This window comes from Zootoca vivipara, chromosome 3 (assembly GCF_963506605.1).
Source record: "Zootoca vivipara chromosome 3, rZooViv1.1, whole genome shotgun sequence".
NCBI classification, from domain to species: Eukaryota; Metazoa; Chordata; class Lepidosauria; order Squamata; family Lacertidae; genus Zootoca; species Zootoca vivipara.
This window is the reverse complement of record NC_083278.1, coordinates 97,208,455-97,352,633: the sequence shown is the minus strand read 5'-3', so window position 1 is coordinate 97,352,633 and position 144,179 is coordinate 97,208,455. Positions and strand designations below refer to the sequence as shown.

The 144,179-nt window shown below is 44.9% G+C and overlaps 1 protein-coding gene across 1 annotated transcript; it reads right to left on the bottom strand.

Moving 5' to 3' along the window:
• Nucleotides 1–61,416: 61,416 nt before the first annotated feature.
• PKDCC (protein kinase domain containing, cytoplasmic) lies at nucleotides 61,417–111,119 on the bottom strand. Its single transcript, XM_035111230.2, has 7 exons — nucleotides 110,026–111,119; nucleotides 91,312–91,434; nucleotides 88,146–88,417; nucleotides 84,382–84,461; nucleotides 83,547–83,654; nucleotides 65,572–65,745; nucleotides 61,417–64,187 (listed from the first exon to the last, which is right to left on the bottom strand). The coding sequence occupies exons 1-7, from the start codon at nucleotides 110,758–110,760 to the stop codon at nucleotides 64,102–64,104; spliced, it is 1,578 nt and encodes a 525-aa protein (XP_034967121.2). The 5' UTR covers nucleotides 110,761–111,119; the 3' UTR covers nucleotides 61,417–64,101.
• Between the last annotated feature and the right edge of the window lie 33,060 nt (nucleotides 111,120–144,179).

Here is a 144,179-nt window from a genome sequence, read left to right as displayed (position 1 = left end):
GGTCTCTCAGGAGGAAAACCACTACCACAGCATACCAAAGAGGTGGACCATCCACCTCCTGCATGCAAAGCAGACAACCTACTGCTGAGCTATGCCTCTCTACTTAAAGTTCACCTTGCCTTTTTGTAAATGGAGTCAAATATTACAGACCTACAGGACTGTCCTAAAATTGCAGTCATCTACCCCCCCCCCAAAAGAGAACCCAACCAGGGTAACTGCTGCTCTTTACCACTTGGAGAAGTGGGATGAACATAACAACATGATGTACTTAATTGTCTTTGCTAGCCTACTTGCTTCTTGCAATCAAAGTCCAGTCAAAGATTGAAAAGTGCACCTCTGGGTCACCAAAAACACAAGAATTTCTATTCAATACATGGGCAAAAAAAAACCATTTCCCTGTTAATTGCAAAACCTAAACCTGCTTAAATCCCTCTTTTATGGGAGCCAAGTTCTGTGCAGTTAACGCTTTGGTCGAAAAGAGTCATTCTTTATTCACCTCCGAATGTCAGCAAAGTGCAAAAGCATTCCTTGCCAAAGGTGCTTAAGCATTATTGTGCTTCACTAAAGTGCAGAATCTGAGAAAGGGTGATCTCATAGATGGAGCTGTTAATCACTGTTAATAGGTCTTTTAAAGCGATGCTGAATATTTCGACTGTTTCTTCCCTTTCCAGAAATGCTGGCATTATCACCTGCATCATATGAGACTGGTCTTGCTGGATCAAGCCAAAAGGTTTGTATATCATATTGCTACTGAGATACTGAGCAGTAGCATACTGAACAGTGAGGGCAGAGGTGATTATTCCATACCTATTGTATAGGAAGTCACAGCAGGACAGCAAAAATGGATTCTACCTGCTCTAATGAACATAGTCTTAAATTGACCAAGTAATCCACAGGATCATCTTTATTCTCTTACCTTAACCCCTCATCCATCCCATCAACTTTAAAGGCAAGGTAAGAAGTAAGAGCATGCTTTGGGGGGGGGGACAAAGCCCCAGGCAGCCCCCAAGCAGAATGATGACACGAGATCACGTTCTATGGGATTAAAATTGCCCACAACTTTATTAAAAATTCAGATGTAGGGAGACCTTGGCTCAGGCATTGGGCATATATCCTTCCCAGCCCCCAGCCGGGGATCTGGGTAATTTTAGGGTTATCCAGCATGTGTGGGGGTTGGGCTAGCTCTGGAGAACATATGTTCAAGCAGATAGCCAGCCCCCTTCAACTGCCGCCGCTGGAGGGGGAGGGCAATGACAGCCTATTGCGTATGGTCAATGCCTCCGCCCTAGCCCCATTTACAGGAACCCTGTTATCGCCGCCGCAATGGGGCGGGGGATCACCGCTCCACGCCCCCCCCATTTATGTAGATAACTAAAGGATTCCGCCCAAGGCTTGCACCTGCCAAATTTGTGGCGAATTGCTACGGGAAAGGCGAAACCTGCCCATGCAGGGAAATTCCTTTCCGGCCCTTCAACAGCAGCCTTGTCATAGCAGCGCCTGCGTGCGTGTACGCCTGTGGAATAAAATAACCTGTAATGCAATCATTAATTTTGGGGAGTGGAGGGTGGGAAAGCTCTGGAGCCGTCGACTGCTTCCCTGGAATGACTCTGCTTCAGCCATGTGCCCTGTAAGGTTACCTCCTCCTGCCTGGCCAATCCCCCCGGCAGCGCCTCCCTGAGCTGGAATGGACAGGTAACTGCGTGGGTGGAGTCCACCAGTATCCAGCCCGGGAAGGCAGCGCCGGCCTCCGAACTTCCAGGGCTGCCTCAGGGATCCCAGGGGGCTGCGAGCGACCACACAAAATGTGCCTCCCCTTTATGTCGGGAACGGTCATTCCCTGAAGTGCCTCTGGGGTCAAAGTCAGGGAGGACCCAGAGGTCGTGGCAGAGATTATTTTAGTAAGGGGGGTGCATCTCAGCCAAGAATGCTCACTTGATCATTACATGCACACACTTCCTTTCCTGATCCTTAAGCAATCAATTGCAGGCATATCTGAGCATTATAATCTGACTGTTCTGCTTCTGCATAAATACATAATTGGATTCTGGAAACAAGTTCTGGATTCCCCTGATCTTGGCTACGCTTGCAGCTGATCCACTAGGGGGAATTAAATCTGTCCTGCAAGTGGCAAAAACATCTGCTGAAAATGTGAGCAAATGCATTATCCACACCCAACACCAGGCAGATCCATGCTTGTTATCCAACTCTTTCCCAGGGTTACAAGGTACAATTCATGCTTGACGATGGGGGGGGGGTGTTGTCAGAGACTGTCAAAAGAAATGTTTGCAGCATTCAAAAAGACTATGGGATAGGCTACTATATTTAGAGTGGCGGGGGGTGGGGGCATTCAGGATCGTGAGGGCAAGTGTGCCCACGTTTTGGAGAGCAGCAGAATGGATAGGAGGACTGGAGGGGAAAATATTTTCTTGTTCTGGGAAGTTTGTGGTCACTGGCGGCCAGAGGTTCTGTGTTGTGAGCCAAGCAAGCTAAGTGGGTGGTTTGGAATTAAAAAGGAGGAACTAGCTTCAAATAAATGCTGGTTGAATGAGTCCTGCTAGCACAAGGGGACTTCCCTGCTCTCCTCCCTACAAGCAGGGCCGGCCCTACGGCCAAGCTGGGTGGTGCAGGCCCGCCAGGGGGGCGCCACGAGCTGCGCCCGCCCACCCACTGGCCGGCCGGTCCACCGTGCAGCTGCGCCCACGGCAACCGCGCTGTGCCTGCCTGCCTGTCGCGCAGCAGCGCCTGTGGCTGGGAAACGGGGTGGGGGGCACCGAAGGGATCCGTTGCACCACGGTGCCAGGGGCGCTTAAGACGGCCCTGCCTACAAGTTACTCTTGCACCCTCCCCAGATCTTCTCAGGAAGGTGCGTGGGGGGCAGGGGAATTGTGCATGGGGGCAGGAGAAAGGAGATCATTCTATCTAGCCAGCAGAAATTATTGTGTTGATGGAATGATTGCCTTAGTGTGAAGTTGAATTTTACCCTCTGAGCCTCATGTGGCTTCAGAACATCTCATAAGGCAACAAGCTTGGTGGGATATCTTATTGCCCCAGGGGATGGTCTGAAGGCACATGGGGCCACCACCTTGCTGCAGCTAAGCAGCTCTGCATCTAGTCCGTGCCTGGATGGGCACCACCAGAGTACTCCAAATGTACTCCACCTTGGCTCCCATGACAGAAGGAAAGGTGGGATAGAAATGTAAGTAAATAGAGAACATTGTGGGTTTGTAGACCACAAACCACCCTCCAACAAAGTGGTCTCTCACTCTTGATGGCTTCAGCCACAACAATTGCAATAGCTTTCAATGTGTTATGGGACTCTTTGTTCTTTTGTTTTCGAACTGCCCGCTGAGGAAAACCACAGAATCCATCGGCGAGAATGAAATTCACATACCCTTAAGTTCTGGCTGTCTCCTCTTGTCTCTGCCTTTCTCTTTCTTTCACATTTTAGACATTGCTCTTTCTTTTTGTTTGCTTCTTCTTCAGTATTCCTCCCTGTGTTTATGAGATTTATAAAAATTCAGCAAGATAAACTAGGAGAAAGACTTTGAAATGTTTCAAGGGCTCTCTTTGTGAAAAGGAGGGGTTCTGCTTCTATTCAAAGAGGCAAAATGTACGACTTTGATGTCTTTCATATGCCTGTCTTAAAGAGAGTGAGAGAGAAAGAGACCCTCCGTAGGGTGAAGCTGGCTTGACTCCCTCCTTGCTGCAGAAAGGTTCAGGATTAAAGGTCTAATCTAGAAGATATATTGCACACCAAACAGCCGAGCCATTTAGGAGAGCATTAAATGGCACTTAAACTAAACAATTGTCCTTGGGAGCTGTAGTTTATAGCAGACTGCTCTCTAATATCCATGCTGGGCTTTGAAAACAAGATGTCATTGTTTTATGAAAACACACACACATTTAATCTTCCCCTCATGAGACCACTCATGAAACTTCTGGCTGCTTGTGCTGGCGAACACCGTGAAGGAAACAAATGGGTTTAGTGACTGAACAACTACTGTTATAAATACTTGTTATATTTGATTTCCAAGATCATTTGCATGTGCTGCACAGAACATTTTCTGGTACAAATAAGCAAACCACATTTTCCCGTCATGGATAAATGTCCCATTTGAGAGTGTTTGGAACAATGTTCCCACTCTTTTTATAGATGAAAAATATGAAAACCATTTGAAGCAATGTGAGAATGTCAAATGTACATTCATTTGGGCTCTGCTGTTTTACCTACATCCACATTTATGGAACCATTAAGATGCAGGGGCCAAAAATAAGGACCACCCAGATTAGGGTTACAATTTTAATATTATTAGTCAATGTAATAAAGAGACCAGTAACAAAATCCCTTCTGCTTTCCAAATGAAATGTATAGGTGTTCATGCAGGGCCAGGCAGTAAATATGTAGTCCTAGAAAGGTGAATGATATTTATCTTGCTTCCTCTTCAACCCCATTGTTCATCATTATCATTATTATTAGTTGGCCTTATCAGCTAGGGAACAATAACCTGCAGCCATAAAATGGAGCATTGCTGAAAAGAGTCCCCCAAAGTCTACAATTCAGTGAGGAGGTCTGACAGAACTGAGAGCAGCAGAACATCTACTGTGGGATAGATGTCCACAGACTCTCACTTCTCATAGACTTCTCAGCCACCATTATCAACTTTACCAGCTGGGACCCAGAACTGAGTTCCCACTTGCCCCTCTAAGTGTGACTCCTCCAGTCTATTGAACTCACATGCTGCTCACAGGCATCCCTGGTTGGCCATTGTGAGAACAAGATATGGGACTGGGTGGACCAATCCACCAGGCCTCTTCTTATGTTCTTATGTCCTGGTTTTGGGATATTTCAGAAATTGCCTCCTCCTGTTTGAGTCTGTGTACAAAGAATCCCATGTGCTCATCCATTAAACTCAAGGAGGATTTGGAAAATCTGGAATTACCTCCTTCTATGTCAAGACTAGACAGCATCTATGGAAACTAGACAGCATCTTAAAAAGCAGAGACATCACCTTGCCGACAAAGGTCCATATAGTTAAAGCTATGGTTTTCCCAGTAGGGATGTATGGAAGTGAAAGCTGAGGCTCCAGTACTTTGGCCACCTCATGAGAAGAGAAGACTCCCTGGAAAAGACCCTGATGTTGGGAAAGATGGAGGGCACTAGGGGAAGGGGACGGCAGAGGACAAGATGGTTGAACAGTGTTCTCGAAGCTACGAACATGAGTCTGACCAAACTGCGGGATGCAGTGGAAGACAGGAGTGCCTGACGTGCTCTGGTCCATGGGGTCACAAAGAGTAGGACACAACTAAACAACTAAACAACAACAACAATGTCAAGACAACAATGGTTTTTATAAAAAAATCATTTGTTTATTCTCTTGCATTTTTTATCCATTTTTATGGAAACCAAAGGGGCATACCTGGGGGTTCCTTGATGGTCACTGCTCCAGGCACTGACAAGACCTGCTTAGTTTTAGCAAGGTGGTGGCATCATTGGCCTCCAGAACATGCTCTGGAACCAGATCCATATAAAACCATGGCACTGAAACACCAGGAGCAAATCCATCAAAGGCCCTAGCTTTAAAATGTCCACCAAAATAATACCTTTTTCCAAAGCCCACTTAAAAGAAAGCAGTGCAGGTGCCAGCCCAAATTCTCTGGAGAGGATGTCATGATGGAAAAGGACCTTTTGATACAAGCTGTGCCTCCAAGCCATGGGGGAACATTAGCTATGACTCCCCTGAAGACCTCTGTGATCAGGCACCAAGATCAGGTGGTCCTTGAGGTATCCTAGACCCAAGTTGTTAAGGGCCTCCAAACTAGGTCCAAGGGTAGTCCAATAAAGACTGTCTTGCAATAATTGAGGTTGACAAAGTGTTGATCATTAAGATGCCATAAAACTCTGTTATTTTTGCTAACATGCATGTGCATGTGAGATACTGCCATCATTCGAAGGGCTTTCACTAGCTCATCTGAAGTAAGTCGTAACGGATCCTGATCCCAGTGGGCAAAAGGCTTCGCTATAGTTGGTTGACACCAATTAGTTACCTTTTGGGATGAATCAGCAGGGAGAATAAGCAGTTGCCTGAACCTTGGCTATGGTTCCAACTTCTCATCAGGTCAAAGCTGAGGCACATGCTTTCAGCTCTCCGGGGACCTTGGTAAATGGAAGCTTCTGCCTCTGAAGAACAACACAAATGTGCATGGGAAATGTCCATGCTGAGTTTTCAAGTTCCCTCATCAGTCTCTTCACTCACTGGGTCATTCATGCTTAGCATCATGTTTATCATGTGATTAACCACTGGGGTGTCTGCAATGCTGCTTGAAATTCTGTTTAACTACTCTTTAATTAAAAACAGTAGCTTATCCACTATGGAGTTTTCTGTTTGTGAAACCTTCTTCTGTGAAAGAATTTGGACTCAACTCTCCTTTTTTAATTCTTTTCTTGGTCTTTTCTTTTTCCTTCTCCCTTTGAGCTAGCAATACTTTTCTCTCCTTGGCTACTTCTGTTTTATTGTCATCCAGGAAAGTTCAGTAAGTGCTATTTTCTACTTTCATATTGGAACACTGGACCATAAAGTTTCACTACCCAGTAAACAAACTTTAATAGAATGGTGAGGAATGGGTGGTCTAGGCTCCAGATGTCACTCAACTCCAACTCCCATCATCCCTGACCACCAACCATGCTGGCTAGGGCTGATGGGAGTTAGAGTCCAGCAAGACTTGAAGAGTCGCAGGTTCCCCATCCCTACTTTTGTACTTAATATTGCAGTACGGTGCTTTTTCAGGCACATGCAGACATATCAGTGGCAGAATTGGGTAACCTGTGGACCAACAAATGCTGTTGGTCTCCAGCTCCCATCAGCTCCAGCCAGCATGGCCAATGGTCAGGGATGATGAGAACTGTAGTCCAACAATTCCTGGAGGACCACAGGATCTTCACCCCTGATCTACAAGAACCATAGCTGCCAAGTTCTCTCCTTTTTTTAAGGGAAATTCCCTTATGCTGAATAGGCTTCCTCCTGAGAAAAGGGAAAGCTTGGCAGCTATGACAAGAACTACTGTGGAGCTTGTATCCAATGTAGTGCTAAGTCACTTAGCGGTATGCTTACTCTGCTTGTGATATTTTTTGCGCCAGCAGAATGTTGTTGAACAAGAGATAGCATAAGTAGGTTGCTGGTAACTTTCTTGCAGAATAGATTGTGCAGTATGTTTCGCAATGAACTTCTTCTGATAGTGCAACTGTTGGGTTGGCTTCCTCTGATGTGCAACATTAAAATGTTTAATTGAAACCTCATTTTCCCAAGGCAATTCATAATTATTATTATTTTTAAAAAACCCCTCTAATGAGTTTTTATAACAGTTTTCCATATATAAGACTATCACTGTGGACTGTCACTGTGGACAAGTCGAAGACTGTGGACCAGGGTCTTTGAATTGACAAATGATTCCCATACAATTCCAGTGATGTGTTCCCATGGGAGCTAATTATTCTGCCATCTTCCTTAAGCCTTCTGAATGGGTAGGAAATATCTGAAAAGGAGCTTCCCTTTCCGCCCCCCCCCATTGTAATCTAAGTGTCTTGTGTCTGAAGCATAGCTATCGAAACAGCAGTTTTAGCCAGAGACAGCAATTTTGGAATGAGACAGACTAGGAGACCTTTCCATTTCAATTTTGTTGTGCCTGTTCTGAAAGAAATCTCCAAAGTACTCTGTATGAATTACGTATTAGATTCTATATCCCACCCCCTCCAAGAGACTCTGATTCCAATGTAAGTTAAAAGGTGGGATCCTAAAGTCAAACACATAAAATGCTGCATTAATATATTTGTTCCATTTAAAAACAACAGCAACAACCCTCTCAATTGTATGTTAGTATATTTTTTAGCTTTCCACAAGACACTCTAAGTTAGACTCATCTCCTTTCTACATCTCTTAATGGAACACCCCCACTCCTGGTACTAGTATTTGTCATTGATTTGATAATGGCTGCTTGTCTCCCAAGACTTTGATGTTGTACATAAGAGCCATGGATCAATTGCATCCATTTTCCCCATTACTAGCCAAATATTTGGACACACTCTGTTGAGTTGATTCAAGGCAGAACTGCACACTGTATAGACATATTTAACCTTCGGGAGCTGAACATTTTGTGATCTGGGAGAATTAATAGATGTTTATTCTAGCAGCATAAATGGAAGGGAAGGGTCTGTTTTTTCCTGCAGCAGAAGAAATGAAGAGGGGCTTAGATGGGTTATGTTATGACCCAGGGAGCGGGGGGAAGGTTCAGAAGTGGAATATGCCAGTGAGGGAAAGCAGTTGCTCATGGAAAGTGCCGTCCTAATGGCATGTTTGTTGGGAGATTTTCAAGTGGCCAAATGCATTAGGACTTGTGTGTTCCCACATTTTAGAAAAGCAAATGCATCTTGGCTGCTGTGTTTGAATAATTCGGGACAGCTCAGAATATACCACAACATGTGTCTTTGGAAAGAGAAATTCGGAACTTTCCAAAGTAAAATATTTATTTTAGAACCACTGTTACAGGAGGGAGCTTTTGCCGTCCTTGTTTGTTTGAATAAACATGCACTGTTGTCTGAGGGGTATGTAGAGGGGACCACTTTGCTTGCCAGCTTTCTCCTAGAGAACAGCAGCTAGAGTTCGCCAGATGGCGTATTTTTAAACAGTGCAGGCTCTTAGGGGTGTTTCAGACATTACACAGAAGTAAACCTGGGTTTGCCACAGAATATGCACTCAACAGGGAGTCATTTTTCCCCCTTCATTCAATTATCTAAAAAACTACACCCCACCTCCCATCCCAGAAACTGAACTCAACACACCTCCATTTTATTAAATAAAAAAACCCTCAAAAATACGTTAAGAAGAAGAATAGGAGGAGGAGTTTGGACTTGATATCCTGCCTTTCACTCCCCTTAAGGAGTCTCAAAGCGGCTAACATTCTCCTTTCCCTTCAAACACTCTGTGAGGTGAGTGAGGTTGAGAGACTTCAGAGAAGTGTAACTATCTGCATGTGGAGGGGCAGAGACGCAAACCTGGTTTACCAGATTATGAGACTACCGCTCTTAACCACTACACCACACTGGTGTAGGGATTTATGAAGCCATATCCACCATCAGTTGGCTGCTTATATGCTGAATCATAGCAGCTAGACAGAGCACAGGAGGTGGTTCAGAGCTATATTGTGCCTGCCTTCCTTCCTTCCTTCCATCCATCCATCTTTTGCTCCTTGAACCCATGATTCTGAACTGCTTCTTACAGGATTGTGACCTTTGTGTAGCGTAGGTACACCTCCATCATAGGAAGGGCTGGGCACATGCAGGGCCAGCCCAAACCACTTTTCCTGCCAGATGGTTTTCCATCCCCCATTCCATGTACAGGAGCTGACTGACCTGGCCGTTGAATTGTATGTCCACACTGGCAGTGGGAGAGAATCCTCTGCTGAACCCGAGGGCAGTTAACAGGATTTGTGACAGGTGGGTGGCATTCAAGGGAAATGGCCAGTTGCTCAGGAGGAATTGCCAGAGGATCATATTCCCCCTGCTGCCAACTCCCCTATCACCTACCTCCTGAGATTATTGCCTCACTTTGCCTAATGGCAGCTCCTGCCCTGACCATAACTGGGAATCTACTGCACTCTGAAGAGCTAAAATAAATTCAGAGAGTTCCTCCACCCTCAAGACTGGATGCCAATGTTATTAGACCATCCTAGCCATTACAGCTTCCTTCTGATTTTTCTGGAACTTTGAGAAATACAAGCTGAAGGTAGTCCGGATGTGGGAGCAGAATGGAAAACACTAACACACTAAGTGCGGCGCTTTCTGGGTTTCCTTTTGCAGTCCTATTTTTCTTGATGAACAGCTTTAAACATTGGTATAAAACAGAACACATTTTCCTTTAACAGCAACAACAAAAAAGCTGGAAGCCACGAGAGTAAGTGCCATAAGGAAGCAGAATTTCCCAAAGGGTTCTAAATCTGATTTTATAATCCTCCCCCGCCAAAAGAGTCCCTTGGAATTAGTTGGCATCAAAAACAGGAAAGTTGACAAAATAATATCGTGTTATTGTTTTTTAAAACCAACTGGTTTCAAAGTTGGGTATGAAAAATGCTACATTGAACTATGGACTACCCTTGGCCAGGAAAACTCCTTAGTTAATTCCTTGAATTTGACTAATGGCTATGGCCCAGTTCAGATGTAATGGTGAACCATAAAAGGTAAAGGTAAAGGGACCCCTGACCATTAGGTCCAGTCGTGACTGACTCTGGGGTTGTGGTGCTCATCTCACGTTATTGGCCAAGGGAGCCGGCGTACAGCTTCCAGGTCATGTGGCAAGCATGACAAAGCCGCTTTTGGCGAACCAGAGCAGCACAAGGAAACGCCATTTACCTTCCCTACTTGTACTTTGATGTGCTTTCGAACTGCTAGGTTGGCAGGAGCTGGGACCAAACAGCAGGAGCTCACCCCGCCGCGGGGATTCAAACCGCCGACCTTCTGATCGGCAAGCCCTAGGCTCTGTGGTTAACCCACAGTGCCACCCACGTCCCATACTGTGAACCATACTTTGTGCTATAAGGATGAGCAGGCACCAGGGCTTTTTTCCAGCTGGAACTCGTCGGAACTCAGTTCCAGCACCTCTCAGGTGGGCACCATTGCCATTCTAAGAGAATGAGGGGTAATAGCACTGGAAAGCAGCAACCTCTGTCTTCTCATCTCTCCTTTCCCGCTCTGTCTTGTGAGAGGGGAGAAACTTAAAAGTCAATTTGTGGTTATTAAAATCAGTTAAAACATATGACAGTCAAAAGCCAAGCTAAAGAGGTGTGTCTTCTGTGGAAAGGGGATTTCATAACTTAGGGGCTGACACAAAGAAAGCCTTTTCTCAGCCTGTCCCTCTGCTGACTTCTCAGGGTGGTAGAAGCGGGGCGCCTCTCTTGATGTTGCAACCCGAACGAGTCTGTAGGGAAAGAGGCAGCTTTTCAGATATTTGTGGCTAATTCAAACACCTTGAGTTGGGCCCAGAAAGGAAACTGGCAACTGGTTATATGAGTTCTAAATATAACAGTGATCAGCAGACAGTGATCAAGCTGCTGTATTTTGGACCATTTGAGGGTATGTTGCAATAATCCAATCTGAAAGTTGCCAGAACATGGAGTACCAGTGGCCAAGTCAGCTCTGACCAAAAGGAGTCGTAGTTGGCAAAGCAGCCTGAGCTGGAAATAGGCATTCCTATCTACCCAGGTCACCTGACAATGTTGTAACAATGTTGGATTCTGGGTAGATTTCCTCTTTCCAGGAAAATCGAGAACAGGCTGATTCTGCACCTATTGAACCCAAGAACTTAGAACACGTAACCTTCCTGTCTTACCAGAACTGAGCTTCAGCCCTGATAAGTATGTATGAGTTTATCTGTTTATCAAGTTCATTTGTGATAAATACATATCTGATTATGGAGTGTATGTGTACCTAATATGCATATAATATTATGCATACAACAATGCAGCTAATAACATGTATAATGTGCAGGAATTGTTCTGTATTTTCAGGCAAAACTGATTTAAAAAAATAAATGAGTGAGATGGGAATAAGTTTTTTTTTCTTCTGCTGATAAGCTTGACCTTGAGATTTTTAGACAACTCTATCCCTGTCCATGGTTCTGTTTCCTTTCCGCTGCCTCTAGCCTCATTCTGCTCCTCTTTACCCTCCATCGTGAGAGGAAGTTGGTTGGGCTGGGATACCAGCACACAGACCCCTGTGGCGCTTGATAATTAACTGAGCAGGGTCACATTCACACTATACATCTGAAACACTATGACGCCATTTTTACCAGTCATGGCTTCTCCCAAAGAATCCTGGGTGTCGCAGTTTATTAAGGGTGCAGAGCAATGTTAAGAGACCCCCTATTCTCCTCCCGGAGCTACAACTTCCCAGAGTGGTTTAACAACCAATCTCTCTTCACAGTGAGCTCTGGGAATTGCAGCTCTAAGAAGGGCATAGGGGTCCCCTAGCAACTCTCAGCACCCTCAACAAACTACAGCTCCCAGAATTCTTTGGGGGACGCAACAACTTTTTAACGTGATGTCCTAAATGTATGGCGTGAATGTGGCCTTTATGTCTTTTGAACCAGGCTGTGCTTGGTATAAAAAGCAAAGCAGATCCAACAACCAGAAGCCTATGATTCATTCTACTCATGTAAAAAGACGCTGATTCCTGGACTGTCTGCAGCAGGGGCGGAGCTTGATGCTCCGCCACCGGGGGTGGAGAGCAGGCGCACTGCCCCCAGGGACCGGGAGTGCGTGTTCTGGGGGCGTGGCACGACATGCGTTTTGGGGGCGCGGTGTGCCGTGCGCAGGGGCGGGACGCGCATTTTGGGGTGGGATGTGCCACCCGCAGAGGTGGGGGCGTGTTTGGGGGGCGGGCAGCCACAATGGCGCCCCTGGGATCACGCAGCTCGGGGCGGCCCACCCCCACCGCCCCTATCTTCCTATGCCCCTGGTCTGCGGGCCAGATTTAGAAGGCGATTGGGCCGGATCTGGCCCCTGGGCCTTAGTTTGCCTACCCATGTGCCAGAGCAAGGAGAGGCCATCAGTTACCTTTTCACAGATGGTGCCCAGTGTAAACAATACTGAATTAGATGGACTAATGGTTTGATGTAGTATAAGGCAGCTCTTGATGTTCCATGAAAGTGGTGCGACTATCCCAAAAACAATAGATCACCAAAAACCTACAATTCCAGAGAAAAGAAATTGCGGAAGCAACCACAAATGTGTAGTCACTTTTAGAATGTGGAAATATTATGGTGTTACAATGAACACTTCTAAAGGAGTGTGTGGGAGTCCACTGAGCTACACTATAAGCAGATCTTATTGGGTGAAATCCTGTCTCCCCCTGCACATTCATTTTTTCAACACTTCCATAATAACTGCACAGTCCTCCCATGATTGTATAATCTCAATTGTGCAAATGTACTGGATTGCAGCCAGTAGCACTGCTAATTTCTTGCTTTAACCTTTTCATCTCTATCAGGACGGACAGTGAGGAATGTGGCTACCTCACACACTTGTTCTTGGTTTTTAAAACTAACCATTGCATAATATGAGCAAAATGTATTAAATTCTAACCCAGTCGCCTTGAAATTAGCCCACCCACCGTGTCAAGCCTTGAAAAACAGGCAAAGTTCCATCGGATCAGTAACGATTTGGCAATGTCTCTACGGTTAACTAGAAGCCTGCCCTTTACATAATTATTTTATGCAACAATATTAAATGTTATTAAACCTTGAAGTAGTTGTGTAAATCAAGTGACAGGCTTTTCATGTATTGTTACCTTCGTTTTTATGAATTAGCATGCTGAATGCTCCCGTTGAAGCCAATGTTTTCATTGGCTGCAAACCCTGGTTAGTTCCAAAGAGGTATTTTAATAAATAGAGCATTAAGAAAGTTTGAAGCCATTGGGTCAGAAATAGGTTGGGTGTGGTGCAATCATGACTGAATGCCATCTGGGGATGTTATTATTATTATTTATTGAACTTACTCGTCACTTTTTAATATAAAAAAATTATTCAAAATGACTTAAGAAATAAGTAACACATACATTAAAAGCAACATAAAAACAAAGCAGGGGGAGATCTAAAGCTCACTCATATTTTTAAAAGGCAGGGCTAAAGCATCTGGTGGTGAGAGCTGGACCATAAAGAAGGCTGATCGCCGAAGAATTGATGCTTTTGAATTATGGTGCTGGAGGAGACTCTTGAGAGTCCCATGGACTGCAAGAAGATAAAACCTATCCATTCTGAAGGAAATCAGCCCTGAGTGCTCACTGGAAGGACAGATCCTGAAGCTGAGCTCGAATACTTTGGCCACCTCATGAGAAGAGAAGACTCCCCGGAAAAGACCCTGATGTTGGGAAAGATGGAGGGCACAAGGAGAAGGGGACGGCAGAGGACGAGATGGTTGGACAGTATCTCGAAGCTACGAACATGAGTCTGACCAAACTGCGGGAGGCAGTGGAAGACAGGAGTGCCTGGCGTGCTCTGGTCCATGGGGTCACAAAGAGTCGGACACGACTAAACGACTAAACAACAACAAAGCATCTCACCCATTAAGAAGCCTGACCAAAAAGAAATGTTTTTGCCTGATGCCCAAAGACAAGTAATGATGGTACCAGGCAAGCCATCCTGGGGAGAGTGTTCCTCAATCAGGGAGCCACCACTGAGAAGGCCCATTCTTGTGTTGGTACCCTTTCATCCAAAAGGACTTCAGATGATGATCGCAGGGTCCAGATAAGTTCATATGGGAGGAGGCAGGACATGAGTGAAGCAGTCCTGTTTTGCATTTGCTGGCTAGGAATATCCTGGTTGGCCAGCATACACCAAACTCAGTACTTCGAGCAGAGAATATGAACATCAAATCACTCTAATAAGGATTTTTGTGATTGAGGAGGCTTCTTGATAGAGGGACATTCTTTTTTCGTATTTTGTAGCAACAAAATTTTGTGTGGTGTGCTAATCCAGTATGTCGGTGAATTGGCAAAATAGGCATTTTCAAGCTTTCTGAATTCATAGAGGTTTTTTTAAAAAGAAGATAAAGAAGATATTTTATTTTTATTGACATGGGTATGGTATGGGTCCCAGAACAGTCCTCTTGTTGCCAGTGGGGAAGAGGGGAGGGAAATATTTCAAGCTTCTGCACAAACCATTACTTTGCAGAAATCCCAGGTTTCTGTTGCAATCTCCCCATACAGACAAAAATCCTACTGACAAGCTTTCCAAAGATTATTTGTGAAACACTTTTTGTAATAATAATTAAAAAAACATCCTGAAAAAGTGCTTATCTGGATGCCAATAAATTGCTGGCTCTGGCTTGATCGATGGCCAGTTCAAGGAGTTATTTTTTTCTAATGGATTGTTTGGAAGAAAAGGGAAAAAAATAGATGTGGAATGTGGGTTGAATAATATTCTCAACAAGAACTCACACCATAAATTGTATTTAGTATTTCCTGCAGCATTGAATTATGGGATGGCAGGAGAAGGTGAAGGCAGCTGGGCTAAGTTCTCTAATGGCTTGCTCCTTTTTTCATATGCTGTGTTAGGTGACTAATGACCGATAACTAGAATTTAGAGCGTAGCTCAGCTCTCAAGCCATATTTCAGTGGGCTTTGTAGGCAACCTTTGCTGAAAGTAGAAGTACTGTTCTCTGTGGTTCTGCTTGGCCAGAAACATCTCTCTTTGGACATGACCAGTTGAGGCATCAGATTGTGCTTTTTCAGCAGATTTGAACTTTGCAGATGTGTTTTATATATACATACAATTGCCGTGGCTGGGATCCAAAGAGGTACATTTAAAGCTTGCCTTCACCCAATGAGAAGTCAAAAAGAAAGTAAATTACCCAGTTGAGGAGGAAACTTCCCTGCACCGTGCCTTATTGAAAAATGCTTTTTCCAGCTCCCAATAGTTTTATTCTTATTATTAAACATATTTGTTAAAGTTAAGTCCCACTTTTCCTTCAAGAATCTGTCATTTCTGGTTCTCTTGGTTTCTCTTTTCCCAACCTTAAATTAAGTTCTCCACATTTCTGCAGCAATTTCCAAAGCTTTTGTTAAAAATCCTCGTGAAAAATCACAATTTCTCCCAATTCCATTTCTATATGCAGCCTTCACTAATGCATTCATTCTGCAAGCATTTTTCCAGAACTGGAAGAACACAGGAGCAGCAAAGCCTTGCAATTTGCCTTGGCCCTGACAAACTTGTATTGTTAATCAGAGTAATTAGGATTTAGTTGGGGCATGACAAAGACCTGTACCTTATAAAACCCCCAAAGGCCATCTATTTTCTTCCCAGCTCCTAGCAATTTTCTATTGTCATTCATCAATGCTGGCCCAGTGGGAGGGCAGCATAGACCTGACAAGCTAAAGTCTGATTAACTTTCTTTCTTTCTTTCTTTCTTTCTTTCTTTCTTTCTTTCTTTCTTTCTTTCTTTCTTTCTATGTACCAAAGCTACAGACCATTAGGCAGGTTCAAAAAGTCTGGGTCTGTTGCTCTGAGCATCTCTACACAGATTGGAGTTGTTGGAAAGAAGGCTTCAGTTAGTTATTCATATGCTGCTGAGCAATACTTTGGCCACCTCATGAGAAGAGAAGAATCCTTGGAAAAGACCCTGATGTTGGGAAAGATTGAGGTCACAAGGAGAAGGGGACGACAGAGGACGAGATGGTTGGACAGTGTTCTCGAAGCTATGAACATGAGTTTGACCAAACTGCGGGAGGCAGTGCAAGACAGGAGTGCCTGGTGTGCTATGGTCCATGGGGTCACGAAGAGTCGGACACGACTAAACGACTAAACAACAACAATGCTGTTGAGGCTGACTCAAACTACATAGGAAGTTACTAAAGGATGGTTAGTGTCAGGGCAAAGCATGGCTAGGATTCTTTATACTATGTGATTGGCTCTCTCTCTCTCTTTTTTTTTAATTATTCATTTTTTAAAAATTATACTTTTCAGGTTTATACATTTCACTGATTTTACAATCATTTTAACATTTCGAAACTTGACTTCCTTCCCCCTCTTTCTGCGGTTCCTTAAATTTATTTTTAATATCTTCTGCATATCCAACTTAATTAGTTTATTTATTCATCTACTTTAAATACATACTCTTATGAAACTGCAGGTTATTACAATAATCCTGCCAATGTTCTTATCTGTTTACGCTTTTTAAGAATCTGGGCAATCGCGGCAATTAAATTGCTATTTGTCACTGATTCCCCAGCCGCTCTCATCAGGAAGCAATAAAACATGATGAACCTACAAAGAGGAAACTTTTTATTAACGTTGCTGGGAACATTTGCTGAGTGAGGCTTACGTATGAACATCATGGAAGGATCTTGGTCACAGCAAAGAGCACTGCTGTGTAACAGAGCACAGTATTAATTCCTTGTGTGGAAGCTTTTAACTCTGCTTCCAGCTAAATTGTGGGGAAATGATGCCACAGCAATGCTATAAGATTCCAGTGTGCAAGTAGAAGGAACTTGTGAACGGTCAGCTGTTTTCTCTCTGTAAAGATGGCTGCTGTTTGGATGGAGATAATGGTCAGCTTGAACTTCACCAGTTTGGGGTGCATCTGGGTTTTTTTTAATGGAACCAGTTAACTAAGTCAGCGATAGGCAATGAAGCTGAATGGTGGAAGTCTTCACACACTGCATAGTTAAAACTATGGTATTTGCAGTCATGGACACTAGCTTGGATGACTTTAAAAGGGAATTAGACAAATTTATGGAGGGGAAGGATATGGTTCTGCCTCTATGGTTAGAGGCAATTATGCTTCTCAATATCAGTTGATGGGAACCACAGGAGGGGAGAGTTTCCCTATGTTCTTGGTTTCCCACAGACATCAGGTTGGCTACTGTGAGAACACGATGCCGGACTAGATGGGCCATTGGCCTGATCCAGCAGACTCTTCTTACGGTATATTCTTATGCTAATGTGGTGACCTTCTGATCTTGTTGGACTCCGACTTCCATCAGCCTGGGCTGCAGTGCTTTTTTCCTGGTGGTACTCAATGGTACACAGTACCAGCACTTTCCCCCTCCCCTCGAAATCTTGCGATAAGGTAAGTGGAGGGTGGGGAGAGCAAGTGAGGAAATGGGCCCGCTGTTGACAGGGTCCTCAAATCCTCCTGTCTCTTTCCCAAAGCTGGACAAGTGCTTACCAGGGTAGCATATTACCAAGCTCCGCCGCTACATTTGGCCCCTAAGCCTGAGGTCCCCCCATCAGTGCTGTAAGCAGAGATGAACTAGCAGTATGAGACAACTCCATACGGTCCATTTTATTTCCACAACAGTCCTGTGAGGCAGATTTTATTTATTTATTTAGTACATTTTCATTCTGCCTTTCTTCCATCATGGAAGCTTAAAATGGCATCCATGGCCATTTCATCTTCAAAGATAAAACTGCCCTCCACTGAAAAGGGTTATCATTTGTCTGCCGTCTGAAGATTCATCCATTCTTAAGAGGTCTTCCCCCCCCCCGCCCCGCCCCCGAAACATATGAAAATTGCAGGGGTGGATCCTTCAGCTGAGCAGTATTAGAAACTCACTTGGAAAAGCACAAATCACAGTACATAATGGGAGACAGAAATATTACTGCATCATTCAATGCAATACTGTTTTCCCCCCTGGAAATGATAAATTATTTTTAGATGGTAGAGTTTGTCCGATCATGCACACATTCCTCAAGGATTTGATGTTTTATTTCCCATATTTTGATCTTGTGCTGAATAAAAAAGTGATTTCCTCCCCTTAAGGGGAGTAAAGCAGGTCTTTTCAGGTCACAACTTCTTAGTAACAAAGAGTTGTTAAAGTATGCCAATTTTATAATATAGAATTTATGGCCAAAAGGGTCAAAGGGGAGTTCCGAAAGGAATTCAGCAGACCTGCATAGTAAATCAACAGCTGTGTCTTTGATAAATACCTCCTGAGCCCACTAACAGCATCTCAGTAGTGCTGAAAGTTAAAACAGTGGACTCCATATTGTACTGCAGGTTAATGAAAGACACTAGGAGAGTTGGCTTACCTTTCTTAGCACCACCTACTTTGGATGTGATTCGTAGCACTCTGTTGAATTCCAGTGACTTCTTGTGAACTGTGCTGCAACAAAAAACATATATAAACATACCTATTACACACAAGTTAAGCAGGTAGGTTCAAAACAAATGTTTACTCTGCATTCCAATGGATGCTTACCTGGAAGTACACCAAGCTGATCACAGTGAGACTTACTTCTGAGTAAGCATGCGTAAGTATGCTCCTAAATTCCCATACCTTAGCTCACAGATGGGAAACCTGATACCCTCCAGATGTTGTTGGAGGACAACTCTCCTTGACTCTTTCCAATGGCCATGCTGGCTAGGATTGATGGGAGCTGGAGCTCATCAACATCTTGAGCACCACAGGTTTTCCAACCCTTCCTTAGAGCCAATTCATACAACCATCATTTGAAATATGTGAAACTTCCTTAAATTGGCTGCAACGCAATGCAACTAGCGGTGTTTAGCACTCATGCAATTTAGTTGGGACTCTTGACTTGGTGCATCAGAAAACAGTCCACCTCAGCCCTGAAGCTTCAGCGGCTGCCTGATTTGACTAGAACAGGGGTAGTCAACCTTTTTATACTTACCGCCCACTAATACATCTTTCTTAATGGTAAAATTTCCTTACCACCCACCAGTGCTCGATGGAAGGAGGATTCAGCTTGTGCCATAGAATCCCCCCTACCGCCCACCTGGAAACCTGAAATGCCCACTAGTGGGCAGTAGGGACCAGGTTGACAACCCCTGGACTAGAGGTTTGGTGCTGAAACCTATTTGGAGAAAAAAATAAGCATTGTCATCCCTTGTGTGTTATGGAAACATTTTTAAATGGCTATAGCTTTTTCCCCTGACAAAAGTGGATGGAATTTGCAGGCATAGTAGTCCCTCTAGAGTAAACAAAGTCTGCCAAATTACAGACAAATAGTTTCAGGTTTTGTTTTCGTCTTTTTAAAAAAAGAAAATTGAACTGAGCACTTTTAAACCTGGGCTTTAAAAATGGTTTTTAGGGTGTTTTTGGTACAGTTGGGTGAAGCTTGCAGACATGATAGACCTTCCAGAAGGGATGAATCCAATATTCAGCTTTATTGCATGTCTTTGAGTTCTCATGTGTAATTGTATGCACTTCTATCATGCGACTTCTTACATGCTTATGTTATGTATTTTGGTGTTTTTATCTTGTGAGCCACAGGGGCAACCCATGCTGTTTCACCACCTGAAGCAAAACAAGAATTGCCACATCCTACGTGCCACACTGCAATTTCGTCACCACTGCGCCCCGCTTCTCACTGAACTCTGCAAGAGCCAACGCATTCCTCTTCCAAGTGTTTCCAATCGATGGCAATGTCCTCAAGTAGGAAACAGTAGATTGGAGAAATCAACACCCAACAAAAGTAGTGCATCTAGTGTCATGTCAGTGATTAATTTGCAGGCCAAAAGCAGGCTCAAGTAATTAAATGAATTATCTGCTGAGAATGATTTGCTGAAATCTAGAGCTTAAGCTAATTTCCCAGTGAAGTGTTTCCATAATGCTGCGAGGCTCTCTCTCGACATTCCACTGAGCTCTTTTTGAAGATTTTATATGCAATATACACCCTATTCATACTTACAGCAGCTGGTTAACATATGAGGATTTACTACATATTTTATGTCTGCCATTTTTCCATTAATAAATGCATTGTGGGTGAAGGTTTAAGGATGCCAGTTTGAAGATATTTAAATAGCTCCAAATGTTCTAAATTGATGCTGAGTCTGTTAATAAGGAATAATGAAGGGTAGTGGGAAATATTTTGTCCTTGTGCATTAGCTCTGCTATGTAAAACATTGTAAAAGTGGAGTGGGGAAAAGGGCTGGGATAATATTTAACAACGGGGAATTGAATATCTGCAGATCTCTGACTGATAAGCAACATTTGAGCCAAGGAAATATTTGAGAATATTCCAAGAAGAAAATATTAATCTTGGGGTTGTTGGTTTTCCTTTGCTCTCCCCCCACCCCAACCCAACATTTACAAGACATTTTTTTCATCCTGGTATATATATATGTGGACCTGATCCAGTTAGACCCTTATGTGCTCCATTGAGCATGTGCAGCTGTCACAGCACAGAGCTGTCTGCTTGTGGAAGGGTTACCATGGGAGAAGGTAGAACCACTAGCAGAAAATACCTGTGCACAGACCAGCACGTGCAAGTTCAGGAGAGGAAGGTGCGAAGGGCAACTGTGTTGTGCCATATACATCTGAGAATCAAACAGTATACAAGGGCCCCATTCACACCACACATCAGTGTATAGTAACAGCTAATCAAACGCTTAACAATCTTCCTGTTTTGCAGTCTCAGGCAGGCAGCAAAATGGGAGTTCTTGTTAAGTATATTAATTTACTTCACTGAAATTGTAAATGCTTGTATCCATTACTATGTCTTTAAATTTGATTGGTTGGTAACTTGATTCTAGAGGGTTCTCTAGTAGTTCTTGTGTGATTGGCTAACGTTGGTCACATGGGTGGTATCCCTTGAAAGAGAGACCCTGTTTTTATGTGAAGCAAGATGACTGTGTTTTTTACTCCACTGTGACCACTGCTGAGTTAAATAAGGCGTTGGAATGTGTCTTCTCAGCTTGAAAGAAAGAGAGCAAAGTTGCTGGAGAAGGTAAAAGTGGGAATCTCTCATAGAAGCTCAAAGCATGGCCTAACTGAGATACAGAAGGCTGAGGGCTGAGTTCTGAGAAGAGAACAGTTGTTTGGAAGTTAGAAGAAGAGACTGTAAGCCCATGCTAGATAGGCCTTTGGCCTGATCCAGAAGGGCTTTTCTTATGTTGCTGTGCTTTTGAAACTGGTGTTTGCTAAACCGAGCTGCCATCAGTGAAAATAATGGGTATTGTATGGCTAGGTTAGGTAGTGAAAGGGACTCCCTTGGAAGGTTGTGTTGGAATCTCCTGCATTGGTGGCTTTTAAACAGAGGTTGGCTGGCTATCTGTCATGGATGCTTTAGTTGAGATTCCTGCATTGCAGGAGGTAGGACTAGATGACCCTGGTGTACCTCACAACTCTACCATTCTATGATTGATTCTATGATTCTCAGATCTACCTTTCCAAGTGGAACAAAAAGGTAAAATGTGTGTTGCTTAGCCTGAATTATTGCTGGCATCAAAGTAGGTGAGAAATGTTACACTGTGGTGCCCATTTAGACATTGTTACTCTACAGCTTCTCCAAGCAGACACACAAGCAGACACACATTACAGTGGTACCTCGGGTTACAGACGCTTGAGGTTACAGACTCCGCTAACCCAGAAATAGTACCTCAGGTTAAGAACTTTGCTTCAGGATGAGAACAGAAATCGCATGGTCACAGGGCGGCGGCAGCGGCAGCGGCAGCGGGAGGCCCCATTAGCTAAAGTGGTACCTCAGGTTAAGAACAGTTTCAGGTTAAGAACGGACCTCCAGAATGAATTAAGTTTTTAACCCAAGGTATCATTGTATTCAATTGTTGGGCAATGTTAGATGAAATCAGAGGTCACCCCAACACTGACCTTGGAAGAGCCCTACATGTATCCTGCCAAATATAACTGAATGAATTGGGCCTTTTGCATGCAATATCACATTGCCTGGGAAAGGTGGTGAGACTCAATGGGAGCATAAATCTTTGCTTCCTAATCTGTTGGCTGTGCTTCAGAATCTGTGCAATGACTTTTGACTGGCACTGTAGCTTTGCTGAGAGTTAAAGAGATGACCTACTGCATGACCTGCTAGCTCTCTGAGGTCATCCCCCCCCCTACTTCTACAAAAAATAAAAAATGAGAGGGAGAAAAGATAAAGAGACAGGGAGGCTGACTGCTTACAAAGTGTTCTGGCACAAAAGACAAATTAGGGTGGCTGGGGGTGCAGCTCAGCCTTCGCAAAGTATCAGAAATGAAGATAAGCGAGAGACTGAAAGGGGTTTTTAATAGAAACCTAGATACAGGTTCCCAGCTCCTCTTAAAATAGAGTTCCCGACAGACCTCTGCAGATGTTTCTTTGGGGCCTCACTTCCATTGCTAAAAAGCCTCTGGCTGTTGGAGGGTCGCTGAGCCTCCTTCCCTGGTCAAAAGGGTTCGCACCAAAAGCCTCTTTCAATCGGCCAATCAGAGGACTTAGGGTGTGTGGTTGAAGCCTCCATAAAAGCAGGCTGTACCCAGGCCCCACCTCTTTCTCCCACATTGTCATTGTATTTCCCACCCTCCTGCCTTGTTTCTGTGTGAGCCTGCCCTAAGGTGAGCAGGCCAGCCTGTGAACCCTACTATGGAAAGCTTGGTTGCTGTATTCAGGGCCAGCGAGGAAATTTCCCTGCAGAAATTGGCCAGTCTGCAGGTTTTTGCCTACCTCACAGCTTTGAGTGAATAATGCATCAAGGTACACCATTGGACATTGAGTACCCCAATAAAGGGGTCGTAGAATCATAGAATTGTAGAGTTGGAAAGAACCACAAGGGTCATCTTCTCCGACCCCCTGCAATGGAGGAATCTTTCACCCAACCTGGGGCTCAAAACCATGACCCTGCGATTAAGAGGCTCATGCTCTACCAACTGAGCTATTCCCAGTAAGGGTTCACTTTATCTGGAAGTCCACAAAGGGACGGTGGGTCATAGCAACCTTCCAAGTTAGACCCATCCCACTTGATATATGTCATGGAGCGACTCTCTACTCATGGTCAACCCACCTTACTGATCAACCAGCAGGCAGGCTGCTTGATACCAGATGCATAACCAATGCCTTTGCCAAAACCAGCTTGCATCTGTAATAAAGTTGTGACCAGTCTCAACCCAATTCTGATGTCTTGTGTCTCATTCATACCTTGGGCTGGCCACATGGCGAGCTGTGCGCTTTCCACGCCTGGGCACACAATGAATGCCCCTGTTTCTCGTGGCGTTTCATAACTAAAGTCTTTGCATGCTATTGCATGGCGATTCAGGATGTGAGACTGATGTGAATTAAAGCCTCTTATTTCCCATTGTTTAAGGATGTGACCAAAATACTTGACATCTGGTCTTTTTTATGAGCATCTGGTGTTTTGTCTAGACAGATATTGAAATTATGATTCCTTTGCTTGTACACAGAATTTCAAAAAAGGCTACCTTAATCAAGTTGCAATTGGTTGTTTCCCCTTGAAGCCCATGTGCAAGGGCAAGAAATGCAAGTAGTGGTTGGTTTTAAGTCCCTTCTATAAGACTGTTTATTTTATTTATTTTTTAAATGAATATTGGGATGGGGGAAGATTAACAAAGAAACCCCACACAAATATGTGTCTGAAAGAAAACTATCCCAATATTTTATACAGTGCTATGCACTGATATGATCTGTGTTGAAATACACCCTGCTCTCCAGACATGGCTTTTGAAGAAGCTTGGAGGGGTGCATAATTTATTGCGTTAAGAACCAATTTTGGGTGCCTCCACCACTGGAAATGCAGAAAGTGCTTTCCACAATGGAAAGAGCCATCCTGGTAGTGGCCCCTCAACTGTGAACTGTGGAATGTCTCCCAAGAGAGGCTTACCTGATGTTACAGAGAGGCAAATCTGTCAATTTAATTATCTTTAGTTTCTCCATTCTCCACATTTCCCCCATCAGTTTGCAATCTGCTTTCTTTGCAAGTCCTTGGGAGTATTCAACAGTATTTTAGTGCAAATTTCTTCTAACAGACCCATTTGAGTATGCAATTTTGCCTAATGTGGACATCTCTGCAAAGCAGTTTTGCCTTATGTAATGCATTGGTTATTTTCACTAGCATACTTATTTGTTTATTTGTAAAAGTGTTTAAATACCTCCTTCCCCCCAAAAATGAGTACAGTTTATGGAAACATTTTTTTATTTTATTTTTAAAGAGTGCATATATAAACATGCATTTATCTACACTCATATGCATCTTATACACATTGCTTAGCTAGACAACTTGCATAGAGAATCGTGACCCTTTGAAATTCACATTTCTCTGAATTTCTCAGTGCAGCTCTGCAACCAAGTAATGTGTACAAAAATGTATATACCTAGGGTAAAATGTGCATTAAAATGCACGTAATTAATGAAAATAACATACAAAATGTATCATATGAGGGGAAATTGTTTTGTAAAAAATGGGTACGTTAAGCAAAATCGCATGCAAACAAACAATTCACTTGATTAAGCTGATGGATTTTTATGAGGGCTTAAAAATAATAATCACAAACTAATGTGGAGGACTGAATTCAAGATTGGGGGAGGGGGAGAGAAACATGGAGAAACCAGAACAGACAGAGTCACCCATCCCAAGGGTTACTATTATGCCATTTGTCTTGGAGAATGGGGATTTCATTTGTTGTTCTACCTCAAGCAGCAAAATTCTTCACCTGGCTCTGGCTCTGCCTCTCTTCCCAGCAGCCACCTCCTTTCAGTAGGCAGTGGGAGTGAGGACTTGGAAGAGAGCCCCCGATTATGAACGTAACACTCCTAAAGACCAGTGTTTGGGATGACAAAGTGACCAAAGTCACTGGCAACCACATGTGAGAGGTGAGGAAACAAAGGACACCTTGGCTTTACACCCCCATCTTTTATTTCAGGCTACGGGAAAGTTTTGGGAAGAGGGCACAGATTAGCTGCAGGACCTTGATGAGAACTATACCATCAACGTGGGTGGGGTCAAAACTAGGTCAAGCAAAATTGAGAGGGTGGGATCTTCTTCATAGATCATTAGAGACAGAAATCCATTTTCAACCCTGACACAGGAAGCAAGTCAAAAGAAGATATTTGGCCCCCGTTTTCATGGGGGGAGGCATACAGCAAAGGCAACCCAAATATAAAACGAGGAGGGAGGATGAACAGCTGCCTGGAATATTTTTGTATCCAACCATGGTTTGATTAAGTAGCCATTTGTAACACTTGACCAAAACCCCACTGCATTGCTCTCCTGCATTTATTTTTCTTAGCCGGCTCCCAAATTATCACAATCCATCTTTTCACAGTTTGGCTAGCCTTTGGCCGGAAAGCTTCCTGCGCCTGACAATTATTCATATCCTTTATATAAAGAAAGTCTAGGATGGAGGCCTATATATAAAGATTAGATTAGCACTACTTCTGAGAATATAAGGATAATGCCATACCATTTGTATGAACTCACCCCATTCCGGCATTTACAGTGCAAGGAAACATAGGCATGTCTGCTCAGAAGTAAGTACATTTTAGTCCAGTGGCACTTACTCCCACAACCTCAGTTTCTGTTTTAGAGTTCAATTTTGAGGGCAAGTTCAGATGTCCCACAGAAGCAAGGAATGGAAGAAGCTTGTACTTTGTCTTTCAGCACTGGAGTTGTGTCTATTTTTTCCTCTATAGCAGGGAAGGGGACTAGGCATGACGGGAGTTGGAGTCCAGTAACATCTGGAGGGCCACAGATTCCTTGTCCCTTCTCTTCAGAGCAGATACATGCACTTCCACTTCTGATGTCATGAAGGGAGAGCAAAAAGTTAAACAAGAAATGTGCATCGCTCACACTTTATCTCCCCTTTTCTGCTTCCGTGCAATATCTAAAGCCACCTTGAGTATTCCACCAGGAGCTCATCTTCATCTTCCTCTTCATCTTCTACTCTCTGTCTCAGATCTCCCCACCTCTATGTGTTCTGCGACTGCCAATAGATAGCATCAACCCAAATACAGAACATTGCTCTGATGCTAAACACATTTATTTGGAACAAAATAAAATAATCCTTCCAGTAGCACCTTAGAGACCAACTAAGTTTGTCATAGGTATGAGCTTTCGTGTGCATGCACACTTCTTCAGATACGATGCACACGAAAGCTCATACCTATGACAAACTTAGTTGGTCTCTAAGGTGCTACCGGAAGGATTATTTTTTATTTTATTTTTTTGACGACGTCTGACCAACACAGCTACCTACCTGTAACATTTATTTGGGAGTAAGTACCATTGCCTTGCAGAAAAGGAGGATATATATTTGCACATTGAAAGTAACAAAAGCAGCACCTGTAACAATATATAGTCCTGATCTGCCATTCCCTGGCTATAATTGGAACCTAACTAGGCTTCTTCCGATGGAATGATTCCTTTACACTCAGGGGATACTCTCATAGTGGTCGTGGAGGAATCAACTTTTGCAGGTTGGTTCTCCCCCCTGCAACACCTCAAGTTCTGGGGGGGTTGGTGAACCTCCTGGGGCAGCATGAGAGATAGCAAAGAGGGAAGGGGGGGGGAATCAGCAACAATTGCCTCCTTATTTCTGCTAACTGGATCCTCCACAGAATCTTAGTCCGGTCCATGAACAAAAGGACCCCTTTTGCTCACAGACAACTATTTTGGATCCAAGCTAACACAACTGTCTGTTCAGATCATCTTCACACACAAAAAAGGGTGTATCTGAAGGTGGGATCTTTGCATCCTCCAAATTCAACAGTGTGCTTTGGCAAGTAGTGGTGTGGGGTTTTTTGCCTACAGCTCTGTAGTTCGCGCATCACTTCAAGGAGGTAATATTTCAAGGCCTTCATTATGGCAAACAAGGCCCCTTTCTTACACAAGCCACTGAGTCCATCCTCAGACTTTATTTTCAAGGTCTTTTCCTTGGACCCCTTTTTCTCAGGGAATCAATACACCCAGCCCAGGCCATGCTCCTTAAAGTAACACTATCGCAAAGTATGGGCTATTTCATTTAATAAGATGTTATTAATTTTAGAAGCAATGCCAGAGTCAATCTCCCTGCCAAGCAGACAGGCTTGTTTTTATACCACAGTAATGAATAGCACCTTCAGCCTTGACTGTTAGAGACTCTAATAATGTTGAGTTGGCATCACTCTCGTGTTTTAAGGTCTTTTATTTCCGCACCTGAAAAGGACCGATAGATTTTATCAAGGCATAGTGTACATTCCAGCAGAATGGACAATTTCTTTATTGTGAGAAGGGTATATATATATATATATATATATATATATATATATATATATATTCTCATATTCTCTCCACACACTTCCTACATATGAACCAAAAACAATATCTAAATACAGCTGTATTGTGTTGCTTCCACAATTATTTAAACACAGGAGCCTAGCCAAGGAATATACAAATGATTCATAAAAATATGACCATATGTGCACCACATGGTCCATTTCAAACATGGAGGGGCACCATTCCCCCACCCTTTATGATCAGTCCACCTCTTTAACAGCCCAGTTCAAAGAAATGCTTAAGATGGCTACACCATGGTTGTAAGGAGTGCAGATAGCACAATTGCTCAGAATGAATGAATGAATAATAATAATAATAATAATAATATACAGATACCGTATGTAGTTCCCTGAATGTGGGCCCTTTCCATTAGCTTGTTTTAACATGGCATGATAAAAACTCCAGATACACAATATTTCCTCACAAATTGTTGTTGTTTAGTCATTTAGTCGTGTCCGACTCTTCGTGACCCCATGGACCATAGCACTCCAGGCACTCCTGTCTTGCACTGCCTCCCGCAGTTTGGTAAAACTCATGTTCATAGCTTCGAGAACACTGTCCAACCATCTCATCCTCTGTCGTCCCCTTCTCCTAGTGCCCTCAATCTTTCCCAACATCAGGGTCTTTTCCAAGGATTCTTCTCTTCTCATGAGGTGGCCAAAGTATTGGAGCCTTAGCTTCACGATCTGTCCTTCCAATGAGTACTCAGGGCTGATTTCCTTCAGAACGGATAGGTTTGATCTTCTTGCAGTCCATGGGACTCTCAAGAGTCTCCTCCAGCACCATAATTCAAAAGCATCAATTCTTCGGCGATCAGCCTTCTCCTCACAAATACAAGGGAGCAAATACATTCAGCAAATACTTTCCTAAAAGGGTTAATCCCTCTGATCTTTGTGTACTGTATTCCCATCATTCTTCAGAATGGGGTACCCAAAACAATCAAGGGGATGGAGTGACTTCCCTGTGAGGAGAGGCTGAAGCTTTTGGAAGTTGTCAGTTTAGAGAAAAGATTTGCAAGAGGTGACTATGTAGATGTTTGTATAATTGTGTATGGCATGGAGAAAGCGGACAGAGAACTGGTGGACATCCAACGAAGCCAAATGTTGGAAGATTCTGGACAGGTTGAAAAAAGGACTTTTTCATGCAGCACGTAGTCAAAAATCAGTTGCAGCTTTTTCCTGTTCAACTTGGTGAGATTTCTAAACTAAAGGGTGGGGGAGTCTAATCACTGTAGATGTTTCAATGGTCAAGGGATGGAACACCACAGTGCTGTAACTTTATTTGCATTCCTCATGGCTCCCAGAAGCAAAATAAATTATGCAAAATAAGCATGCCATTTTGTCTGAACAGCTGAGGGCTGGATATAGTGCAGTGATTTCGTCTGAGCTAAAAGCAGGTCAGGAAGTCCTTGTCTGAATGTTGCATCTGCTATGAACTGACTGGGTGGCCATAGAAAAGCCACACCCCACTGGTGCTTCCATTCTTATTGGCCATTTGAGGATAATAATACTAGTCTACCTTACAGGATTGTTCAAAAGATTGTCACAAAGAATGTACGTGGAGTATTTAAGTGTTACATAAATGGCACATGGGACCCAGGTGGTGCTGTGGGTTAAAAAACTGAGCCTAGGGCTTGCTGATCAGAAGGTCGGCGGTTCGAATCCCTGTGACGGGGTGAGCTCCCGTTGCTTGGTCCCAGCTTCTGCCAACCTAGCAGTTCGAAAGCACGTCAAAATGCAAGTAGATAAATAGGAACCACTACAGCGGGAAGGTAAACGGCGTTTCCATGTGCTGCTCTGGTTTGCCAGAAGCGGCTTTGTCATGCTGGCCACATGACCTGGAAGCTATACGCCGGCTCCCTCGGCCAATAATGTGATGAGCGCGCAACCCCAGAGTCGGTCACGACTGGACCTAATGGTCAGGGGTCCCTTTACCTTTACCTTTATTGTTATAATAGTGATTTACGTCAGTTGCAGTTTGGCCACACCAAAGAAGAGGGTAGGGGAGCATCTAAATTTGATCACCACCTGGGCTTGTTCCCATCACAATAAACCATAGGTTATGGCTTAACCATAGTTTATTGTGATATCCAAATGCAACCATTTACTCAATCCCTCCTTAAAGCTGTCTTAGTATCCAACAAACCAGAAAGCAACATTAGGGATGGAGATGAGGGGAAATTGCATGTAGTTACTACAGGATCGTTTTCTTTCTTTCTCTTTTTCCTAAGCAAGTGCCATTAAGATTAAAATCTGGCTTGGCCATTTTATATTTCCTTTCCTTGATGCGCAGGTCCAAATAAAACTCTAGCTGACCTTTGATCAATAGCAGTGGTGGAAACAAGGTCTAGGTTTTGCCTTTTGTGCAAAAGAAGGGTGGGATTTATAGAACTGAAGTTTTACGCAAAAAATAAAATAAAAAAGGTGAACATTTATCAGGCATTTCCAAGCATAACTCATCAGGAAGAAAGGGATAGGGTCTTATAAACTTTAAAATAGTACCAGACAGGGAACCTGGAATTTGATATTACAGGCTTATTAGAACACAAGAGCCTAGAGAGCAACACTAGCGGCAGTGGGCTAGGGAGGAATTCAGGACTATTGAGAAGTCCTTAAGAGTATTGTGGGACAACTTGGGTGGGGCAACAGGGCACCTTCCGTGGGGTGCAACTGAGAGTAAAAAGCCCAGGAAGGCCCACTCTCTTATCACACTTATTTGTTTATTTTATAACTAGTGCCATTCAGCCCGTTTAATAAACGGGCGCTAGAACATTCGGCCTTTTTCGGTGGCAGCGGCGCGTGGGGGGCTTTTACTCCTTGTCTAATTGATTGTTCCTCCCCCCTCCCTTTGATCCTTAATTTATCCCTAATTTTCTCCCCCCGTTCCCAAACCCCAAGCCAAAGTCCCCCCCCTTTTTTACCTTTACAGCCCGGGCTCGGCTGGGGGGTGCAGGGGGTATTTCTTCCTTTACCCCCTCTGAAGCTTGTGTTTGGAGTGCGGATCCCTCCCCACCCTGTTTTTGCGCACTTTTTGCACCTGCCGTTTGGTTTCTAATTTTTCTCCGTCAATAGCGCTGCTGCTGCCAGGGCCCAGTGGCCGAATTCTGGCTCCTGGATGGCCCAGGCGGCTGCTCCAGGGTGTACGCCCAGTTTTTCTGGGGGTGAGGGTGGCTCCCGCTACTTTTGTTGGCCTCCGCGGCTGTTTTTCAGTCACCTGCTGTGTCCGGGAGGGAGCTTTACCGTCCGGGGGGCTTGTGCCCGCCCCGGCGCTTTCTGAGGGTCCCGCGGTTGGCGCTGAGCATTCGGTGGCCTCCCCGTGCCTTTCCTGGCCGTTCCAGCCCAGCGGGGGTCTCCCGGTTGCTTGCGCTGTTTGGGCCTCAGTTTTGGGCCTGTTAGTGAGGAGAAGCCGGGGTCTCGATTTTTTGGTCGTCCCGGCTTCCTCCTCAGGCCCTTGGGCACGTTGAGAGAGGGCCTGCCCTGCTTAGGGGCCTTGCTGCCTGCTCCTGCCTTCCACCTGGTGGCCTCTGTTTTAACTGCTTATTGAGCCAGTGCATGGCAGAGGGGTGTGTGTGTGTGTGTGTGTGTGTGTGTGTGTGTGTGTGTGTGTGCAGTCTCTGCGTCCAATCCCTGTGTCCCTGGGGCACATGCTCAGTAGCGCGGAAAACGGGACACAGGGAATCTGGACGCAGAGACACAGGGACTTTATTATATAGGATGTCACCATAAACAGCCTCACAGTATGGGGCACAACCAGGAATGTAGTGACAAATTCAGAAGTGCAGGGTCCCTTCAGCTGCAGAGCCAAAGTTATACAACCTTCAGAGATTATACAATAATAAGAATTAAGGATGCATTGCAAATGATCAATGCAGATCTCTATATGTGTCTTTTAGCTAGATGTACTACTTTCTGTGCACATACAAGGGCAAATGATTTGGACTACTCCAATATCTTATTTATTTATTTATTTATTTATTTATTTATTTATTTATTGCATTTCTATCTCACCTTTTTTTCTCCATGAAGTTCAAGGCATCTGAAGGCAGCCCTGATAGGGAAGCTTTTAATGTTTAATAGATTATTGTATTTTAATACTTCTGTTGGAAGCCGGCCAGAGTGACTGGGGAAACCCAGCCAGATGGGCGGGGTATAAATATATTATTATTATTATTATTATTATTATTATTATTATTATTATTATTATTACTTACACGGTTCTCCTCCTCCCCATCAAATCCCCGCAACAACCTTGTGAGGTAGGTTAGGCTGAGAGGCAGTGACTGGTCCAAGATCACCCAGTTGAGTTTCATGGCTGAGCAGAGGTTTGAACCCTGATCTTCCACATCCTAGGGTTGCCATATTTCAAAAACTAAAAACCAGGACATCCCGAAAGTTATTGAGCTTTTAACAAAAATGCCCCCCCCAAACCCATGATCTTTCGATTGATCCAGGACAAAGTGCCATCTTTCAGAAATTCCACCTGGACTTCAATTCCACCTTTGAAATCCCAGTAATGTCTGTGGAAATCCAGACATATGGCAGCCCTATATATCCTTGGCCAATACTGTACTCTAAATAGCCACAGCATCCTTAGTAACTCCCTCAAATTCTGAATGTCCTTTCCTTCAAAAGCCAGTTCTGTAGATGGTCCTTAAGAATCATTTGGAAGAAATCCTGCTTAATAGGATCTTTAAGGGCTTGAGTGTTCGTTTTGCATCTTGGTTCCCTTCCTTGAAGGAAGGAAAATGGTCACTTTGAAGAATTTCATCTGAATATTCTCAACCATTTATGTCCCGTCCCCCAGTGGTGCAAAGGACAGATCTACACCATTTTAACTACTTTTTTTTATATGGTGGAGGGCATTGGGAGTCTGTTCTGTTCCTAGAAAAACAGCTAGTTATGGCAATGAGTTCTAAATCAAAACTTTATACACCTTGAACTTTCTCTCCAGTGTATCTGAACTAGAAACATATGCCAGAGCAAACCTGCCTTGCATCATCAGACAGGAAATGGCACATACTGAAAAGCAGACAATGTGCAGTGGACATGCCACATACGTCGCCCTTATCGTGCAAAGTACATATTCACTTTGGCCGAGCTGTCAGATATTCTGAAGCCAATGGAAAAGGCGCAGGAGATAAGACTTACATTTCATTGTTCACCCTGCAGAGTCCAATGCTGCCCACTCAGAGGTATGGCTCGTTATCAGAACCATTTGTGTTGAAATCAGTCGGCTTCCAGTAAGGGTTGCTGGTTCCACTACCTGCGGAGACTTCCTAACACTTAACAGTGGAAAATACGGCATCCAAAGTAATGCTGATTCACTTATCTAGTTTCAGCTGGGTGCTGGATTTGTTCAGCTGGATACCAGACAGTGAAATCAGCAACAGGAATTAAAATAATGCCATAAATTATGAAGCCACGAACAGTAGCGGCTAACAGATTGAGGCTGAATCCTGACAAGACACAAGTACTGTTTGTGGGGGACAGGAGGCGGGCAGGTGTGGAGGACTCCCTGGTCCTGAATAGGGTAACTGTGCCCCTGAAGGACCAGGTGCGCAGCCTGGGAGTCATTCTGGACTCACAGCTGTCCATGGAGGCGCAGGTTAATTCTGTGTCCAGGGCAGCTGTTTATCAGCTCCACCTGGTACGCAGGCTGAGACCCTACCTGCCTGCACACTGTCTCGCCACAGTGGTGCATGCTCTAGTTATCTCCCGCTTGGATTACTGCAATGCGCTCTACGTGGGGCTACCTTTGAAGGTGACCCGGAAACTACAATTAATCCAGAATGCAGCAGCTAGACTGGTGACTGGGAGCGGCCGCCGAGACCACATAACACCGGTCTTGAAAGATCTACATTGGCTCCCAGTACGTTTCCGAGCACAGTTCAAAGTGTTGGTGCTGACCTTTAAAGCCCTAAATGGCCTCGGTCCAGTATACCTGAAGGAGCGTCTCCACCCCCATCGTTCTGCCCGGACACTGAGGTCCAGTACCGAGGGCCTTCTGGCGGTTCCCTCGTTGCGAGAAGCCAAGTTACAAGGAACCAGGCAGAGGGCCTTCTCGGTGGTGGCGCCTGCCCTGTGGAACGCCCTCCCATCAGATGTCAAAGAGAAAAACAGCTACCAGATTTTTAGAAGACATCTGAAGGCAGCTCTGTTTAGGGAAGCTTTTAATGTTTAATAGATTATTTTATTTCATTTTTCTGTTGGAAGCCGCCCAGAGTGGCTGGGGAAACCCAGCCAGATGGGCGGGGTATAAATAATAAATTATTATTATATTATTATAGTAATGGATTAACATGTCACAGCAGAGAAGACCCACTGAGATAAGTGGACACGACTAACTTAAATCACAGATTTCAATGGGTCTCCTTTGAGTACTACCTAATTTGAATACAACCCAATGTACCGTACATCATATCCATGTAGTGCTTAGAGCTTGCAACAATTCTTGATTAACTATTTTATGACCAATCTACGATAGACATAAGGGAAACATCTGGGATGGTGGGGTGGGGTGGGGTGGGGGTTACTAAATCCTGGCACTCGTGATACAGTGTACTGCTGTGATTTGTGGCTAGACTTCCCAGCAGAATTGGAGCAACCCCTGCAGTTGATACCGACGCTCCACCAATTTATGCACTTTGTTATTTGACAAGATTTATATGCCACTTGACAGAAGGGGGAGGGAAATAATAAAATAAAATGCAAAATGAAACATTAAAATTCTCAATTAAAAAAACCCAGTTAAAAACAGCTATTTAAAAGCATTAAAAATTATGAACATCAACACTAGCTAAGAAGAGATAAAACACAGATAACCTTTGGGGGTCTGGATGGGTTTGCCTAAATGAAAAATGTTTTAAGCAGACGCTGACAAGAAAAGAGCAGAAGTGCCTGCTGTAATGATCTCTAGCAGACAAGCAAGCTTCAATAAGAAATCATTGACACTCCGGCAGTTTTATGTAAGTCTATTTACAAAAAGGCACATCTAGAGTCCGACTTCTCACCTGCTCGCATTTACGTTAGTTGGTCAGTCTGAAGTTTCGCTCCTCCCACAACAGGAAGGATGCCAGACTCCCGCCTTTCCTTTCTTGCCCTTCCGTTGCCTTCTGGTTTTATCTAAACACCTGGATCAAGGACTGAGAGGCTGGCCTCCCCCCTTCTCCTCACCCTCACTCAACCCAGACTCAAACCACTGCTTATCTGCTGATTGCCTGGCAATGCTTTGGCTGCCTTCCAACTCTTCCTCTCCTTGAGAGCTAAGAGAGTCTTCTCTAAAAAGGAGGTCAAACTGATCTTTCTCAATTCTGACAGGCAGTTCTCATCTGCAGAGTCAGTCCCTAGTTCAATCTCTGAGTCAAACTCATCCCCTGAGCTCGGGGGGAGGGGGGCACATTCCTGACATCTGCCTGTCTGGTGTCCTTAGGTTTTACTGAAGTGCGGTTGCTACTATCACATGCCATTGCCACAGGTGGAGTGGACATATACCTGGGGTCAGGCAGGTAAAACTGGTCCAGGGCTGTTGAGGGCTTTTTGTACTAACCGAAACAACTTGAATTTGGCCCAGTAGCAAATGTGGACAACCAGTGAGATCTCTGATCAGAAATGTGAGGCCCTTTCAGCAAATGTGCGGCAGCATTTTGATCTAACAGAAGCCCCGCATAGAGTGCATTGCAGTCATCTAATCTTGAAGTCACTAACGCTTGAACTACGGCTGTCACTGTACTCCCAGCCACTGAGGCAACTTGAGCTTCCCATGGCAAAGGTGGATCCAGGAGCACCCTCAAATTATTAGGGGAAAGATCTGTGCATAAATGAATCTACTGTTGAAAATAAAGTACAGGGTATAAAAATTAAGTCAAAACTTCATACAAAAATTAGAAGATACTTGCACCCAAATGCTGAAGAATTGTCTTGAGAATTTTTTCTTTTTAATGCAAATTGCTGCAGAAATATGGAGTTTAAGACTGCGGGGGAATGGGAAGCCGAGAAGACCAAAAATGTGTCCCTCCCTATTGGGGAAATATGATAAGGCATATTCTGCTTTTTATTTTCCGCCCAGAAATAATTGTTCATATCAACTTTGTTTTGGAAATAGGCTTGATGTTTGTGCGTTTCCATGCACTTTTAATTTATATTTCTGTGATGTGATGTAAGGACAAACAGATGCGAAGATAATTATTTGGGGCAGAACCCCACCCCCACCCTTTTTTTTTTTAAAGAGAGGAAACTAAGGCCGTTTGCCTGTGTAATGCATGTTTATTATTGAAACCCAGATGCACATCAATTGCAAGGTTTCAGCAACTGGGTAACATCAACCTCTCAGGTGTTCCATGTCGGCATGTCAGAATCGCGGACCCTGCAAAATGACCCGTGAAATGCATGCGATCCTTCCAAAGGTTAAAATGGGACTGTCCTCCATCTCCATTCTGGGTGTGTCATGGTGGCTGCACTCAAGCTTGCATCTCAAAGCAACCGGCGCCCTTTGATGCAGCAACAGGGCACAGCAGCCTCACTTCAGCATCACTTTAGTGCTGTGATTGTCCCTGAAAGATCATCCGTCTTCATGAGCCCTTCCCGACACATTTGCAAATAAGGTCAAACAATTCGTCCAGAGGTGAACTTGTGAGTATAAGCACGCTGTAAATATTTGAGTAGGAGTTTTATGGTGTTTGAGAACCACACACACACACACACAAACCCCCTTCCTTCCAAATCAGGACTTCAGGGTTGAAAAACAAATTAGAAACTTGCACATTAGTTTAGCCTTTGGTGGGCATTCATCATCATTACGAAATGGGTCTGTTTATTTTGACAGAGCCTGTACGGAAAGTTAGACATGCACAAAACCCTGGTGTGCAGTTTGTTATGTCAGCTCGCTATTTGAAATAGTCCTCCTGATCTAGCTGTCAGCTACATGGTCCATGAAACTTATCCAACTGAATTACATTCAGCCTAGACCCGCTGAAATTAAGTTAGTAGTCTACTCATTTCAACAGGTCTACTCTGAGTATGTCTGAATGTGTTGGATACACCCCGTGCTGATTTTGGCAATAATTTTGTCTGTTAATTGAATAAACTTCAGTGCGGTGAGAGTTTCACGACACGCAAGTGTGTGCAAAGTCATAGTCAACGTCAGAGCAGCAGATCATAAAATGATGGTTATTGGTCCATCATTGGACCGTGGTTGGTTTTCTGGTGGGCCTTGAAGCTATGATGAACCCAGAATGGAAATGTTGGAAGTCTTTTCCAGAGCAATAAGAAATAAGATAAATTAAATTAAATTCTTAGTAATGTCTTGATAGACAGGCTTAGTAACAAGAATACTCACAATCCCAATGAATACTTCCCCAATCTTTTTATCCTGTACTCTCAGTAGAATTATACGGGAGTCTTGAAGGAATACAGGCCCCCATCTGCACTATACATTTAAAGAACTATGATAGCACTTTGAACAGTCACAACTTCCCCAAAGAATCCCCGGGGCTGGGAATTGTTAAGGGTGCTGAGAGTTGTTAGGAGAGATCTACAATTCTCGAGAGTGATTTAGCTGTCAATCCCTCTTCCCAGGGAATTCTGGGAATTGCAGCTATAAATTTTTCATCACATACACATTTATGCAGATTTATTTATTTCACTGTCAAGTAATTGACTTAAACCCAAAAGTCAAATCCCACTTTCAAACAACTCTGGGAACAATTCGGCCAAAGCCTTTCGCTTTGGATTTGCTATTTCCCATGTCATGTTGGTTTCAATGGGAAAGTTCAAGTGTAAGCTTTCACATCCCTACCCTGTAGAAGCATTTTATCTGCTGGTGTTACGTTATTCCTTTTTTTTATTCTTCTTCTTCTCATTCTTCTTCTTGAAACAAATGGGGAGGCAATGGTTGCAAAAAACAGTTTAAGAATAGTAAGGGAACCCCACATAAAATAAAAGTGATTATGCTAAGATCAAACCCTTTAGAGCAATTAGTAGACCTCTAAAGACTTCCTTAACTTTCTGCTGTTTTCCCCCACCTTCCTTCCACTTCATAAACTGTGCAGCATTTTTTCTTTTCTTTTAGAAGTTTCACGATCATAAATTTAAAGCTGTGGGATCTCCCATTTTCATTCTTCTGTGGCGGCACTCTTGGAACCATGTATCATGAGACTGTCATGAGACTGGTGATGTATGACCTGTGAGTATGGCACCAGCCAGGAAGAACAGGTCAAAAAGAGTTTTAATTTAATGTTTTGCAGCTATAGATGGGATAGATATACATACATAGATATGCAGATCATGATTCATGAATGGAAGAGAGGGAATATTAAGGGGAACGAAACATCAGGAGCTATTGACAGAGTTGTTTCAACTGACACACAATTAAAAAAAAACCCCTTCTAGTAGCACCTTAGAGACCAACTAAGTTTGTCATTGGTATGAGCTTTCGTGTGCATGCACACTTCTTCAGATACACAATAAGTTTTGGTGTGATGCCAACCTGGAAATAGCAAGTCCAGATAGCAATAATAATGAAATCTGGCCCAAAAACAACACCTAGTTTGCTCTTCTTCTAATGTTCTCCACCGGCTTTCTGTCACCCTACATCCCTGATTCTGGAGGTATCAGTCAAAGATGCTGACCTCATTGTGACCTCACTTGCTGGCCTCCAATATATGCTGTTCGTTGCCACCACTGCCCTTCAACTTGCAAAAGGGGGGATAAGGGGAGACAGGCTTCAATCAGGTCTGCCCACCACCCATTTAGCCCGGCCGACCCTGCATGCTGCAGCCAAGTCAGCCAGGAGCGTCACCCACCCTGTCCCCTCCCCTTAGTTGCCTTATGCCTAACCCAGGGGTCCCCAAACTTACCCAGCTTCGGGCTGGTGTCTGCTGCGCGGATCGCGCGGTGGGCCAGAGGATGGGGAAGCGCATGTGAGCGCGCGCCCATACGTTATTTCTGGTGCACTTCAAGGTCGGAGGAGCAGCAGAAATAGCTTGTGTGCATGCACACAGACCCCCTCCAACCCGTAAGTGCACCAGAAATGGTGCTTGCGCATGCACGCAAGCTATTTCCAATGCACATCTGACCCGGAAGTGGGCAGCCGCACCGCTAAGAGCGGGCGGCAGCAGCAGGCGGCGGGGGGCATCACGGGCCAGATAAAAGAGGCCTTCAGGCCGTATCCAGCCCATGGGCCATAGTCTGGGGACCCCTGGCCTAACCATTTCCTTTTCAGCTAGGAGGGCTTTACTGTGGTCTATGGACAGTTGCCATATTCAGGGCCAGGAAGGAATTTCCCCTGCACTTCAGGTTTCACTTTCCCCATAGACACAACTTTGGTGGTTTAGGCCTTGGGCGGAATCCTGTAGTCTTTCATCCAATCAGGGCACGGTGAAGTGGTAACTCACCCAACCCTTTTTCTCTGCACCTGCGATAACAGGGTACCCTGGAGGGAAGTCTCTATCCCAAGAGTCAGTTGCTTAGTGTTAGCAGGCCATAGAGCTTCCCTCGGCATTCAGGGGCCATCCATATGAACAAGAGTTTTGCGATGGATCCATCCCCAAATAGACCCTGTCATGCCTCAGTCCCCGTGGTGATGGAGGAGCTGAGAGCGATATAAGCCCAATGCCTAAACCAAGGCTTCCTACACCTGAAATCAACAAAGTTGTAGCCAATTTGAGTCCCAGACAGTTGTCATGTCCAATTATTTCCCACACACCTTTTAGATTAGGCACGCCGGTGGGGGGCTCTGTGGCTGGGCACACAGATGCTGCTTGCTGCTGCCACCACCCTTCATCTTGCAAAAGGGGGGAATAACGATATTGACCTACCTTAAAGGGTTGTTGTAAGCACTGCAGCAAGGTAATCTGCAAGAAGTTATTTGAGCACTTGCAAGTGCTTTTGGAAGCTTAAGTGTGATTAAATATTATGCCTTGTATCATAGCAACTTCATCTCTCCTAAAAACTATTGCCCATCTCTATTTCATTTATCACATTCTACACACATCTTAATGTATCTTCCAAAAAATACCTACAAGATTATTTCCATTTTCAAATCTGTCTATGGGCACAAAAGGTTGGTGACTAGGGCTGCCATATGTCCTGATTTTCCCGGACATTACTGGAATTTCAAAGGCAGAATTGATGTCCGGAGGGAATTTCCAAAAGATTTTGTCCTGGATCTTGGGCAAGTCAATCGAAAAATCAGCGGTTGTTTTTGGCATTTTTGGGGGGAAATAACTCAACAAACCTGGGGTTTGTCAAAGAAAACCTCGACAATTTTGAGGTGTTCCTTTAAAAAAGCTCAATAATTTCAGTGGTTTCCTACCTAAAAAAAAGAAAGAAAAGCTCAACAACTTTCAGGGTGTCCTGGTTTTTATACTATTGGTGACCCTTAACCCCAGACACTAAAGCATCTCAGTTCCAAGAATTATCTTGTGAATGAGAAATCAGTCAGTTGCACAATGTCTTTCCCCATGAATGCTGGTGAAAACGCTTGCCTCCTCCTCACCCCTACACACTGGTTCATCATGCGTCACATCTTCCACTGCATAATTTTTTCTGGTTTCATATTTTCCAGATCAAATGCAATTGCTCTTCTTGATTCAGGCAGCTCTCTTCCCTTTGAAGTTTTGCACATTTGGCAAAGGTCAGGGCCCTCTCCCCTCTCCTTCCTCCTTTGGCTTCTGTATTCAGTCAAGGAACTCGGGGGTTTGTCCATGCCTGGCACAATGAATCAAGCTTCCCTCTCCCCGTCTCCCTGCTTGCAATTGCTGCTTTTCATGCTGCTCCTTGGTCTTTCATTCATTCATCTTCCCTGACACACCAAAGAAATTGGGCGGCAAGAGAGATTATTTGTATTTGAAGCTAAATTGATTGCACATTATGTTTGGGCACAATCTGGCAATCCGAAGCAACACTGATACATCACAAACATTTCCAGCTCCACCGCATGTATTCATCAGGGCAAAAATCAACTTGTCTCCACATCCTACTGCTTGTCAGCAAGGGCCCCATTACAGTCTTTACAATGGTTTTGCCTTCTAGAATACAGGGTCTAAATATCATCCCTTGGTTTCTGGAAGGAACTTGATGTCCTGCAGATGTTATTGAACTACAATTCCCATCAACACCTGCCTGCATGGCCAGTTATCAGGGATGATGGGAGTTTCAGTCCAAGAATATCTGGAGTGTCAATGGTTCCCCATCCTATATAATCATAGTTTTGGTGACTCGGAAATGTAGGAAGTTGTCCTATACTGAGTCAGACTATTGGTTCCTCTAGCTCAGTATTGTCTACACCAGGATTTCCCAAACGTGGGTCTCCTGCTGTTTTTGGGCTACAACTCCCATTAGCCCTATCTAGCAGGACCAGTGGTCAGGGATGGTGAGAACTGTATTCCAAAAACAGCTGGAGACCCAAGATTGAGAAGCCCTGGTCACTGATCAGCAGTGGCTCTCCAAGGTTTCAGGCAGGGTTCCCTACCTGGAGAAGTTGGGGGTTGAACATGGGACCTTCTGCATTCAAAGCAGATGCTCTACACCTGAGCTGTGGTCCTTGCCCTAAACCAGGAGTGGGGGAACTCATGGCATTCCAGAGGCAGTCAAATACAACATTCCTTGTTTTCCTAGAGTGGACATGCAAGTGGATGTTTGGTCCAGCCAGTCGAAACTTCCTGTTCCTCCTGGGCTGGAGCATCCTTCCTTTGCATGTGATTGAAGGTGGGCATGACCTAACCTGTCCAGGTAACAAAATGTCGAGTTATGCAGCACACCTCTCTCTTTTTCACTTCCTTTGTCATTTGACCAGCTTTTAGCTAGGACTGCTCTGCTAGCTCTCAGCTAGAAGAAGCACTGGGATTATCCCCCCATATGGGGTAGATCCACATGTACATATTTGTAACTAAGTCTGCCTTCAGGGATCTAACTGTGAACTGATGTAAGTAAATTTCTTTTATTGACAGGTTGGTCTGCTATAGTCAGAACAACAACAAAAAATCCTTCCAGCAGCACCTAAAAGACTAATTAAGTTTGTCATTGGTATGAGTTTTCATGTGCATGGGAACTTACAAGGAATGTACAATTCAATCAGAAGACAGATTGAATTGTATAATAGTGAGAGGCTTACACAAGCCTGCAATCAGCTATCTGCTGTGCATGTAAAAGAGGAATGTAAACTCTGCTAAGTAAAGGAACTTGCTAGCGCAAGTTAAGAAGGATATTAATAAACAATATATCCTCTCCTGCCACCCTGAACATTCCCACAGGTAGTAGTTGGAGTCCACTAACATCTGAAAAACCACAGGTTCCCCATCCCTTTCCTATAGAGAAGCTGCAGGAGTTAAGAAGTATAAGACACCCCCACCAGAGTGGTTCCACTCATTCTTAGCAAGGTGGCCCCAAAAATAGTGAAGGGCAATCACACGTTATCTGATTACAGTCTTCCGTGTAAGTTGCTGCAAGGTACCAACTTCTTTCTCTTTCTGCTCTCTTTCTGCAGCTCTCCTTCAAAATTCACACTTGTCCACATTTAATGGTGCAGTTCTCCAACCCCAAAGTGAAGGGAAGTAGTAGAAATGTGCTTTAAATGTACAGGATGGGTGTAACTAGAAGAGGGAAGGAGGGAGAGAGACAATATGAAAGGATGACTAAGGCTGTTCCCTTGTATCTTGGTACCTTGAAGTGGAAAATCCAAATTAATTCAGACAGAATCTACCAGGAAATTCTCCGGCACGGATGCTGGCAAAATGAATTCAAACTTCTGGCAGCACAAAAGCTATTCATCAATTTGTTGGCTCTTGATGAGCAACATGAAATCATCCAGCTATGTTATATTGCTTCTAGTGATTCATTTCTACAGGTCAAGAGGCAGTTTTATGGAAACATGATGGCAAGTGAAACATATCACACATCTGTGTTCAGCCATCATTTAACAAAAGGGTGGGGAACCTTTTCAAGTTCCAAGGCTGACCCTGCCAGGGGTGGGTGTGGTCAAAACAAAAGCCAGGAGGTGGCAAATCCCATCTATAAAAGAATGGGAGCAGGCAATTTGGCATAGGATTCTACTGTATAATAATATATACAAATGAGAATGAACTTTAGGCAAGTGCAAAACTCATTAAAATCTTGGTAAACATGTAGCGCTTATTGGCACAATAAAGCAGAATAAAAATAAAAAATCCACAAATACTGGGCAAGTTGTCTGAGAGTAAAATCCCATGCTATAGAATCATTAAATAGAAGAAGAAGAAGAAGAAGAAGAAGAAGAAGAAGAAGAAGAAGAAGAAGAAGAAGAAGAAGAAGAAGAAGAAGAAGAAGAAAACACCATACACAGTGCTTTATTCAGGGGGTACTCAAGGGTTTGATGTTTTGTTTTTTATATATATATTCTGTTGGGAGCTGCCCAGAGTGGCTGGGGAAACCCAGCCAGATGGGTGGAGTATAAATTATTATTATCATTATTATCATCTTCATCATCATTATTACCGGCACCTCTCTTTTTTTGTTAAAAAGTGTGGCACTTACTGTAACAGCTTCATGGTGAGTACCAGCACCTATTTTTCAGGGGCGGGGGAAAACACTGACCATATGAATAACATTTCCTCTAGTACTGTCTAGAAGAGGGGTAACCAGCCCTGCAAAAGCTGTTGTACTCCATGTCCCATCATCCCTGACCATTGGCCATCCTGTCTGGGGCTGATGGGAGTTGTGGTCCAACAACATCTGGAGGGCATTGCAGAACAGCTACCACGCTTCTTTTCTCTTTGGCTCTTTATTCATTTATCAAGATTGTTTTCCTGTTAACAGCGAGTTGTTTTAAACTGGGCTTAATGTTGTGTTCTAATGCTGTAGCCCAGCCTGGGTCCTTGGGGTGAAGGTTGGGTAATTAATAGTAGCAGAAGTAATGGCTCGCACATGCTGCAAATGCTTGTGAATGTTAATTTATTGTCAAAAACTAAAAGAAAACAAGCATAGGTGGTGCAAAACTAGCTGAGATGAGCTGTCCATGTGCCGGGCCACCCCACAATTTCAGACACACGCATGCACCATACACACATGCAACAGAAGCGTATGTGCATACACACACCAATACACACACACACTTACGGACAACTCCATTATAGACCTGTAAGATCCCTTGGATCCACTAGATAATTTTTTACACTGAGCTCTACATGATATCACAGAGGGGATGACCCGAAAAAGGCATCTCCCACCATTGTCCCTGCATTGTGGGATCCACTTCATTCTGCCATATGTGAAGCATCAGCCATCAGTTGCTTCATGTGTCTTGAAAAGACATATCTTTTCACCCCAAATTTCCCTGACCTGTAAGACTGGCGCCTGTTATTATATCGGAATTCCTGTTTTCTATCTGTTTGCAGAGCACTGCTTTACTGGTTTTCATGTTACATCTCTGTTTTTATGATCCTGTTTTATAGTTTCTGTGTTGCATTTCTATATACCATTTAGAGATGCTTGAATATTCAGTGGTTTAGAAACACTTTTAAACAAAGAAGTAAATAAAATACATGCGCGCACACACACACACATACACACCAGTCCAAGGACTTCTTCCACCCATAAATTTTAATAGCTACTTTTACAGTGCAGATTCATGATGGAACTTGTACAACGCAGAGAAATGAGTACTCATTACAACCATTCTATCCCTGGGAAATGAGCAACTCAGAAAAGTGTATCCTGTGGCCACTCTCATTTTCCAATTTTGACATTTCTGCAGGAGGCAGGCGAGATTGAACTGGGAAAGCAAATGCAAACCATTAACCGTCAGCCCTTTAGATAAAATCCCAAAGTTGGCAATTTGGGGGTTGAAATTGTAGACTAAGAGCATGTTTCTCATTTCAGCAAGCTGGAATAAATGGCTATTTTTCAAAGAGGCAGTTCAGAGGGGGGCGGAGAATATAACTGCACCTTTTGAACTTTCAGCAAATACAGCTAGACTTTGGAAAGCTGAGTGGATAAAGATTTTTTTGCCCACAATGTTTCTGATAAGACTGTTTCTCGCTATGATCATAAAAAAAAAATGATAGTGTGAAGTAAAGCCATGATGAATTCCCTTTGCAAAAAATATTTGTAAGAAATCCAGTTGGTCTGCATGGATTCCCATAACAAAGTTCACTTCTAGGACCCTGACTTGCTTAATTACTGCAGACCTCGAACCTGCAAATTGGTCAAGTCCAAAGCCTGGCTACACATTTGACATGTTCTGCAAGGTTTGTTCATCACAAACGTCTGCATTCTCAAAAGTGAGCAGTGGCAAACTTGTGGAGGCAAGACAGAGTGCCAAAAGAAGTTAAGTCCAAAATACGATATCATTGGCACTTCCTGACTGTTGCTATTTTGGAGTGAGATTTAGTCACAAATCGGCACATTCAAGCTGCACAGTGAATGTTGATTCGGAGCTCCCCCGCCCTGCCTAAAGCATGTTTTGGTTTTGGTTTGCAGTACGGAAAGTGACAGGGAATTGTACTGGAAAGTGTGAGATGACGTTTCTTTGGTGCAATGTCATTTAAACTCCTTCAAAACAAATCAAATGTTCAATCAACAGGTCACCTGGAGGCAACTACAACTTCACCCTTGAGTGCCCTATAATGCATTTGTAGTTCCCTGGACCTCCAGTGCCAAACTCTCCCTGGCGTGAAATGCATAATTACATCTAACGTGTAAGGTTTTTAACATGCTAATTGCATCAACTTGAGATTAGGAAAGGGACGTGGGTGGCTCTGTGGTCTAAACCACTGAGCCTAGGACTTGCCGATCAGAAGGTCGGTGGTTCGGATCCCTGTGACAGGGTGAGCTCCCATTGTTCGGTCCCAGCTCCTGCCCACCTAGCAGTTTGAAAGCACGTCAAAGTGCAAGTAGATAAACGGCGTTTCTGTCTGCTGCTCTGGTTCGCCAGAAGCGGCTTAGTCATGCTGGCCACATGACCCGGAAGCTGTCTGTGGACAAACGCTGGCTCCCTCGGCCTATAGAGCAAGATGAGCACTGCAACCCCAGAGTCGTCCATGACTGGACCTAACAGTCAGGGGTACCTTTACCTTTAAGATTAGGAAAATGAGGAGCTGAAAGGAACTACAGCAGATGGATTCACTTTTACAGTTCAGAGTAAAAAGTGTCCCCATAATCGCACGTGAACAGACCCTTTATGGGTGCTGGGAAAGAATGTGCCCTTTTGTGCACTCCCTGCCTCGTTTTCCTTCATTGTTTAAGAGGCAGCTACCAGGTGGTGAGGTGAAGTTTCCTACCATTGATGGGCCCAAAAACAAATTCCTGGCACCTGCTGGAGAAATAATTGGAGGAGCCCTTTCTCTGCTGGCAGCCTGGTTTATGTGGGCTTTAAAATCCTAGTCAGATGTGGGAGTGTTACCTTCAAAGCGTCCTGATAAATTCCATTCCTGGGTTAATTCCATTTGTATCTGTGTAATTATTTCTCTCTAATCTTCATTTAGGAAGGTTGGGTGGTTTATACACCAAAGGATTGGCTTTAAAATAATAATCAATGCCAAAGAAAAACAAATTGCGTGCTTACAGTATGCAAGCTATGGTCTTGGAATACAAGTCCTATTTTCATACTGACTTCGGCCATTGGAACCAGAATGAACCATGCTCCTAAGAGCAGAATGGAATGACAGGCCTCCTGGATCAGACCTTTGATTGCTTTAGTTTCCTCCGGGGGTGGTATCCCTGGGGAGAGGCCACATTTGGCCCCTAGGCCTGAGGTTTCCCACCCCTGCCTTACAGCAAAGATGAAGAAGGACACAACACTTCCTGTCAAGAACGCACTGCCTCACTGAGCATGATTCTCCCAGTGAGAATAAAAGGGGGGCACATACTGCTGTATCTAAAGAGCGCGTTAACAGCGCACAGGGCAAACACACTCTCCAGCATTAATCCCTACAGGCATGCCTAATGCTGTTCTTCTTTATTCACCTGAATTCAACCTCAAGTGCCCTGGGAGGTTGGGGAGTGTTAGCTGATTCCACTGGTACATTTTATTACCTGCAACTTTCAGAAGATTGCAATGGGGTTGAGCAAAACTGCTGAGGACAATTTTTTAACCGTTTTGCAAAAAGAAAAGCAAAAAGTAGGGGAAGCAGATGTTTTGCTGCAAACGAAAGGCAGATACATTAGCTGGCCAAGAATCCCGGCCAATCCAACAGCCACCTCCCTTCTTCCCTAGGCTAATCGGGTGGCTTTTCTGATTGTGGAATCAGCCCTCTTTTTGGAGGCAGGGTTGGGGTGGAGCCCCAATACATGGCAGGACTATCGCTTCACTTTACAGACTGCAGCAGATTTTAAATATGGATTTGTTTATTCCTTCTTTCCCCCTTCCATTGCAATGTTTTGGTTGCTTCTCATCCCTTCCACGACTATGTTTTTCGGGATAATCAATGGATGGCAGGTATGGGCGTACCCAGCATGGGGCAGGGGGGGCAGCTGCCCCCCTAGAAGCAGGGCAGCCGGAGAGGACAGGCAGGGATGCTGCCTGCTGTGCTCTGCCTCAGCCTGCTTGGCTGAAGTGAAACGGCAGCAGTGGCAGCGAAGCTGCCTCCGTTGCAAAAAACCTGGACCTGGACCAACTTCAGCCCACACTCCTTCAAGTCACAGCGAGCACAGCACAGAAAGTGCTGCCCCACAATGCTCCGTGGCACCTCATTTGCATACATGAGGAGCATTGTGGGGCAGCACTTTCTGTGCTGTGCTCGCTGTGACTTGAAAGAGTGTGGGCTGAAGTTAGCCCAGGTCCAGGTTTTAGTCACCGCTGCCATTAAAGGAGCGGGCAAGGCAGGAGTGCAAGCGCGGGTGGCTCCGTGTGCTGTCTTGCAAACGGCCCCCTTTCCTCTGGGGGGCGTGGACGTTGACCATGCCTCTTGGGGGGATCCTGGCCATGTCATTGCCAGCTAGCCAATCGGGTGGCTGGGGGCGTGGCTTGTGTTCCCCCCTAGCTTTGATCCTGGGTACGCCCATGATGGCAGGAGTGCCAGCTTGGCCCCACGACCATGGGTGCCTGGGGCTATGGATGCCATGCACCGTGCAGGGCCCTGGCACTGAAATTTGTGGGTGCCCACCGCCCAGCCCTTTCATGGGGAATTTTGTGGGTGCTCGGGCGCCCAGGAACCCAGGGAGTTGGCACATATTATGGATGGTGTTTCATTGCTAATGAGTTTTAAGGACTGCCCATTCCTTAATGTGTCATCAATAGTGACTCATCGCTCCCTCTCCCCCAGTTCAAGGCCCTAACATTAGTTTTCCTTTCTGTTCTAGAAGGCTCTAATCTGAAAGCAGGGTTTGCTGAGGATATCGGGAGAGAGATAGTATGTCCCCACAATGCATACTCTGCAACATGTCCAACACAGAAAGTGGGATGCTCATCTTCCAGCCCGCAGTCCCATACGACCTGCGCAAAATCAGGGCAAAATCGCAGAGCCCAAATGGCCTCCATGCTCTCACACAAAAATGGGATGTCCCAGTTTTTCCAGGACAGTTAAAGGGTATGCACAATGTCCATTTTGTTGTATGTACAACACCTCCAGAAACAAACAAACCAATAAAACCACTGAGTATTAGAAATGAAGAAGAGCCCTTCTGGAACAAGCCAAAGGCCCACCTCGTCCATCATCTTGTTGTCACAGTGGCCAACTAGATGCCCGTGAGAAGACCATTAGTGGAACCTGCACACAACAGCACTCTCAGCAATTCTCAGCAACTTGTATTCAGAAACTAGTGCTATCAAAGGTAAAAGATAAAGGACCCCTGGACGGTTAAGTCCAGGCAAAGACGACTATGGGGTATGGCACTCATCTCCGCTTTCAGGCCAAGGGAGCAAAGATGGTTGAAGGTATCACAACCTGATCTTCACTGAGGTATCACGCACTCTGGCTGCAGGAGTTCTGAGGAGTTTTCCTCCTGTATCCTTTGGGTTGAATGTCTTCCTGCTGTGTACAAGGCCCAAACTAAAAAAAGGTAAAACCTCTGTTCCTTTCTCCTCAAATTATACACTCCCTTTGTTCAGTTTGCTCAGCAAAGTGTTATCTGAATTCTTTTCCCCTGGATTCCATTCGCGGTATTTAAGTTTCTTTGCTAACACTAGCTCTCTACTGAAGGCCCAACCAGCCAAGGTCTCATTTTACACCTTTCCCCAACCTCTGCTCATTTATCATTTGATACAGAATATTTACACGATGAATACAAGCAGGTTCAAAGAATGTGCAGAAACACAGGATGTTATGGGCATGAGGGTGACAGAACATGCTCTCTGTGCAGTGGCTAATGCTGCAGTTGGTTCAGTCCTTAAGTATATCTAAACAGTTGACCCACAGTTTATCTGTTATCATACACACACACACACACACACACACACACACACACACACACACAGCCTGTCAGTTGGGTTCACTAGTGTTAGGGTACCTACTTTTCCTTCTGTGTCTCCACATTCAAGGCAGGAATACACCCTCCATTAGGTTGGTGTTGTGCATGGTAGGCCAAAGGCAAAGTCTGAGAATCAAAAGCAGTTGCAATGAGATTTCCTCATAGCTCCCATATAGTCGAGCTTCCTCCTTTTAAAAAAAAAAGCAATGGGAGAGGGAGCAAATTTAATCAGAGCAGCAGCACGCAAGAGAAAAAGTTCAATCCATAGGTTGCCAATGGGTAGCCACATGGGCATGTATAGAGGTCTTCCTTATTGCAGATATTAATATTGTGCAGCTTTAAACAATAGGAGGCATAAAAACTGACTCCTCTTGGAATAAAAATTGTCCAGACCCATAAAGATAATTCAATTTCTTACTCACAGAACTTTTTCAAAATGGAACATAAAGCAATCAATTAGTTTCAAAACCTATGTCCAAGCATAGGTTTAATATCTTCTTATAAATATTCCGAAACTCTAAACCTAAAATCAAATATCTTTCTCTCCCTACAGCCTCCATTAGCCTGTAGCTGTTTTTTCTCTCAGAGAGACTCATCTGTGCATCTCCCACTGTGGCTGAGAACAACAACAAACAAACAAAAAAACAACCAAAGGCAACTCCCTTCAAAATGGTGATTTGCAACTAAACACTTTATTCATGTGATCTAATGTTAAACATCACGTGAAAGAGCAGAGAACATCAACAGTTAATTATAAACCAATCTAAGTGCTTAGAGCAGGCATCCCCGAACTGCGGCCCTTCAGATGTTTTGGCCTACAACTCCCATGATCCCTAGCTAACGGGACCAGTGGTCGGGGAAGATGGGAATTGCAGTCCAAAACATCTGGAGGGCTGAAGTTTGGGGATGCCTGGCTTAGAGAGCTCTCCTTCGCTTTAGTGTACCCCAATATAATTTTCCACTGTTAAACCCTTAGCAATACACATACAGCCATTTTCCATTTCAATGTCAATTAAACAAATATACAGCAAACCCCCATTTCTTCCCAGCTGAAATTAAGCTTGGAAGAAACTTTGTGGTGTGGGATGGGCATTTTGGGGAGGGTCATAGATGTCGAGGCCATTACCAGTTTTTTGTTCCCTCCCCCATTGCCTATAGCCTCATCCACTGTCAGGTGCCAGCCCCAATTGACTCTTCCAATGGGTTACTGGCCCTTCATAGAATAATTTTTTCTTGGCCTTGTCATAAAGGACTGAACTGACTCAGGAGCAAACCCTCAGTAGTTAACGAGCTGTTGGCTAAACCATGAACCTATGAATCCTTCTGAATTTAATCATTGCTCTATCTTGCTCAGGATAGGCAATGTGGTCCCTTCCAGATGTTGTTGGACTCCAACTCCCACAATCCCTGCCTATTGACCATGTGGGCTGGGGCTGATGGGAGTGGTGGTGCAACAACATCTGGAGAACATATGTCGGCTACAGCTGATCTAGTCCAGCAGTGGCTCTCTAGAGTCTCAGGCATGGATCTTTCTCAGGATCCTTAAATCCTTTGATGTGAAAATGTCAGGATGCAAACCCAAGACCTCCTGCATGGAAGCACAGTCCATGCAGAGAAGGGCCATAGCTCAACGGAAGAACATTTGTTTTGCATGCAAACGGTCCCAGTTTCAATCCCCAGCATCTCCAGCTTGGGCTGGGAGAATCTCCTGCCTGAATCCCTAGAGAGCCACTGCCAGTCAGTCTAGACACTCCTGAGCTAGGTAGACCAAAGATCTGACTCCGTATGAGGCAGCTTCCTAGATTCCTACAGGTTTTGAAATATAACCAAAATGCATTGCTTTTAATAACCAGCCTACTTTCACCTTTAATAACCGGCCATAACGGAACATTGCCATGTTTCATTTTTAATAACCAGCTTAGTGTTTTTAAGGCCCCCTTCCCCTATTCTCCTGATTCACAAAGGAGACCTTGGGCCAATTCAATTCATTTCTCAGATAATGTAATTGATGCTCCTGCCTATAAAATGAAGCACAGAGAGATGATGTCTGTGGAATCAATCATTTCCCCCCATTGACAAGTCTGGTTAAATTATCAGGTTGTATGTAATTTTATTTGAGTGTAGGAAAATGAGTGTTACAGCCAAGAGCTTGGTGGGGTTTTCTTTCCTGAGACAATGATTTATTCTTTTTGGCTCCAATAGCTACAGTGTCAGGCATATTTTATGTATCTCCAGCTTTGACACTTCAAACATTTGATTTCCCTTTGCAACTTCCAAGCTAAAACATGTTTCCCATTATGGGATATTCAAGCGACTGCCATACACACACTGACTCATGAAGCTGTTTTTTATTCTCACAAAATATATAACCCCATTTGAATAAAATACAGATGGCCTCCAATGTGTTAAACATAGCAAATTTGCCATTTTCTTTTCCACCGGTCTCTCTCCCTGCCTCCCCCTGTTCCCAGCCCAAGACTTTCTGCTTGACAGCAATATGAAATCTTATCACCCTAAGCTAGAATAGATCAGAGATATAATGACAGCACCATGTCTGAAATGTCATTAATATTTTGTCTGCAGTACAAACTATCATGTATAGGTAAAAATGGGTGGGGGGGGAGAATGTGAAGACTTTATTTAAGATGTTTTGGGATAGATTCAGATAACAGGGTTCTTTTTCCACTCTGCATCAACATAAATGGTTATTGCAAATGTCAACCTATTAGAAAGCCTACAGCTCCGTAGAATAGCATGATCTTTGTGTGCAAAAGGGCCCAAGATTCATCCTGGCATCTCCATTTTAAAAAAGGAATTAGGTGTGTATGTGGCTGGGACTTTGGATGGGGGAGAATTCAGTTCACATTAAAATGCAAAGCTACCTAATTTGGGCTTTCCAGAACAACACAGAAACCGAAACGCAGAATTTGCACTTCTACGAATTTTCCAATGCAGTTGTCCAGTCAAGTAATGTGTACAAAAATGCATACACTGAGGTAGCATGCATAAAAATGCATATATTAGCAAAATAACATACAAAATTACATTGTATTATTTTGCAGTTTCTTTGCAAAAATATGTGCATGCGGGCAAATTTGCAAAGAAACATGCGCATGTTGTGAGAAATTTGCACTAAAATGCAGGTGGGTTTTCCGGAGGACTTAAAAAAAAAACAAATAAATTGCAAACTGTTGTGGAAATGTGAACTTAAGTTGAGGAAATGAGCAGCTGAGAACAACAGAAATTTCCAGGCTCACCCATCTCTACCCAAGATGCAGTTAGAACAGACTTTACTGGGCTGGTTCTAATGCTGCTATTGGGAATCGAGTGAAACGAGGTTGTCTGACCAAGTCCTGTGTACAATGGACTGTATACTCAAACATGCATTGGGCAAGCAAAATATTCTCAGTTTGTTCAGTCACGTAGTACAATAGATAATTTTAGACTCTGAACTTAATGGTCTAAAGTCAGCCTACTTCTTTACAAGGTAGCATTCATTATTTTGCTTCCTTTGGAATGTGACCAGTAAGCCCCCCTCTTGCCAATTTTGCTGAGCGGAGCCCAGGACTTCTACCCCAAATCCTGCCTTGGCATCACCACTGTGCGTAGCTAACACTCTCTGAGGAAATCCCGCCATTCCTATGAAATCACAAAATGGAAACCTTCAGTTTGATTTTACAGCTTTAGAAGGAATTTAAGGATTCGTCCACACTTTCACTTAACCTGTATTTTGATCATATTGCAAACCGACTGATTTCCCTTGGGCCCAAAACCTTTTCTCTCTGTTCCACAGCTGTGCCTTGTGAAAATCCAATCATACCAGTTGAAATGAAGCTCGGCTAAACAAAATCTTTCTTCAGGTTTTCCACATATCTAATAAGTTCTGATTCTGCGCATAAGTTTGGATTTTTCGCAAGGCACAGCCACAGAGCAACAAGGAAAGCTATTGGTCGCCGGGGGAATTGACTACGGTAGTACACAATATGATCAAAATACGAGTCAAGCGAAAGTATAGATGAGCTCGAAAACTGAATCTCTCCATTTGCCAGTTTGGGACAAAGATTAGACTCCTGCTACTTTAACTAGGTAGTGAAGTGTAACGGTTAGGCCCACTCTGCGTCTGCTATGTGGAAAGAATGATATTGGGGTCTCAATGTTGTTGTAAGGATGCTTAGGCAACATATTCACAGCTCATTGGGTATGTAAGAAAATGCAGCATAGATACTATTGTAGTGATGTCTTTAAGTCTTCAGATGAAATACATTGTACACCATATTAAACATCCAGTCAGAATTAAGAGCACAGCAAATGCGTGTGAGAGAGATAGAGAAAAAGATACCCAAGGCTTTCCCATGTATTATGTGTGGGATGGGTTTTAATAGGCAAGAGAGGATATATTAACTGCAATTTACCCCTCCAGGCGCCCACATGTGTGGGTTGAAATCTCACATGTGAGTTTTAAAATCCCATCCTTGGCAGCAAAATTTAAAACATAGGAATGTAAAACCTTGTTTTGAGCAAGTCCAGCTATGAAGTACGCTTCCTCTCCTTTTGTTACCCCACTTAATAAAGACTCAAGCGACAACTTGGGAAGCAAGTTTAAAAATAAGATTTGCTTACTTTACAACCACACATTGGTTCACAGCAAAGGCAGCAGTAAAAAACTATGCAGGCAAACTACATATATTTAGAGTATAACCAGCTTCATGCTTGTGCCTAAAAGCTAGAGCAAGTAGAGGCATGTCTACATCCAATACTGGGAGAGAGAGAGGAACAGGAAGTACTCTGTGGTCCTTCCTACTCAGCCATGAAGCTGACAGGGTGACCTTGGGCCGGGCACTGCATCTCAGTCTAACCTACCTCACAGCACTGTTGTGGGAATTAAACAAGGCAGGGGAAGAACCATTTATGCCACCTTATTTATTTATTTCTATTTTGAAAAAAAAAACCATTTATATCCTGCTGTATCTTAGAGATACATCACAACAGTTTACAACAATATAAAGCCATACAGTAAAATCATGAGTAGTTAAAAACAACTTAAAAGCAAAAGATTTAGGGGGAAAAACATCAGCAGACCATTGTAGTACTTTGAGCTCCTTTGAGTAAAAGATGAGATATCAAATCAAATCAAACTTTATTTGCATAGCCGACAGGCCATAGCATCAAAAGGACAAACACGAACAAAAATACATTACATATATGGTTACCAATAAAACCTATCGAACCTATTAAAACCCAAGGTATAAAGATGAGATAGAAATGCAACACATAAACAAATAATTAACATTGTTTTAAATTTACTTTTATCTACCCATATGAAACACTCATTTTATTTTATTTTATTTTTAAAGTATAAGCAAGGTGAGGAAAGGGCTTCTGCAGTTTTAGGACCCTTTTAACAAAATAGGAACCGGCTGGGAGCAGACAGAGGGCTTCTGGGTAGCCAAGTTAAAAATGATATCTGAGCAAGGTGTTATTTGCATGCAGGGAGCATAAAGTATCCAGAGATTGGAGCCGAGAGGAGCAGCAGGATTCAGGAACCAAAAGGAGTGTAAACACAGACAGCCCTGGACTGCAAAAAGGAATGAAGGAAATTCTTAAGGAGTTGGGAACTGAAACAGCATGAGCTGTGCTGTATCCTGATTTGGCTTTGGGGAATTAAAAATTAATCCTTCCTTGAGTCTCTGAGTGGAATTTCTGGTACTGTTTCTGTCATGCAGCCACAACCAGTTTAGCACATGGAGCAAGCATCTACCATGTCTTTGTTCGGGCCTGACTGATATATTTCTTATTTTGACACTTTCTATTCCCTTTTTCCCTTTACACATCACCTGCAGGATTAGATCTGTTTGCCAGCTTGTGCCAGAAGCATGCTTTTCAAGCACTCATATCCTCCTCGGAGGTAGTGTGCGCACATGAATACAAAGATGCTAGTCTTCTGCTGTTACGGGCAAATCCTGTGTAGCTTCCCGCACAGCTAAAGCTGCCAATGGCAGTACATTGCTTCGCCTGACTCCCCGTGGCAAACCGCTCAATATCAGCAGAGGAAGGCTGCAAAAATCGCCACAGGGATGCTGTGGGCAGTGCCTCCCTGCTGAGCACACTATGCACTATGGGAAGCAAGATTTCACAACCACTTGGAAATAAGGAGGTGAGAAGGGGGAAAGATCAGTTCAAAAGATGAGTCAAAGAACCAGTGTGACATGGTGGCTAGAGTGTCAGGCTAGGACCTTGCAGACCAGAATTCAAATCCCCTCTCAGCCATGAAACTCTCTGGCTGATCGTGGGCCATTCACTCTCTCTCAGCCTCACCTACCAAATTGGATCATTGTGAGGGTAAAATGAATGGGATGTCAGGGTCGGAGTCACATGCAGGTCAGCACAAACAGTCTGTTGTCAGTGAAGTTAACTATTTATTCAAGGAAACAGCATGTGACTCTGCAACACTTCCTCTATAGAGCAGTTGCCAGGACTGAAGGTCCCTGTCTTCCACTCTCTCTGGATGTTTCCCAAGCAGTCTCAAACTGCACATGTGCACCTCTGGTCTCTGTTCTGCCTTCCTCGTTATCTTCAGTGGTGTAGTCATAGGGGTGGGGGGCAGCAGGCTGGACGGGACTGACCACCGCCGACGGCCGCCACCGTGCAACGCGGCCGCTGCCATGGAGGAGAAGCCCTGACGCAAGCGAGACTGCCTCACTCTGTGGCTTGCTCGTGGGGTTTGCCACGTCGCCGTGTCGCATGCCTCCTGTCCGTCGACGCATGCGCGTGATGGACAACCTGCCCCCTGGCGGGGTGCCTTCGCATTTGCTGCCCCGGGCAGCCAGGCAGCTAGTTACGCCACTGATTATCTTGCATGTTCTTGGAGACCAGAACTCGCAGCAGGAGAAGGAGACTCCTTGGATTCTGCAGGAGCCTCTTGACACACACACCCTCCTCTGCTTCAGCCTCGGAGTCTGATCTGCTCCCTGTCACAGGCTCTCCCTGCTCACTAAACCCTGTTGCCCCTTCAGCATCCAGCCCCTCCTTCCAATCTTCTCCCTCAGACCTCTCTTCCTCCACCAATCTCATAGCTCTGAACCTTCCTCCTCTAGGGTTTCTCTTGGGGGTTCCCCGGCTGGTGCCTCCCACCACTCCTCTGCTTCCAGCCAGTCCTTGATATAGGAGGAGAATCATGCGCTCCACCTTGAGCTCCTTGAGCTTGTGACACCCCCCTAAGGATGTTGTTGGCCAATGTGAGACCAGGAAGCTGGACTAGATGGGCCTGATCCCACAGAATTCTTCTTACATCCCTCAACTTCCATAGTGCTGAGCAAGACATATCCCTGGTCAGTTGTTCCATTACATCACTTGGTTTATTAACTTCACTTTTTGAGAAGTAATACGCCTCTGAGCATCAGTTGCTGTGGAATGAGACCAAGGGAGGGTTTAAGGCTAGAAGAAGAGGAGGAAGAGGTCCCATCTTCCCGACCACTGGTCCTGTTAGCTAGGGATCATGGGAGTTGCAGGCCAAAACATCTGGAGGAGGAGGAGGAGGAGGAGGAGGAGGAGGAGGAGGAGAAGGAGAAGGAGAAGGAGAAGGAGAAGGAGAAGAAGAAGAAGAAGAAGAAGAAGAAGAAGAAGAAGAAGAAGAAGAAGAAGAAGAAGAAGAAGAAGAACAACAACAACAACAACAACAACAACAACAACAACAACAACAACAACATGGTTTTTGTACGCTGCCCATCTGACTGGATTGCCTAAAAACCACTCTGGGTGGCTTCCAACATAATATACAAAACAACAACACCATAGAATATCACACATTAAAAGTGTCCTGATACAGGGCTGCCTTCAGATGTCTATAGAAGGTCATATGGTTATTTATCTCTTTGACATCTGACAGGAGGGTGTTCCAGGATCCGGCCCTCTTTCAGTACATGTATGACCCCTGCCCCACCCCCTCAACAGAGTCTTGGGGGCAAACCTATGAATCCATAGGTCTAGTTCACCGCCGATTGGGTAGCAGAGAAAGAACCACGAACAAGAAACCCAAAGTCTGTGACATACTGAATGCTCTTTGAACTTACAAGCTTATTTTCAAAAGATACTGGTTTTGAAAATAGACTTCTGTTAAACATTAACCTATAGCATGTGGTTCTGTGACCACAGAAAGAGAAGCAGGATGAATGGAGTGGCTCAGGAGTGGTGATTGCAGCTGAAACAGATACCAGAGGAGAACGTTGAGACTAATGAATGCAATCCATTTGGGCGCTGCAGTTTTGAATAGCGCTCCAGCCCTCTTCAGTCTTCTGTGTTAAATCAGCCGCATGAACAGAGAAAGGGGGGGATGAGCACACTAGCTCCCTCCGCCTCGCAGGAGTGCCTCTATTTGTCTCCTCAAACTGGAAGGTGGCTGTCTGAAGTATCAGGATTGTACATCATGCCAGGACCCTCCATGGGTGCAGCAGGGTCCCCATCTCATAGGAACGCCCTCCTCCAGCTCATGGAAGTGTAGGGTGCAGAGCTAGCATAGTCATCCTTGCTCTTTGTGTGTTGATTGAACACAGAAGATGAAGCCATGAGTCGGGCTTCCCTAACTGAGGCACTACAGGCACTCTGGAGGACAAGCAGAACCGGAACTGTTACAGGTGCCGCATAATACCTGTTCCACACCTGTAAGAAATCAATCTTCTAATGGGGTGGCACCCACACTCTGGAATTCCCTGCCTATGGACATCAGGCAGGTGCCGTCACTGTACCATTTTCGGTGCTTGCTAAAAACATTTTTTAAAGACAAGCCTAGACAGACATGTAAAAAAGTTGGCATGTGTTTTAATCTGATTTATAGCTTATTTTTCAATCTTTTGGGGGATGTTTTAGATCAGGCACGTCCAACAGGTAGATCGTGATCTACTGGTAGATCACTGGATGTTTGTGGTAGATCACTGGTAGATCACTGGCTCCCCCCAAAGAAGCTCAACAACTTTGGCTCCCCAAAAAAAGCTCAAAAATTTTGCCCTGCACCCCAAAGGAATGGGGCTTTCCTTCCCCCTATAAAAGCTCTACAACTTTGACCTGAACCCCTAAAAAATGGGCCTTCCTCCTTCCTAAAAAAAAGCTCAACATTTTTGACCTGAACCCCCCAAAAGGGGGTAGATCACCACCAGATTTTAACTCTGTGAGTAGATCACAGTCTCTTGGGAGTTGGCCACCCGTTTTAGATAGATGTTTTAAACTTCTTCTTTTCACTGATAATTTCGTTGTTTTGTTCTTTTCATAAAGTGCTCCGAAGGTTCAAGTGTTATATAGATTTTATGAAATAAACAAAAATAAATTTCTCCAATGCCCCCCCTTCCACAATCATCTGAATACCCCAGCCTTCTAATAATGAAATTTGCAGTTAAACTCCTTCAAATCAGAGCACGGCTGACATTTCTGAAGACAAAACTTTACCTTCCCCTCCACTCCCCCTGTCCCCTTCGATAAGTTGCCCGCCAGATTGCTCATTTCATAAGTTGACAGTTCCTTTTGCTCTCTGTAAATAATATCTCTGTGTTCCGATCTCAGGAATTTTCTCTCCCCTTTATCCCGAGGATCAATTGTTTAGAGCAGAGTTGGTGTCTTCTTACATTTTCCTACCTTGAAGCTGCAGGAAGTTGTTTAAAAGAAGCCAAGGAAATGTGTAAACCAGCTAGAACTTTGAACAGATGATTTTTCACACACACACACACACACACACACACACACACACACACTTTTAACCACAAATAAATCATGTAGTGCTCTGTAGTGAGGGGGCAGCAACTGAACCGATCCTTCTCAAAACAGAAGGGCTTGCTGCATCAAGCCAACAGCCCAGCTAGTCCAGCGTCCTGTTCGCAGAGTAGCTGACCAGAAGCCAAGCAGGAACTGAGAGCAATTACACTCTTCCCCTCATGTAGTTTCCAGTTACTGGTGTTCAGGCACTGATAGCCTTATCCTCCATGTGTCCAATCCTCTTTCAAAGTCATCGAAGTTGGCATCTATCGCTGCCTCTTGTGGGAGGGAGTTCCACAGTTTAACTCCCCACGGTGTGAATAATTATTTTCTGTTCTCTGCCCTGAATCCAGCACTGTTGAATAGGATGTCCTTGAGTTCTAGTGGAGGAAGACAAAAACAACTCTCTACCCTTTTATTTTAATTAAATTTGTTATAGACACCTTTTTTGCCCGAGGCAACTAAAAAAAAAGGTAAAGAACCCCTGACAGTTAAGTCCAGTCGCGGATGACTCTGGGGTTGCGGCACTCATCTCCCTTTACTGGGTGAGGGAGCCGGCGTTTGTCCGCAGTTTTTCCGGGTCATGTGGCCAGCATGACTAAGTCGCTTCTGGCGAAACCAGAGCAGCGCATGGAAACGCCGTTTACCTTCCCGCTGGAGCGGTACCTATTTATCTACTTGCACTTTGACGTGCTTTCGAACTGCTAGGTTGGCAGGAGCTGGGACTGAGCAAATGGAGCTCACCCCATCGTGGGGATTCAAACCGCCGACCTTCCGATTGGCAAGCCCTAGGGCTCAGTGGTTTAGACCACAGCGCCACCCGCGTCCCTGAGGCAACTCAAAGCAACAGCTAAATGAACAACCCTCAGCATAAGTACATTAAAACCAAAGGTGGCAGGGAATCTTTCACCATACCGTGCATAAGTTTATAGGCTTCTATCATGTTCTCCATTACTTGCCTTTTCTATAAACTAAAAAGACCCAAAGGCTGCAACCTTTCTTCATAAGGGATTAGCTTCTGACAATCTGAGGTATCAACATTACATCTCCTATGGGCATCACTGATATTTTGATGTCCCTGGGAACCAGAGTAAGCTGTAATTAGAAACGGCTTGAGTCCATCAAATACTTTTTTGCCACACCCACCTGATCTTCTCTATCCACAATTCTAAAGAAATATTGATTTTTACGTAGGTTTCCAAGCTAAAACGTTTCCGTAGGTTTCCAAGCTAAAACGTTTCCGTAGGTTTCCAAGCTTGTGTGCAATTGATCCTAGTCGACACCTGCTAGGTGACACCATGCATAACCCACCTTTCCTCCAAAGATCTCAAGGCAACATACACTGTCCCTTCCATCCCATTTAATGATCCTCACAACAACTTTGTGTGACAGGTTAGGCTGAAAGACCATGATTGGCTCAAAGTGAGCTTCATGGTTGAATGGGGATTTGAACCTGGATCTCCCCAATCCTGGCCCAGCTCTTTAACCACTACACTGCACACACCATACCAAACCATACCAAAGTTTGACTACAATTTAATCCTGCCATCTCTTACATTATGCCACAGTCGGCAAGGGGTTTTATACGGTGTTGCAGAGGGCCTTTGGGCTATGTCCAATGCCAGGCCTAGACACATTTCCATCAGCCACTAGCCATAGCAATAAAATAAAACTTAACTATACCAAAATACTTTTTGGAGGTTTACGTCAATAATCAAATAATAGATCTTATTCTAATGGCCCCTACTTTTTTTTTTGCAGTTTTTGATGTCAGCTGGTTATCTTGATCTGCTAGAATAAAGGACACAGTAGCAATGGTTGAGTGGCCTGGCATGGACAATAATAGAGGGGTAAAAAAAAAACCTCCTCAAATCTTTATAAAGAGTGCAAGCCAGAATCACATGAGCCACTGACTCAGTGCTGCCATCTCCACATGGACATAACCGTATTTCCAGTGGAATTTTTTGAAATCGCCCCTCAAGTACAGCCGAAGGCAGAATATTCAATCCTGCATAAGTGAAAGCGCGTCTGTATTTTGGAATTGTTAAATTTTGCAAATAGGGTGCTAGCGTTGTCAAAATGACTAGGTGGAAAATAATCATACGAACAAAATTTCCTTATTGTGGCCAACTTATTCTGTCGTTCAGTATCATATGGGCACTGTCTAATTATGTGCTTTACTGAAGCCCAGCGTGAAGAACTGGTGTGGTGATAAACCGGGAAAGTAAAGCATTTGGTTGGCAATTTTAGCCCAAGCACTAAGTGTGTAACTTAGGTTCATTAGTGAACTTCATTGACTACAAGCCCCACTATACAATTCCAGAGTTCCCTGGGCAGAGGGATCAATTCTTAAACCTTTCTGTGAATTGTAGCTCTTGGAAGTGTCCCATTAGAGACAGCAAAGACAATTTTATTGATTTTCTGCCTGTATTCCATCATGGAACCCCAGGCAGCATGCATGTGGTTCCAGCTGGCCCCCCCATCCAGGCACTGACCTGGCCCAAACCTGCTTAGCTTCAGCATGAAGCAGCCTAAGGCACCTTCAGACCAAATCTACAGCTCTGGAGCAAATCAGTTATAAGGATCAAAGATCCAAAAACAAAAGAGGGGGGCATAGCTGTCAAGTTCTCCCCTTTTTAAAGGGAAATTCCCTTATGCTGAATAGGCTTTATTGCGAGAAAAGGGAAAACTTGACAGCTATGGAGAGGGAGAGGGAGATATATATTAAATCACAGCAGTGGCGAAAAAACAAGTCCACCCATTTCATTTCTTTTTATTACAAAAATAAACAATTTAAGAACCAAAGTACAAAAGATTCTGAATGTACAAACTAGAAAACAGTATGACATTTGTCACTTTTAAACATTTTCGCCCTTGCTTTCACTGAAAGCATATTATTTAGACACACTCTGCCCATTTTTTAAAAAAAAGATTTTGCTATTTCTATTGCATTTATTAAGGCTCGGGTTTGTATGCTGTCAAAGGTTATTTGTTCTTGAAGACAGGAAAGCAGCACCTTCAGAATGCAAAAGATACAGCAGCAGAAATGTACCTTTTGTCGCAACTACTGAAAAATTGTGCTTTTTGAATAGCGGCTCTGCTGATGGGCCAGGGATACACTTCTCTGTGGCAGTCCCAATGCGACATACGGGAATCAGATGCAATGTTTTCCTTCAGGTGTTCTTCTGAACACGTACATTTGCAGAACTTTGGTCAGCATGGATTAGCTACACGGCTTCCTAGAGGGCGAGGATAGGGAACCTGTGAACCTCCAGCTATCATTGGACTCCAACTCCCATCCAATAGTGAACTCTCTTCCATTGGAGGTTTTTAAACAGAAGCTGGATGGCCATTGGTCAGGGATTAGTTTGTTGCGCTTCCTGCGCTGAATGGGGTTGGACTAGATGGCCCTTGGGGGGTCCCTTCCAACTCTACAGCTCTGTGGTTCTAACCCCAGCCAGAGTGGCCAATGCTCAGGGATGATGGGACTTGTAGTTCAGCAGCATCTGGAGGAGTGCAGATTTCCCATCCCTATGACAGAGCGATCCTATCGTATCCGTTGCAGATACCAGCAATCCAGAACATCTTCCGGAGTCAGAGCTGGCCTGGGGAATGTTGCTGCCTAAGACAAGAGTACAGGGTGGCATTCCACATACAGAAGCAAATATGGCAGGCAGCAGAATCTTACTTCAACTGGGTGATGCAGTAGTGCCTTTGCTGCACCTGAGGTAGCAGGTCTGATGAGGAAGCTCAGGACATGTGGTGGCAAAGTGGAATGGCTGGGGAAGCTCAGGAGGAATAGCCAGGGGCTGCAGATGCTGTGCCACCTGAGGCATCTGTCTCACTGTGCCAAACAGTAGAGCTGGCCCTGATCGAGTCCCCAAGAAAGCATGCAAGAAAGCCCATTATTTCAGCCTGTTAAATTCACCCAACGCAAACTAGAGACGTTAGCCCAATGTAATGAAATATCACACGAACCTAGATGATACTACTCATTGGTTTTGAGATAAGCAAACAAAACTGGGACAGGCTTTCAAATTAAGACAGCTGCTGATGAGCTTACCCAAAAAACCAGTTCCTGGGTTTTGCCTCTTGGTACTCCACTATCCTGTTCTATTGGGATCAAGCCCAGAGAGCTGTGCAGATAAGGACAAGCTTGATTGTCAATGGCTCCCATTAAGTGATATGGGATAATGCAAGCAGGATACATTTGTCAAAAACTGATTAAGGCAGGGACAATATCTTCCTCCCTTTATATGGCAATAATGGGTAGGGTTGGCTCCTAATAGCCTCAGTGCTGTCTTACACACTTCTACTTTATCCAAGAGCATGGCTCCCATTCACTTGTATGGGAAAAATAAATAGCCACAGTTAGGACTGGGGCACCATTTGATGCATTGTTAGAGACAGATGCCGTGTGTCTGTTTGATTAATTACAGGCACACACATTGGTTCTCTGTAGCAAGCGGCTCTCTTCTCCTCCCTCCATCACAACGATGGGCATCTCGCTAGTTTATTTTAAACTGAAAAATGGCTATGTTATTGAATCTGTAGATAGTCTGGCTGCAACATTTAGTCAACTAACCAATTAGATTTCTGTTTCCTCCTATATAAGAGAGGAGGGTTGTTTTCCCCAAAACAATGCCTGCTGCAACATGCACATCTATCATTTTTTTTAAAAAGTTGTCCTCTTTTTGAACTAGTGCATTTTCCCCCTCTTAGGCAAATAATGCAGATTTATATCCATTTAAGCTGACTTAACATAAGTTTTGGGGAATGTATGACAACTTTAACAGATGCTGTATCGTTCCATTGCACAAGGACAACCATAATTATTTTTGGTCTTGCATATTTGGTTCAATGAACAGAAGTACTGATTGTCTCCCAGGAGGTTTCATCCTTAGCTTTGGAACTCAATGAGGCTTTTAACAATGCTGCAGTGATTGTACTTGCCTGTATAAATATCTGAACTGGAAGTTCCAAACTCCCTGTGAAAATGAACAAGAATTTCCAACCAAAGCCTATGCAAACCCTATACATAGTGAGAAAAGCACACTAAAGGTGGCTGCTCCTTTTTAGCAACCTATAGATAGCCACACAGTGTATCACATTTTGGATTTCAGTCTGCTTCTTCAAAGTCACATCTTAAAAACGTCATCCTATTGCACATTCGTCCTGGTCATTCTGGTCTCTTCTTTTAAGGTTTGATTTCACGCTCTGCAGATTAGAAGGAGTGATAGTGCAATTCCCTCTCCATCCTCAGTTTCTTTGCGTACAACAGCAGTCTCTACATTGGCCTGTTGACTGCAGTCATATTTTACTAGCTTGCAACTAGGGCTGCAATCCTATGCATGCCGACTGGAGAGTAAGCCTTGCTGAACTTCAAAGGAGATACTTCTGAGTAAATTTGCACAGAATTGGGACTTGTAGGCCAGGCTAGCTTTCAATTGATCACTTTCACATAGGCCGTCTTGTCATGATCAGATGCAATGGAAGTGGATCCCATCTTGAAGTAGACCAGCTGACGACCTGGGCAGAAAACAAAGAAGAATGGTGATTTTTTAAAAATCAAAACACTGGAGCTTTTTCAGATTAGGAAGTGATGGGAGTCAAAGAGGCTGCAGAGAACAAGTTCATCGCCCATGGCCACTTTGTAACAGTAAGATGAGCTCAAAACTCTGCACCCACTGGAATTCTGAAGTGCCCTGAGAATGAGGCAGAAAAATGGAAGCACATTTTGCAGAGGGTGAAAATTTACAAAGAACTGGATGAGAGATTTCAGAACAGCACTCCAAATAATACTAAATACCCAATGTTGAAATTTCAGGTTTCATGTTGAAAAGGGAATAAATATCACATGTTGCAGGTTTCCAGTACTGTGCATAATTTACCGGTAGGGTGCAATCTTGAAACCCTCTTACTTGGAGGTAAGCACCATCGAGTTCAATGATACTTACTTCCAAGTAGAAAAGCATAGGAGCTCCCTCTAAACCTCAACAGTGCAAACCTGCATGTTTTTAATTGGGTTTAACTCCTTGAAAGTTCCTCTCCTAGGTAGGAAAGAGGTTTTTTTTAATGCTAATATTTAGTAAGATTACCAGAAACATGCATGACCTCTAATGTATATCCCCACAAGAAGAGTTCATTTGAGGCTTCCCTTTGAGTAAAGTAGCATTTGTTAGCATCTGCCAGTGCCTAGATGGGAGGGCAGAATGCTCCGCTTGTCCAAGGAAGATCCTGCTCACATTTCATCCAGCTGGAAGCGGTCATCCAGCACACACACTAATCTCTATGGCACTCGTGACGACCGATAAAGGCAAGGTGCTGGAATGCATTTTGCAGGATTGCTTCTGCAGCTGCTTGGCTGCTTTCTACCTTCTGCCTAAACTTAATACAATTTCTACCCGTCTCTCAAGTGCTTCCATCAGCAACATAATGTTGTGCTCTGGACACTGCCAAGAGAGATTTTGCTATGCTCAACAGCTATATGGAACTCCTGGGAACCAAAATGTGATCGAAAGCCAGGAACATAGGTCACATTGCATAGGGCCCCCATGAAGACACTTACCGTAGAAACATTCCATAAACTTTTGGAACGCTGAAGAGTTCAGGGGAAATAAAAAGTTCCTCAGTGAAACTGGCGCCCTCTAGGTGGACGAGACCCCCACCCCACCCTTGCTTTCACCATTTTTCTAGGGGGGGGGGGGAGAGGGAAAGGCACTCTCCATGCAGCAGGGTTAAAGGCTGCTATGGTATCAGCAGCAAACAGACCAATCACTTTCCTCTTATTTTGCACGTATGAGATCTGAAAGGAGAACAGGGCCCTGGTGCCCATTTCAAGCCAATCCCATTCCTTGGTGGTCATCTTGCTAGGAGGGAATGATAGTAACTCCAGCCTGCCGGCATTTATTACCTGTCCACGTCGTCTGATTGGTGAGCACAAAAGCTTTGCACTGGGAATGACTCTCGCAAACCTCTATGGCTTCACTAACGTCAAACACGGATAGGAGACATTCCTTGTGATGGTAGGACGGCCAACACCTGTAATTCTCATCGGTGATAGTGGCTTCAGGCACCTTTCGGTAATCTGTAGGGGGAAAGAAATGCAAATATTCCACATGTGCTATTTTTAAGGAAAGTGGGTCCTCTCCAATGTAGTCTTAGAAAATGTTACTGGCCCTCTTCTCTGTTTCTGAAATATATTGCTGGTGTGTGTGTGTTTGTGTGTGTGCGTACATGTGCGTGTGTTAATCATGCACAAAATATCTGCCCAAAGGAATATTTTGCTATGCTCGTTTTGGTGGAGAAGAAAAGAAAGAAAGAAAGAAAAAAGTTTGCCAAGAAACTGCATCTGCCCCTAAAATTCTGTCCCTCGTCTCCTTCCTGCGTACTGCAAAGCTTTTCATTTCGTCGAGCTCTTTAGAGAGAGAATGTTCTACTGAGCAAACAACATCCACTTGAATGAACAGGCGACTCAGCCATCATTTGCTCTGAACAGGGGGCTGAATTGTCAGGGCAAGACCCGATCAGGCGTCTCGGCCCTCCTTCTGAGTCAGGAGAGCGTGGCTGTTTTTCTCTGCCTTTGTGAAGAAAAGACGGGTTTTTAATTAAGCAAACTTTTTTATTTCTTCCTAGGAGGAATACAAAGGGGCAGTTTGCTTGATGGGCCCCCTGAGATAAAGGCATTGGGCGGGAGGGGGGGGAGGAATGACATGGAGTTGTTTGGGGCTTGCCCCACTGCGGCAATGCCTGTGGATTAGCTGCCCCCATTGGCTGCCGTTCAGTCTCCCTTCCTTCTCTGAGCGCCTTTCTCTGTCTTGTTCCCTGTTCAAGGCTCTCGGCCATTCCCCAGCTGCCTGCAGTCTCCGGTTTATGAATACATCAGGCAAATCAAACTAATCATTTATAAACATTTCTACTTAGCCGATGGGCTCACAAATCACCCGTCTGGTTTTTTGTGTGTGTTTTTTTAAAAGAAAAAACCACGCGCTTCTAATTGTACCCATTAAACAAACTGTAGGCTGAATTTCTAGTTTCACGGCCTCGTGTTTTGTTGGAGTCATTTCAGTTCAAGAGGAGGGGGGGGGTTGTTTTGTTTTTTTGCCTGCAGCTATGAAATTTCAGCCTGTTGATATTTTGGAACGGGGCTTTGTTAAGGATGCTTCCAACTCGACAGTCACAGAGTTAACTTTTGGCTGCGATTATACACAGGCATACCTGAGAGGAGGCATCACGTCCTGGGGACTGTGCACAATCTGACAGACAACAGATTGGTTTATATGAAAATTGCTCCCCATGCCATTAAGCATGCATTCCACACACCATCTCCTTGGAAAGTATGTGAAATATTTAGTAAACACACGTTGGTTTCACACAGCCCTTGGCTTCTTCTCCTCTGACAACGAGGAAGCAAAATGCAAAACCACATTCAGGAAGTACTGTATATTCCTGCGTATAAGACTACTTTTTAACTCAGGAAAATCTTCTTAAAAGTCGGGGGTTGTCTTATACGCTGGGTCGTATTTCTTATACAGCTCCCAGTACGTATATTGGCTCCCAGTACGTTTCCGAGCACAGTTCAAAGTGTTGGTGCTGACCTTTAAGGCCCTAAATGGCCTCGGTCCAGTATACCTGAAGGAGCGTCTCCACCCCCATCGTTTTGCCCGGACACTGAGGTCCAGCACCGAGGGCCTTCTGGCGGTTCCCTGGTTGCGAGAAGCCAAGTTGCAGGGAACTAGGCAGAGGGCCTTCTCAGTAGTGGCGCCCGCCCTGTGGAACGCCCTCCCATCAGATGTCAAGGAGAAAAACAGCTACCAGATTTTTAGAAGACACCTGAAGGCAGCCCTGTTTAGGAAGGCTTTTAATATTTAATCTATTATTGTATTTTATTTTTCTGTTGGAAGCCGCCCAGAGTGGCTGGGGAAACCCAGCCAGATGGGCGGTTTATAAATAATAAATTATTATTATTATTATTATTATTATTATTATTATTATTATCCCAAACTCTATATTTTAACTGGAAAAGTTGGGGGTCGTCTTATACGCCCAGTCGTCTTATACGCCGGAATATGGTAGACTCCTGCATTCTCGACAGAGCTTGGGTTTTGAAACAAAATTAAAATTCTGCACAGACGGATCTTATGGCCTGTATTAGGTTGCAACCCTATACCCATGTACCTGAGAGTAAGCCTCAATGAAAATCAACGGGACTTACTTCTGATTAGACCTATGCAGGATTGTGCTGCAGGCTGTCCATCTTAAGGACAGTTACACACTTTGCATGCCACTTGTGGGAGAGAGACATGAAGCTATGCAGGGCGCTAAAACTCTATGCCGCCCACCCCCAGTCCATAGAAATCTTAAACAAGCAGCATACGCAGACACCAGGAACTGCCCACTAAACTTATCACCTGAATCCTAAGAGATGGGAATTTGCTTTTGAAGCCCCCCCCCCAAAAAAAATAATGGTGGGGAAAGCCAAGAGTTCTCATGTTGTCAGCAACCATGTTTAAAAGCAAAATCCAGACAAAAACAGAGCTTCACCACAGAGGTTCTCAAAATAACTTGCCTTCTTAATTCTGGACCTACACCCTGTTATTTGACACCTTTCCTGGGTGCCGAGAAGAAGGATAAAATCCCAGACCTTCAGACCTTCAACTCCCAAGACCCACAAAACTCAACTAATCCTCGGTATTGGTTGCATTGCAGGGGGTTGGACTAAATGACCCTTGGGCCCCACCCAACGTATGCCGTAATAACGACAAGAGACCCTTAAGGGGACTTAGGCAGAATGGCAAGAGCACTGAATCTGGAATTCAGAATGAGAACGATTGGTAACCTGAGTCTGGGGTTAAACTAGTACACTGATGTCTCACTGCTCCTTCCTGCAAGGAGAAGGTGAGATTCCCCCAGCCTCCTGGTCCTTTTTAACCAGCTCTGGCTCAAAGACTCAAGAGTGTAAGCTGAGCGCTGTTTTCCAGCTCATCTGACATGCAGCCCCAACTCATTCCTCACCCACTGAAGCTCCAGGTTGCAGCTCAAAGCCAAAAGCAGAAAGCTGTCATGCTAAAGTAACTCCTGTTGAATCCCAAGGAGATGCCTGGGGGCCAGCCTTCATAGAATCATAGCATTGGAGGGTCAGAAGGGGCCACAAGGGTCATCCAGTTGAACCTGCTGCATCTTTTGGTCCGGCACTCTGGTGCGAGTCAGGTGGGTCACACCAGAGTACTGGTCCAAAATAGGACTGGCTTCTGTAATTCCTGCTTAAAATGGGGCAGTTGAATGGTATGGCGTTGCTGGGGGTTGGACTAGATGACCCCTTGGGGGACGTCCTGACCCTACCATTCTCTGATTCTATACAGTACAGTCATACCTCTGGTTACATTCGCTGCGGGTTGCATACATCATGGGTTATGAACGCACCGAACCTGGAAGTGCCGGAATGGGTTACTTCCTGGTTCGGCGATTCGTGCATGTGTAGATGCGCCGAATGACATCACACGCATGCACAGATTCGGCACTTCAGGTTGCGTACTGCTCTGGTTGTGAACAGGGCTCCAGAATGGATCCCGTTTGCATCCGGAGGTACCACTGTATCTGACCAATTCGTTATTCTCAAATAAGCAACGTCTGCATAGCTTGTACTTTTTGCTGCCATTAATTCTGGCCCTACTGCTCTGCCTGCTTGGAAATGTCATTACCAGAGATAGACTAACGGTCACTCTTCTCTTCCCCCCCCCCCCTGCCAGCCCATGCGAGTTCAGTGGTCTAAATAAAGCTCTTGTAATATTACCTAACGTGTTCTGTTCCTGCGAAAAGGTTCAGGCAAATAAAGTAAATCTTTCCACTCCTGGCAGCTTGCAGAGGTATGTTGCACAGACCCATCTGTCAAATTCCTAGAGCCCGGAAGCCACAGAGGTCTCCAAAGGTCTCCGGGCTCTGGACTAATATAAATACTATGTCATAACATATTTAGTAAATGGCAACGCAGGCTGCACACAAATGTGCAGAGAGGAGGGGGACTAGTTGGGTCCCGAGATGAGTCGAGAAAAAAATTTCTAGTCTCGTTCTAATGAGAACCACCCAACTCATTCCCACTTCCCGAAAACTATTATGTGGACTGAAAAATGCAACTACCCGTTGAAATTCACGCTTCTCCCGAATTTTGCATTGCAGCTCCCCAACCGAAAAACGAGTCCAGAAATGTGTGTATTAGGATTAATGTGCACGAAAATGCTATGATATTTTTTGCAGACTTCTTTTTCTTTTAATAGTAGCAACGCATGTGGAAAATCACAACTGGAAAAATGAGAGGGGGGGCGGGGTCTGAATTTGACAGATTCATCCATCCCTACCAAGATGAGGAAGTTGCTGAACAGGAGGGGAAAGGTAGAAAGCTGCCATCTGAGAAAGAGAGAGGTTTGAGAAGCACCACAGGAGGACAACTGTAAGGGGGCCCTCTATGAGGACACAGGGCCTCTGTTTGGAACAGTTTTTGGCAGATCCTCAAGACTGGCACGGAACTTGGAAGAGCCACCGATTTCAACAGTTGTTATTCTCCTTCCGTCTGCATGCTAGTTTAAAAGAGAGACCTGTGGGAGAACGGAATGTGGTGCTCCTTCTCCAGGAAGGAGACAGTGCCCCACACAGAGCGAGATGAGTATCAGCTGACCTTGTCAACACAGAGAACATCGCCCGTAAACAAGAAGAGGCAAATGCTGTCAATGTCCCAAAACTATCTGTAGCAGGAGTTAGGAAGCCCAAATGTGGCCCTCAAGATCTTTCTATCTGGCCCTCAGGACTCTCATAGGCCCTGACCTTTCTCTGCAGGCTGTACCCCCCACCGGCCCTGCTCTTTGGCTGCTTTGATCTGGCTGAAGTGTGCCTTAAACTTATGAAGTCTGTCTTTCAACTCTGATAATTCCCATTGCTTGCCTCGGTAGAGGATGGCTGGGATTTAGTTCATTGCACAAAGGTAAAAAAAAGTCCCATCCATTGTTGTGACACCTTTTGCCTCTGGCCAGGATGGAATGTGGCCCCACGGCTGAAAGACGTTCTCCAACCCTATAGTCACACAGGAGGTTATCTCATACCAAACCAGACCATTGGTTCCAAGGGGTGATCTGAAGTCCCATGAAGCCACCACTTTGCTGAAGCTAAACAGGGCTAAGTCTGGTTAGTACCTGGACTGATTCAGAACCATAGGGGCATCACCTTGGATTCCAGGATGGAAGAAGAGCCCAGATAAATGAAATGAAATATGTAAAATAGACCAGTATTATCTACAAGGAAGATTATCTACAAGTAAGAACCATGAATAGAGGTAAGCTGGATGTGGTCAAAAATGAGATGACAAGAATAAATATCGACATCCTGGGCATCAGTGAACTAAAATGGAAGGGAATGGGTGAATTCAGTTCGGGTGACTATCATATCTACTACTGTGGGCAGGAATCCTGTAGAAGAAATGGAGTGGCCCTCATAGTCAACAAAAGAGTGGCAAAAGCTGTAATGGGATGCAATCTCAAAAATGACAGAATGATCTCGATACGAATCCTAGGCAGACCTTTTAACATCACAGTAATCCAAGTTTATGCACCAACTACCGGTGCTGAAGAAAGTGAAATTGACCAATTCTATGAAGACCTACAACACCTTCTAGAAATGACACCAAAGAAGGATGTTCTTCTCATTACAGGGGATTGGAATGCTAAAGTAGGGAATCAAGAGATAAAAGGAACAACTGGCAAGTTTGGCCTTGGAGTTCAAAATGAAGCAGGGCAAAGGCTAATAGAGTTCTGTCAAGAGAACAAGCTGGTCATCACAAACACTCTCTTCCAACAACACAAGAGACGACTCTACACATGGATATCACCAAATGGGCAGCATCGAAATCAGGTTGATTATATTCTCTGCAGCCAAAGATGGAGAAGCTCTATACAGTCAGCAAAAACAAGACCTGGAGCTGACTGTAACTCAGATCATCAGCTTCTTATCGCAAAAATCCAGCTTAAACTGAAGAAAGTAGGAAAAACTGCTGGGCCAGTAAGATACAATCTGAATCAAATCCCTTATGAATACACAGTGGAAATGAGGAACAGGTTTAAGGATTTAGATTTGGTGGACAGAGTGCCTGAAGAACTATGGATGGAGGCTCGTAACATTATACAGGAGGCAGCAACGAAAACCATCCCAAGGAAAAGGAAATGCAAGAAAGCAAAATGGCTGTCCAACGAGGCCTTACAAATAGCGGAGGAGAGGAGGCAAGCAAAATGCAAGGGAGATAGGGAAAGATACAGGAAACTGAATGCAGATTTCCAAAAAGCAGCAAGGAGAGACAAGAGGGTCTTCTTAAATGAGCAATGCAAAGAAATAGAGGAAAACAATAGAATGGGGAAAACCAGAGATCTGTTCAAGAAAATTGGAGATATGAAAGGAACATTTCGTACAAAGATTACCATAATCAAGGACAAAAGTGGTAAGGACCTAACAGAAGCAGAAGACATCAAGAAGAGGTGGCAAGAATACACAGAGGAATTATACCAGAAAGATATGGAGGTCTCGTACACCCCAGGTAGTGTGGTTGCTGACCTTGAGCCAGACATCTTGGAGAGTGAAGTCAAATGGGCCTTAGAAAGCACTGCTAATAACAAGGCCAGTGGAAGTGATGATATTCCAGCTGAACTATTTAAAATTTTAAAAGATGATGCTGTTAAGGTGCTACACCCAATATGCCAGCAAGTTTGGAAAACTCAGCAATGGCCAGAGGATTGGAGAAGATCAGTCTACATCCCAATTCCAAAGAAGGGCAGTGCCAAAGAATGCTCCAACTACCGCACAATTGCGCTCATTTCACACGCTAGCAAGGTTATGCTTAAAATTCTACAAGGCAGGCTTAGGCAGTATGTGGACCGAGAACTCCCAGAAGTGCAAGCTGGATTTCGAAGGGGCAGAGGAACCAGAGACCAAATAGCAAACATGCGCTGGATTATGGAGAAAGCTAGAGAGTTCCAGAAAAACGTCTACTTCTGCTTCATTGACTATGCAAAAGCCTTTGACTGTGTCGACCACAGCAAACTATGGCAAGTTCTTAAAGAAATGGGAGTGCCTGATCACCTCATCTGTCTCCTGAGAAATCTCTATGTGGGACAAGAAGCTACAGTTAGAACTGGATATGGAACAACTGATTGGTTCAAAATTGGGAAAGGAGTACGACAAGGTTGTATATTGTCTCCCTGCTTATTTAACTTATATGCAGAATTCATCATGCGAAAGGCTGGACTAGATGAATCCCAAGCAGGAATTAAGATTGCCGGAAGAAATATCAACAACCTCAGATATGCAGATGACACAACCTTGATGGCAGAAAGCGAGGAGGAATTAAAGAACCTTTTAATGAGGGTGAAAGAGGAGAGCGCAAAATATGGTCTGAAGCTCAACATCAACAAAACCAAGATCATGGCCACTGGTCCCATCACCTCCTGGCAAATAGAAGGGGAAGAAATGGAGGCAGTGAGAGATTTTACTTTCTTGGGCTCCTTAATCACTGCAGATGGTGACAGCAGTCACGAAATTAAAAGACGCCTGCTTCTTGGGAGAAAAGCAATGACAAACCTAGACAGCATCTTAAAAAGCAGAGACATCACCTTGCCGACAAAGGTCCGTATAGTTAAAGCTATGGTTTTCCCAGTAGTGATGTATGGGAGTGAGAGCTGGACCATCAAGAAGGCTGATCGCCGAAGAATTGATGCTTTTGAATTATGGTGCTGGAGGAGACTCTTGAGAGTCCCATGGACTGCTAGAAGATCAAACCTATCCATTCTTAAGGAAATCAGCCCTGAGTGCTCCCTGGAAGGACAGATCGTGAAGCTGAGGCTCCAATACTTTGGCCACCTCATGAGAAGAGAAGAATCCTTGGAAAAGACCCTGATGTTGGGAAAGATTGAGGGCACTAGGAGAAGGGGACGACAGAGGACAAGATGGTTGGACAGTGTTCTCGAAGCTACGAACATGAGTTTGACCAAACTACGGGAGGCAGTGCAAGACAGGAGTGCCTGGCGTGCTATGGTCCATGGGGTCACGAAGAGTCGGACACGACTAAACGACTAAACAACAACAACAACATCTACAAGGAGTCGTGGCATTTCAGCCTCACCAGATGCCAGGGATTGAACTGGGGATATTTTGTACACAAAGCATGGACCGTCACTGAACTGTGACCCTTCCCCTTTAAATCACTGGTATTCACCAGCAAGGGGCAAGCTACAAGAACTGGCGGAGATGGCCATTCTAACAAATAATTTACGAGGTAAATCAAAACAAAACTTTGCTGCTAAGTGGGAAAAATACAAAGTATATGTGGAAAAATATTGTAAAGGAATATTACCTGTATTAATGTCAGATTGAAACTTATAGTGTGGCGGGAAGGCAGAAATTTTGATAGGAAAACATTGGTGCAAAAGAAATAAGAACGCATTTGATATTTGATATAGACAAATGTACTGGGTTACGTACGTTCAAAGTTAAGAGGAATAAAATGCATCGGGGAAAGACAGGAAGTTTGAGGAATGAATCAAAATTAAACATAAGACGTAGCCATTAGGCCCACCTCCTCATCTCACTTCTTAATTGATAACGTTACAGAGCAAGAAAAAGATAAAAAGGTCAGTAACGACTCATAACAAAATGATTTGATTAAATGAGGATTTGATAAACGTCACTGAGAGTTACACTGCGAAGATTACTAAGTAATGGGAAAGATATGGTAACATGGATGTAATAGTTGAGGGAGAGGATGGTGGACGGGTGGGGATGAGGGAGGGAAAGGGAGGGAAAGGGAGGGGTGGGGAAAAAGATTAATTTTCATTTCATGTATCAAAACGTTGTGGATATAATCGGGATTTTGATTGGGAGTGTCTCTAGTTTCCTTCTTTTTCTTCTTTTTTTTCTTCTAATTTCCCCAATTTTCTTTCTTTCCTTTTTTCTTCTTTCTTCTCTTCCCCCCCCTCTTTTTCCCTTCTTTTGATTCTTTGTAAATATTGTATTGTATTAATGCTGTACCCTTATTGAAAACATATATGTATATATTGAAACGTTTTGCAATAAAAATTTTAGAATTTAAAAAAAAATCACTGGTATTCACCAGTGATCTTTTGGACTTTTACCTATACAGTTGTACCTTGGATCTCAAACACCTTGGCTCCCGAACAAATCGGCTCCCAAACGATCTAAACCTGGAAGCGAGTGTTCCGGTTTTTGAACGATTTTCGGAAGCAAGCCTAATGTCCTGCGCAGCTCCATGGCTTCCAATTGACTGCAGGACACTCCCGCAGCCAATCAGAAGCCATGCCTTGGTTTTTGAATGGTTCCGAGAGTCGAACGGACTCCCAGAACGCATTCTGTTTGAGAGCCAACTGTATCTATTCGAGAACGACTGAATCTATATGCATGGGTTTCTGGCGCTGCATGCTGAAGTCCTGAAAACATTTTCACAAATGGATTGTGGAAGATTCAAAATCTTAAATTTGCAGTTTGAACTGAAGAGCAATTACTAATTTTTAAAATTAGCTTTGTGAATAGCAAATTCCCTAGTTGCTTATGGCAAAAAGCAGGTATGTCCAAGTGAGCATGCAAAACTCTAGTTTATTAATGAACAAGTTTAAAAGCACAGGTCTCAATAGCAATCCTCAGGGGACTTCACTTTCTATTTCCCCGTTGTGATATCTATCTGCACTTTCTGATGACATTTTTGTTCCAGCACTCTTTCTCAACTGGATGAATGGGTCTCTCAAGCATGGGTGCCTATTTTGAATCTTACACTGTTTTATTCTAAATATATTGGCTTTTTTTATTGTACTGCCCATTTTTTCCTGCTCTCTGCTTCCTGTTTCTTAACCACTTCCCATTCCTAACAGGACCTCACCTCTTATTCCACGACTGCTAAGCTGACTCGCGGGGCTTTCTCAAAAGCTTTTTGAAAAGCTGCTTTCGAATATCGCAGAGGTGACATAAGTCTCCATCACGGTCTCATCCAATGAAATCAAGCTCAGTAGCACTGCTCCGGAACATCCTGTCACTCACTGAAGTGGGGAACCACAACAGCCTTAAGAATCTGTGAGGTACCTGCTCATTGTTGCTTTAGCAACTTTCTAAGATGGGCCTGCATCATTCCCACTAAAATGATGTGCCAAAGCCCACCCACTGAGTTCATGGCTGAATGAAGGTCTGAAGTCAGGTTAAAGTCCAGTGCTCCGTCAAGTGGACCACACTGGCTGACAATTGGCAGAACACCCGGTGGAGGAAAAGAACGCAACATTATTTGTCCTCTCTGTCTTGCTTTGCTTTGCCTTGCCAGAGAGGAACGGAAGAAGCGAGTGGAGAGCAGGCCAGCCAATGGAAGAAACACGCGCGCACACACACACACACACACACACAACGCACTATGCAGGCTGGAAGACAAGGCCCAGGGGATCCATAAACCCGTCAGCACATGCTAGAAGCCTTGACGCACAGCACAGATGGATGCAAACTATTAGACAAAGAGAAAGAGATGCTGGCTGTAATGGCTTCTTAAGAATTAGGCCCACTTGAAACAAGAGCTTTATGAAGAACTCATAAATATCACTAGAAACCTATGGCAAGTGTGCCTCTTGGGCCTTGGAGAACTATACTCTAGTCGCATGGGTATTTAAGGTATACAGAAAAATTGAACGGGGATCCTTTGTGGGTGGATATTACATGCAATTAAAGGAGATAAGTAGGTTCAGACTGGAACACCAAAAGACTAAAGTAGGCCGCTCTTCACAATCCACACTTCCTGTTCCAACCTGGCTGTTGCCATAGCAACAGGTGCCATGGCACATGGACTCTGGGTGGTGGAATATGTGGTCTTCCTGTCTGTGGTTTCATCTAAATCCAGCAACTTGAGTGGGTATTTGGGGAGGGTGTGTGTGTATAAACTCTACTACAGGAGTTACAGACCCTCCTGTCCCTGTTTTCCAGGGGTGTCCTTGATTTAGAGAAGCTGTCCTGGTTTTGATTTGATCCCTTAGGACGTCCCTATTTTCACTGGCGAAATATTGGAGGGTATGGAGTTATCCAACCCTCGAGCCGCCTGAAGTTAATTTTATCGTTTAAAGCAGGCACGTCCAACTCCCAAGAGACTGTGATCTACTCCCAGTATTAAAAACAAATGGCAGTGATCTACCCATTGTCATTGGAGGAGTGTACGTGGGGCGGGTAGATTGCCCAGAGTTATTGAGCTTTGGGGGGGGGGTAGGATTGCCCAGGGTTCTTCAGCTTTTGTTAACTTTCGGTAAACTTTATTTAATCCTACAATCAATAAGGGTCCCACGATCTACCAGGATCAGCCAGGGATCTACCAGTAGATCACGATCTACTGGTTGGACATGCCTGGTTTAATGTTTTATTATGTTTTTATATATGTTGGAAGCTGCCCAGAATGGCTGGGGCAACCCAGTAAGATGTGTGGGGTATAAATATTAAAATTATCATTATGGAACAGAACGTCCTTATTTTCATCGGAGAAATGTTGGAGGGTATAGAGGTAGAGAAGCAGAAACTGTAATCCTGTTTCTGTATGTGTCCCTCCTCACTTCTGAACATGCCCCTCGGGCACAGTTCTCACAAATGACAGATGTGCAACGCCTGTGTGTAATTCTTTGTAACTAGACTGTTCAACTTCAGTCTAGAAGCAGGAGTTCACATGATATCTGAAGATGGTGATCGTGTCACCTTTTAATCATCTCTTCTCTAAGCTACACATACCCCTTCAACTTTTCCTCATAGGACTTAAGTTCCCAAATCCCATATGATCTCACCATCTTTGCCGCTCTTCTCTGACCACATTCCAGTTTGTCAATATCCATCTTTAACTGCAGCCCTCAGGACTGGACACAATGGTCATGATGATGGCAATGGACTGTTAGTTTAGGAAATGCTCTCCCCAAGAAGGCCCGTCTGGCTTCACCTTTGTCAGCATTCTGGCACTAGCATTTCTTTTCATAGACCTTTGGGCAAGACCAATGATTTGGTATTGCATTGTTAAATCTGTTTTGAATATGTTGATGTGATTTCAACATTGTATTTTTACTTGGTTCTAAATTGCTTCGGGACATTATTAAGTGGGAAGCAATACATAAACTGAATAAACCTAAACCATATTTTCTTCTTCTACTATTATTTCACACACACACCCCCCAAAAAAACTCCTGGTAATAGGATGCCATTTGGCGACACAGGCCTTATTTCTATTCAATGTACTCAGAACTAAATTTAGGAATTCCACCACAATCACCCCACTTAGAAAGGTTTGGTTCAAGCCAGGATTGTTTTGTCTCGCCAAAACTTGAAACCTGCTCAAATGGTGTCCATGGAATTTGAAGACTCCTTGTAGCAACTCACATCATAAAAAGGTCAAAGTTCTGCTCAATTTCCAGACTAATGGCGTTAAATACCTATAAATAACCTGCCTAATACTATAACAGTGGCAATAAATTCACACATTCAGCTACCTACACAACACACACACACACACACACACACACGAAGTTTGGCATGGCATGGCTTAAAACTACCACTGTAATGTCACATTATAGAGATTACAATGTATTCATCATCCTAATCCCAAACTCTTATTTCTGCCTAAAACTATTATTGTAAAGTTCACAAGACAATCAATGAAGTGAGGGTACTCCCGCAGTGCCAAAATTTGCCCTCCAATTTCGCAATAGTTTCCATTTTCCTAGCTAGCAGACCCTCCAAGTGTTCCTATTTTCCAGGGACAGTCCCAGATTTACAGGAGCTGTCCTGGTTTGTGATTTGATCCCGGAATGTCCCGCTTTTCCTTAGGGCATCCCTATTTTCATCAGAGAAGTGTTGGAGGGTATGGAGTTATAGGACCCTCGAGACAAGTAACTATACAACCTTTAGAAGACATCTGAAGGCAGCCCTGTATTGGGAAGCTTTTTCAATGTTCGATGTTTTATTATGTTTTTAAATATGCTGCAAGCCACCCAGAGTGGCTGGGGCAACCCAGTCAGATGTATAAATAATAAAATTGTTATGTTGTTAAATAGGACTCCCTATTTTCATCAGAGAAATGTTGGAGGGTAGGAGCTAGTTCTCAGGACAAATTAAGAGTTTTGAACTTACCGGGAGGGGGGCGGTGGCGAGAGAGCAGCAGTGAGATGCCTTTTTCTTCGTCCACCATTGGTTCCAGCCACGTCTTCCACTGGCATGTGGCCTCCAACAGGTTAGTATCAAGAGAATGCGCCCCCCCCCCCGGCAGTAAAAACCGTTCCCCCACACACACACCTGGAGGCAGAGACACCATTCTCATCACCTGTTTTTAACTGGTATTGCTGGGGGCTGAACTTGGTGCCTTTTGCCAGCCCTGTTGTACCCCATCACAGTGCAACAGTCTCTCCCTCTTCTTACTGGTAAGCCAAAAAGCCACCGTGGCTCTCTGCGCTCAGACAGGCATGCCAGCCTCTCCCCAGCCTCAGTCGCAAGCATACGCTCTGGGGCGGCAATTTAATATAAATTAGGTAAAACAGGTTGCGGTTTCGTCCTTTTAGCTTGCTCGAGTCACCCTCCACCTGAATTTAATCAGTCCTAATGGCCATTTATTTCAGCCGCAGCAGCCCAATTGGGAAGGGGGGGGGGTTATGTGTGTTTTACTACCAACTGTAGCTACCAGTTGGAAAGCTGCCCAGTCTGCATTTCTATTTATCACCTGCCAATATGCCCTGGTCCAGGGACACAGCTGCGGCAACGGGGAGCCTCGACAAAGAAAACGATTTACTCTCCCTGCCGCCACCCATCTGTTGTAATGGCAAATTAAATACCAACGGCAGGGCCCAAAGAGAGAAGTGGAAGTGATTAGAACTTATTTGCAGAATGGCACAACATTATAGCTAGGGTAGCCGCTGAGGCGGTGCCAAAAGGGAGGGCAAGGATTTGCATAATAATAAATGTTACATATGCTAACAGATATGCCTAAATACAAATTCATAAATCATGTGACTAGAAACACAATGCATCTCAGCATACAGGGAAAAGATTGTGACCAGGTGGCCTGCTCAGTTTGCTGGTGGATGGGCAACTTCAATGTCCTCCCAGCTCTCCTTTCTTATAGAATCATAGAATCATAGAGTTGGAAGAGACCACAAGGGCCATCCAGCCCAACCCCCTGCCAAGCAGGAAACACCATCAAAGCATTCTTGACATATGCCTGTCAAGCCTCTGCTTAAAGACCTCCACCACACTCCTCGGCAGCAAATTCCACTGTTGAATAGCTCTTACTGTCAGGAAGTTCTTCCTAATGTTTAGGTGGAACCTTCTTTCTTGTAGTTTGAATCCATTGCTCCATGTCCGCTTCTCTGGAGCAGCAGAAACAATATTTCTCCCTCCTCCATATGACATCCTTTCATATATTTGAACATGGCTACCATATCACCCCTTAACCTTCTCTTCTCCAGGCTAAACATACCCAGCTCCCTAAGCCGTTCCTCATAAGGCATCGATTCCAGGCTTTTGACCATTTTGGTTGCCCTCTTCTGGACATGATTTCCATCTTCAAGGTGGACTTGCACCAAACAGCCCTTCAAACAGTGGCTGCCTCAAAACAGAGGACTGCCCTCTTTCTGTGAACCAGGACACATGGCCACCCTATTTACAGCTACTAGCTTCCTCTGGAGTAAAGAGTGGAAAGACTTCAGAAACAGCGTCTGTAGCAGTGAGAGCGTTACAGAGGGAAGAGGTAATCGACGAAAACCTCTCTCCTCCTTTTCCGTTACAGGATGCCACTATGGCAGTGGTTTTCAACCAGTGTCCTGTGGTACCCTGGGGTGCCTTGAATGCTGGTTGGGGTGCCGCAGGAAACACTGGTCTCTGTGCCTCTTTCCCCTTCCCTTCGTCCTCTGATGTCCTCTCGTGCTTCTGCCTGCCAAAGGCTTGCACAGCTGTTTATTGCAGCAGCCCTGGCTGCTCTCTCTTGGCCTGATCCAAAGCAGCCTGCTGGATCAGGCCAAAGGCCCGTCTAGTCCCTCATCCTGTTCTCACAGTGACCACCCACTTGGCTATGAGAATCCTGCAAGCAGAACCAGGATGCAACAGCAGTCACAAACAGAAAGGTTTCTCCCATGCTTGGAAGGGCATCTTCAGATACTGCCCGTTAATATCAGGGAGATGAATTTTCCAAATGGAAGCAGTATTGGCAGTATTTTCTAAATAAATATACATAAAAGCTACTCACAAGCCATTTTTGCCAGTATACTCCTGTTGATACTATCAAGAGTAAATATGGGAATAAGCAAAATAAAGAACTGGAACCCTTGTTTCTAAAATTTGGAATATCTGTTTCTAGCTGTTGTGCCACCTATAAATATATTCAAAGGCAGGTGGTTTATATTTTGATATACAGTCTTGTTTTGCTTCAGAGTTTATTGCAACCTGTATATTTTTTTATATTAAAAAAAAAACCGTAGAAGAATTCTTGAATTCAGCATCATTTTAAATAGCCCAGCATCCAGATAACAAACTTCAATAATGGGATGATTTATGATTAGGGAAAACACACAACTATTAAAGTCGTCCCCCCCCCGGCAACACACACACACACACACACACACACACACTTTGTTTCTGTGTCACTAAAGCTAAGTCCAAAGTAGAATACAATTTATGGCACTATAAAAAGTTTTACAACCAAAGCACAGTGAAAGCTTAAGACCCAAGTCCTTCTGTAACATGACCAAGATTTATCTTGTTAACGTTTATTTATGGGAAAGCTCAGATTGACAAGAACTTTCATGAAGCTGCTTTTCCACTGACACTTTCCCTTACAAACTGGGCATGGGAAAAGGCTTTGGGAAACAGTTCAGGCTCAATCGCGAGGCTCTTCTAAGCAATTTTTACCTATACAGTGGTACCTCGACTTACGAAGGTGATCTGCTCCGCGGCGCTCTTCGTAAGTCGAAACCTTCGGATGTCGAAGCGTCCATTTTGCGCATGCATGAAGCGCAATTTTGCACTTTGCACATGCGCAGAACGCACACGCCGCTTCTGCGCAGGCGCAGAACACGCATGCGGCGAAAATACTTCTGGGTTAGACGACGTCGTAAGTTGAAACCTTCGGAAGTCAAGGCATTCATAAGTCGAGGTACCACTGTACATTGATAAAGAACCTTCAGTCCAGCAGCAGCAGAGGGCATTCTAGCGTCGAACAGGAAAGGCAGATTTGCTGCTGCCATTGAAATAGATGGGATAGCCTGCATGATAGCAGGTAGGATTCTGGACCAGGGATGAAATGTGCAGATAATTAAAAACTATTTTGATTTTAAACCCAGCCTCTTCTGGCAGTTCAGGGAGAACTATCGTAATGGTTTCTAAACAAAATGGATCTCAGCCAGTGTCAAAGCAGAGGTAGTTGGATGCTAACAAGTTGCTGTTACATGAGGTACAGAATAAGAAAAACCAGGTCGGAATAGATGTTACTCCAGCTAAATGTCATCGTAGCTTTGCTCCATCTTAACAGGCCAACACACTGTTTCTGTTAGAACAGCATTCTAATGATGCTGTTAAAACTGGATTCAGCAGACACCCCAGAATAATTCCCGACATCCTGGCACTCTCCCAACAAAGGATGGATTGTGCAGCTGAAATGCAATTGGGCCGTGTTGACACTGTCACTCAGCAAAGTGTGTGATGGAAAATGACAAAGTTAAAGGAGCACCTGTACCAGCCTTTCCTGCCAGTTTCTTACTAAGATGTTGACCCTGGAGCTGTCCACACTAGCAAGCCTCATCTCCTCCCTAAGTAATTATGGAACCAAATGGAAACCCAGTCAAGAGCTCTGGACTTTCCCTTTTAGCCTGAGGGTGGTTTCAACCCAAAGACCAGGACTGGAACTACTCCCACAACAGCCCCCTCCCTTACTGAAATTTCTACTTTGTTAATCCATCTGGTCCTTACCCGTACACAAAGCCTACCCATAGAGTGGTTGGGAGGTCATCTGACTACCCGGATGCTACTTGATATTACTTCTATAGTTCTGCTACCCATATGATAGCACCACACAGCCAAGAGACCTCAAGCCAGGATAAAAAGACACAGATAGATTGATGCTCAATCACCATTAGGAGTCTGAAACCCCAAATCCAATGACACCTTTACCAACCCCACCCCTGAGCTGTCAATGAGCTACCAGAAGGTGTATTGGAAGAAGCAAAGATCACCAGTGTTGAAGCAATGATTCTCCAACGTCAACTTCATTGGACTGGTCATGTTGTGCAGATGCCTGATGATCGTCTTCCAAAGCAACTACTCTATTCCGAACTTAAAAATGGAAAGCGTAATGCTGGTGGTCAACAAGAGTTTAAAGACTCTCAAGGCAAATCTTAAGAAATATAGTATAAACACAGACAACTGGGAACACACTGGCCTGCGAGTGCTCCAGTTGGAGAACAGCCTTTACCAAAGGTGTCATGGACTTTGAAGATACTCGAACTCAGGACACAAGGGAGAAACGTGCTAAGAGGACGGCACGTTTGGCACATCCACACCGTGATCAATTTCCACCCAGAAACCAATGTCCACACTAAGGAAGGACATGTGGATTCAGAATTGCTCTCCACAGTCACTTACGGACTCACTGTTAAGACTGCGTTCATGGAAGACAATCTTACTTGGCAACAAGTGATTGCCAAAGAAGAAGATGACCAGAAGGTGATACTCCTTTGAGTTCTCACCCTCCATCAAGACCCATGTGGGACTGCAACAAAACAACCAGGCCCCTAGCCAGAAAGGCAGTATGCAGCCATCCTGAGTCAAGACTAATTTGCTGCCCCACAGGGAGCGATACTTTACCTGACCGGGGTGTCCATGTAGAATTCTGGAGGTACACGCCACTCTTGTATAAATGCAAAACTCTTTCAAGCTGAGCAGCCGTTTCGTCTATTCCCCACTGAAGTTCTCCTATAACAAGGGAAACGGCTTAGAGACAGAAAGAAACCTTGTGTACAGCAACAGCTAGGGGAGCTTTAGAGAGGAGAGGTGGAGGCTAATAGGGGGCATTGTAGAGGCTAATAGGGAGCAAAATGACAGAAGTCAGGGGCAATAGATGGGGCAGCAAGGGAGAACAAATGAAACTGTTGTAAATCACACTTCTGTCTTTCTCCAAAGAGCAGCAAATGGGGGGCCCTGGCAAGACTCTTCCTATGTTCTTAACTTTCACGTTCCCCCCACTGCATTCCAGTTGTTGGAGGGTGATAGACTTCTCTGTTGCCTTCAAATCCTGCATCCGGACTTCTTGAACACAAGAACAGCCCTGATGGATCAGGCCAGTGGCCAACCAGGTGCCCATGGCCACAAAGCAGGATTTGAGCGCAGCAGTGCTCTCTCCCCCCCCCCCCGTCATTTCCAGCAACTGGTATTCAGAAGCATTACTGCCTTTTAAAGTCGCCCATGTTGGCGGCCATCACTGTGCTTCCTGTGGGAGCAAGATCCATAGTTATAACTTTGTGCTGCACAAGTCTCTTCCCTGTTCTGGATCTTCCAGCGCTCAGCTTCATAGGATGCCCATGAGTTCTAGTGTTCTGGTGGAGGAAGAGCATCGGATTGGCCACTGTGAGTGAGATGCAGGATGCTGGAGAGAAGGGAAGCTTTTAGTTTAATCCAATGGAGATCATGACACATTTCTTACCTGTAGCATTGACAATCGCATCGAGCAACGGCCTCAGGGACGGAGGGGCACTGTGCGGCAGAAGATAAGTAAAGAAAAACCTACAAAGAAGTGAAAGCTGTTAGTTTTGCGAGTTTAGTAACCACAGGACATCATAAATGAATAATAAAATTCCAGTAATTTACAAGTCTCTGAGCTATGCAGGAAATAGAATCATATTCTATAATTAAATATAGAGCTGCGGCTATATTCATACAGCTGCTGGGTGAAGCATAGACAGAGCTGCTTTGGACAAGGCCACCTTGTAACTAACTACCTGTAAATACTTTATTAATATAGAAATTTGCTGTTAAAAAACCACAAAAAACCATGGATTTGATCTATTTGTAAAGCTGTCTGTCTCTGCTTGGACAAGGCTTTTTATTTATTTATTTAAGGACCGTAAATTCAGCAGCTCTTTCACGTGTCCAATCCCAAAAAGCAACCAGCCAGATTGACATCAAACCACTAATATTTTTCAGTGCTTTTCCAGCAAAAGTATCACACATATGACACAATTTATGCAAGGAGCAGAATTCAGTCGGCAGAATTTGGTTTATAATTCCAATTCACATTGTTAGAATTTGAGTTACAATGCCTCAAAATAGTTTTCTTTTTTTCCTTCTCTCTTTTTTAATTGAGCCCATTTTCATTAGCGGCTCTGCATAATTTGCTACACAAAGGCTCCAAAGTCAGGCAATAACTTTATTTGGACCAATCAAAATGTCACTAAAGTAGCAATTAAACTTTTTTGAGTTGTCCAGAACTTTTCTGGAGGCTTGATGTTAATCAAACTTGTGGGCTGAATAGGAAAAGTTGAGCAAGATTTGTAAGCTGAAAGTCTTATAATAGTCTCAAGATGGGGTGCAGGTAATGTTAAGCAGAATCAACTAGACTAGACTCCAGAAGAAGAATAGATACAAAAACTTATGGAATATGCAGAAATGGCAAAACTTACTGGAAAAATAAGAAATCAAGATAACAAACTTTTTATAAAAGAATGGAAATGGTTTATTGAATATTTACAAACCAATTGTAAACGGATAAAAACATTGGCAGGATTATTGTAATAACCTGCAGTTTCATAAGAGTATATATTTAAAGCAGATGAATGAATGAACAAATTAAGTTAATTTGGATATGCAGAAACTATTAATAATAAATTTAAGGAACCGCAGAAAGAGGGGGAAGGAAGTCACGTTTTGAAATGTTAAAATGACTGTAAAATTATTGAAATGTATATACCTGAAAATTCTAAACAAATTAAAAAAAAAATAGCCTCAAGTTCCCATCTCCATTGTGTGTTTAAAGCAGTGTTGTACAGCTTTAAAGAACCATGGCTTCCCCCAAAGAATCCTGGGAACTGTAGTCTGTTAAGAGTTCTGAGAATTGTTAGGAGACCCCCTATTCGCCACACAGAGCTACAATTCCCAGAGTTCCCTGGGGAAAGTAATGGTTAAACCACCTTCCACTCTTGGTTGGGGTGAGTGGCAGCGACTCCACTGCTCTGTTCCAGCTTCTCAGCCAGAAATAGGATTACTCTGTGGGAAGAGCCCTGCTGGATTAAACCAAAGACCCCTCTGATCCAGCATCCTGTTCTCACAGTGGCCAACCTTATGGGATGCCCACCAGGAGAATCTGGGTGCAACAACACTCTCCCCATTTGTGAAACTTAGGAAGTGGCATTCAAACGCATGAATAACAGAGGGGGCGGGACGCTGTAATTTTAAAACCACAATGGCATGATTTATCAAGGGATATGAAGTTTGAATTTCTTCTGCCAATTCCATACTACCATTGCAGTCTATCAAGTCTCCTCTCAGAGTGACTTTTAACAAGACGGACAGTATAAACAAACCCATGAGACGTAAATATTAGGTCATGGGCAGATTGGAAACATAAATAGGGCATTTCAACGGATGCTGCCCTGTCCTACGTCTGTCCTGAAAAGCCAGGAAGAACATTTTCTCTGCATACATAGATCCTGCTGTCAGTCATATTTAAAAGTCGCTCACGTCCAGGGGAGAAAATATAAACACTTGCTACATGTGTATTAAATGATTCATTGGTTTGCAAATAGAATACGGAGCTGGGTTCAAGTTAAAAGTCCTTCTCAGCTCTGATGAGTGGTTTTGTATGAGCCACACTATAAAGAGTTGCTTTATTTTATAGGGTTCCCAGGCAGTCTCCCACCGAAGGGACTGACCAGACTTAGACATGCTTGGCTTCAGTAGATTGCTACATCGCATGCCTTCAAACCATGCCTTGAGAACATGAAGACACATGGGGAGTAAACTCAGAATCCTGATCAACCAAATGAACCACAGAGAGTCAAGGCCAAACTACACTTTGCAATACTCACGCTTTAAAACAAAATGCTTTTTCAAAAAACATTTTCAAGAAAAATCAGCTTCAAGGCTCATGTCCAGAACATGTACCCAATTACTCACTGCTGAAAATCACCCAGTTGCTATTCCCCTCCCCTGCAAATTGTACTGTTTGTGGCAAACTTCACCTTCAGAAGCAAAAAGCTGTGGGGGGGATTTTTTCCCCCAGCAAAAATCTGTGGCTGTTCCCTATTTCGGTTTGGGAGTATGTTGCAGATCAGCGCCCTGCAGCTGGTTTTTCTTCAAAACAAACAGCTTGAGGGTGTTTTTTTGGAGAAAGTGTGAGTAATGTCACACATTAAATTTAGCATTTATTTGGCCTTCAGAGACAGGCTGTGTTTGCTGTGCGTCTTTAAAAGACATCCCTTCCAAATGTGGTCCTTCTGGATAATCAAGAAGAAAATAAGTCGTGAGGAAGTTATGCCCCCTGTCCTAATTTCATGCAGCCCACCAGACACTGCGGGGCTCTCCAGGCCACTCTTTTTCCAGGGTCTCTTTCTCTCCTGTGTTTTGTGTGAGCAGAGGCGCAGAGTTTCATGTGAAATGGGGGAGAGCTTGTCGTGTGTGTGTGTGAGAGAGAGAGAGAGAGAGAGGTCAAATGTATTGAGGGGAGGCCACAAGGCCTATCATCACTACGACCGGGCCCTCAAGATTCAGGGGTGGGGGGCTCAGCATAGCTGCCAAGTTTTCCCTTTTCTCGAGGAAGCCTATTCAGCATAAGGGAAAATCCCTTTAAAAAAAGGGATAACTTGGCAGCTATGAGGCTCAGTCTGCATACTTTGGACGGCTGAGCTGTCATCACAGAGTTGGTGCCTATGTGTATAAGAAAGTAGGTGAGAAAGGGGTGAGACCAAGAAGGGAATATGACCGCTCCATAGTGAGTCAGATAGTGAGCCCAGTGTGCAACATTACCCTGGAGACAGATGAAGCTGAAATGGGCAGGCTGGTGGAAGGTGAGGGTGAGAGATGAGATGGCACAGAAAAAGAGGGGATGCACTATGCAGTGGTGCCCACTTTGGGATCTGGTGTTGCTGACTGACAGCATGCAGGTCCTAAGGCAAGAGTGGAGAACCTTGGTCCTCCAGGTGTTGCTCATCTATAGCTCCCATCAACCCTAACAAACACAGTCAATGGGCAGGGATGGTGGGAGTTGTTATTCAACAACACCTGGAGGGCCACATAGGGAATGTAACATATGATAGGGTTCCCCACTCCTGAAATAAAACCATCTCTAACATTTGGAAGGGCTCTGGAGTTGGATCCCAACACTCCCAAGGAAATGTGAACCCCAACAGGGGGGAATCAAAGGTTTCCCACTCCTGACAGCCCATGGCCATTCGTTTCCAGCTGCTTCGATACCTGTAGGCATTGTAAAGATTCCTCTTCTCGTTCATACTTTGGCATTTGCCCTCAAGAGAACAAGGCAGGCTGAAGTTTCTCGCCGGGAACTCCATGAAACAGTCCCTGCTGCTCGTGCAGGAGGCTTCCTCAATGCTGGCGTCATCCAGATCCGTCACCTTGAGCTCTCCGTCCACAATCACAAACTGCCGGGGTCGGAAATCCAAGAGAGTCACAGAGCCAAGGGGTGAGTGGGCCAGATAATGCAGAAGCTGAACTAAGCTGAAGCAGATCTGAAACAACAAAAGCCACGTCGTCACGCCTGGCTTCCCTAACAAGGCCGTCCTAGAAGGATCTGTTTATTGTTGCAGAGCATGAAAAAAAAAAGACAACAGCTCTTTCATCATTAGAAACAGATTGGGTGGTTACAAGATCCAAGTGCACACACAAGAGGATCTCTCCAACATTTTCCCTGGTCTTCAGCACACAGGTTTGTCCCCTTAGATGTCCCAGGTGGAAATGTAGGCTTACTGCATAAGTGCACACATGAATCGTTGGAAAGCTAACACACCATTGCAAGACCTGTTGCAAATCCCATCTCTGGGCTTGGCTTACTGGAGGAGTGAAGAGCCAGTCATGACCCATATATTGTTGGACTACAGCTCCCATCATCCCTGACCACTGGCCATGCTAGCTGAGGCTGGTGAGGGGCTGGGGACCCCAGCAGCATCTGTAGGGCTAGAGCAAGGTTTCCCAAACATGAGTCTCCAGCTGTATTTGGGCTACAGTGCCCATCATCCCTGACCTGCTAGCTAAGGATGATGGGAATTGTAGTCCTAAAGCAGCAGGATACCCAAGTTTGGGGAAACCTGAGCTTGAGCTTTGGAGGAAACTGCGGAGGCACCACAGTTCAAGAAGGATACTGACAAGCTGGAACGTGTCCAGAAGAGGGCAACCAAAATGGTCAAAGGTCTGGAAACGATGCCTTATGAGGAAAGGCTTAGGGAGCTGGGCATGTTTACCCTGGAGAAGAGAAGGTTAAGGGGTGATATGATAGCCATGTTCAAATATATTAAAGGATGCCATATAGAGGAGGGAGAAAGGTTGTTTTCTGCTGCTCCAGAGAAGCGGACACAGAGCAATGGATTCAAACTACAAGAAAGAAGATTCCATCTAAACATTAGGAAGAACTTCCTGACAGTAAGAGCTGTTCGACAGCAGAATTTGCTGCCAAGGAGTGTGGTGGAGGTCTTTAAGCAGAGGCTTGACAGCCATCTGTCACGAATGCTTTGATGGTGTTTCCTGCTTGGCAGGGGGTTGGGCTGGATGGCCCTTGTGGTCTCTTTCAACTCTATGATTCTATTATTCAGAAGCAGCATCCTCAGGCAGCTAGGGGCTCCACGTGGGGCTCCACGTGGCCCCCTTGCTGTGCTGACACTTGCCCTCGACCCTCTACATCAGTTAGCTAGGAGCTGCCATTAAAATTGCCCACAACACAGCATCACCCAAGGGCAGGGGAAGCCAAAGGTGTACCCTCCAGATGTTTTCGACTACAATGCGCATCAACCAGAGCCAGCATGGTCAATGGTCAGGAAACATGGGAACTGGAGTCCTCAACATCTGGAATGCACCACTGCGGGAGCTCAAAGTTGCTCCATGCGGATCACAGTGCTGCCACTTGCCATTGTTACGTAAGCCTGATATATGAGAAGGCCCAGCAGAAGTAGTGCTGCCACTTCACCCAACCGGCTGCCTTTGAGATAGTTTTGAGACAGCAGATGTGATTCTCAGAGCTGACCCTACCATTGGTCAAAGTGAGACAACTCTCACAGGGGGCAAGTGGCAGCCTCTAGTCTATTCCTCCTAGGGCCACTTTCCCTCTGTTGGAAGACGCAGCTCTGTATGCTTTATGGTCTGTCCCAGCCACCCCAAACCATAGCTGCCAAGTCTCCCGTTTTTCGCGGGAAACCCCCGGATTTTAATCTGTTTCCTGCTGTTATCCTGAATAGAAAAAAATCCTGTAAATCCCCCGGTTTCCTACCTGCCAGGGAGGCTCTTTCTGCGCATGTCCGGACATGCACAGAACCGATTTCAGGTGCCGCTCTGCCCATGTCTGGGCACCGAAAATTGGGCAGAGCAGCACCGGAAGATGCTTCTACACATGTCCAGATATGCGTAGAAGCAACTTCCGGTGCCGCACTGCTGCTGATCCCGGATTTTTCAACAGGAGACTTGGCAGCTATGCCCCAGACCAGGGGTTCCCAACAAAATTTTCTCGAGGACCCCTCATCGAGCCGCTATTGTGACAAGGACCCCCATTAATTCCTAATCCTAAAATTAAAAAGTGAGGGCCAAATTAAGAGTCTTTTTATATTTTATATTTATACGTTTTTTACAGTTACGATTTAGGTTCAATGGACACTGACAAGATCGGTTCGAGAGTCACTGACTTACTTGCTTGAACATCAAATGCATTATATTCCTCTTCATCTGTAGGCCTTTGTCGTTTTAACGAACCACTTTTAAACCAACGGTCCATTTTTAACTACGCGAACTGTAGCTTCCGCGAAAAACAACGCTTTGTTTACAAACACTACTGTATTGCAAAGAGGCAGCGTGCGCCAGGGAGGAGGGAGGGGAATGGAGTAGACAGGGTACCTGCGCAGTAGCGCACAAATGAAGCCGACGCACGCAAAGCATCTTGGGGAGGTGAGCGTTAGTAGAATGCGCGCGCTGCCTCTTTGCAAAACAGTAGTGTTTGTAAAGCACCACCTAATGGCATACAGCAGAACTACTGCCTCTATCTAATTCTAGTTTTGCGCTAGACTCTGCTCATGCAGGAAGCGGCCAAAACAAAAAATCTGTTATCATACAAAATATATTTAATATATTTTTTATTCTAATAGCATCTTGCGGACCCCTCTGGCACAGCTCGCGGACCCCTGGGGGTCCCCGGACCACCTGTTGGGAACCACTGCCCCAGACTATCATGCTGCCTTAGGTGCAGTGATGTTATCCTACCACAGGGGGCAAAGTAAGATTGGGCTGCCAGCCCTGCATGGAGTGGGGAGGGGGCACCACCCGTCTTGCACTGTTCCTGGGGATCCTGCTCCACTCTGCACACATATTCTGAACCTCCACCAAGGGTGAATGCCTCTTCAAATTGCAGCTTTGAAACTCTACTTACGCGGAACCTGTCCTCCCAGGAAATCTGTAAAAGCTGGATCATCTCCAGGGGTGAGCCCAGTTCTGTGATGGCAGTCAGGGTGTCTGCGATGTCATTGCTGTCTTGGTAACAATATCCGTGAAGCTGCAAAGGCGGATGGGGGGGAAAGCAGGCATTAGTACATTATTTGAAAGTATGCATGCTTTTAATTATATATATATATATACCATCAATGCATTGAACTCCCCCTCTGTGGTGTATTAGAGACTCAGAGGCACTCACCTGACAGTATGACTCTTTTGGTATACTTCAGTTTAGGCAGAAGGAAGGGGGGTTGTTTGCTTAAATCTGCTGCTACCCAAAAGGCCCCCCCCCACACACACAGGAAGAAAGCTAGTATCTCAAGGAGGGTGGAGTGAAGGCTAGTCTAGAAATTTTAAGTGCTTAGATGCAGAGAGGTTTTTTTACAGGGGGAAGATAAGCACCATCAACTTACAGGCTGCATCTAGAAGGGATACCTTCCCACATGTTAGGCGATACCCAGCACATTAGCTCAGAGCCTTCAGCCTCCAGATGTTTTGGGCTACAACTCTCAAGCAGCTGTGCTGTCTGGAACTTATGGGAGTTGTAGTCCCAAACATCTGGAAGGTAAAAGTTGGGTGAGGCTGGACTAAATAATAATAATAATAATAATAATAATAATAATAATAATAATAATAATAATAATTTATTTATACCCCACCCATCTGGCTGGGTTTCCCCAGCCACTCTGGGCAGCTTCCAGCAGAATATTAAAATACAATAATCTATTAAACATTAAAAGTAAAATACAATAATCTATTAAACATTAAAAGCTTCCCTAAACAGGGCTGCCATCAATGAATCCCCACCCACCCCAAATGCAGGTTGACAGACAAGTCACAAAATTTATTTATTGATATATTTTTCAAAATTTAAAAAAGAACCCAAAGGAAAAAAAACAAATAAAACTTGTGCTATGTTCATGCACTGGTATAATACAGGAGGGAAAAAAACTTCAACAGCAAATAATTTATAAAGGATTCCCCTTAGATTGATAGTGGGGTGTTTTTTTTTCCTTTTCAAACAGCATGTCAAGAAACCCTGGGGTTTGTTCAGAAGCGTATCTGAAATTCCTCAATGAGAAGATCAGCATTTATTTTCTAAAAACGGTTATCTCCTGCCTTTTCAAAAGTTAGGTCCTTGGTACGGTTTGCTGACATAATATGAAACAAGTGGAACCCACAACGAAACCTTGCAGTGTGCAGGGCTTCCTGTTCAGTCCAGCCCATCCCCCCCCCTGCTTTCCTATGCCCCTCAACATTCAGGTAGCATTCTGGGACCACTGAACATGCTCAGATCCCGCTGAGCTGTTGTGGGGGTTCCCTCCCCCCATAAACCTCAGGATTTTGCCAAGCCTGGCAAAGCCATTTATACATACATACATACATACATACATACATACATACATACATACATACATAATTGGGAGGGGGTGTTTTGGGAGTGCACAAAAAAGTGGGGAGTCAGAATTGGACCATGTATAAGCCACCTCTATTTTAGATACAGTATTTCAATGCGGTCTGACCTATTTACAATCCTGAGCAATTACACAGTACTGGAGGAGATTGCCAGTAGAACCAGGGAGAGAAAGGGAAGGAGAAGCCGCCACAATCCTTCCTTCTGTTATAGCAAGAAAATTTTACCATGAAATGCTGTACAAAGGGGTTTCTGTGTCCCCTCCCCTCTTTTTTATTGCCCTAGATACTTTTATACTTTGCCCACACACATTTTGACACACAGCCCTTTGGGTAACTGATCAAGTTTTAAGGTGGCACTCAGTCTGAAAAGGTTAGCCACCCCTGCTATAGATGTCTTACTCAGAATCAAATGTTTCCAGTGGAACTTATTCCCAAGTAAGTGTGCACAGGACTTGCAGCCGCTTTAAAATGTGCAAATGAACGTTCTCCAGCTTTGACTCTTGCAACCCCCTGCCAGAGATCTGTCACTGTCTGGGGAAACCGAGCATTTCAAAAAATGCATGGTTGTATGAAGTAATTACTCCTTGTCCGAAATAAGTGCCTTTGCACATCAAAACACTGTTTTTAGGAAAGGGAGCATCGGACAAATGGGAATGTTAAAGGGGGGGGAGGATACTGAAACCAGCAAGAGACACTTTGGCATCAGATCTGTACTTGTGGCAGTTTTCTTACACCTTAATTTCTGGGGCAGAGAACTGGGAAGGGAGTGTTAAGCCAAGCAAGCGGGGGGGGGGGAGCAAAAGTCAAACAGAAGCAGGAGGTAGCTGGCCTTTCAGGTGGGGAAAAAGAAGAACATTAGCAGTGGGAACTGTGTTGAGGAATTGCCTGGAGTCCACCAGGACAAATTAGAAGTGATGCCAATTCTGGGATGGAGGCCTACATATAACAGCATGAAGATTAGCCATTAATTCCAGTGATTCCTACCAGTAGCAGTTTTCAATGCCAAACGCTACTTGTTACAACAATGTGAAGAAGGCAAAATCCTTTGGCAGTGTGCACTATTTGCAGTGACCCCAGATTGTCAACCTTTGTTCTGGAGAGTTTGTTGGGCGTAGTCTGCCAAGGGCCGAATTCCAGTGGGCGAAGCTTGCAAACCTGCATCTCGCTCGCTCGCTCTCCCTCCCCCTTGTTAATTTAATTTAATTATTATTGCATGTATATTCCCCCACCCTTTCCTTCAATGAGCTCAAGGTGGAATATGCAGTTCTTTACCCCCTCCTCATTTTACCCGCACACAACAACCCTGCGAGGTAGGTTAGGCTGAGTGACTATGGCTTCATGGCCAAGTGGGGGTTCAAACTCTGGCCTCTCAACTTCACTCTAACCCAGGGGTTCCCAAACTATGCGGCCCAATCACCTTCTCAATCCGGCCCGCGGACGGTCCGGGAATCAGCGTGTTTTTACATAAGTAGAATGTGTCCTTTTATTTAAAATGCATCTCTGGGTTATTTGTGGGACCTGCCTGGTGTTTTTACATGAGTAGAATGTGTCCTTTTATTTAAAATGCATCTCTGGGTTATTTGTGGGGCCTGCCTGGTGTTTTTACATGAGTAGAATGTGTCCTTTTATTTAAAATGCATCTCTGGGTTATTTGTGGGGCATAGGAATTTGTTCATATTTTTTCCCAAAATATAGTCTGGCCCCCCACAAGGTCTGAGGGACAGTGGACCGGCCCCCTGCAGAAAAAGTTTGCTGACTCCTGCTCTAACCACTATAGCTCTCATTTCCACCACTTTCCGTTGCATCCAATTCAGGGTGGGTCTTTTTTTCTTCCTCCCACCCTTCCCTTCTGCTTCCCACTCATCTAATTCTTCCTTGGGCACATCCAAACAGTGTCTATCGGCCACATTTTACCACTGCACCACTAGCCAGGCCTTTCCCGCTCCTTCAGACTTCTTTTGAAGGTGGGAGAGAACGACAAATGACAGCCACGAGAAAGAACCCTTTTTCAGACGCCGCCCCCCCCCCCCGCCCAAACAGAAGCCAAAGGTCAGACAGGACACAAAACCCGACATGTTCGAAACACAAAATAAAAGACCCCTAGTAAGCTGTCCTCAATGGGTAGAGATAGACAAACAGAAAACGCTTTCTGGCTTAAGTGAGATTTCCAAAGCTGGATTTGTCGAAAAGAACACATGCCAAGAAAAGGCCTTAGCAAAAGTGTTGCTTTTCTGTGCCCAGAGAGGAGGAGGAGGAGGAGGAGGAGGAGGAGGAGGAGGAGGAGGAGGAGGAGGAGGAGGAGGAGGAGAGGAGATGGACAAAATGTTCCAAAAAGAGAAACAGTTAAAAGCCAGCTTCTATGTAGCAAGGATGATGCAAGTCCAGAATAATTCACAGAAAGGCATTTTCCCTATAATCCAACCCGGCACTGCAAGGAGATGTTCTGCTCTACTTACCGCCTCTGACCACTCTCCCTCGCTGCTCCAAATGCCTGGAATTCCCCCAAGCCTCTACTCTCTCTCTCTCTTCCAACCCAACCTTAAAGCCTACCACATCCACAGATGCTTTGGGCTTAACTCCTCAGCTTTCTTCCCCCAAATGAAACAAACCTCGAGACTGGGACCTGGGAGACTCAGGGTTCGAATCCCCACTCTGCTGTGAAGCTCACTATGTTAGGCCAGTCCCTGCCTCTCAGCCTAACCTGCCTCACAGGGCTGCTGTGGGGCTTAAATGAGGAGGGGGAGAGCCATGTACGCCACCTTCAGCTTCTTGGAGAAAAAGGTGGGATAAAAACACAATAAATACTCAGAGTAGACACGACTTAAGCTAAGTTCACTAATTTCAATCATTTGGTTACCTATACTAGTTTTAAATGTTTCCCAGATTTTATCTGCATGTGTTTTCGTTGCTGTACAGTTACATCAATGGTTTTGTGTGTATTTTAGCTGTGTTTTCTTGACAGTTTAGTTGTGTACACAGCTTAGAGAGTTCTGACCAAGTGCTCAAAAAAATCTTGCTAAATGAAAATAAATACACACTTGCACACAGTGTAAATTTCAATGGTGAACGCCTGCCTTTTGCTTACATTACTATGGAAGCGTCATTTATTCCAGTGGCACTTTATAAATAGTAATGGAACTAGGGAGGTGTGACAAATTCCAGAGGGTGGGGAGGATCCACTATGAATCTGCCCTGCCCCATAATGCTGAGCCCCAGTTCTCCTCCAAATTGGCTCACGATCTGAGCCACGGAAGAACACCTTGGCTGTGCCTAGGCACTCCCTGCCTGGCTGCTTAGCCTGGCTGCAATACCGGTGACAACCCTAACGTAAGAACATAAAAATAGCCAATGGCCCTTCTAGGCCAGGATCCTGTTCTCACAGTGGCCAACCAGATGCCTGTGGGAAACCCGCAAGCAGGATTCAAACACAAGAGCCCTCTCCTCTCCTGTGGAATAACAGCAACTGGTATTCAGAAGCATTACTGTCTCTGACCGTGGAAGCAGAACACAGTCATTCAAGTTGCTGGCTATCACTGCCTCCTGTGGGTGGGAGTTCGACAGCTTTAACAACGTGCTGTGTGAAGAAGTCCTTTCTTTTATCTGTCCTGAACATAGCTGCCAAGTCTCCCGCATTCCCTGGGAAACCCCCATTTTTCCAGCCGTTTCCTGCTGGCAGCCCGGATTTTAAAAAAACCCGTAAATCCCCCGGATTCTTACCGGCCCGGGGAGGCTCCTTCTGCACATGTCTGGAGTCTCTGGACATGCACAGAAGCGATTTCTGGCACTGCGGCAATTTTGGGAAATGGGCAGAGCATGCGTAGAAGCAACTTCCGGTGCCGCTCTGCCCAGTTCCAAAATGGCCGCAGCACGACTTCCGGTGCCGCTGCCAATCCCGGATTTTTCAATCTGGGAGTTGGCACCTATGGTCCTGAATCTTCCAACAATCACTACCTGGACTGGAGATGCCAGAGAATGCAAAGCAGATGCTCTAGCACTGAGCCACGGCCCTTCCGCATGTTTGAATAAAGGGCTTAGCAAATGCCACTGAAAAATCTTCTATTACTCCACTTCACATACTCCAGCACTGAGCCATCCTGGCTCACCCTGAGAGGCAGCCAAGTTACGAAAGATGCAAGGATGTTGTTAGAGAAGAGCGAGAACATTTGGCCCGACTCGGCATTTCAGATCACATTCTTTATTTGGATAATTATCTCCTGCCTTTCCAAGAGGGAATCAAACTAAAAAGGTGGCTTAAAATAAAAATAAGTTGTTGGGTGTGTTTTTTCATTTAAAAAAATCACAAGAAAGGAAAGCTAACAAAGAGCAGTTAAACAGCATCACATTAACTGTAGTCAACAGCAGCGGATGAAAAGCCTATAAGACATGTTGCTATTCCTCAAGATTTTCTCCCTGCTGCTCCATCCGCTGGAAATCCGTCCGGCTAACTTCCTGATTCCCCTCACCTGAGCCGCTGCTGTTGCTCTCACTGGGCGAAGTGCTGGTGAACAGGAGAGGGGGAGGTTCCCTGTAGGAAGGTCCCCTGACACTTCCCAAGAAGCATTTCAAATATATTTAATTTCATTAAATTTAAAGGTAAAGGGTAAAGGGGCCCCTGACCATCAGGTCCAGTCGTGTCCGACTCTGGGGTCCCTCTATAGGCCGAGGGAGCCGGCGTTTCTCCGCAGACAGCTTCCGGGTCATGTGGCCACCATGACAAAGCTGCGCACAGAAACGCCGTTTACCTTCCCGCCGGAGCGGTCCCTATTTATCTACTTGCACTTTGATGTGCTTTTGAACTGCTAGGTGGGCAGGAGCTGGGACCGAGCAATGGGAGCTCACCCCATTGCAGGGATTCGAACCGCCGACCTTCTGATCAGCAAGCCCTAGACTCTGTGGCTTAACCCGCAGCGCCACCTGGGTCCCTAAATTTATGTGCCGCTTAATTGTAAAAAAAAAAAGCTTAAAAGCAGTTCACAAGAAGGATAAAACACAAGTATGAAATCATCAGTAAAAAAATAGTTGAAAGTAACTATTTAAAACATTGAAAACATAATTAAAACCAACAATAAACAAAAAATATATTAACACGCCTGCCGGCATTCTACATATCTTGCCAGAATGAAAATGGTTTTTGCAGGTGCCAGAAAGAGGACAGTGAAGGCGCCTGACGGATGTCAATAGGCAGGGAGTCCAAAGTTGCCACACTAAAAGACTCATTTTCTTACAAATGTGGAATGAGTGTGATGTAGCACCTGGAACAGTTGTCAGTTCCACAGATTCAAGCGGTCAAGTGGGCATCTATGGGGTAAGGATGCAGTTAACAAACTCCAACGCCCAGAAACCTTTGGGGGAAGAAACCATGTATTCTACCGCTTTAAATGTGTAGCGTAGACAGAATCATCGCGAAAGTGCAAAGAATTCAGAGTTAGGAATCCCTGGCTCTCCTTGCATAACTTCCTACAGTGCTCAGTGTTCCCGGGCTGGCGAAACGGAATGATCTCTTCAACCAGCTCTTTAGATGCAACCCTTTACATCTTCGGCCTGTTCCGACATAAAACTGCCTTCTGTCGTAAACCTCCGTTGTTTCGGAAGGGTACTACTGAAATTAGTCACAACGGGTCCAAGAACAGGCCTTTTGTGGTGTGGATTTTGAAGAAAAAGCAGATGAGGGTTGCAAGTCACCAGCTCCTATTAAAGAAACAGCAAACTGGAACAGACCCCTTAGGGAGTGATTTACATGAGACGAATAATAGAGGGTGTCGAAAGACGCAACTTGATAAATTGGGCTGCATTTATTTTGAGAAAGGGCAGTTTGGAAAGGGAGGGAGGGAGGGAGGTGGGGCCTCTTAGCTAACATTATCGGGTACATTTTTACCCCCTTCCTGTTAAAAACTACACCGGGCCTCCCCTCGCCTCCCCCAATTTCCCCCTAAATCGGAATTTGCAGTCCAGCCCTTTCAGAGCAGAGACCTCCGGCACTCGTCTAATAATGACAGGGATAGTTATGGCTGGTTTGCAATTGTATCAGCTCTGGGCTTCCAACAGCAGCAGAGTTCTTGCTAACAGATCCTTTCCTCACTCTTAAAGGCTCGGGATAACATCTGGGCCTTTGGGGAAGCATTCTCGCAAGAAAGAAGCACTTTGTGTAATTCATCTTTCCACACCAAGCTGCATCTGTCTTCCCCTTCAACCCACCTCCTGTCTCCTGCCAGCCCCCTCCAGCAACCTTCCTTGGACCGTGGTGGAGGGAAGAGAGGACAACCACCTCCAGCAAATTGCCAGGAGCTGGCATTGCTTTGACCTCACCATCTTGCTTCACCCTCCATCAAGAACCAACCAGGATAATAATAATAATAATAATAATAATAATAATAATAATAATAATAATAATAATAATATACAGTACCCCACCCATCCAGCTGGATACATGCATCACCTTGAGATGTCTTGTCCACAGCAAGAAGACAAGCAACCTTCAGCGAGAAAGGTTCTGCTGGGGCCATCATGAGTCAGTGCAAAGAAAAGAAGAAGGAGGAGGAGGAGGAGGAGGAGGAGGAGGAGGAGGAGGAGGAGGAGGAGGAGGAGGAGGAGGAGGAGAAGCAGCCTGCAGATGCTCCAGTGGGTTTAACTCAGGCACCCCCAAACTGTGGCCCTCCAGATGTTTTGGCCTACAACTCCCATGATCCCTAGCTAACAGGACCAGTGGTCAGGGAGGATGGGAATTGTAGTCCAAAACATCTGGAGGGCCGAAGTTTGGGGGTGCCTGGTTTAACTTCATGGTTACTTATCACAGAGAATTTAACTACATTACCACCTACTTTTAGCATCTTTGTTCCCTGTCTTTTCTCCAAGGAGGTCCAAGCAGAACATAGGGCGTCGACCCCACATTTTGTCCTCATGTAACCATGGGAGGTAAGATTAGGATAATGATTTATCCTCACCCTTCTTGAATGAGCAGAGATTTGAATCGGCATGATAACACGCCTATTCATGACATCACAAGGGGAGCAATAGTTTGATATCTAGTCTGTGGTTGGACTGGGCCCTATGTGTGTGACTTTATTGGCAAATCAGAAAAACATTTATCGTATTTAATCAGTAGCTATTCTACTAATACAGGCATCCCCAAACTTGGCCCTCCAGCTGTTTTGGGACTACAACTCCCATCATCCCTAGCTAACAGGACCAGTGGTCAGGGATGATGGGAATTGTAGTCTCAAAACAGCTGGAGGGCCGAGTTTGGGGATGCCTGTACTAATATGTACCCCAAGGAGGCTTTCAGCAAAACAAAAAACCACCACACTAAAGAAACACAAAGACAAAAATTATGACTTTTTCCATTTTTTCCCATTCCCAGCAACATTCCAGATGTATACATCTAGGGTTGCCAAGTTCAGCCCCTAAAAGCTGGAAACAGATGAGCAGAAGCCCGTTTTTATCAACATGCACCAAAGACACACACACCCCTCCAATAAAGTCTTCACTGGCCGGTGGAAAAAAAGCTGGTTGGACAGACCCCGTTCCCAGGGAGCCTCTACAGAACCCTAAGAGATATACACCACATTTCCAAAGTCCCTTGACGGTTGCAATCAGCTTTCCTTCCAGTTGGCTCTAACATCACAAGAAGAATTGTTTGAGACGAGCTGTTTATGACCGGCTGAGCCCACATGAGGCTTATAATTATGTTTGATTACAGTAAATCAAACATCGCTATTGTCTCTTTACAATCACAGCCATTGTTTGAAATTAACAGCTAAGTTACTGCAGTTACCACCATGCAAAGGATTTCTCTGTCTCCCCCAGACTGGGAGGTGGCGGCAGGTACAGAGTCAATATATGAACATGCCCACTGTTTTCCACAGTATTATATATAATTTTTTTAAAAAAAAAAAATCCAGGACTTTGGTATTCTGCCCCCTCCCCTCCCCACAGGAGAAAAGAGATAGACAGGCCATCAGCGGAGTTTGATGGAGGAGGGCTGCAAAGCAATTAGTGGGGCTTCTAAATCTTCAGATACAATAAGTCAGTGACCCAGATCCCCCCCCCTTTCTCAAATGCCCCTCATTATTAAATCAACCTTAATGAGAGACTCTCCTCCGCTGCTGCTGCTCCTCCACCACCTCCCTTCATTCCAGAACAAAAGACATTCTCATTTTGATCTGCAGCTGCCCATCACAATGGCTGGCGGGGGTGGAACCACACTTGGTGCGAGATGTGGAGGAATTGAAATTGACAAGCAGCTTGAAATGCCCCATAAGAACACTTTTGTTGTTCTTATTTAGAAGCAGTTGTTGTTATTTAGAAACAGTAGCTGTTAAGGGGGCGAGCCAGGTCATGTATTTTCTTTGCAAAGATGTGTTTTTTTGGTACAGGCAGGCCTTCCACAGCTGAAGTCTCCCCCATATCCCTTCATCTTGTTCTCTGTCTTTCTTCCGATTTTCTCAGTGTCAATGGGTCTGAGAGCAACGCCCTTATAAGAAAAGGCATGGGCTTGTTTAGTTTAGAAAAAAACAAGGCAAGTAAGCGGGGGACATCACAGAGGCGTGATTCAACTGGATTCTGTTTTTCTCCCTCGTAATACTAGGACTCTGGCCATCCAATGTTGGAAAACTTAGGACAGACAAAACCAAAGAGCGCATACATAAGTCACAGGGTCTGCTACCACAAGGTGCAGGGATGTTGACAAAAACCGTGGAGGATAAAACTGTCAAGACAATGGCTAGCCTTAATCAATCATAGTTGGGATGGTTATGGATGACCTCTGGTGTCGGAGGCGATATGCTTCTGAATACCCCATGGCTGGAAGCATAAGTGGGGAGGGCGCTCTTGCCCACTGGCATCCGAGGAGAGGATGTTGGGCTGGACAGGCCATTGGCCTGATCCATTGGGGTTCTTCTTCCATTCTTATTTGGCACATCTGGACTCCTGAAGGTGAACGCTTATTTTTTTTTATTAATATAGGTTTGCGCCTGTCAAAATTTAGTGCACAGAAAAGGAAAATATGGTGGAATTCTTTCTTTTTTAAAACTCACTTAAAAAAAAACCAAATCAATTTGCTTACATTTTAGGGTCATCATTCGACTAAAGGCATCCATGCTGATTCAAATTGCAATCGATCACTCAATTACATTTTCTTATAAATTAAACAGCTGTTCTGAAGCATTTGTGCGTTCAGTCTATTTATATCCCATTAAATGCTTTAAGAAAAAAGGGGGGGGGGGTGAAAGACTTTATTTTTAGAATATGAACTAGCTATTATTACCTTTAAGAAAAAACCCCAAGAGTCAAAAACAGACATTTATCTGCCTGTCTGCACCCCAGCTGAAAAACAAAAGCGGTTTGTCCATGTTTGCATAATGTGACATTCTAATTTCTAGGCGCCAGGCAAAAAACATTCCTCTTTAACCAGGCCTTTGGTTGACTGACATCCTATGCCCTTTTAAAATGGGGGGTGGTGGTTTGCGGGGGGTGTTATTGGGTTGTTTTTATTTTGATCATGTATTTTCCGGTTTTATATTCTGATTTAATCCTGTGAACCGCCCTGAGACCTGCAGGTATATGGTGGTATATAAAATCTAATAACAATAACAATAATACATTTATGCCTCCTGTCATCTGCTGCCATTCCCAGCTGGCAAAAGAGGTGTTTGGATTTAAAAGAAATCCACTCTTCTGTGAAGAATCACAGAAAACGTATTCAGCCAAAAGTCAACCTAATGAAACTGCTCTTGAAGCCAGTCTAATCTCTGTTGGTAGGAGATTACAGTTTTGGAACTGCCACTGTGAGTACCCAACCCTAAGACATCTTAGTTTGTTCTTCCTGCAAATATAGACAGCCCATATATTCAATGATGTACCTTGACAGGTGAGTGAACTCATGTGGATTATGGGGAGAGAGAGAACATCCTTGAGATACAAAAGTCCCAGGATATACAAGGCCTTCAAAGTTCAAACATGCACTTTGAATTGGGCCCAGGAGCAAACTGGTAACTGTCACAGAACAGGATGAGTATCAGAAGGCATGCAGCAGTTTTCTGCACCAGGTAAGGCTTCCAAGTCACCTTCAGGGCCAGCCCCACAGAAACTGTGTTGCGGTGATCAAGCCTCGACCTTCCAGAGGCATGGGTCACCAACAGAGCAAGAACTGTCACGTTCAGAAACAGTAAGGTAAAGGTAAAGGGACCCCTGACCATTAGGTCCAGTCGTGACCGACTCTGGGGTTGCGCGCTCATCTCGCATTATTGGCCGAGGGAGCCGGCGTACAGCTTCCAGGTCATGTGGCCAGCATGACAAAGCCACTTCTGGCGAACCAGAGCAGCACATGGAAACGCCGTTTACCTTCCCGCTGTAGCGGTTCCTATTTATCTACTTGCATTTTGACGTGCTTTCGAACTGCTAGGGTGGCAGGAGCTGGGACCAAGCAACGGGAGCTCACCCCGTCACAGGAATTCGAACCGCTGACCTTCTGATCAGCAAGCCCTAGGCTCAGTGGTTTAACCCAAAAAGAATGTCAACCTACCGCTGAATTTACTATTATATTTTCACTGTGCAAGGAAGGATGCCACGTGGATTTCAAAACTCATGTATGGGATTGTCTGGAGCCAGTGCTGCTTGAAGGGAATTGAAAGGGTAAATAATTTGTGTTGAGTGATCCTGTGTATATATATACTCTGAGATTCCAAGCCACGGGTTCTGATTTCTGATTGGAGATTATAGGCTGCTCCAGAATAAGGGGCTATTTGTGGATAAATAGGCTAATTCACTAATGCTTTGGAGGCCCGTGGCAACCCGTCACTCACCGTAGATGGATGTGCTGCTGAGCTGGAGAGAAGAGCAGGAGAATGGGTGGTCTCCAGTGTATTCCCTGCACTCAAGGAAGCAGTAAAAGGAAAATGAGCTTCTGTTCTTGAAAGCTCTCTACACTTTCTCTGGACACTAAGAGCTTTGCTTTAGGAAGTTCGCCTAAACAGGTTGGGTTTATTTAGAAAGGCTGTCCCCTCCTGTCAAAATTAAATCAGAAGCCAGAAGGGCCTGGGTTAGGGGGTGCCAAGGGATGGAGTTTCAAGCTTTCCCAGAAATTTATATAAAGAGATCAGTGAAGTGATGCTTTTTGCAAGAGGCTGGTTTTGCCATTATTAACTTTAGAGGACGAAGGATGAAATCAGAAACTAAGATTATAAGGCAGAAGTAATGTTGTCACACAAACGCATGCAACATTAATCTATGGCCAGAAACTCAGATGGGGAAGAATGAGACAAATTCATGAAGGAGAGGCTAATATTCATTATTGTTCAAATTATTATTCTTTTCCTTTGTTTGTGTGTTTATATTATAATATTTGTATTGCATCTTCTTTTGCCAGGGTGGTTTTATAAGAAATAAAATAAAAGCAATTGAGGGAAGGGGAAAACAACATGTAAAACCAAAATAATATAAACTCAAGCAAAACCGCTAAAAAGGTCTAGAAAATATGAACGACTCCACTGGCACTGGAAAGATGGACAGAGTACTAGGTACCAGGTGAATGGCACCACCACCAAGAAGGCCCTGTCTCACTCATTGCTAGTATACACCTTAACTCAGATGTGGGGAGCAAACAGAAGGCAGACTCTGAAGAAGGCTTGGCAAGGACCAGGGGCAGAACATCTGCCTGGCATGCAGAAGGTCACAAGTTCTCTAGGTAGGGCTGGGAGGGTCCCTTAATCTGAATCACTGCCAGCCAGTGTCAACAATGCTGAGCTTGACAGACAGACAGTCTGTCTCAGCATAAAGCAGCTTCCTAAAAACTTAAACACAGACAGGCTTATATGAAGGCAGGCAGTCCTAAACTCCAAGTTTAGAGGACCCTCTTTATGCTGAGGCAGAAGCGGAGAGGCAGTTTGCAGGGGTTGCTGCCTTTAACAGTAATAGTAGTAGTATTTAATGAAATACTGCTTGATGCCAAAAACAGGCTTCTAAACGGCTTCCAAAATATAAAGGCCAATTGCACAAACATTAAGATATAGACATTCGTAATTAAAATACACACTAAGCCTAAGCAACAGTGCAGCAATTAAAACAGGGTGCTTTGAGCCGTGCTGGGGGCTTCCCAAAAATATTGGGACTGGCCAGCATTCAAAGTATGATTCTGGACTAGATGGAACTTTGCTGCAATCCAGCAGGGCTCTCCATAGATAGCATCCTTACAGAATCCAGCTTCCAGCTTCCAGAATGGAGACGAGCCCAGTTGAAAAAGAAAACCCAGTTTAAAGCTAAAACGGAATAAGACCCGCACTTAAACCATATTCCAAAACCTCTCAAGGACAGAACAGATTCGGCCTTCTAGACTCTTAAATGGATTTTGGCTTGTCTGGGGGTTTGTTTGTTGGAGCGTGCCATTAAATCCCGCTCAGTTTTAAAATGGGAAACTCTAAAGCAGAGGCTCCCAAACTGTGGCCTACAATCTTCATTCAAGGGGCCCCACAGTGTGCCTGCAGATCTGTGGTTGAAGCGGAGAGACGGCACATCCATTTCACTGAATATTTGATATCAATTTTTAATGTACGTTTTAATTGCTTCTTTTCTTTCTTATATTGCATCTGAAGTCTAAGGGATTACAATTGGTACAACGGGCAGAAAAATATTTAAGTGGTCCACCAGGACCCCCAGTAATTTTCAAGTGGTCCGTGGGCAGAAGGGGGGGAATTTGGGAACCGCTGCTCAAGAGCAATCTTCTGTAGGGTTCTAGACAGGTCACTGCTCACTATTTTGGAGAATCAGACTGGTAGCTTGATACAACCCCAAAGCCCACTGAAATCCTTTTGGGGGGGGGGTGTTCTAAAAAGCATGAATATTGAATACACAAAACTGAGAGCCGCACTCTGGTCTTACCCTAAACACCCCCTGAAAAAGCTGTTTCAAAAGCACACAGAAAATATCCAGCTAGATCTGCTGGCTTCCTTTTTATTCAGATCCTTTGCCTGTAATGCCTTAGGAAGCATTTAGTGCATGTCTGCATTTCACCAGGATTTTTAAAAATGAAATTATGCCTTCCCTCCAGTGTGTTGGGGATCCTGGTCGAGTACGGTAAGCCTTACTGAACCTCTGAGGAAGCCAAAGCAATCTAAACCCCATTGGCAAATATGGCTCTGATTACTTAAATGAAATTTACTCATAATTGGGGTGGCACTTAATCCATGAAGTCGTAATTGACCAGGCGGGAGAAAGAGGCTCTGAAAGGAGGTAACTAGATGGCCCTTGATTCTCTTTCAGGGTCCTCCCCATCAGGATATTTGCTCACAAAAGGAATTGGGGAGGGGGGAGGGAAGATAGGCATTTCTGAGACCTGCTCCATGGAATTACAAATAAGAGGAACAGATCATTCTGCCTCCTCTAATTTTCATGGGCCTAATGGAAGAGACTTGCTCAAAACAAATCTTTTCTCTGCAGAGCGGCTGGTGTCTACATAGAGGCCGAGCTTTCATTGTGTGAGGAGCCCAGCCAAATTCTGTATGGGTCCCCCCACCCCACTGAAAAGTGCACAGAAGCTCTTGTTAATAAGCACAGTCCTTAAAGAGGCCTGAAAGCGATGGCTACAGCTTGAGATGAAGTCAGATCCTGGCGCCCCAACGAATTCGCCTCTGGAATTCTCTAGGGCTGGTATTCATCGGCATGCTTACTTGGGGCAAGCCCATTTCAACTCAGCGAAACTTCCTTCCCAAGAACAGGTTAGATTTTGCCTTAAGACACCCAAGACACTTTTTCTCAAAACTTTTTATCAAAACTGGAGCTAGTTCAAAGAAGTGGCTCTGTCCTGAGTGAGGACCTGAAAAGGGATCATCTGTATGAAATCTAAACTGTCTGAATGGGAGGCTGCATGGGTATTGCTGGGGTGGGGGGAAGAGATGAGGGATTTACAGTCAGGTTTGCGCATGTTGATTTGGAAGGCAGATCAGCAGATTCACTGTGGATTATTCCCAGGTACAGGATGGCAGCCAAACAGTGGCAAGGGAGGGAAGAAGGGGTACAAACGGGGAGTCTCTCTCTCTCTCTTCATCTCAGAATATGACATTGTCGACAGGCCCAAAGGGGAAGAACTTGCGCACATCCATCTCCAGCGAGAAACACAAGGTGAAACAAAGTCCTCTTTAAAAACAACAACAGAGAGGAATGGGGAGGGAAGCTTTAACTGTCAAGCTCCATCGACCGCCTTGTCTGCGCTTTTGACAAGACCAATCTGATGTGCTCCCGAGTCAAAATTGCTAACAGAGACCTCCTTCTCCTCTCGCTGCTGTTTCTGGAGGGGGGAGAGATCTCTCTCACACGAACGGGTCATCTCCCCTCCCGACTCCTCACCGCCCTCGCCCCCCCCCCCCCCCGCGGCAGAATCGCAGCTATGAGCCGTTTCTTTCTCCTTCCTGAGCAGGAAGCGATTGCCAAACCGGGTCAAAAAAAAAACCTAGAGCGTGTGCATTTCGCTCTGTTTTACGCCCTGATTCGAAATTGCGAAGCCTGCCGGGTTCCTCCGAAGAGACTCAGGCTAGAGTCTCTGTTCCCAGGGGCACCCAAGCCGACTGGAACAGGCTCTTGCTCAACTGCTTTGCCGATCGCCGCCTCCTGTTACAGAGCAAGGGGTGTTTGGCATCGAGGTCGCCAAGGCTCTTGTTTAGACAGATTGCCCCCTCCACACACACAAGTACACAGCAGTATTTCATTTTGGTGGTTCTGTATTACAACTATATTATAGCGGGTGGTTTTGTTGTTGCTTTTTTGAAGAAGAAGCTATAAAGCTCCTCTCGTATACGAACTCCTATCGACTTCCGCTGTGTTTACCCGCGAGTAAGCGGGAACAGGATTTCCAACTTAATCGTTTTCAGATCCCATGTCATTTCAACGGGAGAAAGTGGAGGGTTGATTTAATGCATCCGCGGCGGGGGGGGGGGGAGTGTTTGTGTGTGAAGTTTGCAAGTGCTTCAGTCTGCCAGAATACGGTGTGATCTATTACCCGTCCCGTAGACATCAACTGATAGATATCTGCACAAAACAGGAGAATGTATGAGATGCCTGTCCCGAGGAGCACCGGGAACAGACATTCGGGCACCATCGGGAGGCTTGACATCCGCGAGGAAAAGGGGTTCTTTCTAACACGAATATTTAAAATCCCGAATTCAAACCTGCTCGTTCTAAGATCGGCCGCGATGCTCTCGCCGGCTAAGAATTGTTGCTGCTGAATGTTATCGAGGCTGAACGCAGACACCAGGTTGACTATCCGCAACTTAAAGCGAGCATTCACGGCGCTAGTCCTCAGGGTGCGCTCGTGTGCCGCGCTGCAAAATTCAGGCAGAATCCCACTGTGCGCCGCGCTACTGAGAGAACCGACGTGGCGGAGCTGTGAACCCCGCGACCCCCTCATCTCAGAGAATATTCACACCGATTCGACGGGACGCCTAACCTCCCAACAGTTGTTGAAAGCTTGCCCGATTTCTCCCGGGTTTCTGGCACTCCCCTGTCTCCAGCTCAGAGTGAGATTAAAACGGAAGGCTGGTTTGGGGATCTACACGTCTCTGCCTCCTTTCTGCTGCTAGAACACGCCCGCCCACGTCTATACAACTGTGGCACTCCCGGGTTTGAACACCGTCGCGGCTTACTCACAACTTCATTCCAATAAGCGTTTCCCCCAACCGATGTACGAAAAGTCCTATTTGTCTACCCCAACTCCTCAAGTTTTCTTCTCGGTCCAAATGTTTAGGCTGTTAACACAGCACAAATCATCGAGCAGCAACAGATAAAGAACTCTGTGCGACTCCCAAACTTGGCACGTTCTGCTCTCGACAAAATTTCATCTAAGCCTCCACCTCGCTAGCTGTGTGTCTCTGTGTTACGAAGCTACCTTAAACCAAGGCAGACCATTGATCCATTTAGTTCAATATCGACTCTACACTGAGCTGCAACATTTCAGGCGGGGTTCCCACCCCGGCTCTACTTGAAGATGCTGAGGATTAAACTAAAGACCTCTGGAGCGCAAAACAGACTGTACCAATGAGCTACGGCCCTTCCCCTCTTTTTAAAAAACTGGTTTTAAGCAAATTTATCAGGAGGCGAGGTCTTAAATCCACTAGAATATTTCGAATTTGGGCTTCCTCATGATTGCGACCCTCTTTAGCACAATAAAAGCAGCCAAATATTTCTGATTTATCCAGCATTCTCCCCCATCGGCTTTGAATTTCCGAGTTTTAGGGGACATATGCCAGAACAGCTGTCTCAAGCATCCCGACCCCAAAACACACGGAGGAACAGCAATATCCTATGCATGTATACACGGACGGAAGTCCCATTGAGCTAAGTGGAGCTTCCTCCCAAGTCTGTGCGTTTAGGACTGCAATTTAATTGGCACATAAACGTAAAGAAGCAAATCTCATGGAGAACTACAGAAGTTCCTTTAGGCTGCATTTTATGCCCGGACTCAAGTACAGGTATAAGAACACGTTCCAGGAAACTCACTGGGACTTCCTTGTGAGGAGACAGCGTTAGGTGTCGAGGATCGGGAAAGCAGTCTAACCAAAATCACGAGACATGATCCTGATCCTATTCACTTTTCCCTGTCACACACAAAATATCTCTCTAGGATTTATCTCCAAATGAAGTTGGCCAAAATCGGTGGCCAAAATGGGCTTTAGAACTAAATCTTGGGTTGGAGAGCATGGCAGCGCATGTTTGCCTTCGGACAGATCGCATCGCAAGGGAACTTCCCAAAGCAAACGGGTCTCGGATCTGCTGCCAGACGGCTCGATCCCAAATCAACACTGAAACACCTAGGTGCCATCTTCACCTTGGGAGGAGCGAGCAGCAACACCGAGAGGTCGCACGTGGCCGGCCTCGCTGGTAAACTTCCCTAACTTGACGCGTCAGGAGGACTGGGGTGCAGATTAACTCTCCTTCCACAAACCTGCCAGTTCCAAGAGAGCCCAATTAAAACATCATTATTCCAGAAGCAAAGAATACAGCCCCGCCGGGAATTGGCAGTACAATGGCTTCCTTCCCAAAATTCCCCTTTTTTCCTAATGCAATTCACATCTAAACAATTTTGCCCATGAATAAGCCAGGATCTCGACAACAAAAAAATCCAACCCCAAGGTTTAACTAGGTCCCTCTACTTGATCGCTCACACAATTATTATAGAATAAAACCAGTCTGTCTGTCTGCGTCCCTCTACCTCCCCCCACCCCAATTCTTCATACCGGGGACCCCCCCCATTTACCTGGAGGATGTTGGGGTGTCGCAGCCTCTGCAACAAGAGCATTTCCTTGGCGATCTTATAGGAAGCTAGGCGGTAGCAGCCTTCCAAGGAGGCGTACAGCTTGACGCAGTTGTCGATGTCGTGGCCGCCGAAATCGACGGACTTGAGGGCCACGGCCAGGCTCCGGTTGAGCACGGCTCTGTAGACGGCCTTGGTGTAGCCGGAGCCCAGGTAGTGCACGTTGCTCACGTTGCCGATGTCCCGGCAGCCGAGCGCCAGCGGGCCGAGCGAGAGCTCCAGCTGCGCTCGCGGGTGGTCCCAGGGCGCGCCGCCCCAAGAAGGAGCCCGGGGTCCGGGCAGTTTGGGGCGGCTGCTGCTGCTGCTGCGCTCTGTGGAAGAAGACGACGAGGAAGAGAGCCGCTGCGGAGCGAGATCCATGAGCCGCCGCTCCAGGGGTCGCACTGCCAGGCGAGCGCCGGCGGCAGCTGCCTCCCGAGGCGGCTGGTAGCGCAGCACCTCCTCGTAGCGCTCTCGGATCTGCCGGGCGAGGTCCTCGGGGAGGGGGTTGCTCCTGCTGCTGCTGCTGCTGGCCGCCTCCCCCGGCGAGCCCGCCAGCGAGTGCGTGACGCCCGCGCTGAGCTGCTGTTGCTGCTGCTGTTGGGGATCAAAGGCCGGGATGAATAGGACGTTGAGCAAAGTGCCCAGCAGGAAGGACATGCAGAAGCCGGCGGCCACGGCCAGCTTGCGCCGCTTCATCGCCCCGGAGAGCTCGGGCAGGGCAGCGATCGCGGCTCGCCGCTGCTTGCCTCCGACCTCCTCCGCTGCTGCTGCTGATCAGCTTGGCTGCTGCCAGCTCCTTTGCAACATTCCAGATCCGCAGCAGCAACGGCCAAGGAAATAAAACCACCAGCAGCTCTCTCCAAAAAATAAAAACACCCACCAGCCGCCTCTTCACGCTGCCCAGCCGCCGCTCCGCTGCTCTGCCACCCGCATGACACTTGCCTCCAGCGCCGCCTTTATAAAGCCTCCCCGATGCGCTTATTATTAGCTGCACCCCTGCGAGGAGGGAGAGGGGAGTTTGCATTTGGAACGGGGGAGGGAAATGTATTTGGAATCCTCGGAGCGTTCTGCACACATGGTGACGCCGCCTGATTGGCGGCTCGGCACCGCCCGTGGAACGCGGAGAGCAGCACGGGGGTGGATGGGAAACGTAGTCTCCCGCTCGGCGCGGAGAATGGAGAGCATAGGGAGGGAGGACTACGTGTCCCAGAGGGAGCTTCTGCGGCGGAGAGGAAAAGGGGCTCCTGGTGGAGGCACTGCTGACTCGATAACGGTGTCGCCCGCAGAAGACAGCGGTGAATGGGACTGTGTATAGGGCCCCTTCTTGCCCGGCGGCTGGTTCGCTGCGTCGCCGCCTGACCCGCAGTGCAGGGAAGGGCAGGGAAGGGAAAGGGGGGGGGTCGTCGGAATGCGGAAAGTAGAGCTTGTAAGTTAGGAAAGCGTCAGGACTCGGAGGGCGGGAGGTGGGGATGGGTGTCTTGGAAGGTTGTTTCTCTGCTTCGACCATTCTGGATTTAGGGCTCCGATTGCCCCAGGCAGGGTGTCCATCTGAAGGCAGGAGTTCATCCCTCTGCTCTAGTGCACGTGTTGTAGCCGGACGAACTGACAGCCTCTATCTTTCTCATACCGATAGCTCTTATTTTGAGGATGCTGTGACGGTTCTATCTATGATCAAGTGGTGATTTTGTGGGTGGATGGGGTGTATTTTTAAATGCTTCAAGAGCTGTCCAGATACGTGCGTCGCTTTCACCCTCCCGCCGCGCCCCTTCATCTGCCGCCCTCCTGGCATTGTCCCATGAATCATATGCGTGAAGGAGCCTCTGTGGAACAGGCAGCGCCCACGTCGGAATACCGATGTGGGCGAGGGAAGTGGGCAGCAGAAGAAGGATGGGTGAGACGAGGAAAGTTGCTGACCTTTCAAAAATATGCCCCAAACAGAATATCCGCTTCAAAATTGCATGGGGTCAGTTATTCTTTATGGCAGCGCTGATGAACCGCATTCCCTATTAATTTTTACATATTTAAAGCTATGAACAAATGCCTGCTTGTAATAAATAGGAATAAACGTTTGTTTCAGACTATGCTTGTGTGACACGCTCGCAGCTGGCCATTGTACTGCTAGAGATCAATATCAAATATTGATGGTTACTTACGTGAGAAGGAAACAAGGTTCACGGAACTCAGTCGAGTTTATTCCCGTGTAAACATGGACCAAACTGCGGGAGGCAGTGGAAGACAGGAGTGCCTGGCGTGCTCTGGTCCATGGGGTCACGAAGAGTCGGACACGACTGAACGGCTAAACAACAGTGGGTAGGATCCAGACTTGGTCCCGTTTAGGGTAGGCCCACTGAAATCAATGGGTCTACTCTAAACATGGGGTCACGAAGAGTCGGACACGACTAAACGACTAAACAACAACAACTCTAAACATGTCGGTGTTCAGAATCACCGCTCAATACAGGTTGGTATTTTAAGGCCACTGAATGAAGCTCAACCTTACTTTACCTCCCCTACCCCACTCCCCGCCAGCCAGCCCCATAACACCTACAAATTATGGGTCGTTTGGAAAGCCATTTGTGTAAATGGGAGGCGGGGCTCAGCCATCGGCACTGAATCACCTTTGCCTGGAGGGACAGACATAAATCCGATTTAAAATACCCACTTGCAACAATGCCGCGATAAATCGCCGCGATTAGGTTGGCCGAGGGTGTTAAATGAGGCGAACAGAAAAATTCTTTTTCCGGACTTGCGAACTAGGCAGAGGAAAGAGGCGAGTGTTAAATTCATTAAGGCGCGTGAATATTTCAGATTTCCCAGCTCAATCCCCTGTGTGCCTATCTACTCAAAAGTAAATCGCGTTGAGGTTAATGGGATTACCTGATAATGCAATCCCAGACACACTTACCTGAGAGTAAACCCCACTCGACACAAATGTTATGCTAGTAATGGAACTGAGATGCATCCAGCGGGACTTATTTCTGCATAACCATCAACAAAGGATTGTAAGGTTTTATCTCATGGTCGGAGGAGCTACAAACTTTCTCTGAGCGACAGTGTTTAAACCGCTCTCTTCAAATATTGTGCCTTGATCGATTTCTCTGGCAAGGCGTCTGGCAGCTGCAAAGGAATGGAGAATTGATTCCACACACAAAAACCTCGGTTGGAGGGATGGGGTGTCCGTCCTGTGTCGTGACAAGAAAATAAGTCCCCAAAAATGGTCTTCAGAGAAAGCTGCAATGCTAAACCTACAACTCTCGGGCTGGGGCTGGCCTTGATCCCCCGGCTCAGCTAGGACGTGAATTGCAGGGCCTGGGTGCTAATGGTGCGCTTATCCATCAAGGTCTGAATGACGGCGCTGTTAGCAACTAATTAGCAAACACAAAGGGCTGGGGAGAAGGGCGGCTCCACGCAGCCGGCTAGAATCCAGTCCTCGGAGAAAAAGGACTGGAGGAGTGTGGTGCCGCTCATGTCACCCACACAAAAGAAAGTGCCGTTGAAACTGTCATTTGCCACCAGCGGGAAGATCTGCGGGCAGCAGAATCAATTAATTTCACCTCCTGAGTTTTTTGGTCTTCGGTGGAAAGGCTCCTGGCAAGAAAGGAAAACAGCTCCATCAGCAATGCATTCCTCTCTTCAATTTTTATCAATTGTGGCTACTATTATTTTATCAATTGTGGCTATTTTTTATGAATTCAGGTGGCTACTGAAGCGGGGGGGGGGCTTCTCAGTGCTGGCACCTCGCTTAAAAAATAGTCTCCGCAGAGAAGCTCACCAACCTCCCCCTTACAATATTTTCCATACGTACTGGGTTAAGACTTGATTACCCACCCAGGCTTTTTAAACCTTTCTTTTAAAACAAATCAAAGGCCTTTGAAGGTTTGTTTAAATAAACTTTATAGCTGCCATTAATTTAAATATTATATTATAATATATTATAGCATGTATATGTATGCCAAAATAGGCTTCTATCACTGAAGGCGAAACCCACAAGAACCCCACAAGATTCACCAGAAGTGTGAACTGTGGGTGCACATTCACGCCTTCACTTTTGCCACTTTGATGTAACCTCCAAAGTTAAGCTTAGGTAAAGGAGACTCTGGAGTCCCCCCCCCCTTTGTACTCTGCTGCCTCCAACCTAAATATGTTTGTGTGCATATGTCCTTTTGATTTTGAGAAAGTGTATTTAGCCTCACCATAAAGATCCCCTAATGACTTGGGAAGAAACCCTGTTTATTTCTGCTGGACTTGCTTCCAGGTAAAAAAAAAAAGGGTGTCTGGGATGAGACAACACAATTTGGGAGTTGATTTAATCTACATCAGCAGGGTTGAGTTCTGTGTGGTTTTACAATTAAGGCTGAATTTGACTTCTTTGAGAAAGTCATAAACCTATATTTGCTTTCAGGGACAAGGAGAAATGTATGAGAGGCACATATGTGTGGTCTGCCATACAGAACACAGACACTTATTTGTATGAATAGAGATAAATAAAATGGATGGAGATTTACAGTGAGGAGACAGTGACTTATCTGTCTGTATAGAAATATTTGGAAATGACTGACTCATTGACTCACTCAGGGGGATAACAAGATTTTATTATTATTACTTTTTAAGGCAGCTGTGTTGGCCCATAAGGGGAGAGGGCTCTAAAATCCATAGCTGGACAATATACCTGTGCATGCTCACAGCCGGACCAACCAAAATGTAACAAAACGGTGCACAAGCTGTCAAGTGTGCCATAATTTTTCCATTGGGCTAGAGATGTTACCCAAAGCAGGAGTTAAGGGGAATAAGGTACGGGAGGTTACAAAAATCAGGCAGGATGTTGAAGCCTTGAAGTCTGCAATTAGACTGGATTAATCTTTACTGCATGCTTGCCCGTATCTGATTAAACCTAGGGTACTGGGATTATTTTTGGACAGTAATGGATTGTCAGAAGGTGTAGGTAGAGAGCCAGTGTGGGAGAGAGAGCCAGTGTGGTGTAGTGGTTAAGAGTGGTAGACTTATAATCTGGGGAACCGGGTTCGCGTCTCCACTCCTCCACATGCAGCTGCTGGGTGACCTTGGGCTAGTCACACTTCTCTGAAGTCTCTCAGCCCCACCCACCTCACGGGGTGTCTGTTGTGGGGGATGAGGGGAAAGGAGATTGTTAGCCGCTTTGAGACTCCTTCGGGTCTATCAAATCCAAACTCTTCTTCTTCTTCTTCTAGCTGGTGCAGAATGCAGTGGCCCGACAGCTGATGGGAGCATCTGGCTGAGAACATGGGACACCATTTTTACAGCATCTGCACTGGCCGCCTATCTACTACCAAGCGGGGCTCAAGGTTCTCCTATTAAGTTATAAAACCCTGAACAACTTAGGTCCAGGGTACATCAAGGACTGCCTGAGCATTTATATCCCAGCTCAGTCACTGAGAGCATCTGCAGGAGTGTCGTTGCTCATTCCCCAAGTTGGCAATGACAATTTGACAATAACAAGCAACTGAGCTTTCTGCTTTTCAAAAACACAACTCTCAGCTTTGGGGGAAATGAAAAGCAACCCACGTACTTTCTCCAGGAGCCAAAACATCTAGGGGGAAATGAAACATAAGAGAGTTTTGCAAACCACACACACAAACAAGCAGATGAGTTGAAATGAGATGCAAAGCATTTGTGCTGGGGTGAAAAACCCAACAACAGTAAATTTAAAAAAAAAATTAAGGGGGGGGATAAAAACCCAGTAACAACAACCTAAATTCTTTAGGGTTTGAGGGTTTTTTGGGTGGTGATGGGGAGATGAAATGGGATGATTACCATATATAAAATTGTTATTGTTATTATTAATTAAATTTGTATAACTTCACCAAAGATCAAAGGCTGTTCACAGCATAAAAATACAAAATGAGAACATAAAATACGCAATACAAGAACAGAACAGAACAAAAATAACTCCTCTCCCACAAACACATTTAAAAAGACATACAATGTTCAATCAGCCAAAGGTGTGGTAATAGAGAAACATTTTCACCTGGAGTCAACAACTCCAAAACTCGAGATGAACCCACTCAGTGGTTTCATGTAGATGCTAAACAACATAGGGGATAAACCTGAACCCTGAGGAACCCCCCACTTTGAAGGCTCCATGGGGCCAAAGAAACTCCCCAACAACATCTGTGGAATACAGTACCATGGTGGCTATCCCTGGATGTGAGGGCAATCTGGCTGCGACATCTGTCACCCCATTGATCGCCAGGGTTGATTCAGCTGATCTGGCTGGCTAGGCGGGTGTCCCCTTCCTCCCTCACCGCTCCATGTGCGTCCCTCCCGAAGCTGCGCGCTCGGTGGAAGAGGACGACCTTCCCAGATAGAAGGAGTGTACCGTTCTTCGGTCAAGGGTATACGATAGCTGCGCTCCCCTGCTAGAACCTCCATTTAGTGTCATAGACCGAGTATTGTGGAATTCTCTGCCATACGCAGAGTAGACCAATGAGCCTACTTGGGTAGCACTTAGGTGGCTACACAACCCAATTATTCTCTCTAAAATAGTGTATATGCCAGGCATCCCCAAACTTCAGCCCTCCAGATGTTTTGGACTACAATTCCCATCATCCCTGACCACTGGTCCTGTTAGCTAGGGATCATGGGAGTTGTAGGCCAAAACATCTGGAGGGCCGCAGTTTGGGGATGCCTGGTATATGCAATGCATATTATTATTATGTACTGTATTATATCCCACCTTTCCTCCAAGTGATCTGCATGGGTCTTCCCCCGCCCCCTCGATTTTATTGCCAAAACAGTCCTGTGTGGTATGACTGACTACCAGGGTTTCCCAAATTCTCCAGCAATTTTTGTACTACAATGCCCATCATCCCTGACAACTGATCCTGCTAGCTAGGGATGATGGGTGCTGTAGTCCAAAAACAGCCAGGGACCAAAGTTTGGGAAACCCTTGGCTAGCCTAAAATAAGCCAGTGAGCTTCATGATTGTGTGGCAATCTATGCCTGGGTCGATACAGTCTTTGTCCATCACGCTAACCATCGCACGGCATATTTTATCAATTTGATATAGTACATGTACCAGAAAACTCGCCGCGCCTCTTTTCTGGTAGGATCCACATCTCATCCAAGACTCCAGAGCCACAGTGAAATTCTAGTGACAAGCTGAGGATGCCAAGAGTGAAGCTGAATCTGAACTCCCATCAACAATATGTTCCTGATTTAAATGTAATATTCTTTTAATTGGACGGCATGTAAACCATGAAGCGGTAATTAAAAGAGGGTGGGAATCTGGTAGATAACTTGCAGAGAGAATCTGAAAGGCAAGCGGGCAGACTCATCCAAGACCCTCAGGGTTCCCCCAACCCCTCAGCCTTTTCTAACTTTAATAACTTCAAGTCTTCAAATAGTATTTTTTAAATGAAGCACTTATGGATGATACACTCAATATGCTACGTATTAATTAGACAAACATGAAGGTTTTAGATTACACATGCACAGCCCTCAGAAGAGGTTGCCGATCTCCCCCTTACCAGCATTTACAGTTATTTCCTTTTCATTATCCTTTGCTCTGATACCCAAATTTAAGCACTCTTTAAGCACTCTTGATCAAACTCTCAGTGAACTGCGCCCTTGGTCCCATAAGCTCATCCCCACTGCCCCCTTGGTCCCATAAGCTCATCCCCAGTGCCCCCTACCCCTGTTAAAAAAACATGGTTCAGAATAGCACTTTTCACAGCCCACTAAGGAAGATAGCAACACTATAAAATCCAAAACAGGAACAATTAATTGCACTAGTTACAAGTAGGTAGCTGTGTTGGTCTGCCGTAGTCGAAACAAAATTTTAAAAAAATTCCTTCCAGTAGCACCTTAGAGACCAACTAAGTTTGTCATTGGTATGAGCTTTCGTGTGCATGCACACGAAAGCTCACACCAATAACAAACTTAGTTGGTCTCTAAGGTGCTACTGGAAGGATTTTTTTTACTTTGTTTCAATTAATTGCACCTTTATTCAAAATCCACTTTAAACTATTTCCTTTAATCAGTTCAACAAAACTAATGAACTTAGCAGCTTTCTCAAAGTCTGATAATCATTGACACCCCCAGAGCCCCCCCTGCTGCCTCCTTGCTTCTTAGTGCCCCCTAGGTAATCCAGCCATGCCCCCCATGGGATGATGCCACCTACTTTGGGAGCCACTGAACTAGATGTTTGAGAGTCAACACCATCCCAATGTCTTTAAAGTGAGTTTCAAACATAAGTGGGAGGTTAAATGTGAAAATGCCGGAGAATCAGCTGTACAGTTAAGTTGGGTCCTGAGACCTTGCGCTAGGAATGGAAAGGAACAGTCCACTTACACAAATTAAATAGGTAAAAAAAGGCAAAGGACCTCTGGATGGTTAAGTCCAGTCAAAGGCAACTATGGGGTAGCAGCACTCATCTCACTTTCAGGCCGAGGGAGCCAGCATTTGTCCGCAGACAGCTTTCCAAACCGCTTCTGGCACAACAGGACACAATGACAGAAACCAGAGCACATGGAAACGCTGTTTACCTTCCCGCCACGGTGGTGTGGGTATATGCCAGGTTCTGCCCCATGTCTCACTAGCCCCTGGGCATAGGCAAAGCAACTGGAGCACCTTCAGCATTCCTCTGTAGCCTGGACTCAGAACTGCGATTGGGAGCACCAACTCAACAGTAGCGCAATAGTGCGGAAAGTTTGTTGGAGGTTAGAAGCATACCTCAGTTTATTTACAAAAGCTAAACTACATGGTACTATACAATAAGCTTGCTTGCACGAGTGTTGCCGCTCTCATGCAGCCATCTTATCAGTACAAGATGAAACAGAAAAAGCTCACACAGTCAGAGACGGAAGAAGAGAAGAACAGTTTCCTCCCCCTCCTTTCTCTAAGAATCAGACCACCAGATTCCCACAATGGGAGGGGTGAAACTATCAACAAGCGGTACCTATTTATCTATTTCCACTGGTGTGCTTTTGAACTGCTAGGTTGACAGGAGCTAGGACAGAGCAATGGGAGCTCAGCCCGTTGCGGGGATTTGAACCGCCGACCTTCTGATCGGCAAGCCCAAGAGGCTCAGTGGTTTAAACCACAGCGCCACCCGCATCCCATTACAAGTTAAATAGCAGCCCAGAATGAGGATAATAATACATCAGCATTAAAGGGCTCCCATCTGAGAGACTTAACAACCCGGTAATGTCAGTGGTCCCAATGAGTACAGTTTGTACATCTCATGGTGCTCCGATACCATCCTTGTGACAGATGCAAGGAGGGAGATATGAAGGAGAGCAGAAATGGACACAAGAGGCTCAAAGAGGACCAAGACACATTGAGATGTCAAACCCAAGAGCCTACCAATAACACGCCACCTGCTGGTGTTTGGTGCGGCCAGCATTTTCCAAAGCAAAATGCCAAGCCACCCACCTTCTGTGATCATCAAGAATGGTTAGGCAAATTTTGGGGGTTCAGGCTCCTGCTGCAGTTTATCTGCCACACGCACAAGACAGCTTTCTGTTGCTTTGCCAATTTTAACATGGCAGCTCCTGTTCTCCGGAATTCCCTGCCTATTGAATCCTAGAATTGTTGAGTTGCAAGGGATCCCGAGAGTTGCAAGGAATCATCTTCTCCAACCCCCTGCAATGCTTCATTGTACTGTTTTCAGCACTTGCTTTTAAAAAAATATATTATTTAGGGCCACCCTGCCCAGGCATGCAATATTAACAACAACAACAACAACAACAACAACAACAACAACAACAACAACAACAACTTACTATTTGTACCCCGCCCATCTGGCTGGGTTTCCCCAGCCACTCTGGGCAGCTTCTAACAAAAATTTACAAAAAAAAAATGTCACACATTAAAAACCTGCCTGAAAGGGGCTGCATTCAGATGTCTTCTAAATGTCAGGTAGTTATTTATCTCTTTGACATCTGATGGGAGGGCATTCCACAGGGTCGGTGCCACTACTGATAAGGCCCTCTGCCTGGTTCCCTGTAACTTTGCTTCTTGCAGTGAGGGAACCGCCAGAAGGCCCTCAGAGCTGGACCTCAGTGTCCGGGCAGAACAATGCGGGTGGAGACGCTCCTTCAGGTATAATGGACCAAGGCAGTTTAGGGCTTTAAAGGTCAACACCAGCACTTTGAATTGTGCTCGGAAATGGACTGGGAGCCAATGTAGGTTTTTCAGGACTGGTGTTATATTGTACTTTTTACCATCTGCTGCACTATTTGATACTGAGTCTCCACCCCACTTGGAAGAAAGGTGTTCATTGGTCAGAAAGATCCCCAAACTGTTAATGTTGTTAACACAAGTGAGTCTGTGATGAGTCCTTGCCTGTCAGAATGCCACATTCACACCATACTTTTAAAGCACTTTAAGCTTCCCCCAAAGTATCCTGGGAACTATAGTTTGCTGAGGGTGCCAAGGAGTTGCTAGGAGACACCTATTCCCCTCCCAGAGCTACAATTCCCAGCATTCCCTGTGAAGAGGAATTGACTGTCAAAGCACTTTGGGAAATGTAGCTCTGTGAGGGGAATAGGTGTCTCCTAGCAACTCTCAGCACCCTTAGCAAGCTACATCTCCCAAGATTCTCTAGGGGAAGCCGGGACCATTTAAAAGGGGCATCATAGCACTTTAAATGTACAGGGAATCAGGCAGAGGGCTTTCTCAGTAGTAGCAGAACACCCTCCCATCAGATGTCAAGGCGATAAAGAACTACACAACTTTTAGAAGACATCTGATGGCATCCCTGTATCAGGAAGTTTTTAATGTTTGACATTTCATTATGTTTTTATATGTGCTGGAAGCCACCCAGAGTGGCTGGGGAAATACAGCCAGATGGGCGGAGTATCCTCCTCCTCCTCCTCCTCTCCTCCTCCTCCTCCTCCTCAAAGGCAGTTTCCTGTGTTCCAGGACAGAAAGTGGAAGAGGGAAATACATATATTCTTCTATAAAAGAAGAACATACTTCTTAGCAGATGTGTGTACGGTAACATCCATGTTACCAAGAGTTGGCAGATGCAAAAATAAACAAACAAATTCACTTTTGGGTTCCACATGCAAGAACACCCTGACCATCTTGTTAAATCCCTTCCAGGAGACAAGTTGTTGCAACAGGGATAAGTGTCCTGCTCCTGATTTTTTTATTTAAAAAAATGTTTTTTATTAAAGATTTACTTTGTTTACAAAAGTAAGTGCATTGTCTCTTTCTTCAGGTTGTGCTTTCATCATTTTTTAAAGCAGTGTGGAGAAGGATCACTTTATCAGCTTCTTTTACCTAGTAGAGCTGGCTTCTTCACGGGTTATAATTTCCCTTGATGGCTGGCATGGCTTCCAGACACCTAACAGCTATTTACCCATCCCTCCAGCTCTTAATCACAGAACCCATTTAGAGAGGGATTAGCAGCTTTCACACATAAGCAAAGAGAAAACCTCCCATTGAGAACACAATGGAAGCTTCTTTCCCCTTGGTGGTTTCTTATCAGATAATGGAGCAAACTCTGCCTTATTGGAAGGCTCTTGTTTAGCCAGGTATTTTGCATTACAATGTTACCTGAGGTGGTTCAGGAGCAGGACTGTCAATAGGCCAAGTTGTGGGGGAAGGGGGACGAGCAGAAAACAGCCAGGAGAAGAGGCTGTTTTGAAGACCACATGCTGGTAGCAAAATGAGTTGCTGTTGTTTTTAATTTAGTTTCTTCCAATTAAGTAGGCAAGAACACCCTCCTTGAACAGAGAGATCTGCCTAATCCAGAAACTGCTCACAGTAGCCAGCTAGGCTGCTCAGGGAAATTCAAGAATGGAGTATGAGAGATTGCTGAATGGAGAGAAATCAGCAGAGCGTGAGACTCTTTATCTCTTAACCCCTCAGGGGCAGGGGTTCCAGCCCCACACTGTGCAAAAGATTCCTGCATTAGAGGGGGTTGGACTAGGTGACCCTTGTGGTCCCTTCAAACTCCACAAGCCTATGATTCTATGAAAGCAATATTTACATAGCTGCCAAGTTATCCCTTATTTTAAGGGATTTTCCCTTATGCTGAATAGGCTTCCTCGCGAGAAAAGGGAAAACTTGGCAGCTATGAATATTTATTTCTGATCATTCCCACCCACCTTAGTATCTGCTTGATGATCTGATAGGCCCCCTCCTGCATTTGATGAGGTGACTGCTTCAGACCACGGAGGTTCTGTCTTTTAGCTATTCAGATATGCCATCATTAATTTCTCTGGTTCTTTAAAAATTATAATATTCCATCTAAGTTCATATAGCATCATGTCTTAATTTAAAGTCATATTAAACATCTAAAGGGCTGTCACGTTGAAGATGAAGCAAGCTTGTTTTCTCTGCTCCAGAGGGCAGGACTTGATTCAATGGATTCGAGCTACAAGGAAGGAGATTCGGACTAAACATCAGGAAGAACTTTCTGACAGTAAGAGCTGTTCCACAGTGGAACAGTCTCCCTCGGGAGGTTGTGGATGCTCCTTCATTGGAAGTTTTTAAGCCTAGATCAGATGGCCCTCTGTCATGGATGCTTCCATTGAGATTCCTGCATTGAAGGGGGTTGGTCTGGATGACCCTTGAGGTACCTTCCAACTCTACAATTCTGTGATTCTATGAAATGCTGGTAAGGACTGTGGCTCAGCGATGGGGCATATACCTTGCATGTAGAAAGCCCCAGGTTCAATCCCTGGCATCTGGGCTGGGAGGGGCTCTGAGATGAAATGCTGGAGAGTTGCAGCTGCAAATTAGCACAGAAAACAATGAGCCTGTTAGAGCTCATTTTGGTCTGGCTGATTTTGAGTCCATTTCCAGTCCAGTCCAGTATTGGAATGATGGGGGCAGTGGTATAGAGGATGGGGAACTCACTTTCAGGCCCTTTTTTCTATAGAAGGAGCAATTACATCATCTTTTTGAGTACCAGGGTAGTTCATGGAGCTCGATCTCCCAGGAGGCAGTGATGACCTACTGTAAGGTAAAGGGTAAAGGGACCCCTGACCATTAGGTCCACTGGTGACTGACTCTGGGGTTGTGGTGCTCATCTCGCTTTACTGGCCGAGGGAGCCGGCTTACAGCTTCTGGGTCATGTGGCCAGCATGACAAAGCCACTTCTGGCGAACCAGGGCAGAACATGGAAATTTACCTTCCCGCCGGAGCGGTACCTATTTATCTACTTGCACTTTGACGTGCACTTTCAAACTGCTAGGTTGGCAGGAGCTGGGACAGAGCAATAGGAGCTCGCCCCGTCACAGGGATTTGAACCACCGACCTTCTGATCGGCAAGCCCTAGGGCTCTGTGGTTTAACCCACAGCGCCACCCGCGTCCCTGACCTACTGTAGATGGCTTTAAAAAAGGATTAGATAAACTGATGGAGAGGGCTATCACATGATGGCCATGTTCTGCCTTCACAGTTGGAGGCAGCAATGCTTCTGAATACCAGTTGCTGGAAACCACAGGAGGTGAGAGGGCTCTTGGTCCTGTTTGCTGGTTTGTCATAGAATCATAGAATCATAGAGTTGGAAGAGACCACAAAGGCCATCCAGTCCAACCCCCTGCCGAGCAGGAAACACCATCAAAGCATTCTTGACATATGCCTGTCAAGCCTCTGCTTAAAGACCTCCAAAGAAGGAGACTCCACCACACTCCTTGGTAGCAAATTCCACTGCCGAACAGCTCTTACTGTCAGGAAGTTCTTCCTAATGTTTAGGTGGAATCTTCTTTCTTGTAGTTTGAATCCATTGCTCCGTGTCCGCTTCTCTGGAACAGCAGAAAACAACCTTTCTCCCTCCTCTATATGACATCCTTTTATATATTTGAACATGGCTATCATATCACCCCTTAACCTTCTCTTCTCCAGGCTAAACATACCCAGCTCCCTAAGCCGTTCCTCATAAGGCATCGTTTCCAGGCCTTTGACCATTTTGGTTGCCCTCTTCTGGACACGTTCCAGCTTGTCAGTATCCTTCTTAAACTGTGGTGCCCAGAACTGGACACAGTACTCCAGGTGAGGTCTGACCAGAGCAGAATACAGTGGTACTATTACTTCCCTTGATCTAGATGCTATACTCCTATTGATGCAGCCCAGAATTGCATTGGCTTTTTTAGCTAATAGGCATCTGGTTGTCCACTGTCAGAACAGGATCGTGGACTAAGACGGGCCATTGGCCTGATCTAGGAAGATGTTCTTACTTGAAACCTACTCCCCTCCTTTCCAAAATTGGACCTTTTTACAGTGAGGAAAGCAAGGGTGGAAATGCAATGGACAGTGTGGGGTAACAATGCAGTGGCTCATCACACACACACACACACACACACACACACACACACACACACACACGAACCAATTGGGATATATGTTCAGTAAATGGTCAGAGTCATAAAGCCTGCCCGGAAACAAATCAGGATGACTGCTCCATAACCAGGTCGCCTGGAAGCAACCCAAGGAACACAGGGTGGCATTTTGTCCTCAAAACAGCCTTATTCATTAAGGTGACAGATGATGCCATTGGTAACACAGACATGCATACCCCCAGTCTCATCCAAGTACAAAGCACTGGGCTTCCTTATATCAGATTGGCTTTCTTGCTGCATATCTCCCAGCAAACCATTTGGCGAGTTAATGATGTGTTTGGTGAGGATGAGCTTCCCTTTCTCTCCCTGTGTCTGGAGGCAACGGGCTTCCTTGGATGACCCCCAAGCCTGAAGGAGCTGAGGAAAAGGAGGGGGGAGAAAGGGAAGTGTGGAGGGGGATTTCCATTCACTGTCTGCACAATGCTGACTGAAAAGGAATGGCAGTGCAGTAGCCAATGAGGTAGGTAGGCAGGCAGCTCCCTTATGCTGAATCAGAAGATTGGTCCACATAGTTCTGTGATGCCTACACCAGGGATGGGGAAGCCGTGGTTCTCTAGATGTTGTTGGATTCCCAACTCCCATCAGCCTCAGTGCAGGTAGGGATGATTGGGAGGTGTGGTCCCGCTGGATCTGGATAGAGGTTCTTCATTCCTATGGCAGCAGCTCTTCAGGTAGGAGTCTATTCCAGGCTAGGGCTGCCGCCTGTCCTGAATATAATACTGTAGAGGATTATCCCATATTTCAATGTAAAATGCTACGTCCTGTAATGATATAGTTTTGTCCTGTATTTCAGGTCTTGTGTGTGTGTGTGTGTGTGTGTGTGTGTGTGTGTGTGCACCAAGTTAGGGATTGTCTCCAAATGCATATATTTGAAAGAGTGTGTGAAAGGTCAAGTATTTAAGGTCTGGGTAGCCAAGCACAGATAGATTTACAAACTCGTGTGTGTGTGTGTGTGTGTGGTCCAATTCCAGAGGGGCCGTCCTGTTAGGCTGCAATGGATTGTAATGGATTGCTCTGAAGTCACTTCAGCACCAGATGAAAAAATATATATCCCCCAACTGCCCCACTCCACCCTGTATTTTGTCGGAACAAAGGTGGCAACCCTAATTCCAGCCCTACCTGGAGATGTCAGGGATTGAACCTGGAATCTTCTACATGGAACGCAAATGCTCTACCAGTGAGCTATGTCCAATGCCACAAGTCAGCAGTGGCCAGCCTTCTTTCTAAGAACACACACTGTCCACATTCACACCATACTTTTAAAACAATATGATAGCATTTATGGAGAGGAAATGTATTGGCTGGGAGTATGACAGATTTCGAACCAGGGCACTGCCTAACAGTGTAGCAGCTGCATTCTATACCAATTGCAGTTTCTGGGATGTCTTCAAGGGCAGCCCCACATTGAATGTCTTATAGTAATCCAGTCAGGAGGTTACTGGAGCATGGATTACCATGACCAGAGATTATCTCTATCTAGGAAAGACTATAGCTAGCAAGCCAAAGTGTCCCAAGGCACTTCGAGCCACTGAAGATACATGGGTTTCTAGTGACAACGTTGGATCTAGAAGCTTCCCCTTCCCTCAGCTATGGACCTGAGAACTGTCCATAGAGAGTACCTCCATGTTGTCAAGGATCAGTCTCATTCATCCAGTTACAGTGGCCAGAAACCAGGCCAGCATGTCCTCAAACAATAAAGAGGAAATATAGCTGGGTGTCCTCAGTATATGCTGACACCCAACTTCAGGTTGCATGATGACTTCTCTTGGCAGCTTCATAAATCCCTTGCCTGTACCACTCAAGTCTCCATGCACAGAGAAGCGGGACCATTCAAATAGAGTGTGCCTAGCACATTCTTTCGGTGAAGTGAAAGGCTCCTGGGGAACTGACTCATCAAGGCATGAAATTCCACAGCAAATTTAACCCAGGTCTGCTGGACTCAGCTTGGGTTGGGGGTGACCTCAGTGATAGTTGAGGTTATTTTTCTCTAGGCTGAGGAATCTGATGTAGCCACAGATTAATATGGAATAACAGATGGGACAAGATAGCTCAAATGCAGGCATGCTCAATTTGTGACTCACTAAGCTGAACACACATCATTGGTTGTGTATTGTTGCCTGCCAGATGGCTTAACCTCTTGATTGGTTTGGTATGTGGACTTTTGTTTGGTTGTTGTTTTTCTGCAGCCATGGACAGCAGTAAGATCTTTAGGCTTAACAACCTCTTGGCTATCTAACCGTGATTGGCTTGGTGGGTCACAAGCTGTGCAAGTCTGATCTTAAGGATACCAAATTCCCCTGCCCACTGCCTAAGGATCATCTCTTTTCAGTCTTGGAATGAAGGGATCCAAGTGTTCCAGACCAGCCAATGAGAAGGGGAACAGGCTGTGGCAGCCAGGAACATAGAGCTGAAAGCTGAACAAACCAGTCAAGCATGCTTACGCATAAAGGCAACATGTGAGCATGGTAACTGCCAATGATTTGTTCCACTTCTTGCAACACTAGGTCCATCACTGTCCATAAAATTGTTGGACAAAGTCTGATGCAGGGAGCCTGCCTTACTCCTGGAGACTCCCTGTGTGATATAGAACTGTACCAAACTAGGATTCAGCCCCAACAGCTCTGCTCACCAATACCCTTTACATGGGAGAGGCATGCTCCAACAGAGCTAGGGGTGACTTAATGGAAAGTCTGAGTTAAACTATGGAGACGTCAGTTCAAATGGTGACTCAAACCTGAGCCAGTCGCCATCTCTTTGCCCAACCTACCTATACAGGGTTGTTGTAACGATAAAACGGGACAGCATCATACATTATCGCCATTATTTTATGAATCGCCTTGTACAGATAGTGGACACCTGTTGCATCTCAACCATAAGCTCCCTAGAGAAAGAGTAAGATATGCATGTACTCACTCAATGAATAGAACAATTGCTTTTATGATCTGGGACAATTCCTTGTGGCTGCTTTTCTATGGGTTTATGGGGTGATGAACCTTTGACCATTGACCAAGTTTGACCATTGACCATGCTGGCTTGTCAACCACAGCGGCACTGCCCAATTCCTGCAACACTGACAGCCTATCAGTTCATAAGAGTGCAGGTTCCATAGGGGGAAAAACAATGGTCCCAAGACTCCTCGTTCTAAGACTGACACTAGCGAACAATCCTATGTATGTTTAAAGGTAAAGGTAAAGGGTTCCGGTCCCAGCTTTCTATGTGTCTGTGTTTAACTGCATAGAGCAGGCATCCCCAAACTTCGGCCCTCCAGATGTTTTGGACTACAATTCCCATCTTCCCCGACCACTGGTCCTGGTAGCTAGGGATCATGGGAGTTGTAGGCCAAAACATCTGGAGGGCCGCAGTTTGGGGATGCCTGGCATAGAGGATATATGCATGATTGCATTGACAAATGCTGCAGCCGAGACAGAAATGGAACTGCCAACACATGAAAGTGGGCCACAGATTTTGTTCCATTTCATGTCATTCTTCGCTCTGGGCTCCATTTGAAAGTCTGTGTTCGTCCTTCAGCATATCAGTTCCTGACACATCCCACAAAATACTTCACTCCTTTCAGTCTGGAAGCAGGCCTTTGGAAGACAACAAATCTGGAGAACTTTGATGTTCAAGACGTGCTTTTTCAAAAGACAGAAAACATTAGCGGGTCCACGTTTCCTATTGTGAGCCCCTTTTGGATCTGCAACTGATCAATGCCTTTTCTTACCTCTGCCTAATGGACTGGGATGGCTGCTCCAGACACCTAACTCAAAATCAGGAGTGCATTTGCACCAGCTGTCTCAAGTGTACTTAATTATACTAGTCTGGAAGGAAAATCAACAAGCATTTATAAACAAAGCTACTGGCTGGAGTTAACAGAGAGCAGCAAACACAGTTCCTAACACATCAGGAATATGTGTTTGCTACCACAAGGAAGGGTTAGATTTAGGTGAGGAAAAACAACAGCAGCAATTTCAAAGTCTGCATCCAGGTCAGGCAGATGAAATATTGCTAGATTCTCCTAAACCAGGTCTCTCTTTCTCAGTTCCAATGTAAATTAAATGAACAGATATTATCTTGTTTTTGCTTTTGCAACATATGGAAGACATAGTCAGATTTGGGCGGCTTCTGCCTGCTCTTTGTTCATGTTAGCCTTTTATTTATTTATCGGAAGATAACATTTATTTATCTCAGCATCCCCCTTTAGAAAAGCTGGAGAAAGTGAGCTGTTCAGGTTTTGTAAAAAGATTTTAAACATTTGCTCCTTATTTGATCTCAACAATCCCTATTGCGACCAGTGTTTAACAAGCCAAGGGAATTAAATGCAGAAAAATTAAAACCAGGCTCCCTTCCTAAGCATGATCAAGTTTGCAGCAATATCTCAACTTCCCTTTAGGGAAAATAATTTGTCGCTTCCCAAATGGCAGCATTGAGAATGATAAAGAGGAACACACCTGTGATCATCAACAAATGAAACAAATTGGAGATGAGAGTTAGGTCATATCCACACCAAATATTTAAAGCACATTACATCCCCCAAAGAATTCTGGGAATTGTAGTTGCTGGGAAATGTAGCTCTGCGGTTCCCATGATTATTTGGAGGAAGCCATGTGAGTTAAAAATATCGTGTGGATGTGGGTACACCTTTATTTTGGGTGCTCTGGTCTGAAATTCACCAAGAACATGGGTGAACACATGGCCTTAACTCCATAATTATTTTTTAATCAATATTTGAGGGAGTAAACCATAATATTAAATATAAGGTACAGTGGTACCTCGTGTTACGTACCGTCCCCCTTACGAATGCTGCGGGTTACGCACTCCACTAACCCAGAAGTAGATGCGCCTTGTTGCGACCTTTGCCCCGGGATGCTAGTGGAAGTCGCGCATGGCAATAAGTATTTCAGAAGTAGAAATCCTTGGAAGTTCTAGACTTTAGACTATTGTTCGGACTTTTGCACTCTTGGGGGAGGGGAGCCGCACACAATATTTGACTCCTGAAAGGTGAAGAAGAACCACGGAGCTTGCATGCCCTCTGCAGGAACTTCATTTCATATGCTCCCAATGACAATATGCATTGACACCTATGAACAGCTGTCTCATAAACATGGAAAGCAAGAGGTGATTTAGACCTTAAATTTATTTTGAGTTTCTTGCACCAACTTATACTAATTATTATTTTATTTCCTGCATATAATGCTTTGGGGAAGCCTGAACTGAAAACGTAAATCAAATTTATGCGATTTATATATTCTGTTAAATAAAATATACTTTCTTAAAAGCATATGTAAATCTTTGGTTAGTAGTAAGCATGGATAAATCCTCTCCTACTCTGTGGATCTATACATGCACAACTCTGAGAAAAATTATAGATTTTTCTTTCTGGTCCAGAACTGTACCTATGTGCTCTCAGGGCCACTAAAGCTCATGGTGAACCAGCCTAGCTCTTACTTTACTTAGCTGTTGAAAGAGGCGGGGGTGGAGGCATCAGTGCCTTTAGTACAATTTGTTGGTTAACATATCACAACAGTTACAATTAAGTATATATTGCAGATGTACCCAACATGCAAATCAGGCTCTTTCACAGTGATGCATCTTGGGTTTCTTGCAATAAGAATCCACTACCAGCCTTCACCACCAGGTGGCTTCTGTTTTTCTCTTCAGCTGTTCAAGCAAGAAAGTAAGGAAGTGGTCAGACTCCAGCTGTTTGGATATCTGAATCCGTGGAGCAAGGTTTGGGCATAATTCTTCATGTTTGGATAAGTGAATTTTCACATAGTAGCATGCCTCTGCATTTTTGTACCCATTACTTGGCTGGAAGACTGTATGGCAAAATTTGGAGAAGAACAAATCTTGAAGGGTTGCATATTGTTTCAGAAAGTGGGGAATTGGTAGGTTCATCTTTAAACACACACTGAATCAAATTTCTCCCATTCCTAATGGACACACAGCCAAATAGGCATGTGGGATTCTTGTGCTTGGTGATCCATGCATGATTAGCATACTTTTTTCTTACATAAAACGGCTATCCGTGTTGGAAACTTGTCGCATCTGAAGCAGTTCTTTGACCCAGCTCACAAGTTTTGAGATGTAAAAACTGGACAGTTCTCGGCGAGGAGGGTCATACAATCTGGAGAGAATTATAAGGCATCTAAGCACAAGTAAATCGTAAGGACAAAGAGGCACAGTTTATGAAAGAATAAATCTTGTCTGCATAACCTTTTGCAGCCCTAGGAGTTAATAAAATAGTGGCTGAAGGAAAACCATGGGATGTAATTTATTTAGACATTTAGAAGGCATTTGGTAGATCTAACTTCACAAGAGGTTATTAAGGAAATTTGGTCACCCCCAGAGAGTGAGAGGTAAAGAGCTGTCATAGAATCAAATCTACTTATAATTAGCTGGGAATAAATGGTCAATTCTAGAGATTGAAAAAGATTAATAACAAGGTACCCTAGAGATCATTATTAATAAGCTGGAAGAAAGGATGGATTGTGAAGTGGCAAAATCGCCTGTCAGTATGGAATTCCTTCAGCGTGGCAACAGAGAGATTTGTGAGGAAACTGGAGAAAGTTTAATAATAAAAAAACTACAGGCCTGTGTCATCTCTCCCATAAAAATGTGCAGCAGAAGAAATAAACTGAGCATTGTCTTCAGGATATTATTTTAGACTTCCCCCCTGTTTCGTCTCCATCACTTTAACCTCATCACCATCACCTGCATTTGTTAGCCGCTTTATACAAAAATGTCTCAGAGCGATGTAACAAGATAGACAACAAGCAGATAAATGCAAGCAGATAAAAACAATTCTCTTTCTATATTTTCTGCACGTGCCCATGGCACTCCCATGGAACCTGCAACAAAATGCTGCAGTTCATTGGAGGTTTTTGAGCAGAGGTTGGATGGCCATCTGCCTTGGATGCTTTAGTTGAGATTCCTGCATTGAGGGGGCTGGACTAGATGACGCACGGAAACCCTTCCAAATCTACGATCCTATTCAAGATTCCAGCCACTCCACACCATTCTCTACCCTCAGTTTCCCATCCTCCCTTTCTGCTACACACACAAAAAGAGAGAGAATGTATACCATGCACACTGAGCATGCTCATTCCTCATTGGGCTGTTTCAGGACTCCTTTAGAATCCCCCCTGAATATTTTTCTTTTGTACTTGTATCAGCCATGGGGTTCTTCTATGTCTGCTAGGGACACGGGTGGCACTGTGGTCTAAACCAGTGTTTCCCAACCAGTGTGCCTCCAGATGTTTGGGGACTACAACTCCCATCATCCCTAGCTAGCAAGACCAGTGGTCAGGAATGATGGGAGTTGTAGTCCCAAAACATCTGGAGGCACACTGGTTGGGAAACACTGGTCTAAACCACTGAGCCTCTTGGGCTTGCTGATCGGAAGGTGGGTGATTCAAATCCCCGCGACTGGGCAAGCTCCCGTTACTCTGTACCAGCTTCTGCTAACCTAGCAGTTCGAAAGCATGCCAAAAGGTGCAAGTAGATAAATAGTTATGGCTGTGGTGGGAAGGTAAATGGCATTTCCGTGCACTCTGGTTTCTGTCAGAGTGTTCTGTTGCGCCAGAAGCAGTTTAGTCATGCTGGCCATGCTGGCTCCCTCAGCCTGAAAGCAAGATGAGCGCCGCAACCCCATAGTTGCCTTTGACTGGACTCAACTGTCCAGGGGTCCTTTACCTTTACCTATACAGTGGTACCTCAGGTTACAAACACTTCAGGTTACAAACTCTGCTAACCCGGAAGTAGTGCCTCGGGTTAAGAACTTTACCTCAGGATGAGAACAGTAATCGCACGCTGGCGGCAGCGGGAGGCCCCATTGGCTAAAGTGGTACCTCAGGTTAAGAACAGTTTCAGGTTAAGAATGGACCTCTGGAATGAATTAACCACTATCTGCTACAGTGGTACCTCAGTTTACAAACACAATTGGTTCCGGAAGTCTGTACTTAACCTGAAGCGTACTTAACCTGAAACGAACTTTCCCATTGAAAGTAATGGAAAGTGGATTAATCTGTTCCAGACGGGTCCGCGGAGTACTCAACCTGAAGCGTACTTAACCTGAGGTATGAGTGTAATTGGTTCAGGAAGTCCGTACTTAACCTGAAGTGTACTTAACCTGAAGCGAACTTTCCCATTGAAAGTAATGGAAAGTGGATTAATTCATTCCAGACAGGTCCGCAGAGTACTTAAACTGAAAATACTCAAACCGAGGAGTACTTAAACCGAGGTATGACTGTAATACCATATTGGTCCAAATATAAGCTGCACTTCCCCCCCCCCCCCAAAAAAAGCCAACCGTGAAAAGTAAAAGTGTGGCTTATATTCGCAACCTGACAGTATGCAACCAGGAGTGTGGGGCAAACAGCGCCCACACTGTGGCAAAGCAGCACCCACCCCATGCGTAGTCCCCGGTCCTCTCCCCCAAGACCAGGAAGGAAGAGAGCGAGGAAGGGGAAAGGCCACTGGCAACACAGTGTGGCTCTCCCCCCCCCCCCAGTATTCAGCCAAGAGCAGCGAGGAAGGGAGCGGCTTATATTCGGGTATTCTTCCTCCCCCCCCCAAATTATAAAGCTGCGGCTTATATTTGGGTGTGGCATATATTTGGGCCAATACGGTATCTACCTCTTGGGTATGGGTGGTGCTGTTCTGGCTATATAAGCCATGACACTCACCACCTGACCTCTGAAAATAAAGGGAATGATGGTTTCATTTATATACCACCCTTTCTCCATATGTTACGTTGCACAGTTTTATCCTCACAATGTGGGATAAATATAAGAATATGTTGAAAAAGAGGACACCACTTTGGCTTCTTGCCGTTAGAAGCAATAGCGGTGAAAAAGAAAAATATGATAGAAAACTGGGCAAAAATTTAGGAATTTATTAAGGGAGGAAGGTGGTGAGCTCAAATTAAAAGGCTTTGAAGATATATCAGGAATGTTAACATCTTGGTTAATATCATCAGTTAACTGAAGTATTTAAAAAGGGGGATATGAAAATCAAAATTTTCAATTCAAGAGAGAACTGCTGGGATGAAATGTTACAGTAATGTCTAAAATGTATAAGATGCTATTAGAATGGGAAACAAAAGATGAACAAGTAAAATATGCAATGATACTGGATATTGGTCAAAATATTGAAATGTCGGCATGGAAGCGGTTGTGGAACACAGATTTAAAGTTATGCTTTGAGGGAAAACTATATGAAAATGATGTATAGAAGGAATTTAACAACCAACAGACAAGCAGAAATGTATAAATTGGAATCAAATATTTGTAGGAAATGTAAAGATAAGGGAGGTACAGTACCTTTTTCTATACAGTGGAACCTCGGTTTACAACTACCTCTGTTTACGAACACCGCGAACCCGGAAGTGTTTACGCGCAGAAGCGTGCCTTTGGCAAGCAAATACCCCGACGAGCGAATGCCTCCGCGGAACGGATTGCACTCGCAAACTGAGGTACCACTGTATGTGGTGGACTTGTAATGAGGTAAAAGCCTACTGGGAAATGATATATAATGAATTGGAAAAAATGTTTAATATAACTGTGAGGGACAAGGGATACAGGGAAGTCCCTCCCATCTTAAGTTCCAGCCCATCCCCAAGCGCTGGAGAGAGCAAGGAGAGCTCTGCCTCCAGCGGAGAGTCAGGAAGTAGTGTCCGAGGCTCAGGCAAGGTTGCGGAGCCCATGCCCCAGGTGGGACAGGAAGATGGGAGCAGGGGGGGAAGGCCAATTCCCCCAACTCCGGAATTGCGACGCAAACGTAGGGGGAAGAGGTTGGGTCTTCCAAAGCTTCTATGCTGGAGGAAAACGCGCCAATCGCCATTCGGAGGTTCTGACACCTCACCTTAAGGATGTATATTAACCGCTCTGAACACTGTAAATAATTAGCACTTAATAAAAGCCTAAAAAGACCATGCTGGAGTCGTTACTCTAGAGTAGCCACATCAGGCCCTCTGACAATAACCTTCACTAAGAAACCAGAAGCCTTTCTTTTGGGAATCATGGGATAGAGTTACCTAGATAATATAAAAAATTATTTATGTGAGACCACTGCCACTCAAGTGATTTTTTGCCCAAAGATGGAAAAAAGAAAATGTCCCAAATAAAGAAGAATGGCAACAGAAGTTATTAGAGAACTCGGAAATGATGAAATTTACTGGAAGAATAAGAAATCAAGACAATAAACTCTTTAATGTAGAATGGAAACCATTCATTGAATAATTACAAAGCTATTGTAAATAAAATAGGACATTAGCAGGATTAAAGTAAAAAAGCACAGTGACAGAAAAACATAGATTGAATATTTGGGATAAAGAATAACTTAGAGATGCAAAAAAAACCAGTGTAAGTGTAAGAAATTGCAGAAAGGGGGGGGGAGGAGAGTGGAAATATGATGTGGAATAATTCAAATTTATGTTGTGTGCTTGTTGCAAAAGGAAAAGTATAAATAAAAATTATTTTTTAAAAAACAATGGCTCTGCAAGATGAACCATGACAAGGCACTGGGGTGCACACAACTTTTCATTCTAAAATTAATAGAAAGTTATTGGGGTTTTTCTGCGTAGTCCACACACAATCTTGATCTATGGCAGGGGTCAGCAAACTTTTTCAGCAGGGGGCCGGTCCACTGTCCCTCAGACCTTGTGGGGGGCTGGACTATATTTTGTAAAGAAAAAAAATGAACGAATTCCAAAGCCGCACAAATAACCCAGAGATGCATTTTAAATAAAAGCACACATTCTACCCATGTAAAAACACGCTGATTCCCGGACCGCCCGCGGGCCAGATTGAGAAGGCGATTGGACCAGATCTGGTCCCCGGGCCTTAGTTTGCATACCCATGTTCTATGGCATATCTGTCATCCTGGAAAAGCACTTCTTGAGAAACTGGTTTGATTCCGAGAAGAAAAGCTCATTGCCGACAGATGACCCCCACGGCGTGTCCATTTGAAGGCAGGTAAAAATTGATGTAGGTGGTGTGTGTGTGTATCCACACCTGCCCAAGGATGTTGTGGGTATGTACCAACAGAGCACTCATCACTTCCTCCTTCATTCACCTGGGAGATGTGCATGAAGGAAAAGGCACGGATAACTAAATGAAGCCAAGGGTTTCTGTGCTACAAATGGGTTAGTATGTGCACAGCAGCCCCAGAGTGGTTCAAGGTCAGCCAGCAAGCTTGAAGGATAACCAGGGAATTGAATTTCTTTCCCTCTCTTCCTCTTTCTCTCCACTACACCACAAAAGCAAGCGAAACCTTTCTGTGAAGTCTGGCATACCCCAGTGCAGAGTGTTGTGTCTAGAACTGGAATGAACTGACAGGGAGGAATGTCAGATTTGAAACCTGCCTGTGGAATTTCGCACTTCAGTTGCCCATTTTTTGAATTCACCGAACCTAATATCTCAGAGTTTGATGTTGTGAGTAACTTTTCCAGCTCCTGGGAGACGTCTAAGATTTGGGTTGCGCTGATGTTTACATTTTAGCAATGTCTCCGATTGGAGCAAAGATTTTTTTAATTAAAAAAGTTGAAAAACAAGATGTTCCCTCTTTATCATCACATGGCTGTGTAACACTTGAGAGAAGTGAATTTGGAGTTTCACTGATATTTGTAATGCCTTCCCAAACTCCAATTGGGGCTAAAGCAAATAGGTGGGGTGGGGTGGCGGTAATCGGGTTCAAATTCAGTTGCTCCACTTTTAATTTGCATGTGGAGAGTAGGAACTTACAACAAGCATTGGTTGAATGGCCATTTGCCATGGATGCTTTTGTTGAAATTCAAGCATTGCAATGGGTTGGAATAGATGGCACTCGATGCCTCTTTCAACTCTACAGTTCTACGATTCTAAGTGTTCTTGTGCTCATGTTCTGTTCCCTGGTTTCCCACAGGCATCTGGTCGGCCACTGTGAGAACAGGATGCTAGACTAGATGGCTCCTTGGCCTGATCCAGCAGGCATTTCTTACGTTCTTATGCACTTCACTCCACAGTGTCTCCCTTGATCTCCAAACAGAATATTCACAGATATGTTACTATGGGTTCCTCCAGATGACCTATTTATTGAACATTCACCCAGTGTGGTGTAGTGGTTAGAGTGTCAGACTAGGACTTGGGAGACCAGGGTTTGAATCCCCACTTGGTGATGAAGCTTACTGGGTGACCTTGGGACTAAGTTACTTCACGGTGTTGTTATCAGGATTGAATGAGCAGAGGAAGAAACAAACACACCACCTTGAGCTCCTAGAAGAAAGGGTGTGGGGTGAAAAACAGTAAAGATATAAATAATCCTGATTTGACTCATTTCCCATGAGCCCTTGCCAGTGTGGCCAAGAATAGGCCACAGACTTCCCAACCCCTGCAGGAAAGCAAGCACAATTTCAGGATTTGACACTGTTATCAACTGCACAGCTAGGTGGAGGAATGAAAAAGGCCATTTAAGAAATATGGGGAAAGAAGAGCAGCATCCTTTTCAACTGGCAGCCAATGACAGAGTTTCAACTCTAAATCTCCATATTAAATGATAGAGAATATTCTGGGTAGAGGAACTAGGGAGTATTTTTACTATATGTACATATCTTCCCAGTAGTGATGTATGGAAGTGAGAGCTGGACCATAAAGAAGGCTGATCGCCGAAGAATTGATGCTTTTGAATTATGGTGCTGGAGGAGACTCTTGAGAGTCCCATGGACTGCAAGAAGATCAAACCGATCCATTCTTAAGGAAATCAGCCCTGAGTGCTCACTGGAAGGACAGATCCTGATGCTGAGGCTCCAATACTTTGGCCACCTCATGAGAAGAGAAGACTCCCTGAAAAAGACGCAGATGTTGGGAAAGATTGAGGGCACAAGGAGAAGGGGACGACAGAGGACGAGATGGTTGGACAGTGTTCTTGAAGCTACAAACAAGAGTTTGACCAGGCTGCAGGTGACAGTGGAAGACAGGAGTGCCTGGCATGCTATGGTCCATGGGGTCACGAAGAGTCGGACACGACTAAACAACAACATATCTTCCAACATTTTCTGATGCAAAACCAGGATACGCATCTTCCAGGACGCACTCCCGGACAAGTCACGTGACCCATGACTTGGTCTCACCCCCCAAAAAAGCACTTTTGGGGGGGGGCAGCAAGATCTTGTGTGGCACCTGAAAATGTGCACCCCAAAATGATGCAAGACCACGGCCCCGAGAAAGCACTCTTTTCAGAGAGAGAGAGAGAGAGAGAGAGAGAGAGAGAGAGAGAGAGAGAGAGAGAGAGAGAGAGAGAGAGAGAGAGAGAGAGAGAGACCCAAAATGGCTGCCAAGTTCTTGCAAGAAAAAAAGCAGGATGTCCCATTTTTTCCAGGGCACTTGGAAGGTATATATGGCTGCTACACTCTCTATCTGGCCCTGCCCCACCAACCTCATTCTGCTCTTTGCTGTGCCTGTATGTGCCCTGTATGGTGGGTAGCACTGCTTGTCAGTTTTCTCTACCTTAGTATCACAGTGTTGCCCTGAAGAATTCAGCAGGAAAGAAGATTGGGGGGGAGGGGAGAGAGACTAGGACCAATTCACTCTGACTGTCATTTGCTCTGGCGCCACCTACTGTTGGCCTCCCTGCCTTCCACCCTACCACTCTCAATGGTCACTGAGCGCCCCTGCTCTTCAGCCTGAATTGTCAGTGCACACTTCCACAGCGCAGAGTGCCTAAGTTAGCACAGTATTGCCTGAGTCATCTCAAGACTGCCTGCTTAGAGAGAGCATCATTGCCTCTGTGCATACACAAAGTGAGCTTCCCTCATTCCCAAACCATGACGGAAGCCGTACAATTGGCAGACAATGCTATTTGCAAGCTGGCCCTTGAAGCCCCAGATGCCCGCAAAAAAACACAAAAAACCCCACCACCTTTATAAACCAGAAACTTTCAGCCTTGGAATGGCATGTCCTCTGGGAGGAACTGCTTTCTCTCTCTTCCCAGACCTCTCATGCTTCCCTCTGAACTCTCCCAGCTCTTATAACACCACTCCCTTCAGTTGGCAGCAGTGTGTGAAGCTAATTAACCCCTCGGGCCAGGAGCTGGTAGTTGATTTATTGAGAGCCTCACCCTGCAAATACTACAGAGGACCTCAGTCAAAGGACAGCTTTGTGTTCCCTCAGACTCATTCCCACTCATTCTTTTGCACTCATGTTGGCATGAACTACTACGTCACTGCCACACGGCCGAAACACACGCACACACAACTAGTCATATGGTATCAAGAATCAAGTAGAAGCACCAAAATCTTTCTGCCTTCCCTCAGTCTTTCGAAGGCCACATTCACAACATATATTTAAAGCACTATGACACCACTTTAAACATTCATGGCTTCCCCCCAAGAATTCTGGGAACTGTAGTTTGTTAAAGGTGCTGAGAGTTGTTAGGGGGCCTCATACTCCCCTCACAGAACTAAAATTCCCAGAGTGGCTTCCTCTTGCCAGGAAATTTTGGTGACTGCAACTCTTGGACTCCTATCAGAACCCTTAAGAACTACAGCTCCCAGAATTATTTGGGCGAAGCCATGACTGCTTAAAGTGGCACCCTAATGCTTTAAAAGTAAGGGGTGAATGTGGCCTAAATAATATTCTGCTTCTCTGAACAATTATCTGACTTTTCCTCCTCAATCACTTTGGTGGTATGGGCAGGGCAGGAATCATTTTAAAAAAACTGAGAGCAGGGTGCATGTGGTAATAAGAGGGGGGCAAGCATTCGAATTTTCCCTTTGGTGAGAAACATTCTGGCTCCCAAAATACCTTTTCGCCTTAGGATCTGAAGTGGAAAACCCACAGCTGAGATACCTGAAAATGTAGGTTTCAGGATCTTTCTGCCACTACACCCAATGGACCAGCCTTCCCTAACCTGGTTTTTCCCAGATGGCTTGGACTAGAGTACAGTAAGGAAGTACAGTCATACCTCAGGTTAAATACACTTCAGGTTGAGTACTTTCAAGTTAAGTACTCCACGGACCCATCTGGAACGGATTAATCCACTTTCCATTACTTTCAATGGGAAAGTTTGCTTCAGGTTAAGTACGGACTTCCAGCACCAATTAAGTACTTAACCTGAGGTACCACTGTACATTGATTATTGCCTTCATTTTATGGATCAATGGTCTCATTAGACAGTAAAATTCGTGTTAAATTGCTGTTTTAGGGGGTGTTTTTCATCGTCTGGAACGGATTAATCCACTTTCCATTACTTTCAATGGGAAAGTTCGCTTCAGGTTAAGTACGCTTCAAGTTAAGTACAGACTTCCAGAACCAATTAAGTGCTTGACCTGAGGTACCACTGTAAGGAAAAGTTCTAGTAGATGAAGGTGAGAAGAAGTAGGGAGCGAAGAAGATGCACACACAAAAACTAGCTGGGCAGCACAGGCTCAAGACATTTTGAGATGAAACAGCAAGCTGTGTCCACCTAACACCCTCCCACAAGCCAAGTACAGTCTGCCACCTGAGGCAGAAAATCCTGCGAAGACCTCTTTCCGGTGGTAAAAATACAGTAATAATCAATTAAATTGCTAGCCATTTGCTGCTCCAGATCAGCTGCCTGGAAAAGCGGGCATTCTTTTGCCCACCCACTGCACAACGTCGGAAGCTGCCTCACATCAAGTCAAACCCCTTGGTCCCTCTTGCTTGGGATTGAGTACCTCGGCTGACAGTGACTTTCCAGTCTTCCCCAGCCCTACCCAGAGATGCTGTGGATTAGAACCTGGGACCTTCTGCATGCAAGGCAGACACTGTACTACTGAGCTGCAGCCCTTCCCCACCTCTGTGACCCACATTCCCTGCCATTTTACTCTGCATCTTGCAAGCACACCAATGTGGCCACCCTCCACCCAAAAGCTATTCTGCAGCTAAAAGATAGATTCCTTCTGTAACCTCACCCATGCTTGTTTTCTCTTCCTCCCACTTGCCCTACACTCAAAGCCAGCAAGAAGACAAAGACGGCAATGGCCGTGAACGTTCAAACCGATGTTTTCCCACTGAGATTTACGATTATGTTTTTAACCGACTGGTCACTTCCAAGGACCGACTTTGGGAAGCCATGAAAGATGTTAGAGATGTTAGGAAAACAACCATTTTTAAAAGACAGCATGACAGTGGAAAAGAGATAATTTAAAGCACTGTGGCCTTCATAGGCCTTAATAGTGAGTATAGATTAACTTTTAAATTCTCCCACTGTCACTGCCTCCATCTCAGCATCTTCTTCTTGGTGGGTGATGGATCTCCTACGCTTCATAGGAAGGCACTGCAAATTAGGCCAGGTTATTCATCTAGCTACTCAACTATTTATTTATTGAGTATTGCAATTACTGTATTTTTTGTCTATAGGACGCCCCCATGTATAAGACACACACACCCCATTTTAGGGGACTCAATTTCAGGAAGATGAGGGGAGATGGCCCAAAGTTGTTGAGCCTCTCCCCCCACGGAGCTGCAGGCACACTTTCCCCCACATTTCCTAGACCGTTTCCCGTGTGCAGCGGCATCAGGGGAATTTGTGCTCCCACCAACCACTGTGCTCCGATGCCGCCGCATGCGGGAAACAACCCAGGAAGCGCCCACCACATGTGGTGGCATCGGGGGGAGTTGCACTCCTGCCAACAGGTTGGCTGGCAGCGCACAGCTTTCCCCCCCCCATGTAACTGCAGGCAGGAAACACCCCCCAGATCGCTCCCCACTTGCTGCGGCATCAGGGGAAGCCGTGCTCCCGCCAATGAGCTGGGTGGCGGTACGGCACTTCTCTCCCCCGCCCCCAATGCCACTATATGTGTATTGGATGACCCCAGGTTTATTTTAATGATTTTTGAGTCAAAAAACCTCATCCAATACACAGAAAAATACGGTATATCCCACCTTTTGATCCAAGGAGTTCAAGGTGGCCTAAATGGCTATCTCCCTCCTCGTTTAATTCCCACCACAATCTTAGGTGAGACTAAGATGCAGTGATTGGTCCAAGGTCACCCAGTGGCAATCATGGCTGTGAGTGGGGATTTGAACCCTGGTCTCCCAGGTCCTAGTCTGACACTCTAACCACTACACCACATACTGTCTACCCTCTTGGCAACAGTTCTTCAGGGTCTCCAACTGAGGTATTTCCCGTCTTGGGTCCTTTAGCTGGAAATAGCAAGAATTGAGCCTGGGGATTTCTGCATGAGGCAACAGGCAAAGCAAGCCAGACTATAAGAAATCAGGGTAATTTATGCTGGGGTAAATGTTGGTATAGCTCCCGTTGCTATAGCTATAACGTTGGTATAGCTATAACGTTGGTATAGCTCCTGCCAACCCGTTGCTATAGCTATAACGTTGGTATAGCTCCTGCCAACCTAGCAGTTCTAAAGCACATCGAAGTGCAAGTAGATAAATAGGTACCGCTCTGGCGGGAAGGTAAACGGTGTTTCTGTGTGCTGCTCTGGTTCGCCAGAAGCGGCTTAGTCATGCTGGCCACATGACGCGGAAGCCATACGCCAGCTCCCTCGGCCAGTAAAGCGAGATGAGCACCACAACCCCAGCGTTGTTCACGACTGGACCTAATGGTCAGGGGTCCCTTTTCCTTTACCTTTAAACGTTGGCATAATTCACCCCTATGCCAAACTTAGGCCTGGCAGAGGGAGAAAAAAGCCTTTTAGAAAGCATTTAACTTGCACCACCCTATTTGCCAGTGAAACTACCGCTGGCTTGCTAGGTCATGTGACAGGGCTGAACAGCATTTGGGATGGGGGTACACTTTCCCCTACCACACCTCTGGAATACCTCTTCCCCTGAAATTTGGTGAATGTTGACAGCCCCAGTTGTCAATAAAAGGCAGTTTAAGGGACAAGCAACTAGCAGACAGTTCTGTGCTAACTGCCTAGCCACATCCAGCAGAAAAGGGGGGGGGAACCAGGTAGAACATGCAAACAAGAAGCTTTTAATTAAAGACACAGGAAACCTGGAGTACCTCAAAAGAATTGTGTTTCTCCACACTGGGCAGGCTGGTGTTCAGAGTGCATTGGCATTTAATAAATCAGGTCTGAAAAAATATGGGAAGGCAGCATAGAAAATACTACAATGCAACAATTTGTCAACTGTGTCATGCAGATTCACCATAAGAAAGAGTGAACAGAGAATGGCAATTCCAGAGAAAAAGGCTAATTTCTCATTTAACCTACAGGAATTGGTTGAATGATGTGCAGCTCATTTCCCCCCTGCAAATGCAGAGGACATTCTTCACTTTGCACACCCTGCTGGGCAGCCAATATTCCCACATGGTTCATGTCGACTGCTAAGCTACTGCTCCAAATTCACAGAAATTAAACTTTCCATCATCTGGTTTTTATATTTGGAAAATGTCAGCTATACTTCCTATCATTGTTGCTTCAATGGCTGTGGTGAATTTCAAAACACATAACTCAGCTCTCGAGCATTTCTTTTGTAAATATTGATAATGGTTTCAAGTTCTTTATTAAATAACTTCTTAAGGAGGTTGAGGACAAGGCGCTATTTTTTCATGCGCTTGTGAAGATAAGAATCATAACAGATCTATCCATACCACAAAACACATGGGTTCCAGGACTTTGCTGTGAAGGGTAGTTTCCCCCATTCTATTATAAAAGTTCAGTTTGAAACACCCTCTCGCCCGCCCCGCCCCCCCCAAAAGCAGTTTGAAGATGCCAAAATATTGCAAGAGGCTGTAAAATGTTTGAGAGCATATTCAAACTCCCATTGTGTTTGCAATTTTTTAAAAAGCCATGTGAAAATATATCCTAATATTTGTTTTTTTTTTTGTTTTGGGGTTTGTTTGTTTTTGCAATTTCCCCTAAGAAGTGTGTGTGTGTAATCTTGCAAGGAATGCCCACAAATAAAATGCATTTCTGTAAGTCCTGCTCATTTTTATCTAATATACTTTTTTTTTTTTTTGCTTTTGCAGGGCTTGGAAATATCCATTGCTAAACGCAGAGAAGACTGAATTTAAAGGACAGCTGTGTATTGGTTTGCATATGGATTTGGAAAGTGCAAATAAGTTATATTCACATTAAAATATGCACCAAATAAATTTCTCCTCCAGACTTAATTTTGCCTTAAGCACAATTGAACTGATTCGTTAGGTAGTGAAACTCATCATCACTGGTGTACCTAGTGGAGCGTGCAGAATTTATTTGGCTCTGACTAAATGTGCAAAATGTTATTTTCCATGTTATGGAATTTTGGTGAGTTGATCTGTAGTTAGCCAAGGTATTTGGCAATAATGGCTTTTTAGCAGCCTGTTAAAAGGTCTCTGCAGAACTGTGCTGTAAACTTATTATTTTATTGACTGTGTCTTTTACCAGAGAGCATCCCTTTGTAGTGGAGACAATAAAATATCATGGAGGAGTTCACAAGAGAAAGCTTATTTGGAGACAGAGTTTCTTCCCCCTTCCAATTAGATTACCGGCGTATTGAAAAAGGGCTTCCTTTAAAGCCAGATACAGAAATTGGAAGGAGGGTGTTTTTAATGGAATGGCAATAGGAAGTCTTTTCGTCTGCTTTGGAAAATATTAACCCACACGAGTTTTGACCTCTGTCTCCTGCATTAAATCTGGAGAGTGAATGTTTACTTGCAGCATTCATCTCTTTCAGAAACTGCACAGTGTCAATTGCAGTTATTTTCCTTTGATAAATTGTATTTGGGAGTCCAGAGATGTGGTCCTACATTAAAAGCAGAGCTATTTGGGCCTTTTAAATAAGTGATCTACATCTGAACTTGAAAAAGCTGACATTAGGGATTAAAGCAGACAAGA

Bases quoted from the DNA above. Each gene is read 5' to 3' on its own strand.
- PKDCC (XM_035111230.2), bottom strand. From the start codon at position 110,760: ATGAAGCGGCGCAAGCTGGCCGTGGCCGCCGGCTTCTGCATGTCCTTC. The intron at 91,435-110,025 runs GTAAATGGGGGG...CCGCCTTTGCAG, and splicing joins GACACCCCAACATCCTCCAG to CTTCACGGATATTGTTACCA. The intron at 84,462-88,145 runs GTATCGAAGCAG...ACTTCTTTGTAG, and splicing joins AATCTTTACAATGCCTACAG to GTTTTTCTTTACTTATCTTC.